Genomic DNA, 144,179 nt, shown 5'->3' with positions numbered 1-144,179 from the left:
CAATACAGAAGCCCTGTCATCCACCTCACCTGACCCAGCCGAAAGCAAACAAGCAAGCAAAGCATCGTGGAGGAAATATTCCAAAATTGTGCACTTGGGCTTCATGGGATGTAGCCAGGATCCAGGGAGAACCCCAAGTTCTATCTTTAAATGCTTAAGCCGCACAGGAGATCAAGATGGAATCTGTTAAATATTTTGCATGAAAATCCCATCTTTAGAGTATATGCCATTGGGCTGTGATGCTGACTCGCCTAGTTACAGAGCGCACGGGTCTTTCTCGCAGCTTTCACTGCAATCCCTCCCGTTGTAGAGTCATGTAGACTTGGTTTCCTGGAAGCCCTTGCTTTATGCAGATTGAAAGCAAGATACCCTGGTTTAAGGAAAGCCTATTAGAGGAAAGTGATTAGAAGATGAAGCTAGTGTAGAAACGCCACAGAGATGCAGATTCTTTCCCTGAGACTTACTTAGAAATCTGTTTCCCCATCGCGTTTTGGCCCTGGGTTTCGAAAAATCACTGCCTAAAGAAAGTAAGCCACCTCGCTCTACTGAACATGCGGGCCACTGGGAAAGAAAGATGAGGTTAGATATTAAAAGTTTGAAGGAAGAGAATTGATGGCGAGATGGATGACTGGACTTCCCCGTGTGAAATTTATGTTCTTCATGGTGCTTTTCCCAAGCCCATTCCTGGGAACCTGCTCTGACAATTCCCTCTGTGGACTCAGAAAAGCCCCACCAAGTTGCATGTCTTTAGTGGTTTAAACAAATAGCGAAAGATTGAGAACAAGGAACTGTTTCCAGGAAGAGGGAGATTGGAGCTTACAGTACTAAAAAGAGAACTGCTAGTATTCCAAAATGCCATGAGTCTATCAGGCTGTCTTCTTGTGCTTGCAGCTTCACTGCTGACTGGATTATCTTATGCTTGCTTCTTAATCCCATTGGCCTCAATTTCCCCATTTTAAAAATGATGATGAGCTAAGTGGCTTCTATGGCTCTTGGATCCTATATTGCTGTCATTTCAAATTATAACCTTTCCCTCTTTTTGATGTAGTCCTAAACCGTGAAGTGAGAATAGCTGTAATCTATTACTAAGATTACAAACTATGGGCTAAAATATCTCTTAATTTTATCCCTTAGAATTTTATTAGTATAAGTACTCCACACTGTATATAAAACAAGTCTTCTAAATAAAAATGCATTTAACCTTTAAAAAATTGAATAATAAAAATAATATATAAAATTAATTAAAATTACAATAAATCGATAAAAAATAAAAAATGAGATATAACTTACATATATATTCAAAATTGCAACATAAAGAATAAACAAATCATACATATTTAATCATTATTTGTGATGTAAGGCATAAAAAATGATTGGAAATTATTCCCTATTTAAAATTTTTAATGTAAAAGCACTAATAACAGAACAGAGCAAAATTTAAAATGCCTCTGTAGTTATTTTCTTTTTTTTCTCAATTGACTTGTTTCCACAGGAAAACTTTAATTTCATAGAAAGTAACTTAGAATTAAAGAGAACGAGGACAGAGAGAGAGGAAGCTTGAATATGAAAAAAATGTGATGTTTAAAATGTGAGTTCTGGTGAATTGAATTTTAAAAAATAAGAATGTTTTCAAACTATTTTCATCTTAACCTATTTCAAAGTCAAGGGCAGATATGAACTCAAAATTGACTGAGTTACATTCTATAAAAAACAAATGCTGTAAAAATAAGAATTTGCTGAATCATAGAGTATAGTAACTAATATGTAAGAGCTCAAGAAAAATATTACTGTCTAGTGGCCAATTACAATTTATATATAAGATAGAAATAAAAATTTTAGCAAGCATTACTTGTAATTCAACTGCTATTCTATGTATCTATGTTCACAAGGTAGTTATGTATAGACCTTTCACGTATTTGGAAACTTATTTCCTATATCAGCATAATTTTATTAATATTATCACTCATGAGACTTTTTCAAATTTCTTATAATGTTTTAATAGCATGTATGTTTCAAGCACAGAATCCTGTCAATATAAGGGTAATAAATTTAAATTGACTACAGTAAATGGTTATTTATACAAATACATGGAAAAATACTGGAATTTATTTTTTGAATGTACACAGCTCCATTTTTTCATGTAGCAACTTCCTATTTCAAGAATATGTATTTCAAATTGATCACTAATCAATTTTGAAAACTTCAAAACTACTAGATCTACAGTTGACTAGAATAGTGTGCTACAAGAAACAGAGTTTGCTATTTTCTGCCCTCTGCTGTTCAATTTTGGCAATTATGTAAAACTTTATTGCTTCCGCTGCAAGAATTGTAAGTTACAGTAAAAAATAAAAGAAATAAAAAATGTGATCCACCATATCATTTGTTAGTCTAGTTAGGTGGTTAGTTAACAGTTTTTAAATCACTGGCAGAGCAAACTTTTAGCTGACTTTATCAAAATTAAGTTATAAATGTCATTGCTCCAGTTCCTACTGAAGTAGTTTGACCAAAGTGGAGTTCACTCCCTGCCTTCTTATTGATTCTCTGGGACTGTAAAAATGTAGGACATCTAAAAGACTAATATGCAATGCAGCGTTCATAAGAAATGAGTGTCCTCCTACTTTCAGCAGAAGATGGCAAAGGATAGCAGTTCTTGCAGAAGAAACCCATGTTTCAAACATAAGATTCTATTGGCTGATACAGAGTAAAAGAAACAAACAAAGAAGGAAACATGAGGACTGTAATTACTCAGGGCTATAAATAAAAAAGGGGTATTAACTCTGGGGAGTTTTAGTTCTTTAATTAAGATAAAGAATAATGATATGAAAATAGTTATTCAGATTAATATAATATTTATTATACCTTTTTGTAAAAAAATTTTAAATCATTGACTCAATAAGATAAAGTTTGTGACCCTACAATACACAGCTAAAGCTAGGCTTTTGTAAGATTTTTAAAAATAAATTTAAAATCAAGTTCAAAAAGGAAAAATAATTATAGTTTTCATTTTTGATTGTTTAAGGGCTTTGATTATATTATTATTAATTAATGTTATCCCTATAGACAGCCATTCTATACCAGAAATATTTATTGGAAAATACTGAGTTTCAGTTTATTCATTCATTCAAAAAATATATTAAGGGAACACTATGTTTCAAATACTGTACTTGATAGGGTGGATAAAATGGTAAATGCAACAGATGCCTTTCTTATGAAGTTCCCAGAATTTAAGTAAGTAAATAATGAAGATCGTGTGATGACAGAAATAAGAAATGGGAAAGGTAGACAAATTATTAAGGCAATATTATGACAGCAATAAAAAATCTATAATGCTCATGATATCTTGGAGCTCAGGACAGAAAATGGTCTTCAAAGACTGAGACCTAAACTGAGTCAAGTAAGGGTTAGCTAGGTGGAGGGTTGGAATTAACAGTGGAGAACACTTCATGGAAATACGATGACTTCAGCAAAAGCATGTGTGAGGTCCACGAATTACAAGGAATTTGATGTTTCTAGAAAGGGAAGTGTCAAAAAAAGGAGCAGCAGAAACACACAAGACAATAACAAAAACTAGGTATTTATCCCATAGGATAAGAGAACCATTTTGAGGCTTAGATCTTAAGATCTGCATTTTTAATGGAACTTTTTTGAAGCTATTTGAAAATGTATTTAAAGGGAAACATATTGAATGTAGGGAGACCAGTTAGAAGGCCGTATTCCTGGTGAGGGTAATGAGAGTAAGGATTTAGGAAGTAATAGTACAGATAGGAAGAAAAGTTTGGTTTTAGGAAATATTTAGGATAAAAACTTAGTAAAACTTGTTAGTGGACTTGTATGTAATGAAGGTAAAGGAGATGGAAAAACAAAGCCAACTTCCAGGGTACTAGGCTGAGTGCCCAAGAGGTTGGTTTTACCAAGGGTTGGAGAAAACACTGGAGAGCAGACGTGCAGGCAAAGTGATGAGTTCAGCTTTAGACATGTTGAGTTTACAGGGTCAGTGGGCTGTATCAACTTACCTGTTGTGCTAGCACTTAACACTGATTCTAAAATTCAGGGAAGAGACCTCACGTGGAAGTTAATTTTGAGACTCATCGGACTACAGTGTTTCTCATGACGGTTACCGTTTCTTGAAAAAGTTAAAGAAAAAAAAATCCAAGCAAAACAATTAAAAAAAGAAGACACATGCCACCTTTAAAATCCGGCTTTGATTTAATATAGATAAATGTATAATCATTTTCCACTTTCTTAAAGTAGGACCAAGGCCATTACCTTGAGCATGGATTTACCGAATCATTTCCCTTTTTGGTTTCTTTAAAGTAAAGTGAGAACTTCAGAATAGTGTGAAGTGATCAGAATGCTAAATCCTGTTCAGTTTTGAGGATTTTTCTTAACTATTTTACAATGGTTTTCCTCACACATAATGGAGTATTTTTGTCTCTTTGTATTACTGATCCTTTCCAGAACATTTGATATACTTTTCAACCATTCTCTGTTCACAGGTTATCAATTTACGTAGTATTTTAATTAAATTATGTAATCTAACGGCCACAGATTTTTTGTTTTGTTTTTTAATAAATACATTTGACTCTCACTTAAGGAGTAAAAACAGAAATTACACAGGCTGCTCATCAAAGAATTCAGCAGGCTTCCATTTGTGTTTTTCGTAACATGCAAAAGCAAAGAATAGGAGGGGAAATAAACAAATAAATAGCATAAAACGTGGCTGTCATATTTTCTATCTCTGCAGATGATTACAAGACTTAAATTGTTAATCACCAGGGAGCTACATCAGCAAGATGGTGGAATTAGACACACTGATTCAACAATAATATGCAGACCAATTTCTTTTTTGAAACATTCAAAAACTAGTAGACAGGCTCCTGCACTTGATGACAGCATGAAATGAACGACACTGAAACCAATAGGAAAATTCCAGACACCCTCTCGCTATAATCCTCACACCTAGCACATCAACATATGACCAAGACGAAATCCTCAGCTTTCAGGTTTTCCCAGGATGGGAAAGAGTTAGATTTCACATACAGTGCTCCAACTTTTCTGAATGCAACCCAAGAGACTGGCTTCTGTCTTAAAGTCCTCACAGGACCTGGCATATGCTAGATTCCTGGAACAAGCATGGCAGTCTGAACTAGCAACACAGGCACTCAACACAACTCATCCTCCCAGCTCAGCATAGAGTAAGTGGGTGGAAAACCCCAGTTCCCAGATTCTACCTGAGGGGAAAAAAGAGTTCCCTCCCTCCTGTACTGAAAATGAGAATTCAACATTCCAGCTTCTCCGGGTGCTATCCAAAGGAATGGTTTCTGTCTCACCTATCTCAGAGCACAGATGGGACCCAGGAGATTCTAGATGCCTTGGTGCTACTAGGAACAGTGACAGCAGTTTGGACTAACAAGAAGGATTTAAATGTCCACAGAATCTCTGGCCAGGCTGATTGGTGGAGATTTTCTCCTATTCAAGGCCAATCAGTGAAGATTATAAGACATGACAATTTTTTCTAACGCATAAATACCAACATAAAGTGTCAAGGAAAATGAAGACACAGGCAAACGTGATACAAACAAAAGAACAAAGTAAAACTCTAGAAAATTAGCCCTAATGAAATGGAGATATATGAATTACCTTACAGAGCATTAAATACAGCTATTTTTAAAATGCCTAACAAGCTCCGGAGAACAATACATGATCAAAATGAGAATTTCAACAAAGAGATAGAAAATTTAAAAGGAACCGAGTGTTATTTATGCCTGAGATGCAAGAAATGTTCAATTACTGAAAATCAATTAATATGATACACCATATTAACAGAATGAAGGATAAAAATTACATTATCATTTCAATAGATGCAGAAAAGAATTTGAAAAAATTTTATAAAAAATGCTTTTGTGATTATAACTCTCAACAGACTAGGAATAGAGAGAAATTACTTTAACATAATAAAATCCATATGTAAAAAGTCCATGTCTAACATCATACCCAACGGTTACACAACTGGAAGCTTTTACACTAAAGTAAGATACAAGGCAAGGATGTCTACTCTCAAAACCTCTACTTAACATAGTACTGGAAGTCCTAATCATTGTAATTAGGCAAAAATAAAAGGCATCCACACAGGAAAGAAAAAAGTAAAATTATCTCTCTTTGCAGATGACACTGTCTTCTTTGTACAGAACCCAAAGGAGTCAACAACAACAACAAAAAACACCTGTAAGAACTAATAAAAGAATTCATTAATGCTGTAAATTATCAAATCAACATACAACAATCAGTTGTGTTTTTATATACTAACAGTGAGCAATCTGCAAAACAAATTAGAAAAACAATCCAATTTACAATAACTTCAAAAAATAAAATACTTAGGAATAAACTAATGAGGTAAAAACTTATAAACTGAAAACCATAAACATTGATGAAAGAAATTAAAGAAGACACAAACAAATGGAAAGATGTCTTTGTTGATGGATTAAAAAACTTAATATTGTTAGTGTCCATACCACTCAAGGGAATATACAAATCCAATGAAAACCCTATCAATATCCCAATGATATTTATAATACAAACAAAAAAAAACCCTAAAGCTTTTATAGAAACACAAGGACACTAAGTAGCCAAAGCAATCATAAGAAAAAAGAACAAAGCTGGAAGGCTCACACTACCTGACTTCAGAACATATTACAAGCTACAATAATTAAAACAGCATAGTCCTAGCATAAAGGCAGACACATAAATCAATGGAACAGAATTGAGATCCCAGAAATAAATACACCAATATACAGTCAACTGATCAACAAGTGTACTAAAAATACACAGTGGGAAAAGAAGAGTCTCTTTGACAGCATTGGGAAAACTGGATATCCACATGCAAAAGAATAAAATTGGACCCTTATCTTACACCATACAGAAAAATCAACTCAAAATGCAATAAAAATTTAAATGTAAGACCCAAAATTGTAAAACTCCTAGAAGAAAATCTAGGGGGAAAACTCCATGACATTGATCTTAGCAATGATTTCATGAATATGACACCAAAAGCACAGGCAACAAGAGCAAAAATAGACTAGTGGGAATACATCAAACTAAATAGCTTCTTTACAGCAAAGGAAACACTCAGTAGAGTAAAAAAAGCAACTTACAGAATGACAGATAATATTGCAAACTATATATTTGATAAAGGGTTAATTTCCAAAATATGAAAACAAAATCTACAACTCAATATTCAAAAAAGGAATAACTCGATTAAAAAAATAGGCTATGGACTTGAATAAACATTTCTCCAAAGAAGACATACAAATGGCCAACAGGTATACAAAAAGATGTTTAATGTCACTAATAATCAAGGAAATGCATATCAATATGGGAATATCACCTCACAACTGTTAAGATGGCTATTATAGGCTATTATATGTTTTTTAAAAGGATGAATATTAATGAGAATGTAGACAAACAGGAACTTTTGTACACTGTTGGTGGGAATGCTAAATGGTGAAGCCACAATGCAAAACAATATATTGCTTTCTCAAAAAATTAAAAATACAACTGCCATATAATCCAGAAATTCTACTTCTGGGTATACAACCAAAAAATAAAAATCAGAAATTCAAAGAGGTAATTAGCACTCCCATGTTCATTGCAGCACTATTCACAATAGCCAAGATGTGGAAACCACCATCAATATATGAATAGATAAAGAAAATGCGGTACATAAACATAATGGAATAGTATTCAGCCTTTAAAAAGAATGAAATCCTGCCATTTACAACAAAGTAGATGAATGTTGAGGATATTAAGTCAAGAACCCAGTCACAGAAAGACAAACACTGAATGATTCACTTATATGAGGTGTCTAAAATAGTCTCGTAGAAGCAGAGAGTAATGCAATGGTTCGCAGAAGCCAGATGGTAGGGAGAATGAAGAGTTGTTGTTGAATAGGTATAAAGTTTCAGTTAGGCATGATGAATTATAGATCATCTGTACAACATTGCATCTATAGTTAACAATAATAAGTTGTGTACTTGAAATGTTAAGAGGGTATCTCTCATGTTAAGTGTTCTTATCACAATGAAATTTAAATATTAAAAAATGGTATCACAGCCACTTTCACTAAATACGCCTTCCATATCTTCATTAATTTTGTCAACACATCTTAGTTAGACAGAATTCTTTAGTTGGTGTGTATAGTCCAAATCCTCATTCCTGCAGGATCCAAGTTCTTGATGTTTCTATTTTTATTGTATTTCTAGAGATGTTTTGTTTTGTTTTGTTTTGTTTTTTTAACTGATTACTGGGCAAGGGAATACTAAGAGGCACTCTACTGAATAGTGAACTTCTCAGGTTCCAAATGTAGTCCTCATCTCTTCTATTATATAGACCATCTTTCTCCTCATAGTCAGTATCATTTACCTAGGCAATAGAGAGACACTTATTTCAGTTGTTCATTGAGCATCAAAAGGAGCCTGATATGGATAACGGACAGATAGCTTTCAATTCATCTAGAACATAGCCATTTTTCTGGTGGAAACATTCCTTCCTTGATCACCAAATCAACCATAACCAAGATTCTAGGGTCATGAGGCAAAAATTATTTAAGTACACTCTTGAATGTAACAGTGAGTGGGGTCACTTTCCCTTCGTTCCAAAACTGTTTACATTCTCATTAGGGAAGGCTGCATCATTTATTGACACAATTATTGAAAGCATATCTTTAATACTTTATGATAGTGTCCAAACCTTTTAGAGTGTTCTCTCTAAGCTAGTATTAACACTGAGCCACCAGCAGGCTCTTCCACCATTCTATCAAGCCCATTACTTTAGAGTGATGGAATACGTAGCTTGATGAGTGATATTTAGGGGCATGAATCCATTAGTGTAGTCTCTTTGCCCTAAAATGTGTTTTTTGGTACGAAGCAACATTGCAAGGGATTCCATGGTATTGAATTCTGAAAGTCCATTAATCCATTAGTAGTAGTACCAGATGAAGTACTGAGTATAGGAAAGGCAAATCCACATCTAGAATATGTGTCTACTCTGTGAGAACAAAGCACTCCCCCTATCTGATGATCCTCTCCAATGTGACCATGTCATTAATTATTTTCCATCAGAAAATTGTTGGTCACTACTGCTGGCAAATTGGCAAACCAGCAATGGCCCTAGGTAGTTTAGTCTTAACAAGAGAAGAATCTGCTGTTGACCTCAGACATCACTTCCATCCCTGCTGCCGCCAAAGCCCGTTTTGCATGTGGACTTACAAAGAGAACAACTGTGGCTGAGCAAAGAGTTTGCCTGACATCCACAGGATAGGCCATCTAGTTCATAATTAAGATTCTCTTCCAGAATGATTGTCCCTCCGATGGACATCTGTGAAGGACATAAGTGTCTTCACTCTCTATGTGCATACATATACTTCTGTCTCACATCTCCTTACCACAAATGTTCAATTCTGTTCTTTCCAGCTCTTGGCAGCTGACCAACCCATTAGCCATTGTCCATATATTTCTGGATTTAGGCAATTTCTCACTTCATATAAAGTTGAAAAACATGATATGCCATCTAATATAGTTTACCAATGTCTTTCATGGCCACTCCAGGGTGAGGTTTTCTGTAGCAGCCATCCACTTCCAGCTGGTGCTCATACAATATACATAACCATTCCTAAACCAAGCCTGCCCTTCACCCAACTTTGCAAACTAACAGATAATAATAGGGAACAACCCAACGGGCCATAATGTACCTTAAAGGAGAGGCAGCAAGGCTGTAGGAAAAGGTACAATGGAAGTCTGAGCTACTCTCTTATATAATTTGTGTCTCCTAGATGTGCTAAAGCCAACATCTGTGTATTCTATTTCTATTTTACAACAGTATGTTGATGATCATGCCAAATGTAAGGGTAAAATGGACCCAATATGCCCATTTCTTCAGGATGGGAAGATCAGGTTGCCGTTATGTGGTGTCCTCTGGACAGAAGCTCAGATATATACCACGGCCCAGTGGCAAGCCAGATGACACTTTTGAAATGAAAAAGAATTGCCAGCGGAGGGGAGGTCTGACTTCAAGCACTGGGCATCTGTATTGTGACTTTCTTCGTGCAATGTGACATAGGCTCTCCATTAGCATCTCTGTCTGCCCCAGCTGCCTCCAATACAATTGTGTCTACTGAACCTCAAGACTCAAGTGTCAGCTTGCACCATAGCCTGAACCTGCTGCTACATTTTAGTTTTCTCAGTTCATCTATCTGCCCTACAGATTATTCCTAATAAATGTGTCAGAGTGAGAGGTAGAGGTGAGGCTGGCTGGGCTTCTGGGTCTGGTGGGGACTTGGAGAACTTTTCTGTCTAGCTAAAGGATTGTAAATGCACCAATCAGCACTCTGTGTCTAGCTAAAGGTTTGTAAATGCACCAATCAGCACTCTCAAAATGGACAAATCAGCACTCTGTAAAACAGACCAATCAGCACTCTGTAAAATGGATCAATCAGCTCTCTGTAAAATGGACCAATCAGCAGGATGTGGGTAGGGCCATTAATAAGGGAATAAAAGCAGGCCACCAGCACCAACAGCGGCAACCCATTCAGGTCCCCTTCTACAGTGTGGAAGTTTTGTTCTTTCGCTCTTCACAATAAATCTTGCTGCTGCTCACTCTTTGGGTCCGTGCCGCCTTTATGAGCTGTAACACTCACTGTGAAGGTCTGCAGCTTCATTCCTGAAGCCAGCGAGACCACGAACCCACCGGGAGGAACGAACAACTCCGGACAGGAGGAACAAACAACCCCAGACCTGCCGCCTTTAAGAATTGTTAACACTCACCGTGAAGGTCAGCAGTTTCACTCCTGAAGCCAGCGAGACCACAAACCCACCAGGAGGAATGAACAACTCCAGACACACCGCCTTTAAGAGCTGTAACACTCACCGCAAGGGTCTGAGGCTTCATTCTTGAGGTCAGCAAGACCAAGAACCCACCAATTCTGGACACAAGAGCAGCATACCCAAATGTGGTACACATTGCCTGCATAATCCAAAGAAGCCTACCAAGCATTGTGATGGGTGGTATAAGGTACTAGCCTCAGATTACTGGCCACTTAAAAAACTTCACCTGTGAAGCAGACCTCTAACTTCTGAGGGATTTATCTTCCACTGCAATCACACATATTTTTAGTAATACATCTGAGAAACTTGTTACTTTTTGCTCACCAGGTACAATTAACATGGTTTCTTCAATATAATGTATTAATTGAATTGCTATAGAGACCATCACATCCAGAACAATCTTTGTACGTCTCTTGACAGAGTGGGATCGAACTCATATTATCAACCTAGACACAATAAGAGATGTTGAGATGAGAAAGAATTCACTTTGTCTTGGGAAGCAACTGTCCCATATGTAATCAGGTTTTTTCTTTTTTCTCCCTCATATAAGAGATTATTCTCTAAGAGAATTAAAAGATTTGTTTCTGCTTACACAGAAATTTGGGGGAATTTGGAGTTTTAAGACTCCCAGCTTCATCTATGTCTAAATAAATGTCTTTAGTTTATGTGTCAGGATTTCAGTCCTTGCCACCAATACTACTATCTTAGAGATGTGTGGTAGAGCATTTAATTGGCACTGGGAACTGTTTACTTAAAAAGAAAATTTAGATTTCCCACAAGTTATAAATTTCCCTCTACTACAGGAGAGGAAGGACTCATTCAAAACGTCAGGGAATCTTTCTTCTTCTCCCATGCATATCCCTAATTGCATGCTCACAGGTTTTAATTTCTCATATTCCCTGTGTTTGTTCTCTAGAACCAGAAAAAGCAGCTGAATAGCTGAAATATCTAAAATCACTACTATATTCATAACAACTAAGTGAAACCTGATTTCCCTGAAGTACCTCTTCATCCTATGCTATCATCAGTAAAAATGAATGCTGGTAATCATAACACCTTCATCTGTCATAAATTTTCCATGTCTCACCCCCTCTTTTTGTAAGGAGCATGTCTCTTGCTTCTCAAATACATGAGCAACCTAATTCTTCTGAATCCTACTGTGAGGCTCTGTTTTTTGTAGGGTCAGTTGCAGTACCAATTGCTCTGTGTCTGGGTCCCCACAGAAAACAAAAACAGATGGCATATACAAACAGGCTGATCCAATAATATTTTACTTACAATGTATGTGTGAGTGAGGGAAATCATAAAAGTTGGTTGAATAATTCAAGGTTACTAGCAATGGAACTGTTGACATCCTTAGGCTGAGGAAGGAGTTCAGTCACTGAATACAGGAGAGAGTCATGTAGAGGTCACCTGGAAAGATGAAGTGATCTTTGGTGAAAGCATTCAGATCACCTGAGCTCACCTATCAGGAAGGAAGCCAGAGGGGGAAATATTCTGACCTCACTCTGCTTTCTCCTTTCTTCAGGCTCGTTGTTGGTGTAAGACAACTGAAAGGCAGAGTGAAGGAAGCCTAATGATATAGTTTATACAGGTCAGCCACCTGGGGCAAAAAGCAGGGTGGAGAAGGGGAGAGAATGAATTTGAAGAGGAGGTACAAATATGCCAGTACATATAGGCCATTCTTTCTTAAGCTTAATCAAGATTCAGATAAATGTTACAATAAGAGAGGTACTGCTAGGCAGAGACACTGAAAGTTGAGATGCATAACAGATATAGGAGGGGGAAGATGTTGCTTTCATTGTCAATGGTTAGTGGGTAGATGGTTTGTTTTTAAGGGAAAAGAAGGACGGTATGCTATCTGGGCTCCACTGGGGTTCCAATCCACTGATTAATACTTTAGAAAGATAGAAAGATAATGGAGATGATTTGCTAGAATTTCTGTGAGAGAGAATGGCACAATTTGTGTCATTTTAGATACTCGCCACCCCCTACTGCTCTGCCCCAAATTTGCTTGGATCATGATATGACTATATTATGGACAGGCTATAAAGTAGATAGAACATAGATGTTCTCACATATGGCGTTTGCATCAGGAGGTGGGGAAGGTTCTGTCATAGAATGGCTTCAGAAGTGTCAGACATCAATGAGGGGATGAGAACTGAAGAATCGTGGAGGAAACCTTTGGGAACATATGTGAGACAATTTCAGAGACACATAGAAGTGTGAAAATGAATTTTGGAAGGGCTAATGTATTTTGCAGAAGGTGTCAAGAGCCAGTAAAATTTTAAATATTATTTTTTAAATGACACATTTTGAAACCACAGACTATGAAGACCTGGGGGAATACAGTTTGTATGGGTGAGATCAATTTTTAGAGAATTGGTTACCTTTCCTACTTGACCCAGACTAGACGTTTCTCTGATTTTCTGAATTCATTTTCTATGATGTAACTTTGTTGATAGAAATGAAGTAGCCAGAAAGCCCAAGAATCTGCCATTGTTTCCAACATAGACCAATAAGAAGCATAAAAAATTTACTCTCTAGTAATGTTTTTTCTGGAATATTGCAAAGAAAATTTATTTAAAAATTTTAGGCCAGGCGCAGTGGCTCACAACTGTAATCCCAGCACTTTGGGAGGCCAAGGTGGGTGGATCATGAGGCCAAGAGGTCAAGACTATCCTGACCAACATAGTGAAACCCCATCTCTACTAACAATACAAAAATTAGCCGCACGTGGTGGCGCACGCCTGTAGTCCCAGGTGCTTGGGAGGCTGAGGCAGGAGAATCACCTGAACCTGGGAGGCAGAGGTTGCAGTGAGCCGAGATCGTGCCACTGCACTCCAGCCTGGCAGCAGAGCAAGACTCCTTCTCAAAATAAATAAATAAATAAATAAAATAAATAATAAAAATAAATTTAAAAATTAATAGTGCAATTATCTTTAAGAGTTTATAAAATACCCAACCCAAACCAACAATATTAAAGACAGAATAGCCTAAATTTAGAAAGAAATATTACATTATAAACAATAATTGTTAACATAATTAAACAAGTAAATGTACAGTTATGCACCAGATAATGTTTCTGTTGACAATAGACCACATATAAAATTGTGATTCCATAAAATTATAATGGAACTGAAAAATTCCTATTAGCTAGTAAGATTGTAGCCATAATATTGTAACATAATGCATTACCCATGTGTCTATGGTAATGCTGATGTAAACAAACCTACTATGCTGACGGTTTTATAAAAGTATAGCACATACAATTATGTATAGTGCATCATACTGAATAATAATACACAACTATGTTACTGATTTATCTACTATGCTGTACTTTTTATTATTTTAGAATGTACTCCTTCTACTTATTTTTTTTTTTAAGTTAACTGTAAAATGCTTCAGGCAAGTCTTTCAAGAAATATTCCAGAAGAAGACGTTGTTACAGGAGATGACAGTTTCATGTGTGTTATTGTCCCTGAAGACCTTCCCTCGGGACAAGATGTAGAGACTGAAGAGAGTGATACTTATGATTCTGTTTCTGTTGTAGGCCTAGGCTAATGTATGTATTTGTGTCTTGGTTCTCTTAAACTTTTAACAACAACAAAAAAGTTTAAAAAGTAAAAACAATTTTAAAAATAGAAAAAAGCTTATAGAAGAATATTCAAAAACAAAATTTTTTTAAAAGATGTACAATGTGTTTGCGTTTTAAGCCAAGTGTCATTACAAGAGTCAGTTTTTCAAGTTAAGTTTAAAAATAAAAAAGAAACAATACACTAATAATTTATTATTGAAGAAAATAATATTTTAGAAATTTAGTAAGCCTAAATCTACAGTGTTTATAAAGTCTATAGTCATATGCAGTCATATCCTAGGCTTTTATATTCACTCACCCAGTGAATGTAAACTGGCTCACCCAGAGCAACCTCCAGTCCTGAAGCTCCATTCATGGGAAGTGCCCCATACACCACTTTAATCTTTCATATCACATTTCTATGATTTACCTTTTCTATGTTTAGGTATGTTTAGATACACAAATACCATTGTGTTACAATTGCCTACAGTGTTCAGTGCAGTAATATGCTGCACAGGCCCCGCACACACCGGCTGGCCAAGCAGTCACTTCCTGGTGCGACCGTCAGTGGCGGGAAGATGGCGGAGGTGGTCGTGGGCAAAGAAAAGCGCCGGCAGCAGCGGCTACTCTGGCGCCCCTATCCCGCATCCGGGTCATCATGAAGAGCTTCCCGAGGTGTCCAGCGTCCACCAGGAGGCGCTGGTGCTCACGGCCAACGCCATGGAACTCTGTTCAATATCTAGCCCCCTTTTCATAAAGACATGGCAGTGGGAAGGAAAAGAAAACACTGACAGCGATTTCGCAAATACTGCAGAGGAATCAGAAACTTTTCAGTTTCTTGAAGATATATTGCCGAAGAAGATTTTAGCTAGTAAATACTCGAAAATACTTAAAGAGGAAAGAGGGAAAAAGATGAGGAGAATGACAATGATAATGAAAGTGACCATGACCAAGTTGAATCCTAAACCAAAAAAGTGCTTTAAAAACCAACCTGGCGAAGGAGGACTGCCCTGGACCCGCTCCACTGCCACCAAGTAAACACAACACTGCGCCCCTTTAGTGTCTTCACTTCTTCGCAGACTTCCAGTGCGTGGTATTCTTTCCAGGACAAGATTGAGGTACTCATGTACCTGCGCCACAAACAGCCAGAGGGAAAGTGACCCAAACAGCAGCCCCTCTTTGACAGGTCCGCTCTACAGCTCAGACACCAAGAAAGCAGCGGATAGCGGCAGCCATTGCGGGCTGATCTGCTGTAGCACCAAACTGCAAGGACAATTTCCTTTTTCTTTGCTTCTTTCTTTTTTTTTTTTTTTTTTGAGACGGAGTCTCGCCCTGTCGCCCAGGTTGGAGTGCAGTGGCACGATCTCGGCTCACTGCAACCTCCGCCTCCTGGGTTCAAACAATTCTCCTGCCTCAGCCTCCCGAGTAGCTGGGATTATGGGCGCGTGCCACCATGCCCATCTCATTTTTGTATTTTTAGTAGAGAAGGGGTGTCACGATATTGGCCAGGCTAGTCTTGAACTCCTGACCTTGTGATCTGCCCACTTCGGCCTCCCAAAGTGCTGGGATTACAGGCGTGAGTCACTGCATCTGGCCGCCAGGACAATTTTAACTTTTAAATTTACAATAGATTTTGAAGCGCTTCTACAGATCAGTTATGTACATTTATATATGTAAATTTTGGAATCAGTTCTTATAAACAGCTTGATTCAATTTTAGCTAAATAGTTTATAAGTAGTATGTTACATTTGAATTTTTGTCTTTCAAGAAAAGTTGACTACTTGTTCAAATATTATTTTTCTACTGTAAAGAAATACACTTTTCTATTAAAAATCTGTACATATTTTTATGGTAAGATGCTTTATAGAACTAGTTTTAGAGCCGTCTATGGCTCTAAGGCCTTGCTTACTGCCTGCAAATTTTGTGAAATTTAAAAATAAGCATTCTAACACTTTTATTCCCATAGAAAAATTGCAAGTCAAATTATCAAATCAAATACAAAAATAAGCCTTACCTCTGGTATAAGCATGTTGTTCTAAAACAAACAAACAAACAAAAAAAACCAAGAAACACACATTTTGAAACATTTATTTGTTGAAGATCTCTCTCATACTGTTCTTTGCTTTAAATCCCTGGTACTTGTTTTTACTGTCTGTAAGAGAAAAACGGCCAGGTGCGGTGGCTCATGTCCATACCCAGCACCCTGGGAGTCCGAGGTGGGTGGATAACCTGAGTCCAGGAGTTCGAGACCAGCCTGACCAACAAGGTGAAACCCCGTCTCTACTAAAAATACAAAAAATTAACCAGTCATGGTGGCAGGTGCCTGCAATCCCCGCTACTCAGGAGGCTGAGGCAGGAGAATTGCTTGAACCCGGGAGGCGGAGGTAGCGGTGAGCCACGATCACACCAATGTACTCCACCCTGGGCAACAACAGCAAAAACTTCGTCTCAAAAAAAAAAAAAAGACAAAACCTGTTATAAGACTTTTTTTTTCCACATAGGGTATATGTTTAGTTCCTCTCTCACTTTTTCTTTTTGAAGAAAAGGTTTATAATTTACATTCAGTAAAATCATCCTTTTTAGTTTGTCTAGTCTGTGAATTTTGACAAATGCATAGTTTTGTAACCAGTCGGTAGGCAGGACAGATCCATCACCCAAAACATTCCTCTCTGCCCCCTTGTATTCAGTCTTTTCTGTCCCCTGGCAATCAATGATGCTTTCTGTTCCTCTTGTTTATTAACATTTATTTTAATATAAAATATTTTAAAATCAAAAATTATATATGCTGTACAGATTTCGTAGACTAACAGCCAGAAACTATACCACATGGCCTAGGTGTGTAGTAGGCTATAACATCTAGGTTTGTGTAAGTACACTCCAAGATGTTTGCACAACGAGGACATCACCATTAATGACACATTTCTCAGAATGTAGCTTCATTGTTAAGCGACACGTGACTATAGTACTTGGATAAAATTATGCAAATGCCTGTGATATTTGGTCAAATGAAATTCCCTCATATACTGAATTTTTATTTGTATTGCTCTGTTACATTTTCATTCATTCCACAAATATTTATTGAATACCTATGTGCTGCGAAGAGAAAAACTAATGTTAGTATGATAGTTTGCCTTCACAGAGTTCATGTTCTATGAGAGAGACAGACAATTTCATTGAAGAGCTAAAGTTGTGTATAAAGTTACTTCTGTTCTCAAGATAAGAGGCATGATTCAAATAACACAGAAAACGAATTGCCCTTTCCACTGAGTCTTATGGAAGAGCAAAATAAGGAAGATGTCAATCACAGAGCCTTCACCAGGTTTGAGCTACTGAAGGACAGCACAGACCTTGGCTAATCTGTTATTTAATAGAGCACTTTAAGGAGTCCTTAGAAGTACAAAGGTGGATCTTAGCTAAAAAGAGGCAGAAAGAGCTAAATTATACTAATTTTTTTTTAATAAAAAGAGGAGACTGGAATTTGGAGAAGACATCCAGTACAAATTGCCCAGAAAACAGAGAAGCAAAGAAACATCGCATAGTAGGAGGCTAGATCTCACAGAGAAGGTGGTCAGAAATTCCCAGGAAGGAGGACGTAAACTACTTATTTTAAAAATGGAGGTCTGATATTCGAAGTTGTATTGCTAGGACATAGCCCCCTTCCTTGTCTAAACCTTCAGTGTAACTTTGCTTTGTAGGTTGAGTTCCACTTCAGCCTACAACCTTGCTTCTGCAAGAGCAGAAAGCAGTTACTACCGTGCTCACTTCGACAGCACATATACTAAAATTGGAATGATATAGAGAAGATTAGCATGGCCCCTGTGCAAGGATGACATGCAGACTCCTGAAGCGTTCTATATTTTTGTGGGAATTGAACAATGAGATCACTTGGTCACAGGGCAGGGAACATCACACACCAGGGCCTGTTGCGGGGTTGGGGGCTGGCGGAGGGATAGCATTAGGAGAAATACCTAATGTAAATGATGAATTGATGGGTGCAGCAAACCAACATGACATTGTATACCCATGTATCAAACCTGCATGTTGTGCACATGTACCCTAGAACTTAAAGTATAATTAAGAAAAAAAAAGGAAAAAGAAAGAAAGAAAGCAGTTACTACCTGGATTTTGGATATCTGGGGGCAATGCCTACAACCTGTCACACATTTTAGTATATCTGTTTTCAAAGAGAAAATAAATAACGGTATAACTGTTGGGGAGTGAAGCCTGAGGAAAAATTTAGTCGTTTTTATTATGACAATACAGAAGTTTTTATACGTGGTTAAGGCAGGAAGAATAAATGTTTCCTTTTCTGAAAAGAATAATTTGGTTGCTAAGTCTGTGAAGTTTTATGCAAATAACAAGAGGAATTGCAGCTCCAATTGCCTTAACAGTAACTTAAATGTATTGACTGATATAACTAGAATTCCAGAGTTAGAGCAGAATTTGGGTGATCCAATTCACCCCAATCACTCTGATTTTTTAAAATAAGTTTTAGTCTAAGGTTAAGATTAATTCCTTTTACGGTTGTAGCAACTGGTGTTTACACCAGTTGGAGAGAAAGCACTCAGGCTACAGTATTCCAACTACATGTCCTAAGGTATATCTAGCTGGCTTGTGTAGTTTACATGGCCAGTACTAACCCAATACTTACAACAGGGGAAAAGAAATGCAGCGATTATATCTGGGACCTACCACTACAGCCAGGAGTTAGTGAAATGTGTCAGTATTGTTTCAAAATGAGGAGGAAGAAGAAAGGGATGCTAAACAGAAAAACAAATATGTCCATTAGAGTAGATAAATATGGGGGGGTGGAGATAAGGCTAAATCTAAGGAAGAAGAAATTCTATGACTTCATACAGAAACACATTTTCTCTAGACTGAGAAGACTTTAAATGGATTTGATCACTTATATATCATTTGCTATGAATATAGCACTCATAAACTATTTATTTTTAAAATGTAGGTCTGATATTCAAGGTTGTATCACTAGGACATAACCCTCTCCCTTGTCCAAACCTACAGTGTAACTTTGCTATGTAGACTGAATATAGCATTCATAGCAAATTATATTGAGTGATCAAAATTCATTGAAAGGCTTCTCAGTCTCATTTCAAAGGTGTTCCTTGCACATTGTATAAACTCTGTGAACTCACAACCTGGGAGAATTTCAAGGTCATAAAAGTAGTTTGAGGCCCAAATAAACCCTGAACTATACAGAATGTCTTCTTTTTTCCAGCAGTTTTATAACATCATAAATATTTTTGTGTCTGATACTGCTAATGAATTCCACAAAAGAATTTTATCCCACAAACATCATTGTTCAGCATTCTCCTTTTGGCAACAGTAATTAGGTTTTTTTTATGTGACTATGCTAAAATATATCATGATTAAATAGCTATTTTTAAAAAAATCAGAATGAGCAAAATTTTATCATATTATCACAAAATGACCACAAAGTTTGTTTTTGTTGTCCTGTTGGTTTTTGTTTGCCTCCTTTTTTCAGAACTTAAATAGCAGTGTACTGACTGGTATGCTACCAATAAAACATTGTTGCACTTTATATCATGTATGAGGAATGTGTTAAAGTTGCAACCAGAAGATATTTTTCAGATGGTAACATTAAAGCTAAAATTCTAGTTAGAGTGCATTGTACTGCATGCAAGGATCAAAGCTACTTACAGAAATAAAGAAAAGATACCTGAAATAAGTCTCACCAACTACCCAAGGTTTTGAAAAATTAATTATAAATGTATACAATCTTACAACTCATTATTAATTTTAGAACAATACCCCTGTCTGACACAAGTCTAATTCAGGTGCACTATAAACACTGCTTTCCACTGGAATGCATTACAGAGCATATTTTTAGTGACAAGAAGTCCTGGTACCATTAGTGGTTAGAAAATTTATAGATACAAATAATATGTTTTGATCCTGCTCTTATAAACAATTTTAAAGAATGAGAACTATTTTCCTTCTCACATTCAACTCTTTTGAAATGTTTTGCTGGGCTTTGAGTCCTAGAAGCAGGAGGATTCCATTTTTCTAGGGTCAGATATAAGAGCGTTTGAATTAAATTGTCATAAATGGAAGGGTGTGGTTCTGAAGTTAATAGAATATTAAGGCTAAAAGAGCTTCAACTTCTGGAAAATTTCTTTGAAGTGAAGAATAGAGATGGGTGTTTTGTTTACTTTGGTTTTGATTTTTTCTTTTTCCTTGAGAGTAGTGGGGGATGTGGTTCTTCGTAACACATGGAGAAATATGGACTTGAGAGCCACTGAAACCTAAGATGGGGTGGCATGTGGATGCCTGGAGAGATGGAGAATGCCAACAACCATGGTATGGTTAGGCTTCTGCTCATGTTTCTCATGGAAGGATTGAGCTGTTCACATCTGAATAATCACATGGCTCAGAAAATGAGCATCTTGTCAACAACTTGATGTATTGCAGAATGTGGTTCTTCTTCCCGTATTCCAGGCATTACAAAGTTCTCTAGTTTGTCATGTGACCCTAAGAAGGAGAATGATCTCTCAAAATATAACCAAATTGAATTTCTGTCCACCCTGGGAAAGTGAGGGCATTGAGTCAGATTTAACTTCCATTAGCTAAATAAGGGTACCATGACCTCCCTTACAACTGAGGGTGGAAATCACATTCTCTATTTATTATTATACCTTTGATCGGTGTAACAATCCAGCTGACACCAATAATTAAAATTCCCCTTCAGCTGGTGTATTTCAAAACTCTAAAATAATTTCCTTCTTTAAATTCCAAATAGTAAAGACAGAGAACAAAACATTACTTAGCCAAAATACTTCTGTAAAAACACTAAAGCCTTCTTTAATGTAGAAATAAATGAGAGGAAAAAATGTTATTATATTAGGATGAAAACAACCCTGCACTCAAGCAAAGGCAACCTTTAGAACACCTGGCTTTTGTCCAGGTGCAGTGGTTCACACCTATAATCCAATCACTTTGAGAGGCCCAGGTGGGTGGATCACCTGAAGCCAGGAGATCGACACCAGCCTGGCCAACATGGTGAAAACCCGTTTCTACTAAAACTGCAAAAATTAGCCAGGTTAGAACCTGGGAGGCAGAGGTTGCAGTGAGCCGAGATCATGTCACCACACTCCAGCTTGAGCGATGGAGCCAGACTCTGTCTCAAAAACAAAAAACAAACAAAAAACAAAACAAACAACCAAAAAGAAAACACCTGGCTTTTAAGCAATCTATAGAGTTAATGAAAAAGCAAATAGATAGGGAGTTAATGAAAGGCCAAATAGATAGGGATAGTACTAAAATGTCCAGACTTCTCAAACAGCATTTTCTGCAAATGCAGACATAGTTTAAAACACAGTTATGTTAACTATTTTCCAGTCATGATCCAGGCAAGGCACGAGGAGAAGGCCAAGATTAGCTGGAATAACATTTAGCAGCTCAGTTTCTCCACAGATTAGCAGAAAAATTTGGGTCTGAAGGAGCTACTGGCATCACAGGGCATCCCACCTCTGGCATTCTTTAAATGGTATTTTCCATTTACTATCTATTTACGTTTGACCATTAAAATTTTAAAGCAGCTTTTCAAATTTAAAATTATTGCACAGGGAAGGAGTCTAAGGAATATGAACAGCAAATCTTGATCATCAGTCTTGAAATTGTCTAGGAGAATGTTGGACAAGAAGATCTCCAATTTTTATGTCTCATATTAGAGCCAAAACTGCATTATTCAGTTATGTGTTCACATAAGTGAGTATAATTGTGTTATATATGGGAGTAATAATAATTCCTCTATTTATCCTCATAATATATAAAGGAAAACATATTGCATGCTGAAAGTTCTGGAATATTGTCTTTGCTGAGTACCTACTCTACGCCAGACACTAGATGTTTTAAAAATTCACCTCATTTTATCTTCATGGCAACCCTCTTAGACATAACATTGTTTTATAGAGTAACAAACTGAGTCCTGATATTTTAAGCAACTCTGAACTAGTAGGTGATAGACGAGGATATAAAAGTAAATTGCATTTAACTCCTAAAACCATATGTGATCCGCTGTTCTAGAATAAAAATACATAATAAAATCATAGTAATGAGAAAGAAGATGTGATCCTCAATTTCTAACTCACATGTGCCATCTGCCTTGCAGATCATCCCTCATACAGGCCTCTTTCTATTCTTTGATTCATTGTTCAAATGTTCATCACACAATTATCAAATTCCTCCTATTAGCAAGGCAAGGGACTGTTGGAGATACAGTATTAAACAAGTCAGACTGTGGCCCTTGTTCTTGTGAAAATATTATTTCATATTTTTTACATTATAACTAGAGACACCAACAATAAGTTAATTTATAACCTAACAAAATAGTTACAGACTGTGATAAGAAACAAGAACAATTAAACAGAGACATGATGACAAAAAGGGAAGGAGAACTGTCCTTTAAAGAATCGTTGTCAGAGAAACCAATTTGAAGCTGTTATCTTTTCTGGGAACAGAAGGAAAAAAAAAAACCAATTCTTTTAATACACTTACTTTCAGACTCGAGCGAGAGACACACTTCAAGTAAACCCATGACTATTCTAAGAGAACTCCAATAAGATCCATACAACAAAATATTATGCCCTTAGTCTCTGACTACACAGCTGGAGCATTCATTTAAAACTCGTTACTGGGGAACAAAATGTCGGTATATACTCACTGATAAGTAAGAATATAGCATAGATTTAATCTGATTTATACATGAAATTCTCTAGATCACTAAGAATGGGAGATTGAGTGATTAAAAGTGCTATTACTGTTTGTTGTTATTGTTTTCTATTGAGGTTTAGAAGTTAAAACATTTAAGGATGATCTGTAACTTTTGGAGAACATTGTAGAGAACTCTGAAGCCATGTGTGAGCTCAGCAGGAACAGTGCCAGCACATATGCAATGCACCTAATGAGAGGCAGCAGTGGGAGTGGGGGAAGCCTGATAGCGAAATGCCACCTATTTGCCATTTCTCTTCTAACACATAAAAGTTACTCAGAAAGATGACAGGAATTGGAGATTACTAACCAGGAATCTTAAGCCAGACTCTCCTAGAAGCAGAACCTGAGCCAAAGATTCAAATGCAAATGATTTATAAAGTACCCCTGGGAGAAACCAGTTAAGGAGTGAAGGAAGCCAGCTAGGGAAGGGGAGTGTGCCCAGGAAGGGTGTTACTTCAGGGGAAGTCCCTGATTCAACCTCATCCCTGTGGAGCACAAAGTGAAGCTTCCTTGCTCAAAACAGTTAGACTTACTGGGGACCAGGATGGTCCTCTGAAAGTCCCAAGGTTGAAAATGGGAGGATACGGAGACTCTTAGTGAAGGAAACCAAGGTATGGATGAAAGTACAAACTGGAAATTGAGGCTGGACAGATTCTTCTGTGGCCTTCTCGTCTTTAACTACATGCATAACTGGAATAGATATTATGTGTGAATGAGAAACAGGTATGTTTTTCGCAAGGGGTATAAACTAAGCCTACCTTTGGCCCAATTTAAATTGGCCGTAGTAAATGGGAACTTTGGAATTGCCTGAGCTCTCCCCAGTAGAAAACATTAAGCAATATAAAAATCCAGAAGGGCAATGAGATATCACTGTTCTGATTAAGGAAATGGGAGAAGTGATTCCCACTAAATCCTCTTTTATTGATCCTGTCTAGATAGTATATTAGGCAGACAGTTCCTGAAGGTTAACAGTAGACAATTTAGAATTACATATAGTGAAATCTTTGATTCATTCAGTATACCTGATATGCCAAGGCTATGCAGGAAGTACAGCAGGAAAAGGAAGGCTCATATGCTCCCACGTACCTGGCCAAAATCTAATTTTCCAATCTCAATTTTGAAGTCCAGCCAGAATAGTTTGCATTCTCCTGGAACAGAGTATACACTTTCAGTTTTGCTGTAGGAATATTTTAATTTACTAGCGCAATACAATAGTGTAATGAAGGATCTGAAAACCTTCACAAATAAGTTAAACTCCTAAACTGTAATTGTTTCCTCAGATGGGAAATCTCAGGAGAAACTAAGGGCTAAACAAATAGAGGCTACCTGATGAATTCAGATTTAGCCTGGTCTGTGGAATTTCTGGCGATTTCTAAAACCACAAGAAATCGGTTATTATTTCTCACAGATCCTGCCAATAAACAAGAAGCTCAGTGATTAAGAGGACTATCTGGGTTTTAGCAAAATCAACCTCATCTAATAATCCTGTTGGCTCCTAATCACAAAATCACTAGAAAGAAATCTAAATTGGAATTGCCTTCTGAACAGAAACGATTAAAAGATTTACAGAGAGTGGTGTGACAAGCGGCCCTACTGAGCCCTGAAGACCTAACTGCTCAAATTACATTAGAAATGTCTGTAACCAGAACATTCACAGACTGGACACTTTAGAAAATTTGAATACATCTATCCAACAAAGCTTTCTCAGGTTCTGGATCTGAGAGCAGCCAAAGACAGCTGTTAATTCTAGTCTACTTGAAAGATAATTGTTGTCTTGTTACTGGATGTTAATCAAAATGTCACCCACCACAAAAGGGGTCAGATAAATCTAAGGCCAGAAATATCAATTAGGACTTAGGTGGTGTCACTGAAGTATTCTAACAGAGAAAGAGCTGTACAGCAAAGATTACTCCTAAAGTGGAAGTGGTATATTTAAGAACAGCAAGAAGACAAGGAGTGGGTGAGAGGGTTCAATGGGGTATATCCCATGTACATGAATAGATTGCTTCACTGCACATAGGCCTTGTGACCTCAGAGGAACTCCTTGCTTCCAGTGCTATGTAGGCTGAACCTTATACTCTCCCAACTGAGGAAAAGTGGGCTTTCTGGTCACTTAGTGGGAGTTCCCAATCTTAGAGCCATATTGCTATTTGGAAAGCAGCCACAATATGCCCAGTGGGTGGTAAAACTTTGACAAAAGAAAGGAAGGGCAAGTTCACGTAGGGAAAATTGCTGAGAGCGGTTAATTAAAAGTGGAAGAGGAATTAGGCTCAGACCCTCTAAAGAGTGTTTGCATATTTATGGACTTGAGCTGTAGCCAAAGAGCTTGCTATGTGATCAGGCAAATGGTCTGTATATGACTGCATGATAAAAAAAAAATACTACATATAGAGCATTCGGATATGGAGTTCTCTATAGGAATTTAGAGGAAGAATTAATCTGGTTCATATAGATGCCCACCAAAAAAATACTGTTGTCAGATAAGAAAGGGATTGGAAAATAAAGGTAGATGCCTAGTTAGCTCATGAGTTCATAAATAAGTGGGCATGCGTGTGTTCAGGACACGTACTCACGGCCTGAGAGATGTCATGTACCTCTCTTCTAGGACCTGATGAAATGGCTAATGAGATAAAAACTGCCTACTGTTGATAGGAATGGAATCAATACCTGCAAAGCTGATTACACTGGACTTCAACCAATAGCTCCAAGAGCATAAACAGGTTTAACTGGGATTGGCACAGATTTCATTCTAGGCTTTTCTTACTCTACATTAAAAACAACCTTAGAGAAAACAATTAAAATTTTGGAACAGCAAATTTTCTACCATTTCAGACCACCTGGATATATTTCTTTTGAAAAAATATATGTACTTTACTGCTAACGATAACCAAAAATGGGAAAGAAATATAATAGTATATGGACCTACAACATTTTAAAATTTTCATTGGAATAGGCAATTTGAATATTTATTATTCAATATAGGCAATGGGGACATCTTGAACAAATGGCTTGGATGTTTAAATGATTTGGTCCTCACATTGTCTGTGAAAAGAAGTAAGGCAAGGACTCTGCTGGAGAGACTTCCTGGATCAAGAGGTGGGAGTGTGTGAGGTGGTGAAGAATTAGGGCTGGCTATGAATGTACTATCATTACCAAATGGCAGCAACAATGCTGTCATCCTTTATCTGTCATATTCTGCAAGATCTGCTTACAGATAGGGTAAATGGGGAAATTAGCAAGGCTGCTACTATGTCCAGCCCTATATGTGAATAGCACATTTGGTTCAGCAAGTCCACCAGGAGGCACAATAAATGAAAACAAGGAAAAATAATAGTAAGTGGAATAGGAACTCATAAGCGATTCACAATCCCAGAAAGGGATGCAATCATAATATTTCCACAAGAGTAACTAAAAGCAAGAGAATAATATCTTACCAAATGCTCTCATATCTGGCACTGACAAATGGCTGATTTTTGTGGGCAGTGGGGGAGACCCTTAACTTACCTTCTCTAGAGAAGTAGAATTGAATGCTTGTTGATACATGAGCTCTGCCTAACAACTCCACCAGTACGATATGGGAAAAAGAGCATCCTGTATACTCAAAATACCACTAGGTTACTCCAACTATTATTCAGTTTATTGTGTTTAGACTATAACAGCATGAATAATTGAATAACTACTCTAATGAAACTCCATACCTCTCAACAACAATGACAAAGAACTGATACCATCACCCAGGAAAGACTTTTAATTATAATGAAATTTGATATATTTAAAGTTTAGTTCTAGAAGAAGTGATTGAGGGCTAGGGTAAGTTATGCTGAGATGTTACAGGATTGTTGGCTCTTATTGTTCTCTAATGGTCCAGTTCTGTGAATAAAAAAGGACATTGTCATTGCTATGATGCAGTTAGTTAGGACTGAAGAGATAAATGAACAATACAGTACACTATGGCCCTTGACATCAGGCTCTATGAAAATCTGTACTATAATATATGGGACATGGTTATGTCCGCAGACCAGATAGAATCCACAATTTACAGAACAAAGGCCTCTAAATACCACCCCAGTTGCTCTGAGTGTATGCACTATATAAAACATGGTTTCTGCTAGGGATGAATGGAGACTGATACTGTCATTTTACTGATGGCTAGTGTGCCATATATTTATTTATCTCCCACAGCGCTACAGGTAATACAGTGTATGTAGGTCTTTAGGTAGAATTAAGTACTTAATGATGACCTCCAGGATGAGAGGCAAATTCAAAAGGCCAAGTGATATAAAAACTTTTATAACAGGTTTGCTAGAAAAATAATCATAAGTTTACCTTAAAACATTTGAAATGCCTTCACCAACATGTGCTTTTTAAAAAGTTTAAATAACTCCGGATGCTGGAGTTAAAAGAGTGAGTAAAAAAAAAAAAAAACTTAAAGAACCTTGAAAGGATATGGTTACAGTTAGCATGCTTTATAGAGAAAATTCCGCCTACACACTAAATCGTTCAACTTCTGGTTGTTAAGGGGCTTAGGAGCTTTATTATTTAATATAACATAGTCCATAGAATTAAAAAAGAAAAATTATAAAAAGTTCCTGATAAGTATGCATCAAAGAGATGTCAAATGAGGTCAGAAGGTGGACTGGTAAGGAAAAGGTTAGTGGCAGGCCTACAGTAGATTACATCCCTTTATTGTGAATGTGCACAAAAAAAAAGGAGATGAAATCTTCTGGTGAACATGCTAGTGGAAAACTTCCTGGCAAACACATTAGCAGCAAGTGTCCTTATCTTTAGAATGTTGTTAGGAGGATATACCTAATCTGTCTAGAATTAATCATCGTAAACAAACATGAAGTATATGAATTTCACGGCTCCCTGGAAAATATAATGTAAGCCATGCAACTGTTATAGTATAAAAGGAAAATGTTTCATGACCAAATAAGCTTCCTTCTGATAAGTTATAAGATCATATACTTCATTTAGAGGTCTGATATGTAAAAGTGAGTCTGCTGTACATCCTAATGCATCAAGAAGGGAATACTGTTGGCAGTCCTGAACCTCTGCTTTTGTGTGTTTTGTAATGACTGGTATCATGGGAATTATTACCAAAGATTGATACTGGGTAATTTTTAAAGCGAAGAGATTAAGACGATTGTAGGAGTTTCAGAAAGAGAGGATAGATAAAATGATGGTGAGATTATAATTTAAAAGGCAATAACTAAAAATTTTCCCCAATCTAAGAAAGACAAAATCCTTCAGATTTAAAAATCTACAGAGTGTTGACATGGACTGACTAAAATAAATATATCTAATCAAAGTTTAGCCTATCATGTAAAAAGATTTTCCTAAAAGCTACTGAGAGAACAGGCAGATTGACTACACAAAAATAAGACCTAGATTGATATCATACATTTCATCTGAAACAAGAAGGAAAATAACTTTAAATTGAAAATACTATGCTCAGTTAAAGTCATTTAAGAGAGAAACAGAGACATTTCCAGATGTGCATGAACTCATAAAGTTTACCACAGTACCTAGTGCCCTGCTGAACAAAACAACTTCTAAGCTGGAGAAATAAGTCAAGAGAAAGAAGTAAAAGGCATCCAAATTGGAAAGGAAGAAGTTAAATTGTCCCTGTTTGTAGATGACATCTCTAATATAGAAAACCCTAAAGACTCCATCAAAAACTGTTAAAACTAACAAACAAATTTACTGAATTTGCAGGATACAAAATTGACACGCAAGTATCAATAGTATTTCTATACACTAACAAGCAGTGATCTAAAAAAGAAATCAAGAAAACATCCCATTAATTCTAGCTATCAAAAAATAAAAATAAAATAAAATATTTAGAAATATATTCAACCAAGGAGGTGAAAGACTTGTATATTGAAAACTATAAAACATTGATAAAAGAAATTGAAGAAGACACAAATAAATGGAAAAAATACCCTGCGTTCACAAATTAGATGAATTAATATTGTTAAAATGTCCATATAAGCCAAAACTATTTACAGGTTCAATACAATCCTTATCAAAATTCCAATGACATTTTTCACAGAAATAGAAAAGATAATTCTAAATGGAACTACAAAAGATCCTGAATAACCAAAGCAATCTTGAGCAAAAAGAACAAAGCTGGAGGCATCACACTACCTGATTTCAAAATACACCACAAAGCTATCAATCAAAACATCACGGTACTACATAAAACAGACACAGAGACCAATGGGAAACAACAGAGATCCCAGAAATAAACCCACACATTATGGTAAATTGACTTTTTACAACAATGCCAAGGTCACACATGATAGAGAAAGGACAGTCTCTTCAATAAGTGGTGTTGGGAAAACTGGGATTCCAAAATTAAACCCTTATTTCACATCATATTTAAAAAACTTAAAATTCATTCAAAACTTAAATGTAAGAACTGAAACTATAAAACTACTAGAAGAAAACATAGGAGAAAAACTCTAGAACAGGGAATTGGGAAATAATTTTTTAGATATTACCTCCAAAACACAAGAAACAAAAGCGAAAATAGACAAATGGGAGTATATCAAATGAAAAACCTCTGCACAGCAAAAGAAACCATCAACAAGGTGAGGAAAAGGTTAGTGGCAAGCCTACAGTAGATTATTTCCCTTTATGGTGAATGTGCAGGAAAAAAAGGAGGTCAAATAAGATCAAAGGAGACATCTGCAGAAATAGAAAGCATACTTATAACATATCTGATAAGTGATAAAGATCCAAAATATAAGAAACTCAATCGCAAGAAAAAAACCCAATTTAAAAATGGGCACAGGGTCTGAATAGACATTTCTCAAAAGAAAATATACAAATGGCCAAAGGTATGCAACAAATGCTCAACATCACTAATCAGAGAAACACAAATTAAAACCTCAATCAGATATCATCTCATGTCTGCTAGAATGGCTATTATCACAAAGATGAAATATAACAAATGCTGGTGAAGATGTGGAAGAAAGAGAACCTTTGTTCACTATTGGTGGGAATATAAATTAGTACAGTCATTGTGTATAGCAGTCTTGTTATAATGTGTCATGGCAAAGTCCTTTTTGTGTTGTATTTTCTTCAGGATCTCCTAGGCTCCTTTATCTGAATATCTATTTCTCTTGCTTGACTTGAAAAGGTTTCAGCCAAGCATGGTGGCTCATGCCTGCAATCCCAGCACTTTGGGAGGCTGAGGAGGGCAGATACCTGAGGTCAGGAGTTTGAGACCAGCTGGCCAACATGGTGAAACCCCATCTCTACTAAAAATACAAAAATTAGCCAGGTGTGGTGGGAAACACCTGTAGTCCCAGCTACTAGGGAGGCTGAGGCAGGAGAATCACTTGAACCAAGGAGATGGAGGTTGCAGTGAGCCAACATTGCACCACTGCACTCCAGACTGGGTGACAGAGCAAGACTCTATCTTAAAAAAAAAATGGGGAGGGGCTTCATCTATTATTTCATTAAATACATTTTCTAAACATTTTGTTCTCACTTCACCTTCTGGGACATCAGTAATTTGAACATTTGGTTGCATTTTGGTGTCCTCTATGTCACAGAGGCTTTGCTTATTCTCTTTTTATTATTTTTTCTTTATTTTTGTCTGTCTGGGTTACTTTAAAAGATCTGTCTTCAAGATCTGATTTTCTTTCTTCTCCTTGATCTAGTCTATTATTGAAACATTCAAATATATTTTATATTTCATTCCATAAATTCTTTAGTTCCAGAATTTCCTGAATTGTTTTCCTCATTGGTTTTTGTTTTTGTTTTCAAAATTCTCTTATATCTCACTGAGCTTCTTTAGTATCAAAATTCTGAATTTTTTTTTGGGATTTCATTTATTTCTTTTTGATTCGGATCTGTTGCCAAGAAATTGTTGTGTTTCTTTGGGGGTGTCATATGCCTTCCTTTTCGTGTTTCTTGTATCCTTACATTGATATTGACACATTTAGTATAAACGTTGCTTCTTCCAATTTTTTGAATTTGCTTTTGTAAGGAGGAACTTTTTCCTGAAGATGTTCCTATGGTGTTGGTTGAGCAGGGCACTTTGGATAGTATCATCTCTGTTTGATTTCTTTGACTATAAACAGCATCAGTTGTGTCTGTGATTTTTTTTGGGGGGGTGGCTTAGGGTGCAGTTGTTAGTGGACACTGGTGAAGTTTTGTTGGGGACTGAGATGCTGGGTGGGCTTGTCTTCAGTCCCCAGTGATGGCAGTAGTGGGCTGAAGGAGCCTGTTCTTGTGTCCCAGGGTGGTGTATGCTGGCACCAGTGTTAGCCTGTCCAAGCAGGCTAATTCTTGGACCTTCTGGTGGCTTGTGCAGGTACTGGGAATGGTAGTAGTGGCCACATCAAAGGAAACCACCAACAGAGTGAAGAGACAAACTACAGAATGGGAAAAAATATTTACAAGCACTGTATCTAATAAGTGGTTAATATCCAAAATATATAAGAAACTTAATAACAAGAAAACAAACAACCCAATTTAAAATATGGGCACAGGACCTGAATAGATATTTCTCAAAAGAAGGCATAGAAATAGCTAAATATATGCAAATACCACCGGCTGTGGTATGCAGGGGCCAAGCTGCTGGTGGAAGGCTTAGGTGGAAGTGGCAGCAGCTGGAATGTGAAAATGTTACTGGGAAAGGTGGCTTTGCTTTCTTTAGGATCAACCTTAGGTAGGCAGTGGGAGAAGGTGAGACATGGGCTTCACTTGCACCTTAACCCACAGCAGTCTGCAGCCCTGGCAGTTGCAGGCAGTGAAATTGGTCCTCAGGATGCATGAAAATACAAGGTCATCTCTCTTCATGGAGGACTGGGTTTGCTGCCTGTGGCTCCCCACTCAGCCTTGGTTGCAGAGATGGATGCAGTCCACTGTGGTCTGGGCTTTTAAAATAGTGCCATGCTACTGCTGTTTAGGATTTGGGGTTTGTGAGATCCAATGTGAGCTCTGGCTCTGGAGCAATGCCTTCAGGCAGTTTCTGGGAAGCTCTCTGTGTTAGACTCAAGGCCCCGTGATTGTCCAAGGTCAAGGAGCTCTCCTGTGGCTAGGATTGTAGAAGTCCAAGGCAAGGCGAGAATGTAGACCTCTTGGAGTCTCTCACTCACCCTTTCCCTGCATTGGGGAGCCTCTCCTGGCTGCCAGTCAGTCCTGGCCTATGAGGCTGCCTGGCTTCTCTCTTCTTCCTTGCTTTGGGATTTCCTGACATCTCTCTGTTGAATTCCAGTGTTCTTTCTTGGATGATCTATTTGAAGTGTGATTATCTACTCACTATTTTGGTTCTTCTTAGTGGAGGAAGCAAGTAGAAAATACCTCTACACAGCTATCTCGAAGTCCCTTCCAGGTCCTTTTTTCTTAATTTTTTTAAAAATTGCTGATGTGTGTGTCCTTTAATAGAGGCTACTTGTAGTTACTACACAAAATCACAGACATAAATACTGGGAGATAGACACAAAGCTGTTTATTGAAGCTTTGTTTAAAATAATGAAAAATGTTTGAACAAGGTAAAGATTCTTAAAAAAAATGATACATGCATATGAGCGAATAGAGTACATATTTATATGACTAGTTGTAAGAACACTTTGTGAGTAATACACTTATGTAAATTTAAAAATGCTAGTATTTGTATATATTTTTTCTTTCAAATATTTTAATTTTTTAGAAATACAAGCAAACTAATAATCATGGATGACTCTAGGTGCGATTGCAGAGGACCAAGATAAATGATTGCAGGTGATCACAACTTCAGATATACCTAAGACAATGTATATATTTGCAATTACTTATTGAAAAAAATAAACAATGTTTAAATTAAATATAACAAAAAGTTAAAGTGATTTGATTCTCAGTGTTGAAATATGGGTAATTCTTATCTTCACAATTTTTCTTATTCCACTCTCACCTCTTCCTAGCTCTCTTTTTTTCTCTTTCATACACAGAGGCACTTACACAGAATGTTTAAAAGCATAATAAAAAGGTAGATCAATCATCAAAAGAAAGGAGCTTGCATAAGTAGAGAAATAACCTGGGAACATTATTAGGTAGCAGGAAAAATGTGAATTTAAGACCCATATCCCACATATGGTGAGAGAAAATAAACAGGGACTGCTTGAATTAGATACAGTTTAATATCTATTTCACAGTTTGATATCTAACTTGAACAGTCCTCTGGAGAGTTCTGATTAAGCACAGGCCAGGCAAAGGAAGGAATGGAATACATAAAGCTTAGGGATGTGAAGCTTTATACTGACATAGGCATTCCAGAGGAAAACATACAGACAGATGGGAACTAGAGGAGAACTGGGCCACAAACGTAGAAAAAGAGTTGGGATTTGGGCTGTAATCAAAGATGGCAACTCATGAATATTTGCCAAGATAGGACAACCTAACAAGACAGGATATTCTGCGTGTCCCCAAGCCGCCTGGAGAACAGGAGTAATGTGGCCTGTGTGGAAGGAGTTAGACTTTAGCCTGAATTTTGTATAAATCTAAAAGAACCAGACTAGGTGAGTAGGTGAGACAACAGGGTATGCTTCCTTCCAGAACCATTTGGCACGTAGCAAACAGGAATTTTTCTTGATGTATGAAATGAAGGGGGATGTGGGGGAGGGTGTGGGTCATTTTATGAGGTGGGGAAGAATGAGCCTGGGATACATACAAGAATGAGAGTGTATTTAAATGCATAAACACACAAATAAATAAACGGAACAATCTGTTGAGACTAAGTTTTTTTTCTCCGTGGGCCATCTGGTTCATATCAATTAGCACACTCTTATTTTATTTGATCTTTAACTAGGCATTCTCTCAAAGAGCTTCTAATGTAACCTTAATGTGAAACTGTTCCATATATACATTAAATAGATACCCTGCAAGACTTCAAAAAGGGCAAAAATATAGTATGTCTTAGTTGCAAATAGAATACCAATCAATGATGTTATACTATGTGTATATACACATATATATAATATACAAATATATACACACATGAACATATATGTTCACCTACACCACTCTAATCTAACTTGTTATTTTGTAGGTAGAATACACACCAAAGCAGGCAAATAAATGTTTCTAAATATATGTTAAAAACATACTCACTGATTTATCCCTAAAATTTAAGAGGTTAACATACTTTAGGTCAAATTTCAATGACTTTTCTATAGAACAGGTAAAATGATCTGTCTTGGTTAATTTTTGATACTGTTTACCTAAAGTAATTAAATTATACCTAACACGTGTGTGTGTGTGTGTGTGTGTGTGTGTGTGTGTGTTTCTGTGACAGGGTCTTGCTCCACCTCCCAGCCTCAAATGATCCTCTTGCCTCAGCCTCCTGAGTAACTGGGACCACAGGTGTGCACCACCACACACAGCTAATTTTTGAAATTTTTCGTAGAGATGGGGGTCTCCCTGTGTTGCCCAGGATGGTCTCAAACTCCTAGGCTCAAGCCATCCTCCAGCCTCCCAAAGTGTAGCAAATATGTTTTTAATGAAATCCTTCATTAACAATTCTTCCATATCTTTTGGGGCTTGTCTCAGTTTTGATTAATCGTCTTATACAGGACATCTCAAACCTTCCCTTTCCCTTTGGTTAAAAAATGAAGTTTCCCTTTGATTAAAAAAAAATCGGTGGCTTCAGGAGGCCTTGTAAAGACCCTAAATATTCTAGTAATGGGACAAAGTTTTGCAGTATTTTCAAACTACTTATTCTTTTTCTATTCTAGAAGTTATGATACCCTCTTCCCATGTCTCCTTTATCAAAATGTATCTGTAGTTGAAACTTCCTAATTTAGTAGTTTAATTTTACTTTAGTGTCTATTCAGCATTATGCTTGTAAAGTGTTTAACAACTGTTTCTTCAATAAATAGATAAATATTGTGGCTATAATATAAAATATATTGCCTTAAGGAGAATTAAACATGATTCTATCAGTTAGAATTTAACCTCATTCATTTTAAGTATGAGTTCAGAATGTAACACATTATCATTTATACTAAATGGTGTTAATTGGATAGTTTGATTAATTGGGAATATCATTAAGTTTAGTAGTTAGATTGTCAAACTTCAAAGAATTAGAATACAATAAAGTATATTAACACCTCAATTCTGTTTAATATAACAAAATAGTCCCACTGTGTTTTAGAAAAAAGTCAGAATCATGAAGTTTTTAGGCTACTTATTATGAGCATTATTTTTTATTAGTATCATACATGCATGAATTAATAAGAGATTAAGCTCCATTTTTACTGCATGTTTAACATATCTAGGAAATTTTTCTTCTTTTTCTTCTTTCTTTCAAAAGTTCAGAAGTATTCTCACTTATTTTTATTTTTCTAACATGTAAAATATGACCCTTGAATATGTGGATTCTGAATTTCTAGAATTATTATATTGCATTACCCACATTGCATTACTAACATTTAATTGTAGACTCTAAGTAAATATTTCAATGGCTCCTTTACTCAACCAAGAATATCTTAGTATGTATTTTCTAGTTCCTTCTACTCTACCCATCATTAAGTTATTTTGTATCCTAAATTGATATCAATGATTATGCATGCTAAAATACCTTATGAGTAGAGGTAATATGCATCTATTGTCAAAATGTCAGTGTGTTTTATAGCCTAACACTCATTATTTTAATAAAGAAATTTAGAAAAAAAAAGAAATGTCATTAGTAGCAGATTTGGTGCTAGAAATTATAGTAGCAGTAAGAGGTAAAACTAGATAATAACTATAATTTTTGTATACTTACGTACTAGGAAATCTGTTGTACACTTTACATATGATAATATATTAAATTCTCACAATCATGTGATGAGGTAGTCATCATTACATATATTTCATAAGTGAGGAAACTGAGGCTCACAGATCTTAAATAATTTGCCAAGGTTTATAAAATTAGTGAGACTCTAGCCTAGGCTGTTTCCAAGTCCTTGCTTGAATCACTATAAAAGACTCACACATTGTAATCAATTATTTTTACATTATGTTAATAATGTATTATTATCAATAATTGTTTATATTATTCCCTTTTTAAAAATAGGGTAACTGAAGATAAGAAATATTCTTTGACAAAGTTTGCAAGGAGGTTTAAATGGCAAACCTCAAACTGTAGCTCGGGTACTATCACTTCCAATCCAAAGGTCTTTCTACTGCCTTCTCCTGCCTCCTTACATGTTTATGTGTCATATTGGCTTTGGGCTTAGCTTAGATCAGTAGTTTATTTTGCAGTGGTGCATGTTTCACAAGTATTTCTTAGAAAATTTCACATAAATATTTGGATATTTAAATTAATTCATCTAAAAATTTGGAAGCTTCTAAGATGCCAGTGGACAGAGTGGAGCCTAGTTACTTTTGAAAGAAAGAGCTTTTGAGCCTGCAAATGAATGAACCAGAAAACTGCAGCTGTGTTTAGAAAGAGGTTTTATAATAGTCCAAGGCAGAATTTATTAGGTATTCCCTCTTAATGAGCTCTATATAATATTCTCTCAGTTAATAAATTAAAGAGCATCTTTGTAGCTGACGAGCCTGCAGATTCTAACTTAGACTTATGAAAAATGCTGGAGATTCTTACTAAAGCAAGCAGATATGATGCTGCCGTTGTATGCCAAATTCATGTTCCTTAGAACATGAATTTCCAGGAGCTGTACGATGTGAGGTTGTAGTCTTCAAATAGAAGCAGATAAGTATTTACTATTGTTAAATGCCATTTTCCTTCTGCCACATTTTCAACTCTAACACTTAAAACAACATCCCATGGGAACATCCAATAAACTGAGCTTAGTTTTTCAAGGGCTAAAATCTTTTGCTTCTTTATCTTGTTTACCATTTCACAAAAAGGGGTTTCTGTTATGTGTCATCAATGGGATAGGGTGAGGCAATGCTAATTGACTAATAAAATCTCTATTCAGTGAGGTAATTGCTAAAGGACCTGTAGTTTGATTGCAATTCTTGCTAAACCATGGGGGTTCTACACTCCTTTTGGCCACATCACTGTCAATGATATTAATTGAACTGCAATTGCTTCAGGCTGCAAATTGGGATTTACTGAAAATTGTTTCAAGTTATAGGATTAAGATCAGATGTGGGTTTTAGTTAAGAAACAAACATTAGCTAAAATGCATTACCTCATCAGCTAAGGAAAACTTGCTTTGCTGCTCATTATTTTCTCAACAATGTTAACTAGGAAATAAAATTCAAATAACACTTTAAGATTTTTTCATTTGCAATGTTTCTGCATTTTACAATTCATATTTTTATTTACTTTTAGTAAATTTCTAGCTTCAAAATCCTATGATGGATTGTAAAATTGCCTTCAGCCATATTACAGTATTTTTAATCTATTTTAAAACAGGTTTTGTTCTTTTAGACAAATGACTTTGTTTCTTCTTATGTTTTTAAAATAATATGTATTATATTCTGATTTGCATTATAGTGATTTGTATATTTAATGTATCTTCCTTCTCACATGATTCACTCTATATCATTTAAAAGCAGAAGCCAGGTTTTATTCATCTTTTCAGTTTTTAGCTAACACACACCTTTAATATATGAAGTAGCCAATAAATATTAACTAGTTTACAGTTTTCTTGTTTAGTATTCACTTAGACGATTTAGAAAGAACTGCTTTGGGTATGATATGTTAGAGTTGAGACATTTGGAGTGATATGTTTGGAATACAGAAAATCCAATGGAAACAGAATTCATAAACTTTCTCATTGTTCCTGTTAATTAAGGACATATTAAAATGATGTAAATGCATACATAATATATATCTGTATACATACATAGAAAGAATGCAAAGGTTATCAACGTATAAAATATCAAGTTTATGCATATATGGTACATACAGATAGTATAACCCATTTTGATTATGGCATCCATATTTTCCATTAATATTAATCACATGAAAGTCTCCAAGCATTACTCCAGTGATGTGGCTGATGCTTTGAAAGGACTTGACCCTAATCTCTTAAATGGCTAAGATTAGCTTTACCAAAAAATGGGAGTGAATGCTAAATTATTAATACATTGCACAAACATATGCAATTATTTAAAAAATAATTTGAATAAATCTGCTATTGTAAAGCAAGATAATAATATTCTATCGAGTAAGCATTGAGTAAAGGCTATAAAGTATTTCAAACTATTTCTCATTTTAGGCTTGATATTTTAAAATTTTATACCTATTTATATAAATGGAAATTTTCAGTAGTATAAATAAGAACTGAGTTGCTTTTAAAGAAGCTTAATTTGAGCACGGCAGATGTAATGGAAAATATTTTCACTTCATTTTTCACTAGAAATGAAACCAAAAGATTTTTAAAAATCTCGTATTTTCACTCGCATGTTGGAGCTAAAATAGTGGATGTCATGAAGATAGAGAGTAGATTGCTGGTTACCAGAAGTCAGGAAGGGTAGCAGGGAGGAGTGGATGCAGAGAGCTTAATTAATGGGAACAAACATACAGTAAGAAGAAAAAAGACCTGGTATTTAATAGATCAATAGGGTATCTAGAGTTAACATTAATCTATTTTACATTTCAAAATAGCTGAAAGAGAACAATTCTAATGTTCTTAGCATAAAGAAAAGATAAATATTTAAGGTGATGAATATCCTAATTACCCCGAACTGATTTTATGCAAAGGTATCAAATTATCACATGTGCCCTCAAAATATGTACATCTATTATGTGTCAATAAAAACAGTAAAAATACCTAATGTTGAATACATATTAGTCAAAATAATTATTTGAAGACACTTAACATCCAAGCCTGCTCCACTTGAAAGAAATCGTGAAACGTAAAATTAACCACTTACTTCAAAGAAAAGGAACAGGCTGAACTTAGTACTCCAGTCACTGCTAAATGTGATATAAAACAGTCAAAATCAGTTTGAGTAGAGTTTAGGATATGAGAAAAATAGTAGTGTGAGAAATATCTGCAAAGATAAGCTAAACATTTAATAGGGATAATTTCATATGAGAGAGGATTTTTTACTTAGTTCATGTGACAAAAGAAGACACTAAAGATATTTGAGCAGAATGCCACGATCACAGCTCTATTTTACAGAAATTCACATCAGAAAATTAAACATGATCCTGGAATGAACCCTGAACAACAGCCAAAAATAGTGGAACAACTGGGACATTTGAATTAATTCTGTAGATTCTAGCATTTTATCAGTGTTAACTTCCTGATATTGACATCTTGTTCTACTATGGTTATGAAACAAAATGCTCTTGTATTTTAGGAAACACTAATGTGTGTGGAGGTAAAGAAACATCATATCTGCAATTTTAACATTTCAAAATAAAATATCTCACGCACACACAGTAGAGGGAGAAAAATAAAGCAAGTATGAGAAAGTATTTACATTTGGGGAATTTAGGTGAAGAGTAAACAGAAATTCTTCATAAGATTTTTTTCAATATTTTTGAAAGTCTGAGACAATGTCAAAAAAGATTATTTAAAAAAGAAAAGTAATGTATCCACAACTTTAAGAGATTACTACTGTGGGAATTTGGACATATCATGGTGAAAATCTACTTTAGCAGCTTTTTAGAGAGAAAATGACAGAGTCTACCAGAATTTTATAGATACTTATCTTTCAATTTAGCAACTCCACTTTCGGCATCAGCCTCATGGAAATATATGTATTTGTGCACAAATATATTTATTGCAAATTTATTTTGTATTTGGAGGAAAAACAAACTAAGTTTTTACTTAAAAAGAAGTTAAATTAAGACACATTCATCCTATATAATAATAGCAGAACTCAATTTATGAACACCTAATATGTCCCACGTGAGGACCTGGAAAAAACTCTAGGACATGTTAAATTTTAAAAATTGCAAAACCCTACCTAAGGTAAAATCCCATTTAGGTAATATCTTATTATGTTACATTATCTTTTATATTTAAAAATTAGATAGATGTTGAAAACGCCAAGAATGAGTTCTGAATAGATACAAAACAATGATGACCTCTGGGGACGAGACAGAATAGTTTAAAGGAAAAAGGCTATGGACAGCAACTTTAAATACTGACTCTAAATACATGTTTGTTTCATAATATTCAACATATTCAGGTATTACCTATGCAACTAAAAAATAAAAATTATGAAGTTAGTTCAAAAATAGAGTTATACTAGAGTGAGACTGTAGACTGCTGAAAGATTCTGATTACATAGAATGAGAAAATGAATTAGGAGGGTGTCAGCCGGAATGGAGAGGAGGTGATAGGTATAAGAGGGAGAATTTATAGGACGTGATACTTAAAGGGACAGACTGTGTGAGAAAGGAAGAATTTAACATGGGCAACTGGATTAGCAATGGCTTTAACAGAAATAAAAAATGAGATAACCTGATTTTTGAGATGATAATTTTTACTTTAAAGACACTGAATTTGAGGTATCCACAGATGCTCCAGGTAGATATACTGCAAATCTCCTGGAAATATATAATACTGAAAGTACACAGATCAGAACTACTCTGGAGTTCTGTGACTAAATCTTTGAGAAGAATTATAAAACTGTCAGCAGACACTCATTGTACTTCTTTGTTACGATCTTTTTCTAGTGTTCCATTTGTAGTTACACATACACACTTAATCCTGGGATAGCGATTCATATATACTTGGGTATTAAAATTGGTCTTAAGAGGCTACAATATTATATTACAGAAAAGTAATTCATTTATACTATTTTCCATAAATTTCTATATAATGAGATATGTCTTCAATATGGTACATCTTCCACTTAAAACTCTATATCTAGATCAAATTCCCTAACATGAATGAAAGTTGCCAAAATGAAGGAACCAGATTATAAGCAAATATAATTATTACAAGTAAACATTTTAAGTGATTTAAATCCTATTCGTTTCTTTTTTCTTACCACAGTTCCATTAAAATGCTCTTGCCCTGGGTCTTAGAAGATATTAAGTCCATCAACAGGGTTACCTGTAGCACTGTAAAGTTATCCGGATGTCACCTTTACAACTAGAGGGTGCTGAAGGACTACAAAGGATTCGATTATATCTCATTAAAAATAATATAATCAGTGAGAATCTTTTAAAAATGCAAGGCTTCAATAAATTGAATAGCACTGAATTACATATGGCAATTTGCATAAACAATACTTTATTATTGAATTTGCCATACAAACTCGTAGCTGCAACAAAACTCTCCAGATAATGTAAATATACTTCTTTAGTCTTATGTTTATCTGTGTGAATTACTGATAGTTTTATTTCAGATATGGCAGAAAGACAAAGGTGCACTGGATGTGATATTAAGAAATGGTGGTCTCATAAAATGAGACTTAGTGCTTACTTTTGGGTTGGAACAAGTTCAAAGTAAGTAAATCTCAGTTGTGTAGACTTTTAACAAGAAAGAAAATACAAGTAGAAGTGAAGTCTAATACAAACAAAGCTATTATTTACTTAATCTCTAAATGTTTTGTAACTAATCCCAAAATATTCAAATAAAAAAATAAATTCAGAAAACATTTTTAATTTTACTGAAAATATGCAAGCATTTTAATAAAATAAAAAAGTTAAAATCTTTTAATAATTATGGATTTCTTTTTCAACTTATTACTTCCCCTTGGTTTCTTAAAAATGATGTAAAATCACGTATCTATTACTGCATTCCAATTTAAAATATGTATGACCCATTTTAAGGCACAATGTTTTGTGTAATATGTACCAACAAATGAAATCCATGAAAATACATTTAGGTTTTAAGGTGGATTAAATAAAATTTTGTTTACCCTAAATATTTCATCAGTAAGGTATCTTTAATTTTTTTATTTTGTCAGAATTCAGTATACAGTTACATAAATATAGGCTTCCCTTTGTTTAAAAATGCTTACTGTGTATTACTATCTGATATTTTTGACAACACAAGCACACTTTAAAATGAACTGATTTTACAAATTAATATTTTTTGAACTTTATTTCTCCACAGAGCCTGCATAATTATAACTGATATATTTCTACTTACAAAGTTTAAACAATATGTAATACAACCTTTTTAAATCTGTGATAATACCATCTAAAATTTTACAAGAATAAGATGGCTTTCTTCGAAAGTTACAAGGAAGGAAATTTGAAATACTACATACATTAGAATGGTGACCATAGCAGGATTCAGCGTGCAAATCATTTTATTATCAGAATTATCTGTAGTATTTGCAGTTTACACTAACTGAAGAGAATTGTATGGATTATATTATGTAGTATGCTTGTCCTTCATTTGTTACTAAGCAATATGTTCACTATACATATATACATCGTTATTAGAGCACAGACATTACATGATCATGCTGCCATTCAAAATTAAGGTGCCACAGTTTTATCACAATCAAATGGCATCCAAAATGCAATGTTGCTATGAAAATTCAAAAGTTCTTGCAGATTGGCATTTATGAATGGAGTAGGTCACAATGAAATGGAATTTTATTTTGTACAAATGGAAAAGATTTATCATAAATATATAGACCAATATATAACATTGAAGAACAAGAAGCAGAAAGGAAACAATGCTCTTGCATAAAGATCAATTCGCTTTGCTGCTGTTGGAATAACAGGTTTTGCAGGGGGAGGCTTCTTGTTGCTCTTAGCCTGAGATTTCCCAAGTCCGTTGTTAACTTCAATGGGTTTTCCATAGCAGTCATAATTGGATAATTCAAAATCTCTTGGCAAACTTCCAACAATGCTGAAGTCATTAGATCTCAAATCAGACTTAGAAGTACAAACTTTTTTGCATCTGGTCTCACCAACCTAAGAATAAATATTGAAGACAATGTATTTAGAATTTTTCTACTTACAAAACTCATCTCTTCAAAGGATATTTTTAAAATTGCTAGTTTCTACAAGAAGCATTTGCTTATGTCACAAAGAACTAACAGAGAGAATGGTTATCTGATTAAACCATCAGATTGCCTGAGCATTTAGGGCTCTAAAATGTTGCCTACATAATAAGGCTTATGTCATGGAATGAACTTTTGATTGGTTATTTCATGCTAAGGAATCAAAGCTCAGATTGATTTTAGGTGCTCCAGGCTTGTGAAAGTTCTCAGTTGTAAGACTAATAAATGAACATCCATTTTTGCTCTAATATTTAACCATGACAGAGACAATATTCTACAATGTATGGATTATAAAAATATTCTGGTATTACTAGCCTTTGACTTCCCTATAGATCCTATTTCCAAGTAGAGCAGTTTATAAATGCTAAGTAATTTATCCCTCCAATGAGACAGACTTTCTCTAAGCCACATTCACAAACAAGGACTAAAAAATGGTCACAATTATCACGTACCAAATGTTTACTAGTGATAGGCATTCCCAACTTGTTGGCTAAACTTAACCAAACATGCTCAGACAATACAAAGGAATTATGTATTCTTCAGATAGACCATATGCTACAGAGAATATTATTCAGTCACTAATTTCTGAATTATTAAATTTAAATAAATTCCCTATAATATACAAAATAATTACAGTTACAACATGGGTTTGAACTGCAAGGGTCCACTTATACATGGGCTTTTTTTCAATAAATACAGTTGCCCTTGTATCTGTAGGTTCTGAATTTACATCCAAATGTGGATCAAAAATACAGTGTTCCATGGATATAGAGGGTCAACTTTTTGTATCCACAGGTTCCACAGGGCAGACTGCAGGGACTTGAGTATGCATAGATTTTGATATCTGCAGGGGATACTGGAACCAATTCCCTGCAGATACAAAAGGACAAGTATATTTTATGCTGAACTCTCTCTGGTAATCCAAATGCTCTTAGATTAGAGGAGTAGGCTAACACCAATGTTTGAGAATAGCACTTACATATTACAAAAGTCCACAAAAAGGTTAGCTCTTGGCTAGATTGCTTCATTTTCTCATTGTTCTTACCACTGAGTTTTGCTATTCACCTTCAGAATCTTCACTATTGACATTTACTCAATTTTTATTGAACATGGAAACCATTTAATTGTATATTATATCACAGTTACTCTAGTAACTGCTTTATTAATATAATTAATACATTGACTAATTCTATAGATTCTATTTACATTTACTAAATTATAGCTGGGTTAAAAACACTATACCTCACACAATAAATAAAACAAATCTTTCCTCAACAGTACTTTAGGTACCAGGAGACTATCCTTTACCTGAATACACATATATTTATATATATATTTCCTAGACAAGAGCCAGATGGCAGTGTTCAAAGGTGGATAGCAAAAATGCCTAAGATAAACTGACTGACAAAGCAAGTTAAACATATTTATACATCCTTCTGTGATTATGCATTTAAATTATTTCCATTTCTTCTCCAATTATGAGCATATATTGATGTTATATTTATTAAGCTAGCATACAAATGTTGGCTTTGTTATTATATACTTTATGCCATATATACATTTGTAAAATGCCAGTGGGTAAGAAACTTTTAAAAAGATATTTATGTAAATATGTTTGCAGAAAAATACACAAAAAAATGTTGATGACGAATGGGGATGGAGGAACTAGAAGTTCACCTTTCTATACATTTGATATTTGAAAAAAAAGATGTAAATCACTAACATATTGACTTATTTAGAAATTGTTCATTATAAAATAGCCCAAATGGAAACATAGTCCCATCCTGGTTCAATAGGACTTTAATTGAGGTAGTTTTTAATAGCATGATTTTTTATTCTAGACAGCTTCATTATCATACTACCTCATTTTTGTTACCAGTAATTTTCAGAAGTGACAGAAGTTTATATGATGAAAGCAAATGAGACACATATTCACAAGGAACAATTGAGAAATTATTAATTGTAGGTTAATATAGCCAAATTCGCTTTTAAGAAAGTGTGTCAAGAAGTAGGCCAATGTGAAAAAAGAGGATTCTTGTCCCCACCCCCTCACTCCACTTCTTTAATGTGCAGTTACATTTTACCAATTGTGAGAGCTCAATTGAGCGTGAAAGAGCAGTGCCTACATCTGCACAGCATCAAGAAGTACAGACAGGCTTTAGTCCCTATCAATTTATACTCTGTATCTAGCAAAATGTCTGGCAAAAAAAAAATAGGAACTGGTTGATATGGTTTGGATATTTGTCTCCTCCAAATTTCATGTTGAAATGTGACTCCCAGTGTTGGAGGTGGGGCCTAGTGGGGGTGTTTGGGTCACGGGGCAAGATCCCTCATGACTGGCTTGGTGTCCTCCCTGTGGTAATGAATGAGTTGTCCGTCTGTTAGTTCAAGTGAAATCTGACTGTTAAAAAGAGCCTAGCATCTGCCCTCCCTCTCACTCCCGCTCTTGCCATCTGACATGCTGGCTTTCCTGCACCTTCCACCATAATTGTAACCTTCCTGAGGCCCTCACTGGAAGCAGATTCTGATGCCATGCTTCTAGTACAGCTTGCAGAACCATAAGCCAAATAAGCCCATTTTCTTATAAATTATACAGGCTCAGGTATTTCCTTTATAGCAGCATAAAAATGGACTATACACAAGTCGAAAGAGTGAGAGAGAGAAAAAGCAGCAACTAAAATCTAAACTCTTTAAATATGACTTCAGGAAATGCACACACACACATAAACATATACAAATATACATCTATTTTTTGCCCCATTTATCTAAATTGAATTTTTAAAAGACTACATTCATCAATTTGTCCGCCACCTCACCTCCAACAGTACTTGTACAGGCATGCATGCATGTGCACACACATACAGACTTGCACACTCACATCTGCCCTATTATTGTTCCAGACAGAACATCAGACAGAAGACCACATTTAATGTTCAGTTTTCCAGTGCAGTTTGAGGAATGTGTGAGTGTCCGCATGTATCAGTGAACTTTTGTAAAGAGTAACTATCTTGATTGGAATAGAAGTGGAGAACAGACTCTACATATCAAATCTTTGCATTACCCTAAGACTTTCAGAGTAATCTTTAAAATCAAGGACTCTATGGGTATCATAGTTGCTCTTTCTCCCTTTAGAATTCCCCATTCCAAAGGCTTTAGGTGTACTCATTATGCTTTTGAAGCTACTTATCATAACAAAGGAGTACTCTAGATTCTGCCTATAGACTTAATGGCTTAAAACCAAGTATATTTAGAATATACTGTAGAAATGCATTTGCTATAAATCATATTTTTATATCGTTTTAGATGTGGTTTTAGTATCTGTAAATAACTAAACAAATGGCCAAATTTATATACTATTATAACCTAGGCCACAAATAAATATTTCCAATTTTCTAATCTATTTTATTTATATAACCATATAAATTCTGCCAGCAATTTAAATAATATTAGGATTTGATCCAGTTTATTCAAACTATAGATATAGAATATTATGTTTATTCACAGAGATTACTTATAGTAAACATGTCAGTAAGAGAATAATTTTTTCAGTGTTGAAGCCATAATGTTACAAAGCATTCCAAAAAAGCTGCAAATTGGTTATATTAAGTTTCTAGCCATTTAAGTCTTTAAAACATCTCTCAGAGATATATTTGAAGATTCTTGTATTCAAGAATAAGTAGAGGTGCACATGTGGGGTAGACGGAACCTCTACTACAGAAGTAATTTTTAATGATAATGACATAACTGAATAAAGAACAAGATTAGGTTCCCTAATGAGAAGTACTCAGGGCTTCTTAAATAGGTCATGGTTCATTAAGTAGTTCGCTAGTCTCCTTGCCCCATTCATCACAGATTTTACACAAAGAAAATTTTCTTTCACACCTTATTATCATATCAAATATATACATGAAAGTACAAAATAGTTTACACTATAAATACTATTTTAAACAGTTATAACATCACATGAAAAGAGATGAAATAAACTGCTTATAAACAAGACATTAACCCTACTTAACACACATTCTTAAAAGCGAATTTGGCTATATTAACCTACAATTAATAATTTCTCAGTTGTTCCTTATTACAAATATGTGTCTCATTTACTTTCATCATATAAACTTCTGTCACTTCTGAAAATTATTGGTAACAAAAATGAGGTAGTGTGATAATGAAACTGTCAAGAATAAAAAACGATACTATTAAAAACTTTCTAATGCCTCCAACTTTAGCCTCTAAGATTTTCTTTGTGGTTCTTTTAAGTTTCATTCCACACAAATTTAAAAGCAAATAACTTTATGCAGTATTTCTCGACCAGAATAATTAGGCATGATTTCATGTCAATAATGGTATCCTCTACAGACAATAAAATATGTTCAGAGGGAATAATTTGTATATATTTTGCTAAATTTAAGTCCATTAAATCATTACCATTAAAAGATCTCCTTTACATATAAACAGCAGCTTTTATTTTCTAATTTATATAAAATTGTAGGCATAGGTACTATTTTCTTTCTTTTATTCATAAAACCTTTGTGTATGGCACATACTAGTGTTAGAAATAGGGTGACATTAACAACAGTAGGTTCTTAACTGCTTTGTTGAACAAAAATAGGAATACATGAATGAACAAACAAAAGTAACCAAGATATTGGAATGAGAAAAAGCACCACTTTTACTGGGAAAAAAATCCTCCAGACAATTATAGAGGCATGGTAACATGTTTTTGTATATAGGCCACAAATTATAAAAACCTCATAGTAAAAACTATACATTATCATTTAATTTTTTTCTACTTTTTAAATCATTCATTTCCTTAGGAAGCACAACATTATTTTATACATCAGCTTCAAACATTTCCTACAATCCAAATTATATTATGCGTCCATTAATTATTATTGTTATTCTGTTGAATAACAATATTGAAATTATTTGGCAAAAGTTTGCATTTAGAAAAGCAAAGTACATTAGAACAAATGCATTTGGAAAACAAAAGTTTAATTACATTTTTCACTGCAAAACCACTGATTGAAAAGATAATAATTTATAAATTTCTACTTTTATATCTTCTTTCATATGTCAATATGTAAAATCTTATGACTCCTCAAGTTACACATTTGATGTAAGTTATTTTTAGACTCATGTTATCATTTTGAAGCCTGTCTCAGGAAACAAATATTCTATGGGTACAAAGTTTATTCTGGAAAGTGCATTTTTGTCCTGTAAAGAATAAAAGTAATTTACATTTGTTTCTAAAGATTAAAATTTCTGGTCAATTCTTAACTCTCTATGCATCTCTCGTTGTCTTTTGAAGCAAAATGTCACAGCAGTTTCAGAATTCAAACAAGTGTGTTTCTATGAGCAGCTAAAAACAGAGAATTAAAATATAAAAGTTCTTATATGTGTTTAACTTTTATTTATTGGGTAATTATTTTAATTATTAGTTTTAATTTTAATGCTTTAAAGATAAAATAACATAATTGGGTTTACTACTTCATGGATCCTCTCATCCTTGCTATCCATGTTCATAAATAATCTGAATATATTCTACAATGCTCTAGAACGCTGGTTCTAGATAGCCTCCTTCCATCAGTACCCGTACTTGATGGAATATATTAAGGTATCAGGATCATTGCACATTAGTATTCTGTAACTACATTTAATTTAATGTAGTAACAGAATTTAATTTAATTGCTTATTAGTATTCTGTTACCACATTTAATTCCTGTGCTTATTGAGGACCTATAATATACCAGCTAATGGAGCTGATCATAGGGATTACTAGGAATCAAGCACCTGTTCTACAGAGCATCCTTGCTTTCTGTATCCAAATCTCTTAACCAGAGGTCAAGTTAGAGGGGATTGGTGGGCTGGAAATGTGAGGAAGTGGTAAAAGATAGGAAGATGTAAATCGAGGAGTAGATAACAAGTGTCAAAAAATCAGGTAGAGAAAACTTCCACATAACATAAGGCTCTCAGGTATTCTTTCTTCCATTTCTGGCCTGGAGAAATAACTGTATGCTTTAGAAGGGGAAGCACAGTTTCTCACAAACAGTATGCTTTCAATACCAGTTCTTTGTCGTGCCAAAGCATGCCCTTAAGCAATCCCTTAGTTCTTCCGGATATTATGTGCCTTCTTATACTTGGGTGGTAACAGAGACAAAAAAAAATATTGGTAAAGGGATAAAGGGAATAATAATTACTCCAAATGTTTGTTTTCCTGGTGTAGGATTGTAGTAAGTCTGAAATGACCCAGTAGACAGAACAGCAACAACAATGAAAGTGTTAAGAGTAGCCCATTGATAAATCTATTTAATTATTAGAGTGTGGTAGGCAGGGTGCAGTTATGATGAGGATGCTGAGGGCCTTGAAAAGCATAGAGAACTTCTACATCCAGGAAGATAGAGTAGACATACCTTTCCTATTCCTCCTGCTAAGTTCAATAAAAAATCCTGGACATTATATTAAAACACACACACACACACACACACACACACACACACACACACAGACTATGAAAGGGAGAGAAGAGGAAGCAGATCAGCTTGGGGACTCAGGATCCAAGGAACCACAAAATGGTGAGTTCCTGCATTCCTTTTTTGTCTCATATAATCCCAGATTTGGAGCTAAAGAAGCCAGCAAGTGGAAACGCCAATGGGTGCAGACAAAAAAACCCCAACAGCCTGCTATGTTTAGCCAGAAGATAAAGAAAGGAGCAGCCCAGCAATACAGAACACTTTTAGATATTAACCTCTCTATTCTTGCCAAATACTACAGAAAAAAATGTGCTCCCACCCCACCCCAACAGACATGCCAGCAATGTCCAAGAGGTGAGGGGGCCAAGGCTTGGACTTTAAAAAGGCTGTGATGATCATAGGTTCCAAGATGGCCGAATAGGAACAGCTCCAGTCTACAGCTCCCAGCATGAGTGACGCAGAAGATGGGTGATTTCTGCATTTCCAACCAAGGTACCGGGTTCATCTCACTGGGGCTTGTCTGACAGTCGGTGCAGCCCACGGAGCAGGGTGGGGCACTGCCTCACAGGGAAGTGCAAGGGGTCGGGGAATTCCCTTTCCTAGCAAAGGGAAGCTGTGACAGATGGTACCTGGAAAATCAGGACATTCCCACCCTAATACTGTGCTTTTCCAATGGTCTTAGCAAACGGCACACCAGGAAATTATATCCCACGCCTGGCTTGGAGGGTCCCATGCCCACGGAGCCTCGCTCACTGCTAGCACAGCAATCTGAGATTGAACTGCGAGGTGGAAGCGAGGCTGGGGGAGGGGTGTCCGCCATTGCTGAACTTGAGTAGGTAAACAAAGTGGCTGGGAAGCTCGAACTGGGTGGAGTCCACTGCAGCTCAAGGAGGCCTGCCTGCCTCTCTAGACTCCACCTCTGAGGGCAGGCCTAGCTGAACAAAAGGCAGCACAAACTTCTGCAGACTTAAAATGTCCCTGTCTGACAGCTTTGAAGAGAGTAGTGGTTCTCCCAGCGTGGAGTTTGAGATCTGAGAACAGACAGCCTGCCTCCTCAAGTGGGTCCCTGACTCCTGAGTAGCCTAACTGGGAGACATCTCACAGTAGGGGCCAACTGACATCTCATACAGCCGGGTGCCCCACTGAGACGAACGTTCCAGAGGAAGGATCGGGCAGCAACATTTGCTGTTCTGCAATATTTGCTATTCTGCAGCCTCTGCTGGTGATACCCAGGCAAACGGGCTGCAGTGGAACTCCAGCAAACTCCAACAGACCTGCAGCTGAGGGTCCTGACTGTTAGAAGGAAAACTAACAAACAGAAAGGACATCCACAACAAAACCGCACCTGTACATCACCATCCTCAAAGACCAAAGGTAGATAAAACCACAAAGATAGGGAGAAACCAGAGCAGAAAAGCTGAAAATTCTAAAAATCAGAGCTCCTCTTCTCCTCCAAAGGAATGCAGCTCCTCGCCAGCAACGGAACAAAGCTGAATGGAGAATGACTTTGACGAGTTGAGAGAAGAAGGCTTCAGACGATCAGTAATAACAAACTTCTCCAAGCCAAAGGAGGATGTTCAGACCCATTGCAAACAATCTAAAAACCTTGAAAAAAGACTAGACGAATGGTTAACTAGAATAAACAGTGTAGAGAAGTCCTTAAATGACCTGATGGAGCTGAAGACCATGGCAAGAGAACTATGTGATGCATTCACAAGCTTCAGTAGCTGCTTTGATCAACTGGAAGAAAGGGTATCAGTGATTGAAGATCAAATGAATGAAATGAAGCGAGAAGAGAAGTTTAGAGAAAAAAGAGTAAAAAGAAATGAACAAAGCCTCCAAGAAATATGGGACTATGTGAAAAGACCAAATCTACATCTGATTGGTGTACCTGAAAGTGAAGGGGAGAATGGAACCAAGTTGGAAAACACTCTGCAGGATACTACCCAGGAGAACTTCCCCAACCTAGCAGGGCAGGCCAACATTCAAATTCAGGAAATACAGAGAATGCCACAAAGATACTCTACGAGAAGAGCAACTCCAAGACACATAATTGTCAGATTCACTAAAGTTGAAATGAAGGAAAATATGTTAAGGGCAGCCAGAGAGAAAGGTCAGATTACCCACAAAGGGAAGCCCATCAGACTAACAGCAGATCTCTTGGCAGAAACTCTACAAGCCAGAAGAGAGTGGGGGCCAATATTCAACATTCTTAAAGAAAAGAATTTTCAACCCAGAATTTCATATCCAGCCAAACTAAACTTCATAAGTGAAGGAGAAATAAAATCCTTTACAGACAAGCAAATGCTGAGAGATTTTGTCACCACCAGGCCTGCCCTAAAAGAGCTCCTGAAGGAAGCGCTAAACATGGAAAGGCACAACCGGTACCAGCCGCTGCAAAATCATGCCAAAATGTAAAGACCATCGAGACTAGGAAGAGACTGCATCAACTAACGAGCAAAATAACCAGCTAACAATGACAGGATCAAATTCACACATAACATATTAACCTTAAATGTAAATGTGCTAAATGCTCCAATTAAAAGACATAGACTGGTAAATTGGATAAAGAGTCAAGACCCATCAGTGTGCTGTATTCAGGAGACCCATCTCATGTGCAGAGACACACATAGGCTCAAAATAAAGGGAAGGAGGAAGACCTACCATGCAAATGGAAAACCAAAAAATCAGGAGTTGCAATCATAGTCTCTGATAAAGCGGACTTTAAACCAACAAAGATCAAAAGAGACAAAGAAGGCCATTACATAATGGTAAAAGGATCAATTCAACAAGAAGAGCTAACTATCCTGAATTTATATGCACCCAATACAGGAGCACATAGATTCATAAAGCAAGTCTTTAGAGACCTAAAAAGAGACTTAGACTCCCGCATAATAAGAATGGGAGACTTTAACACCCCACTGTCAACATTAGACAGATCAATGACACAGAAAGCTAACAAGGATACCCAGGAATTGAACTCAGCTCTGCACCAAGTGGGCCTAATAGACAGCTACAGAACTCTCCACCCCAAATCAACAGAATATACATTCTTCTCAGCACCACATCACACTTATTCCAAAATTGACCACATAGTTGGAAGTAAAGCACTCCTCAGCAAATGTAAAAGAACAGAAATTATAACAAACTGTCTCTCAGACCACATTGCAATCAAACTAGAACTCAGGATTAAGAATCTCACTCAAAACCGCTCAACTACATGGAAACTGAACAACCTGCTCCTGAATGACTACTGGGTACATAATGAAATGAAGGCAGAGATAAAGATGTTCTTTGAAACCAATGAGAACAAAGACACAACATACCAGAATCTCTGGGACACATTTAAAGCAGTGTGTAGAGGGAAATTTATAGCATTAAATGCCCACAAGAGAAAGCAGGAAGATCTAAAATTGACACCCTAACATCACAATTAAAAGAACTAGAAAAGCAAGAGCAAACACATTCAAAAGCTAGCAGAAGGCAAGAAATAACTAAGATCAGAGCAGAACTGAAGGAGACAGAGGCACAAAAAACCCTTCAAAAATCAATGAATCTAGGAGCTGGTTTTTTGAAAAGATCAACAAAATTGATAGACCACTAGCAAGACTAATAACAAAGAAAAGAGAGAAGTATCAAATAAATGCAATAAAAAGTGATAAAGGTTATATCACCACTGATCCCACAGAAATACAAACTACCATCAGAGAACACTATGAACACCTCTACACAAATAAACTAGAAAATCTAGAAGAAATGGATAAATTCCTCGACACATACACCCTCCCAAGACTAAACCAGGAAGAAGTTGAATCCCTGAATAGATCAATAGCAGATTCTGAAATTAAGGCAATAATTAATAGCCTACCAACCAAAAAAAGTCCAGGACCAGATGGATTTACAGTCAAATTCTACCAGAGGTACAAAGAGCAGTTGGTACCATTCCTTCTGAAACTATTCCAATCAACAGAAAAAAAGGGAATCCTCCCTAATTCATTTAATGAGGCCAACATAATCCTGATACCAAAGCCTGGCAGAGACACAACAAAAAAAGAGAATTTTAGATGAATATCCCTGATGAATATCAATGCAAAAATCCTCAATAAAATACTGGCAAATCGAATCCAGCAGCACACCAAAAAGCTTATCCACTATGATCACGTTGGCCTCATCCCTGGGATGCAAGGCTGGTTCAACATATGGAAATCAATAAATATAATCCATCATATAAACAGAACCAAAGACAAAAACCACATGATTATCTCAACAGATGCAGAAAAGGCCTTCGACAAAATTCAACAGCCCTTCATGCGAAAAACTCTCAATAAATTAGGTATTGATGGGACCTATCTCAAAATAATAAGAGCTATTTATGACAAACCCACAGCCCAATATCATACTGAATGGGCAAAAACTGGAAGCATTCCCTTTGAAAACCGGCACAAGACAGGGATGCCCTCTCTCACCACTCCTATTCAACATAGTGTTGGAAGTTCTGGCCAGGGCAATTAAGCAGGAGAAAGAAATAAAGGGTATTCAATTAGGAAAAGAGGAAGTCAAGTTGTCCCTGTTTGCAGATTACATGATTGTATATTTAGAAAACCCCATTGTCTCAGCCCAAAATCTCCCTAAGCTGATAAGCAACTTCAGCAAAGTCTCAGGATACAAAATCAATGTGCAAAAATCACAAGCATTCCTATACACCAGTAACAGAAAAACAGAGAGCCAAATCATGAGTGAACTCCCATTCACAATTGCTTCAAAGAAAATAAAATACCTAGGAATCCAACTTACAAGGGATGTGAAGGACCTCTCCAAGGAGAACTACGAACTACTACTTAACGAAATAAAAGAGAACACAAACAAATGGAAGAACATTCCATGCTCATGAATAGGAAGAATCAATATCGTGAAAATGGCTATACTGCCCAAAGTAATTTATAGATTCAATGTCATCCCCATGAAGCTACCAATGACTTTCTTCACAGAATTGGAAAAAACTACTTTAAAGTTCATATGGAACCAAAAAATAGCCCACATTGCCAAGACGATCCTAAGCCAAAAGAACAAAGCTGGAGGCATCACGCTACCTGACTTCAAACTCTACTACAAGGCTACAGTAACCAAAACAGCATGGTACTGGTACCAAAACAGAGATATAGACCAACGGAACAGAATAGAGCCCTCGGAAATAATACCACACATCTACAACCATCTGATCTTTGACAAACCTGACAAAAACAAGAAATAAGGAAAGGAATCTCTGTTTAATAAATAGTGCTGGGAAAACTGTCTAGCCACATGTAGAAAGCTGAAACTGGATCCCTTCCTTACACCTTATACAAAAATGAATTCAAGATGGATTAAAGACTTAAATATTAGACCTAAAATCATAAAAACTCTAGAAGAAAACCTAGGCAATACCATTCAGGACACAGGCACGGGCAAGGACTTCATGACTAAAACACCAAAACCGATGGCAACAAAAGCCAAAATCGAAAAATGGGATCTAATTAAACTAAAGAACTTCTGCACAGCAAAAGAAACCACCATCAGAGTGAACAGGCAACCTACAGAATGGGAGAAAATTTTTACAATCTACCCATCTGACAAAGGGCTAATATCCAGGATCTACAAAGAACTTAAAAAAATTTACAAGAAAAAAAAAAAACCATCAAAAAGAGGGCAAAGGATATAAACAGACACTTCTCAAAAGAAGACATTTATGCAGCCAACAGACACATGACAAAATGCTCATCATAACTGGTCATCAGAGAAATGCAAATGAAAACCACAATGAAATACCATTTCACACCAGTTAGAATGGTGATCATTAAAGTCAGGAAACAACAGGTGCTGGAGAGGATGTGGAGAAATAGGAATGCTTTTACACTGTTGGTGGGAGTGTAAATTAGTTCAACCATTGTGGAAGACAGCGTGGTGATTCCTCAAGGATCGAGAACTAGAAATACCATTTGACCCAGCCATCTCATTACTGGGCATATATCTAAAGGATTATAAATCATGCTGCTATAAAGACACATGCACACATATGTTTATTGTGGCACTATTCACATTAGCAAAGACTTGGAACCAACCCATATGCCCATCAATGATAGACTGGATTAAGAAAATGTGGCACATATATACCATGGAATACTATGCAGCCATAAAAAAGGATGAGTTCATGTCCTATGTAGGGACACGGATGAAACTGGAAACAATCATTCTGAGCAAACTATCGCAAGGACAGGACACCAAACACCGCATGTTCTCACTCATAGGTGGGAATTGAACAATGAGATCACTTGGATACAAGGTAGGGAACATCACACACTGGGGCCTGTCGTGGGGTGGGGGGAGCAGGAAGGGATAGCATTAGGAGATATACCTAATGTAAATGACGAGTTAACGGGTGCAGCACACCAACATGGCACATGTATACATATGTAAGAAACCTGCACAGTGTGCACATGTACCCTAGAATTTAAAGTGTAATAACTATATAAAAAAAAAAGGCTGTGATGAGGCAGCCTGATCCACACTAAAGTATAGTGTCAAGTGGTGATCGAGGACTTCCATCACTGTAGACCAGTAACAAGGCCCTGATCCCTGCCATAGTGTCTGTGGAAACAATGTAGGGAGTAGGACTTAAACCTACACCCAGCAGTAACAAGGGGCTCCTCCTCTTCCACACTGAGGTGATGTCACAGGAGGCCCTGGAGGGTCAGGACTTTCGCCAACACCAATTGGTCTCGAAGGCAACCCCTGCTGCTGTGTTGGTAGAGACAATATGGGGAACTGGTGACCCCCAATCCCACCCAGCAGTAACAAGGAGCTCTACCCTGACGAAGTGGGAAACCTGGACTTGTACCTCCACTTGGAAGTAATGAGGCAGCACTCATACTTCCCCTGACAGAACAGAGCCAGAGAAAGCAAGTTAAAACAGAAGGCTTAAACACAATTTGGAGTCTCATAATATAATATCAAAATGTCCAAGTTTCAATACAAAATCACTCATCATACAAAAAACTGGGAAAGATCCCAAACTGTATAACAAAAGATCTCAAACTGTACAACAATCTGAGAATTCTGAGAAATCTGAGAAAGATATTACAACATTCATGATAAAAATTATTCTGCGACCAATTATGAACATGATTGGAACAAATGAAAAAAATACACATATACCAAATGGAAACTGTAAAACTCATAGATTAGATCAACAGGAAAATGTAAAGGGCAGAGGAAAAAAATCAGTGTACTTGGAGATTACAGAAGACATTGTTCAATAAGTCCCAGCCAGGGCAACCAGGTAAGAGAAAGAAATAAAGGGCGTCCGAATTAGAAAAGAGGAAGTTAGATTATTGCTGTTCAACAATGATGTGACTGTGTACCTAGAAAGCCCTAGAGACTCCTCCAAAAGACTCCTAGATTTGATAAACGAATTCAGTAAAGTCTACAAAATCAATGTACAAAAGTTACAAAATCAATGTACACAAATCAGTAGTACTGCTGTACACCAACAATGACCAAGCTAAGAATCAAATTAAGAACTCAATTTCTCTTACAAAGCAGCAAAAAAAATTTATATAACCTTACACAAACAAATGGAAACACATCCCATACTCGTGGATTGGAATAATCAATATCGTGAAAATGACCATACTGCCCAAAGCAATCTATAGATTCAATGTAATTCCTATCAAAATATCAATATCATTTTTCACAGAATTAGAGAAAACAATCCTAAAACTCATATGGAACTAAAAAAGAGCCTGAATAGCCAAAACAATCATAAGCAAAAATAATAAATGTCCAAGTTTCACATTTTATACAAGGGACTTGAGCATTAGCAGACCTTGGTATCTGATAAAAGTCCTAAAACCAGTCTCCTACAGTACCCAGGGACAATTGTATCACAAATCTAGCATTTGTGTTATTGGAGTCTTGAAAAGAGAACAGAGAGGGCAAGGCAAGAAAAGTACACAAAGAAATAATAGCTGAAAACTCCAAATTTGGCAAGAAACATACAACTACATTTTCAACAAGCTGAGAAAAATCCCAAACAAGATCAACTCAAAGAAATCCACACAGAGACATGTCATAATTAAACTTCTGATCACTACTCGACCAAAAGACCAAACAATTTTTTTGAAAGCATCCAGAGATAAGTGACACTTTACCTACAGGGGAAAAACAATTAGAACAACTAGTTTTCATTAGAAGCCACGGAGGCCGGAAGGAAGTGAACACAATACTTTTTAGGTGCTAAAAGAAATGCATATAGAATTGTAACCTCACAATCCTACATCTAGAGAAAATGTCCTTTAACAATGAAGGAGAAATCAAGACATTCTTAGATAAAGGGAAAGTAAAAAAATGTGTCACCTGCAGACCTATCCAAAAATGGGTAAAGGAAGTTCCCGAAAAGGCGTGGTGGCTCATGCCTGTATTCCCAGCACTTTTGGGAGGCTGAAGCAGATGGATCACTTGAGGCCAAGAATTTGAGACCAGTCTGGCCAACATGGGGAAACCCTGTCTCTACCAAAAATATAAAACTTAGCCAGGTGTGGTGCGGCACACACCTGTGGTCCCAACTACTTGAGAGGCTTAGGTGGGAGGATTGCTTGAATCCAGGGGGTGGAGGTTGCATGAGCTGAGATCACGCCACCGCACCCCAGCCTGGGTGACAGAGTGAGACTCTGCCTCAAAAACAAAAAACAAGGAAATTCTCTAAACAGAAAATAATAAAAGAGATATAACCTTGGAATATATGAAGATGAAAGAAAAACATAGGAAAAATATACAGTAACATTTTCTTCTCCTTGAGTTTTCTAAATTATATTTGATGGTGATGCAAAAACTATAATGTTGTTCTAAATGTATGCAGAAGTATTTAAGACAATTGTAAACATCAGCTTAAGGGATGAAAGAGAGGTAACGTTTTTAAACATCACAAAAACTAGCAAAATAATGACACTAGTAGATTGTGATGTTATGCACGCATAACTTATCCAGACCAACCACTAAAGAAGTTAAACAAAGAGATACACTTAAAAACAACACAGAAAGCTCAAAATGAAATTCTAAAAAAATGTTCAAGTAACCCACATTAAAAAAGGAAAAACAGGGCCAGGTGCAGTGGCTCTCACCTGTAATCCCAGCACTTTGGGAGGCCAAGGTGGGTGGATCACCTGAGGTCAGGAGTTCAAGACCAACCTGACCAACATGGAGAAACCCCATCTCTACTGAAAATACAAAATTGGCCAGACATGGTGGCAGGCGCCTGTAATCCCAGCTACTAGGGAGGCTGAGGCAGGAGAAGCGTTTCAACCTGGGAGGCAGATGTTGTGGTGAGCCGAGATCACGCCATTGCACTCCAGCCTGGGCAACAAGAGTGCACTCCAGCCTGGGCAACAAGAGTGAAACTCTATCTCAAAAAAAAAAAAAAAAAAAAAGGGAAAAAGAAGATAGAGAAACAAAAACCAAAATAAACAAAACAAAGAAAAATAAAACATAAAGTCTTACTATATCAATAATTACGTTAAATGGAAGTGATCTAAATATACTAATTCAAACATAAGAGAATGGCAGAGCAGTTTAAATACCAAACACCAACTATATGTTGTCTACAAGAAACTCACTTCAAATATAATGATACAGAAATATTGGATGTAGAAGTATGAAAAAGATATATTATGGACATCTTTAAGGCCAAGATAGTGCTAGATTAATGCAAATTTTATCCTTATTCTTCATGAAAGGCATAAAAGAGTTCCAAGGCCTCAAGAAGCCTCCCTGAAGGTTTCAGCTAAGTATTTGCAGAGGGTCTTGGCTTTAGGCCCAGAAAATGAGTATAAATGACTTAAACAGTTTTTTAAAGGCCACAGGCAGCACCAGATAAGCATGGTTCCTTTGCTTCTGCATCTAAGAACCACATGCGGTATACTAATCTAGCATTCTAGGTAAGGGGACTAGTGGTGATTAACAAACCGATAGAGTAACTGTGGGACCACAGGAAAAGCATGGAAGGTAAGATTTTCAAGCTTGTAGGATGGAATGGACCTATTGGTCTTTTGTGGAATTTACTGCTGTTAGCTCAATGAAAATGGTCTTCTGGTTGACTGGTCCACCCATCCAGAGGGCATCAATGAGGGGCACATTGGGGTAAATGGACAGTTAACCTCAATCCTTTACACAGCCTGGCACATTGAGATTTACCATTTCCCACTATTCTTAGACCCATAATCAATTGACAAGGCAGGGTTATGGGGTAAAATCTTAAATATTCCTTCTCCCGCCGCTCACTGCTGGGCAGGACAGATTCCCAACTGCGGGCATCGTTTCCCTGAGCCAGACATCCAATAAACAAGTAGCCTGCCTGACATGCTCCATGTGAAGCTCTCTAGCATAATGGGGAATGGTGAGTGATTTAATCATGAGCATGGGCTTCTCCAAGCCTTTTTATGTAAGGCGGATGATCAGTGATGCCCCACAGTCCTCGGGCCTTTCATTAAGATACACTGAATGAGAAACAATAGGAAGGTCTGTGCTCCATCCAGCAAGGTCTCCATATTCAATGGTGACCATCAAAGCAGAGTTGAATCCTTAAACTCAGTGCAAAGTCCTCAAAAAATTTAACAAGGCATTACTTTTTTCCTTAAGTGGTATTTGACCTAAACGTTCTGAATGTTTTCTAAAAAGCATGTTTCCGAAAAATTGTGTTGTGCTCAGTTTGTTTTCATCTGTGAGAGAAAAACAAGCAAATGCCAATGCCATCAAAACTTGTCACATACACAAAGGTGTCTCTCTCTTGACACTATGAAGAGGTTGGGGGAAATGATTTCATGGGATAATTTTATCCTTACCTGCAAAGTGCTAATATGAACAGGAGTCCCTGTTCCATTCACAGTATTCTTTTTAGCCGCATTTCCACCTTTTCCATCTGCTTGCTCAGCCTTAGCAATTCTGGCTTTTTCGGCTTCAACCCTTTTGGGGTTGTTCAGCATCACCTGGACAACTGCATACTCCACCAGGGAAGCAAACCCAAAGAGAAGGCAAGCAATAAGCCAAACATCAAGAGCCTTCACATAGGAAACTTTGGGAAGCTCAGCGGCAAGGGTTGTGCACTCAGAGGCCAAGCTGAGGACTGAGAAGATACCTACAGAAACAGAAAGAGGAATGAAAGTTGCTTTTTATCCCTATGAGATGTTCTGCGGTCATACTCTTTGACTAAATCCGTCTCCAGTAACTTCCAGTGATCCATGAACAATTTGTCAGGTCCCCTTAAAGCTCAAAGACTAGAAGAAATAATAGGTACATGCCTTTTATCTAAGGATTATTGACTATGGTTGAGGATTTTGTAAATGCTTAGGATTTTAAAAAATAAATAGAAATTTAAACCAGGGTATAAAAATATAATTTGGACCTGTTTTCAATATTAAAGATGGCTAAAACTATTGTATAGTATCTCTGAGGAAGCCACAGAGCTCTCTTATTAGACAGATTATGTATGTTATTTTTCAGCTTTGTTTGAGAAAGATTTCAGTTATAGAGCTGAGTTTTGTCCCCATGAGCAACTAAATCAGAGCAAGAACAGAACATATAAAGCAATGTTTTGATAAGGTTCATAATAAAAAAAACCTAATAGAAAAGACACAGTAGGAAATATTCCTGTTTGGGGAGAATATATGATTCCAGATTTCCAAAGAAAGGAATAAAAGTCTGCTCCATGTAATGGTAACCCTTCAATGAAAGATAACACATTGTATACTAATTTAAGTCAAGCAATTGTCAGACTCCAAAGAAGAATTGCAATAATTTATTGCTCTCTTTCTCTTCCCAATTGCCACTGTCCCTCCCATTCCTCTCTCTTTTTCCTTTCCTTCGTATTTTCAAGAGAGAAAATGATGAAATATATTTTATAGTTATAACCTATGGGCACGGGCTACCAGGAACATGCTGAGTCAGAAAAGGAACCTCATTCAATGTCAAGGGAGACTCACTTTACTTGAAGTAGAAAACAGATCTGACTTAGATCTGTGAGTCCATCTCACATACTGGGTTGAGCATAATTTTTTCTTCTTAGATTTGGCCACTTATGAGAATTAATTATATATCACCATAATAATTAATTGTCTACTTGGCTCTTTTCCCTTCCCTTGAAATTATAAGCACTATATTAGTATTAATAATCAGTTAAACATTGAAAAATATATCAATTGCATCATTTCAGAAGCTTCTGAAAAGTGTCTTTTGCATTCAAGAACCTAAGATACTCTCTATTAGAAAGAAACACATTAAGCAAATATAACTTCTGCGGATGAAAACAATATTCAACATATAACAACTTGATAAGCTCCTAGTTTACTTTTACTATAATTATCCTTGGCCCTGAAGGAAACTAAGAACTAATTAATAGAACTATATTTTAAAAGTTAATGTAGGTCTTAATGTTTTCTAGCCTGGAAGTGGAAAGTAACATAAAAATCCAAGACCTTATCAATTACTGCCCTAAACTACAGTTGATTATAGCCATGGGAATTAACTTGGCAAACTGTCATTCTAAGTTAATTTTTCTATTCTTTGTCAAATTTTGTGAGTCAAATTACCAATCAAAAACAAGCCTAACTTATTTCCTTGAGATAAACTATTTTGACACTATCCTCTGTTTCCATAGCATTTCATGCTGATCAATAACCTAGAAGATACTAAATTTTAGTAAGCTTAGCTGTATACCTGAATATTTATCCTGATAGATTAGAAACTTTATGATGAAATAGAGAATAATTTCAGATTATAGAAGGCCTTCAGAGTTCTGTAGTGGCTTTTTATACCATGTTTGGTAGAGAATATTCAGAAATTTGGAATTAAGGAAAGAGAAATTACATAGTCAAAAGAATATTTAAGTAGCATTACTTTGGTGTGGATATACAAGATAGACTGAGAAAGAAAATTAGTAGTTGGGGAAACAAAGTATAAGGAAATGAAGGCCTAGGTTATGATAGGATAGATGTGAAAAAAAGTTAAAAATTAGAGACAACATTTGAAAAGAGTTACTGATTCAAGGAAGAAGGAAAAAATTGAGACAAAGTTATAAACAGGATGACTGGAAGAGTTTCCATAAAAAGATGGGGAGGGGGCCTATAGAAAAGAAGATGACTTTGTCAGGAAAACATTGAAAGATCAGATAAAGGCCAAGGAACAAAGAACCGATGATCTTGACACAGCACAGTGCACCTGGGAATCTGAAAGAACTTTTTGAAAAGATTAGCCAATATCATTCAGATAGATGTCTGAAAAGAGTGAGGACTTTGTGAGGTAAAGATGCTTTGGTGTCAGAAAAGAGGGGCTGATTGAAGAAACAGATGAAAGGATTGTCTTTAAAAGGTGTGACAGAATATTTATAGATTTTGGAGGGAAAAGGGGAGTATTCACAATTCCACACATTCGGTTAGAAACAATGGTAGTGAATTCAAGACTTTTATCATATCAGATATAAGAAGGAAAGTTGAAGAAGTTAAGAAGAAGAATGTGAACACACACTATGTGCCTTATCTTTGGAAAATCGTATTATAATAGAAAACACGTATTAGCATTTTCTATCCAAAAATAAGAAATCTGAGCAAATAATGCTACTTTGTAAAAATATTTTAGCATTATCATAATACAGCCTTCAAATGGGATTACTTCATTGTTAAATGGTACATAGTGAAATTATCTAAATTTCAATAAATTACAAACAGAAAGAAATATAAAGCCATCACCCATAAAAGTGTGGATTTTGGTCAGGCGCGGTGGCTCACGCCTGTAATCCTAGCACTCTGGGAGGCCAAGGTGGGTGGATCACCTTAGGTCAGGAGTTCGAGGCCAGCCTAAACAATATGGTGAAACTCGTCTCTACTAAAAATACAAAAAACAAATTAGCTGGCTGTGGTGGCACACGCCTGTAATCTCAGCTACACTGGAGGCTGAGGCAGGAGAATCGCTTGAACCCAGGAGGTGAAGTTTGCAGTGAGCTGAGATTGCGCCACGCACTCCAGCCTGGGCAATAGCACAAGACTCCGTCTCAAAAAAAAAAAAAAAACCCAAATATCTTTATAGTGTTAATATTATGTTCTTAATAAATTACTGTGATGCTCCTCTTTAATAAATTCTAGGACTCTTTGGTAAAATATTTCTAAAACACGTTTAAATTATATAGACCTTATTTGTCAGACTATTTCCTCCAAAATCAAACCTAGATTTCGAATCAGGGAAAATGTCATGAAATTGATACTAACTGTTACAAATAGATGTAGAGTCTTTGTCTATGAAAAGTTAAAGCCAACAAATGATATAAACTAAATTATTAATAAATAAGCTATATAAGGAGGTTGAATTGAGCAAAATCTTCCATAAACAAGTCAGGGTTGAAGTTATTTAGCTCATCAACGGGAGACAGACAGGGTTGAAGTTATTTAGCTCATCAACGTGGAGACAGAATAGTATAATGATAAAATCATCTCAATTTTTCAAGATATATACAGTAACCTCTATGATTGTCTATGGAATGTCCACAGATTTCTTGTCCAGCCAATCACAGAGGAAGAATCTACAAAATAATTCCCTAACAGCATATATGCTAGGAATGTATTGGTGAAAAGAGAAAAATTGAAAACTAGAAAAAGAGAAGAGAAGAAAAAATAAGGAAAGAAAAGAGAGGAAGAAAGAAAGGAAAAGAGAGTTTAGAAAAGGAAAAGAAAACAAATGGAAGGCAGAGACAGTATGGCATTTGCTATTAATAACCAACGCCATGAATCAACAGAGCAGGTCAAGGAGCAATTGCAAGTGCACACATGCCAACTCCTGTCTCAACTCCAAATAATTTATCTCATACTGTGATAATCACCAAATTTGTACATTTGAAATTGTTGTTAATAAAATGAAAATTCATTTAAAAGTACTACTATTAATAAATTATATTAGCATATTATCATTTCATAATTTTTAGTTAAAGAATACTAAAAGGAAGGGGAACTTTGACCCAAATTATTAATCTTTTTGTATTTATAACTGAAAGTTATTTGTTAAAAGAAAATGTATTCCCTTTAGCTGCAACTAAAGTATTTTATGTAATAGAAAAAGATATAGTATAGTTTACTTAGTTAAGAGTATTACAAAACATTACTTCAATAGTTCCGTGCATAGTTACTTCCATACTTGGAGAAATAGCTTAAGACAAAAGTCATCACCTAAAATTCTCCAGGGAATCTTTGATGTTTGTTAACAATGGGGAAAGTTAATCACAAAAAGGCTGAGTGAAAAATAAAAGTAGAATACAAAACTAATTTTTTATAAAAGCAAAATGAATCTAGGGCAATTTAAAGTAATTACTTTATGCTCTATGTTGTCTGCTAACTTTTAGAAAATAAAAACTACAGGCCATAACAAAAGAGACTGGTAAACTTATTTATTTAATCCTTTGGGAGAATGTAGGGGAAAAAGAGTAGAGTAAGGAAAGATATGCAGAATCAAAACAGCTATATTAACTGGATATCCTGAAATTTAGTCTGAGTCAGTATTATTTCCTTTTCTTTTTAGATAAAATTATAATTTAGGGTCTAATAACAGACCTTCCGAATACCAGCAGTGTAATTCCATAATTATAATTGGAGATCTTAACATCTCTCACCAATAACAGTAACTACACAAAAGAGATAAAAGATTTCAACAAAGTTACTAACCAACTTGACTGTAATGATACTTACAGAACACAACAAACAATGACTAATACACACTGCACGTGCACATGGTTTTTACCAGGAGGCATATGCTAGAATGGGCTGTTTAAAAAAAATCTCAACACACATAAAAGAATTGAAATCCGCAAGTATATTCTCTGACAAAAATGGAATTAAGTTAGAAAGCAATTATATTCAGGTACCCAGAAAAACTCTAAATACATTTCTAAAGAATCCATGCGCCAAAGAAATCACAAGATAAGTTACGAAATATTTCAACTGAAAGATGAAAATACAATACACCAAAATTTGTGCACTGAAGTTAAAGCAATGCTTACAGAGAAATTTACAACTGTAAATGTTCATGTTAGAAAAGAAGAAAGCTCTAAAACCAATTGTCAGAGTCCTACTTTCAGCAATTACAAAGAGATCAAAGTAAGTAGAAAGGAAATAATAAACATAGCTAAAAATCAATAAAAAGGAAAATAAACAAAGAGAGAAAATGAATGAGATAAAAGCTGGTGATTTGAAAATATCGATAAAATAAAAAATCCTTTAGCTTGAGTGATCAAGAAAATAAACAGAAAATTCACGATTTAATAATATCAGGAATGAAAGATGGAACATTACTACTACAGCCTGACATTAAAAGGAAAAGGGAGTACTACGAACACTTTTTGTTCCAGTAATTCACAACCCATCTAACATCTAGAAATCAATTGGTATAATTCACCAAATAAGAGGAGGTAGCCCACACAACTGTTTAAATATCTACCCATCTACCTCCCTTTGTGTCCATATACTCTGCCTTCTCTTCTGATACTATGGACCAGGGATCAGCAAACTATGACCTGTAGGCCAATCTGACCCATCTATTTTATAAACAAAGTTTTGTTAGAACACATCCATACTTGTTCAGTTACATATTGCCTATGGCTGCTTTACCATAGAACATATAAGAGCAGAGTTTAATGGAGTGAGAGAAACTATATGGCCCACAAACCTCAAATGAAGGTTCATTGACTTTGTTGAAGTCAACCCTGATTCTACTCTCTGGCTTTTTATAGGAGTTTGCTTACCTTTGGGGCAAATGCATTTTGCTCCTAGCAAAGGGCAATATCTCCATTTCCTGGATCTCATCCCCTCTTCCTTTCTCAAGGTCACTGCTCCTGCACTTTTTCCATCTCTCAGTTTTTCCTTCACTACTGGTTGTCCTTCGTCAAAAACAAACTAAACATATTATGAATTCGTCTACCTTTAAAAAACGAAAAACACTTTCTTGACTTTTATTCTTACCCTAGCTATTTTCTTATTCTTTTTCTTTTTATAGTTAACAACCTCCAATGAATTATTTATACTAAATATCTCCAATCCTCCCCTCATCTTCTTTCCTGAAGCCAGTCCAATCAGGCTTTCTTCTTCTCACTTCAAAGAAACTGTCCATGGGCACCAATGACCTCCCCAGCTCCTTTAATCTAATGGTAACCTTTAGCTCAAAAGTCATTGATCCATGAACAGTTGGTTGATCACTTTCTTGACCTAGAAATACTTTGTCCACTTGACTTTTAGGAAACCGCATAATACTGGTTGTTCCTCATTTTCTCAGTCCCTCTTAGATTTCTTTACTTACACTCATTCCCCAGTGATTCCAACCAGAGATTGAAAACCAACTATATTTTAACAAAGTTTAAATTCCTACTCCAGTTCTGAAATTTCCAATTAAACCCAGACTTGCATATCCAACTGCCTATCTGATATCTCCACCTAACTGACATTGGAACCTTAACATGTCTAAAGCAAAGCTCCTGGCCTGCCCATCTTCTCAAACCCACTGTATTTACTTGCACCTTTGCCCAGCTCGGCTAATGTCAATTTCATGTTTCTAGTTTTTCATCCAAAATAATCTTGAAGTCAACCCTGATTCTACTTTCTTTAATCTCACATTCAACATACCTACAAATACCTTTTATCTCAACCTTCACTACCACCCATCATCTGATTTTTTTTTGGGGGGGGAGGTGGGGGATGGAGTCTCACTGTTGCCCAGGCTGAAGTGCAGTGGTGCAATCTCAGCTCACTGCAACCTCTGAGTCCTGGGTTCAAGCAATTCTAGGTCCTCAGCCTCCCGAGTAGCTGGGGTTATAGGCGTTCGCCACCATGCCTGGCTAATTTTTTGTATTTTTGGTAGAGACGGGGTTTTACCATGTTGGCAAGGCTGGTCTCCAACTCCTGACCTCAGGTGATTCGCCCACCTTTGCCTCCCAAAGTGCTGGGATTACAGGAGTGAGCCACTGCTCTTGGCCCCATCATCAAATATTTATCAGCACCTGCACTACTACTCACTAGCCCAAACCATGGTTATTTACCTGAATTATTGCAATTGCCTCCTAACTGCTTTCCTTGCTTCTGCTCTTGCCCCAGGTCATTCTGTTCTCAACAAAGTAGGCAAAGAGATCTGGTTAAAATTTAAGTCAGATCATGTGTAAAAGCCTTTAGCGACTTTGTATTTCATGCTAAATAAAAACCAAAATTGGCCCTGTGCAGTGGCTCACACCTGTAATCCCAGCACTTTGGGAGGTCGAGGCGGGCGGATCATAAGGTCAGGAGTTTGAGATCAGCCTGGCTGACATGGCAAAACCTTGTCTCTACTAAAAATACAAAAAGTAGCTGGGCATGGTGGTGTGTGCCTGTAATCCCAGCTACTCGGGAGGCTGAGGCAGGAGAATCACTTGAACCCGAGAGGTGGAGGCTACAGTGAGCCAAGATCACGCCATTGCACTCCAGCCTGGGCAACAGAGCGAGACTCCGTCAAAAAAAAAAAAAAAAAAAAGCTCAAAATCATCAGGATTTTTTAGCAGATGCTACATAGTCCACCCCTCATCCCTGTTATCTTTCTGACCTCCTTTCCCACTACTCTCCGTTTGACTTGTTCTGCTCCAGCCACAATGGCCTCCTTGTTCCCCCAATGTCCAAGCATGCTCCTGCCTCAGGAATGCAGCCCAGATGATCACTGTCTGGCCCACTCTGTCCTAGAAATGACTCATTTCTTCACTTCCTTCATGTCTCTATCCGGTATCCCCCTCTCACTGAGGCCTTTCTAACAAGCAGTTTGCTACCTCCAAACTTGCTATCTTACATCACTATCTTACATATGATATAATACATTTATTTGGTGTCTGTTTCTTCCCAATAACATATGTACTCATTGAAGCTAAGAAGTGTTTTAATGCATTTTATTAACTATTTATTAGCTATTTCTTTTGTTAACAACATCCCAATCTTTCTGAATAGTACCTAACACATAACACAAAACAAATATTTGCTGAAGGAATCAAAATATGTAGAACTGCTTTGCAAACTGTAAAGCAATATAAAAATGTAGCTCATTATTAACTCCTGAATGTGTAATATAGGCTTTCACTCATTTTCTTAATACTCCCTGGAGCTTCTTGGGTATTTTTATCATTCCTATTGATATTTCAGCAGAGTTATTTTTAAAGAAGTTAAATCTGTTGTCCAACTTGTCACAGCTAGTTAATCCAGAACTGGCTTTCAAACCTAGGTTAACTCTAGAGACTGACTTTCAGCCATTGAACACTTCTCCACCTGACAGGTCTCCTGGATATTAAGTCACAGCTCAGGGACCTGGTATCAGAAGTCCTGCAATGAATGGAGATGAAAAATTCTTAAAGGATATGTCAAAAATTGAGATGTTCCCAAAGTAGTCTTGGAAGCCTGACATTTATATCACTGCATGAGCATAAGAAACTTCTAATAAATAACAACAAAAAAAAATATTTGAGAGAAATATATATTTTTGACAAGTCTAAGAATTTAAATTCAGGATTTTTTGGTTATTTTCCCAGTAACTATAATACATATAATAATACATAGTTTTTATCCATGATGAAATTTCTCACATTTTTTATTATAGATTTGGTCTGTGTGATTTCTATTAGATGTAAAAAAACCAAATTTCTTCTTCAGATGACATTGCCATTTTCATGGCTTCTTTCCTAGTTTCCTACTCTTTAAAATCTGTATTTCATTTAATTCCTCCAATAAGTCAGGAGAGAGATTTGCACAAGGCCTTTTCGATGGAAGAAAATTTAAATGTAGCAACTACATACTCACTGAGGAGGTCAGACATATCACAGTCTTACCTGTGTGAGTTCCAGGTGATATTCAGAAAACACACAGACACACAGTAATAAAAATTTTTGAAACACTCCAACCAATCAAAATTTGTTGACACAATATACATATTTTGAAGTTTATTCACTTTATCCATAGGAAGGGCTCTTGCTTATTTCCTTAAGCAAAGGCTTTTTAGCCATTATACAGACATCATTTTCAAAAGACTGGCTGGTGGTATTTCTATGTCACAAAGCATTAAAAATAAACTGGAGAGCAATGGCCCTAAAGGGACAGCCAACCAGCCCTGATATAGCACACAATAACCAATGGTTGGGAAAATGATGGCTACATAATTTTTCATAATTTTTAAAAAGTAAATTATATTACTATTTCCTAAGAGTATGTGATAATACATACTATTTTTCAGAAAGACTTCCTTCGAAATAGTTATTCATTTTTAAGTTTGGCACTACTGAAAGTTTTAGACATAGTTATCTGTGAAAATCACTTATAAATAATTATTTCATGACAGAAAAATAGATTAACTGCTTATAATACTCCAAGGACATGAAAAGAGAAACTTAGCTTAATTATAGGGTGCATAAACATTGAGAAAATCTAGTTCAATATCAAGTTTTGAAGAAAGTCTTTAAACACCAAAATTGGTTGCTAACAATTCTAAAACTCATTGTTTCAAAGTAGTTGATTATATGGTAAGTTAGATAAAGATATAATCTGTTTCTGATGTGACAAAAAAGCATGGAACACCTTACCCAGAGGCACTCTGGCAGCACTCGCGTCCGGGTTGATCCAGAAGGAAAGCCAGGAGAGAACAACAATGAGCAGGGTTGGGGCATAGACCCCCATCATGTAAAAGCCGACCTGCCTCCTTAGGGTGAAGATGACTTCCACACATGTGTAGTAGCCTTTCAGAAGCAAACACATTCAAGGCATGAGGTTTTCACCCACACAGAATTGCAAACATCAATGAAAGACCTGGAAACGGTAAGTCACTTCTATTTGAGGCAATTTCACAGAGTAAACGCCTCAAAAAAAAGTTTCTCTTTGCAGATATATAATTTATGTGATCTAAAAGGGTGACATTATGGAACCAGTTTCAGCTGACCTTTCGCAACTTCATTATGACATTGAGAAATAGATCCCACATGCTGCTCCACTGTGTCAGTGTCTAGGCTTTTAGGTCAGTGTTCAGAGAACTGGCAATAGAGTTGAACTTTTCCTTACCCATGGGTCCTCTCAGGGCAATGATTTAAAGGAGTCATACAGGCAGTAGTAAATCAAAGTAGAACAAATCTTAAAAAGAAACACTCCGGGACTACACATTATCAGTATAATTTTTCAGCCATATGTACCACTTCTTATCTAGGATGGATGGCAGTCTACACTGACTCTCATATATAGATAAACCTTAAAAATTAAGAAAGTATTGGAAGTAAACATTAGCAAGTATAGGAAATCAGTCTTTTCAATCCATTTACAGAAAAGATGTATATGGTGCAAACATCGGATATTCCTCTCAATTCTTTGCCCACCTCTACTTCAGGCTCTCAAAGGTACTCCAACTGAAGGAAAGAACTTTCATTTTCACATGCCAAGACAAATGCAGAAATTGTTTTACAACCTAATTCTAGAGTGGTCATGACATCAACTAGTCCCCCAAATTAATCACCAATTACAGGCAGCCTCACAATAGCCTTTGCCGCCTTGAGAAAGAAAACAGTAACACGAATATGCTCACAGTACTGCATTCAAATAGAAAAGGTATTTCCAGATGTTCGAGATTATTTCTTAAATGTTTGGTCTTTTCAGTTAGCTATTTAAATATAATATCTAATGCTGAAAGTGCTTAATTTAGATAAGAATGTCATTTGCCATTTCACAAATGTAAGATTATGCATAAATAGCAAAATAAAATATCTATAATAGTTTTCTGTTTAAACTCTATATAATTTTTTAAAATGGTGAAACAAATTAATGAACAATAAATAAATGAAACAATTATGGGGGAAAGAATAATGTTACTTTTTCCTATTTTATAGTTTAAAAATAATATTTACCTGGTCTTCCTAATTGGGAAAAATATACATATATCTAACACAAGAATAATCTACATATTTATTCATTAATAGCACCTACAGCAGTACTTGCACAGAATAGGACCTTAATAAACATGAAATAAAAGAATGGTTATTTATATCCTCAACAAATAGATTAGAAATCTTTTCTTTTCCCAATGTGATTTAGAATCATTGCCACCTCTGAGAGGTTACACAGACAGTAGAGCTAATATGTAACAAAAATAGTTGCTTTCGACTGAAGCAAATTCTATTTATGCCAAATGCTTCCACATTATATTAAAGACAAGAAATGCAAGTGTTTCTTTTTTACAGTTGAATTTAATTAAAATTAGGCAATATATCAAGTCATTCACAGGTTTTAGAAGGATGTAAAAAACATAACAATGAAAAATCTCCCTTTCTTTTCTTTTCCCACCATTCCCCTTAACTCCCTGCCTGGACAAATAAGAAAATATGTTTCTAACTAACAATCACGTGCAATATTTCAAAAATAGAATCTTTCATAAGTACAATTGCTACAATTAAGAAGGCTCAAAATATTTCCTAAAACTGATTCTGAAGTACATGACTTTGTAATAATATCACTAAGTCAAATTAGTTTTGTATTCACCTAGCGCACATGAAATGTTTCTCAACAAATTATATATTTTTAGGTAGTCTCAGTTGTGACAAATATTATAACGATTTACTACAAACTAGCATAGTTTAAAATAAAATTTTCCATTCCATCCCATTATGTTTAAATGGTAGTCCATTAACAAGAGTCCTGCAATTTGAAGCAAGTTTCCATCGTGTCCCTTTTATGAAGGTACCCACTAGGGGAGCTTCACAAGACTTGGATGCATTTAGCAGTAAAATACATGCTTGGATATTATAGTGATTTGCTCCATAAAATTTTATGAGAAACATTTCTTGATCTTTTTTTGATCTTTTCCTAGTATTGTTACATTTATGAGAGGCAGGTGGGCAGCTAATTGATATAAATGTTCATTGGGCAAATTCAATTTACTTTCTATTTCCTGTGAAGTTTTATTCCATTATTCACTCAGGCTTCCAATTTGAGTATTTTTGTATACTTGCTTTCCCACATATTTCTCCACTTTTGTTATTTCTATAATCATAAAAAAGCATAATTTTAATAAAGTTGAAGCTGCATTATTATTTCTATACAAATTAAATATTGGCTATCATTTTCATGTATTGCTCATATATATATTTATACTTTCCCATTTTTCTATGCTGTTAACTATTGCATGTATTTTCAATGTCTTATTTTTCTAACTAGATTTCTAATTATCCAAACATTAAAACATATATTACTTATATTCATATGATAATTCATAAAAGTACTGATCAAGTCCCTGAAACATACTAAGTGCCAAAAAATATTGTTAGGCATAAGTTGTTTTGTTGTTATTTTCTGTAGCTAATGAGATTTCAGTGAATTATTTATGACTCAAAAAATTCCACAAAAAAAGCTTATAACTCTTGAGTAATCCCCCAAATTCTGTCTACCATAGCACACCTTCTAATTTTATTCTAAGAACTAAAATGAATTATATTTTATGTTGTTTACTTGTTAACCACATTGAAATATGGCTCTCTAAAGGGCAGGGACCTTTCTTTTATTCACTACTGAGTCCCCAGATGGAGATTTTTTTTTAAAGTAGAGCTTAAAAGTGAAAAAATGAACACTCCTAGGACTTTCAAAGCTATTATATAATCATATGCTATTACATAAAATTACAAATAAAATTGCTAGTGTCATTTTCATCTCTAAGAAATTTAAAATTCCAATAGAGTCTCCTTCAAATTTCTCAAAACAATTTAGACACTACTCTTTTTGAAATGTTAAGCATATAATCTGGATGTGGGTAACAATTTTCAAACTATAATAGGACTCCACAGGTATTAATCGTATAACAGTATCAGACTCCCTCTCCCACAGCATCACTGTAACTGTATGACCTTGGGCAAGTGTCTATTTCATTAGCCTAATGTGTACAATGAGGATAATAAAAGTACTTAACTCATAGAACTGTTGGGATGATTAAGTTAAATAATTCCTGCAAAGAACTAAAAACAATGCCTAATAGAGCAAGAGATCAAAAACCTATCTACTAAGTACAAGTTCTTATACGACAGTCTCAAAAATCTCTAAAAACTATAATCTTCTTAATTTGAAGTATAAATGGGAGATGGAATACTACTCTTGGTCCCATGGCTGACAGTAATTTGCCTGGTGACATTTAGTAAGTAATAAGTCACCAGTAATAAGTAATTTAATAAGTAATGTATTCACTCTGCTCTTCAGTTATTTTATGTGTTAAATAAAGGAGCTGGCTCAGAATTATCAGTTACATCACTTCCATATCCAACTATCTATGACTTCTTCATTGAATACTTTGATGGTCAAATTTTTAATGGCTCTCCATTTTTTACTTTTAAAAACCTCGATAATTATTTAGCAATATATTTGACTATTATCTCTGTTTTCCTAATGTACTATAAGCTTTAAGAAGAAGGAATGCTTACATATTAAAGTTATATCATTTGCTAATAATGTATTTTGAAGTCAACAATAGATGTTTAACTATATCCCCAAGCTGCCTAGTATTGTCTTTATCACAACATTGTAAATATGTAAATATTCTCTCCACTTCTTAATATTAACAGGAATGTTTTAAATTATATGTTGCCTTGATGATGTCATGAGGACAGCATTCTAGCTCATTCTGTCAGCATTCTACAAACATCTGATCTCTCTCAGTTTTACACAATTATACTATATACATTTTATTCTTTCAAGTCAACATGCATTTTGCAATAAAGCTTTAATTATATCTATTTATGAATATTTTTGTTATGATTTACTTCCAAAGACAGAATTAGAATTGTGCAATAATTTACATGTTGAACTGATTATTATTACTAATATAATAATCAAAATTGAATAATCTTCTTTATATTGCTAAGTGAAATAACACCATATTCAATATCTAAAACCTTCACTAACCTAGAACCACTAGCAGAAAATAAAAGGTTGAACACTAAGCATATTATGACAGTATTGAGTGGTGAGTACTGTACTTTCTGCAAAAGCTCCATGCAACTTAATGAATGAGGTTAATTTGTTTTCCTTTTCATAACTGGCTGCTCTGTGACCTAGGTCAAGAAGACTGTATAGCGAATATTTACTGATGTCCAATTATTTCACATTCTTATTGCTTCCTGCATAGCATAAGGATCAATGCTTTTTAAAATTAAAAATATGGGCCAACCACCATCTAAAAATGACCCAAAAGACAATGGGTGAACATATATAGATTATATTGTTTATATCTAAAATGTTCAGCCCCAAATGGAATCCTGCCAGAAGTAGAATTTCCTGACATCTGAAAACCACTACCTGAGAGAGTTTTCATTACTAACATAAACAATTAAAAACCTCTCACCACGAGAATTACATAAAGAAAAATCAAGCATGTCTATCTAATAATTAAAAGTTCAAAAAACTTTAGTGAATACAATTCTGTGAAAGACTTAAACATATGAATGTAAAGATAAACTATTTGCTAATTTAATTTTAAGTTTTGGCCAATTCTTTTTTACTCTCCCCTTGTCTATGTATTAATTAAAATGTATCTTTGAAATAGAACTTCGTTTTATTTAAAGAATATTACTTACCAGTGCCTTTATAGTATTTTGTACAGTTACCATATTCAATATCTTCCTTTTTGATATCAAATTGAGGCAAGGCAATTTTTTCTAATTGCACAGGATCTCCTGACTGCCAGATAAATCGTAAATCATCAGTTGTGTAACCAACTATAAACAAAAACAAATAAATGTTAGTTTAAAATATAATTAATAATGCTTTTTAAATATTTTCATAATTAAAATCTTAAACATAGCAAAGGAAAGAAAATAAGACCTTCTTATATGAAATTGTAGTTTAAAATGTAAAGAAGTAAAACCCATGGTCACTAATGGAAGTACTAGTACAAGAGTTAAAGATATTCATCTTAAAGAAAGAACAAGTTTAAATAATAAGCATACTGCACAGATTTAAAATCCTAGGGCATCATATACAATAACTTATTTCTCTATGTCAGAATTATTTTTTAATGGTCATCAATAAAAAGCTAATAAATAAGTGATGCAAGCTTTCTGAACGTATACATTTACTATCATGTAATATGCTCCCTGGGATTTTTAAAAGAAATGTAATCATTGAAACATCTACATTTTTTTTAAGAAATCGACCTGGTGCGGTAGCTCACACCTGTAATCCCAGCACTTTGGGAGGCCAAGGCGGGTGGATCACGAGGTCAGGAGTTCGAGACCAGCCTGGCCAATATGGTGAAACCTCATGTCTACTAAAAATACAAAAATAAATTAGCCAGGCACGGTGGTGGACACCTTGTAATCCCAGCTACTCAGGAGGCTGAGGCAGGAGAATTGCTTGAACCCACGAGGTGGAGGTTGCAGTGAGCCGAGATTGCACCACTGTAGTCTAGCCTGGGTGACAGAGCAAGACTCTGTTTTAAAAAATAATACTCATTATCATTATGATCACTGCAAAATTCCCTAAAGGAGTTGCATCACCATAGAAGGCCAATAAAATAATCCCTCAAAGGGACATAATTACAGCATCATTTCAGCATCCTGAAGCACACACATTTTGGGCTTAGGTATGTGGCTACAATTTCAGGAATTTTACAGCATACACTAGTCTACTATCGAACTCAAAAGTGTATGTATTTTTGAAAGTAATACTTCAGTGCATCCAGTAATGGGATCAAAGTGTAAATGCACTGTTGGAAGTTTTCTACATCTTGACATGCAGGCTCTCATATAGAATACATACAAAAACATAAACAGACGTGCAAACATATAAACACATACATGTGCAAAATCTCATTTTATAGTTAGAAAGAAATAAATACTGCTCAAATTTAGGATCCATTTCAGTACATTATTTAAAAAACAACCACGAAGTAACTTTAGACATAAAACCTAGAATACATATGCAAGATATTTTGCCAGGTAATTATTCTTTACTCTTTGAAGAAATAGACGACCTTATGATAAGATGATCCATGTATTCAGGCTAAACACCTTGCATTTGTGTTTTTTTTTTTGAGGTTTATGTCCTACTTTTATTTTCAAAAGATAAGTATCATGGGAAGTTAATTAGTACATTGTATAGATAAATAATAATTTCAATTAATACACCTAGGGTACCTTTTAATAACTAAAAAATATATGATCAAATAAACATAAAAAATACAATTTTGTAAAAAAATTGTTTACATTTCTTTACTTTCATAGAGAATGAATGCTTAGTTGGATTTACAGAATATTTTTCAATGTTTTCTAAATTTTCTGCTAAGAAAATCTGGTTTTAACATCAGAAATGCTATTGAAATTAGGACGTCATTTTCTCTTTTACCTTGCCTGTATTACTAACTCAAATAACAATGGCAATTGGAATGTTAGAAGTATACACCTACATCAATGAACTGAAATAAGGCTAGTACAAAAATGATTTATCTTAATACAAGTTAATATAGTATTAATAAAAGAGTAACTATAATTTCCCTAAATAAATTATTTTAATGACTATTTATAATCAAAGCACTAGTTTTACCACTGTTGTCTAAGATGTCAGTAGAATGTATTACCCAGACATTTTAAACACTTTATTTTCATAATCAATCATGTTCTCATTTACATACAGCTCTCCAGTTGCATCTTGCAACGTTGTGTATCCATGGGAAACAATGTCAAGTCCAAAGGGCATGAAAGAGTAATAGATAACCTGGAAGTAGAAATGGGTCTTAGAAATAATTTAATATACTTCTCTGTCATCCATTGATTTTAGAAGGAAAATATAAATGCACAAATATGAAATATAAAAGAGTACCTCATACTGACAAGGACATCTCCATCACGAAAAATAAAGAGGAGGATGTTTTCCTGGGTTACATCATGAAAATTGGCACTTTTTTCATTTGCAAAAAATAAATCAGGTTTCCATAAACACTTGTACATCGTTGGATCCACTGTCAGTGCATCTGAACCCCTAAAATCACTGGGGAGCTTCAGCCTGGGGTCATTCCATTTTTGTCTCAGGAAGATGTTAACTCTATAGTCCTGAAGAAAAAGTACATGCGTGCACATGTGTATGTTTATTGCTATTTTTAAGAACTTATTCGGCCCCAAAACAAAAAGGGTTACAATGATTAGTGGCACAAATATTTTTGTTCTTCCAACATCAACCAAGATCACAACAACTGTGTCACTAAAGGAGAGCTCCATTAGCAGTATAAAGACACTTGTCTCTATGTAATTGCTCTCTGCAGACATTCTGTAGCACTTGCTAGCTCAAACATCAGAATATAACCTTGTTGATAGTTCCTTTACCTTTATACAAACACCAATTATTACAGTTGATTAGATAGTAGTACCATAAAAGCCTGAGAATCACTAAGTATTACTATCATTCTTCCCCAAAACTTTTTGTCCAAGTATACACATATCTTAAAATTAAAATTCATGATGAAATTTAGATTATTACTTAATATCTGATGATTATTGTGACACCTACAAAAATTAATTCAAGAATGTCTAAGACTAAAACCTATCTATCTCATGGAGTGAAGGCTTTCAACAGATACAATGTGGCAAACATTTTTATCCATTGCAGGAAGACATGCATGGCCCTGTACTTTAGAGGGAACACACATTAGTTTCAAGCATTTTCTAATAAAATATGAATTATACTACCTTAGCCAAAGCATGTGGCTGATAGCCACTAACATCATTTTGAACACTCAATATAACTCATTTCAAATTATTTGCTAAAAATCTTCCTTGAAATATACACACTGAAAATTATTCTATTACATTCTGTATTAGTCTGTTCTCATGCTACCAATAAAGACATACCTAAGAATGGGTAATTTATAAAGGAAAGGGGTTTAATTGACTCACAGTTCAAATGGCATGGGAGGCCTCACAGTCATGACAGAAGGTGAAGGAGGAGCAAAGGCATGATTTACATGGTGGCAGGCAAGACAGCACGTACAGGGGAACTCTCCTTTATAAAACCATGAGATCTCATGAGGCTTATTCACTATCATAAGAACAACAGGGAAATGACCTCCCCTCATGATTGAATTATCTCCCACCAGGTCCCTCCCACAACATGTGAGAATTATGGGAGCTACAATTCAAGACGCCATTTGGGTGGGGACATGGCCAAACCATATCACCACCTTTAGGTGCTGTGTTTTATCAAGATAAATCACCAAAAGCCTATAACTTTGAATTGCTATATTTAAAATATGCATTCATAATATTATGATAAAATATTATGTCCTTAATTTGATATTAAGATTCAGTACAAGAAATAACCAGATGAAGCTGTGCATGTATATTTTACATACTTGTTGTTAAAGCTGTGACCCTTTATTATGATCAATGACCCTTATATCAAAATACACAGGATGAATTCCTTATTTAATTTTTAAGTTGTTAGAAATATATTACTATCTTTATTTCTGCCTTCATTTCATTATGTACCCAGTAGTCATTCAGGAGCAGGCTGTTCAGTTTCCATGTAGTTGAGCGGTTTTGAGTAAGTTTCTTAATCCTGAGTTCTAGTTTGATTGCACTGTAGTCTGAGAGACAGTTTGTTATAATTTCTGTTCTTTTATATTTGCTGAGGAGAGCTTTACTTCCAACTATGTGATCAATTTTGGAATAGGTGTGGTGTGGTGCTGAAAAAAATGTATATTCTCTTGATTTGGGGTGGAGAGTTCTGTAGATGTCTATTAGGTCCGCTTGGTGCAGAGCTGAGTTCAATTCCTGGGTATCCTTGTTAACTTTCTGTCTCGTTGATCTGTCTAATGTTGACAGTGGGGTGTTAAAGTCTCCCATTATTATTGTGTGGGAGTCTAAGTCTCTTTGTAGGTCACTCAGGACTTGCTTTATGAATCTGGGTGCTCCTGTATTGGCTGCATATATATTTGGGATGGTTAGCTCTTCTTGTTGAATTGATCCCTTTACCATTATGTAATGGCCTTCTTTGTCTCTTTTGATCTTTGTTGGTTTAAAGTCTATTTTATCAGGGACTAGGATTGCAACCCAGCCATCCCATTACTGGGTACATACCCAAAGGACTATAAATCATGCCGCTATAAAGACACAGGCACACATATGTTTATTGCGGCACTATTCACAATAGCAAAGACTCGGAACCAACCCAAATGTCCAACAATGATAGACTGGATTAAGAAAATGTGGCACATATACACCATGGAATACTATGCAGCCATAAAAAATGATGAGTTCATGTCCTTTGTAGGGACATAGATGAAATTGGAAATCATCATTCTCAGTAAACTATCGCAAAGAAAAAAAAACCAAACACCACATGTTCTCACTCATAGATGGAAATTGAACAATGAGAACACATGGACACAGGAAGGGGAACATCACACTCTGGGGACTGTTGTGGGGTTGTGGGAGGTGGGAGGGATAGCATTAGGAGATATACCTAATGCCAAATGACGAATTAATGGGTGCAGCACACCAGCATGGCACATGTATACATATGTAACTAACCTGCACATTGTGCACATGTACTCTAAAACTTAAAGTATAATAATAATAATAATAATAATAAAAAGAAATATATTACTATCATACCATTATATAGGTATTTACCATGTGCTAAGTATACTTAATGTTAAGTGCTTTACAAAATCACATTTAATCCTCAGAGTTTACACTATCAAAATGCTCTCCTGATGCTTTTATATGCTTCATATGACTGGAAAATAAGACTTGTGTTTTTCTTTTAGTCTTGTAGCTGGGAAGCTAAACATTAACTCTACTATCAATTGCATTAACAATTTATCTCTCATATCCTGGTGCAATTATCATTGTATGTCTCTTACACATTCAGTTCTTTCTCAATTACTTCTTTGTATTTTTCTTATCATATACCTCAACTCTTTCTGAAATAGGGATGGATAGAAAATAAAATAACAGTTGAGATACTGTCTTATTCTTGACAAAGTATTTCAGTACTATTTGGGTGTAGCTGCCAAGAAACATTGCCAAAGTGGCTTCCAGAGTTAGAATGCTTTATTTCAGCCTAATATTAGTTTATCTCCTTTTGATAGAATATTACATATATGTATAGGAATATAAGTATTAAAACCTTATAGGTATTCTTTATTTATTTACTTTAGATTTTTATTTTTATTTTTTGAGACAGGGTCTTGCTCTGTTGCCCAGGTTGGAGGGCAGTGAAACTATCACAGGTCACTGCAGCCTCAATCTCTTGGGTAGTTTCAGCTCAAAGGAGCTGAAAACATGTCAGCACAAAACCCTTCACTTGGATGTTTATTGTAGTTTTATTCATAATTGATGAAAATGTCATTCGGTAGATAAATGGGTAAGTAAACTGTGGTACATTCAGACAATGGAATATTATTCAGTGTTAAAAAGAACTGAACAATCAAGCCATGAGAAGATATGGTGGAACATTAAATGCATATCATTAAGTGAAAGAAGCCAATCTGAAAAGGCTGCATAATGTACGATTCCAATTATCTGACATTCTGGAAAAGGCAAAACTATGGAGACAGTAAAAAGATCAGTGGTTCCAGAATTTAGAGAGGAGAAAGGGATCAAGAGGCAAAGCACAGATGATTTTTAGGGCAGTGAAACTCTTCTGTATGATACTATAATGGTGAATATACATCATTATACATTTGACAAAACCCATAGAATGTTCTAAAGTAGGAATGAAACCTAATATAAAAGATAAACTTTGGAGGATAATGTCTAATTATGTTTGATAACAGATGTACCAGTTTGGTGTGTTTATCCATTCATTTACTAAATGACATTTTTGTCAATTATGAATAAAGCTACAATAAAGTCTACATTGAGTCTACTCTTAAAAAGTGAATGCAAAAAATACCATAAACAAAATCAAAGAAATACAAGGTTAAGAAAAAACATCCAAAATTTTAAGATAAGGCAAAAATATTGTTTGTTCTTTCAATATCACACTAAAACAATGTCTAACAAGCCCACCTTAATGCCTGTGATTCTCCAGGACAATGTAACTTTGAATTGCTACTTTCTATTGATTAGGGTTATGACTGTAAAATTAGATAACTTTTAAAAATTGATGTTACTAATGATTTCTGTCTTGTAGAAAAAAAATTCTCCAAGACTATGCCTATACGTCTCTGTGTAACATTAACAAGTTTTGTATTAAATTTAACAATCTAATTTCAGCATTATTTCTTTCACTGCAGTCTCTTGAATTCTTCCTTGAATCAGCTTCACTATGCTGTTGGTTCCCTTATTAGTGCATCAAATAAATCATTGATATGTCTTCACTATAAGTCTGTCTTAAACTTTTAAAAATTATATATTTTCCTCAAAGAGCTAAACACAGAATTTATATATGATTCAGCAATTCCAATCCTAGGTATATACCCCCAAAAATTGAAAGCAGACACTCCAACAGACACACTTGTACACCCATGTTCATAGCAACATTATTTACAGTAGCCAAAAGGTGAAAATAACCCATGTCCATTAACAGATAAACAAATAACCAAAATTTGGTATGTACATGCACACACAATGGAATATTATTTGGCCATAAAAAAGAATGAAATTCTGATACATGTTACAACATGCATGAACCTTCAAAACATTACCAAAAAAAATTGAGACTAAGAATAGGTTTGTTCAAAATTATTACTTAGAGCAGGAATACAGAACAAAAACAAAAACAAGAAACACAAAAATACCTGGGAGGGTAAGCACTTAAAGGACTGGCTAGAAGACTGAAAAAGAAAAAAATCCTAAGAATGTGATTTCACCAAACCAAAAGAACAAAAGCTTTGTGATGGTCAACAGCAGTAAGTGCCACAGGCGAAGTACAAAAACAAACAAACAAACAAACAAAAACACTGACTACTTTCAGCAAATGAGGAAGCCACTGAAGATTGTAGCAAAAACATTTTTGATACAGTGGTGTATCAAAAACAAAATTGCAGGGGATTAAGGAGTGAATGGAAGACAAAGTTCCCTTCTATATAAGATAGGGATAATAATCATACACTCACAACATAGAGTTTTAGGAAGAATTCAGTGAGATGTTATACGCAAAGTATATGAACTGCACCCGGAGATATTAGGTGCTAAAAAGCTTTTTCATTTTATTAGGAAATATCCTTCATGTTGTTGTTATTCCTTTTTAATGCTTGTAGAGTGCTTAATATGCTTTTTTGCTTCAAAAAATTCTGCATATACTGTAACATATTTGGGTTTCTCTGTACTGAGATGATCTACCTACAATTACTTTGAACAGTCATTCACCTCTAGATCTCAAATCTCAACACAGTGCTAACATACATTTTTTAGCATCTCCTAAACTCTTCTTGCTTTAAGCTGCACCATTGTAACCTCAATACACCACAGAAAAAAAGCTCAAATGGGTCTCTACCCCAATTATTTTTTTTAAATAGAATTCCATCAGAGTTGTATTCCAATGAGCATCACCAAAACTGGAAATTGCCTACTTCATTGGTTCATTCAATGTATCATCCTGTTTATTATGTCTTATTTCATTATGAAAGTGCTTCAAAGATTCTTTTCTATTAGTTATGAGGCCATATAATATTATGATTCCACACAAGTTCCAGCAAACTTATGTATCTTTTAAGAATATTTCAAATTTTTACAATTTAAGTTAATAGTTTGTGTTGAACATTCATTAAAAGATAAAAGCTCATTAGTTACATGTTTTGGTTAGTGTTTTATGAGTACTTTCAAATAATTACTAGTTATTGGCATTTCAAATGCTTTATATTAAGATAACCACCTTTGAAATCTATTTATTTTCATTTTCAATTATTCAAACACAGTAATTATTTATTTTGCAAGAAACAAATTCCCATCAGAAACAGACTTCTTTTATGAGTGGGAAATTACTTAATTGCTTTTAAAGTACTGGTGACAAATACTATTCATTGTTCATTCCAAATAGCACGCTATTAATCATTATCTGAAAAAATGGATGGTCTCCAAAAACTTTTAGAACCAATTAACACCCAAATTAAACTATTTCTTGAAGGCAATAAAACATTTCACAACAAGACACTATAATCGGTTAAGTTTCATAAATGATATTTTAATATTAAGAACTGTTTATATTTTGTAATGTTGTTAGAATAGCTCACATATGTAATCTTTAATTCATTTGTTTTCTTTGCATTATGGCAAAAATTAGCATTCAAATAAATAAAAGAGATCAGCTCTTATAGCATCTGGCAGCATTATAATTAAAGTTCTGTCAATAGGGTTATTAAAAGCCTGGTTTGAAAAGGATTTAAAATTTAGCCTCTAGTCAGGTTAAAATTTCATATAAGAATTGCAAGTTACCCAAATGCCTGTAAAAGCTCTTAGGTTATACAGTAGTGATTTTTCTCAATATATCATTTTTCAAGGTTTTTAATTAAAGATTCTTCAATAAAACCTTATGGATAATTAATTTTTCTAGATCTATGCTCATAGTCCATTTCTATTAGGAGAGCCTGCTAGGTGGTGCTATGGTGCCACACTAGGCTGGAAACCCCATAAAGAATAGAAACCTGCTGAGGCTGAGTATAAAAAGCGTCCAATACACTTCTATTAAATATAGGAATGAGGAAATGCCTTCTGTATCATGTAGACAGTCCAGTTCAGGAAGTTGTCTAGCATTATTCACACCATGAATTTTTTTCATATCCATTAATAACAATAATCAAATTACTGGAAAGAGAAAACAAAACTTGGACATTTTTCATCCTTCCTCAATGCCTGATACAGTACTCTTACTTGTGAAATTTAATCACCAATGCTTCCAAATAATGTAACTTGAAGAAAAAAGGTAATGAGGAAAGTATCCATAATAAATTGTTCAGTTTCATGTACATACACTAAAAAAAGGTAACTTTGACATAGAGAAAGGAATAAAGTATATTTTAACTACTAAAAACATATATATAGATATTTAAAAATTACATCCTTAATAGAATTAACCTTAATGAGTGGGAGGTTTAAATAATTACTCAATAAAATACAACTGATTATTTTCTATAATGAAATAATCAGATATTTCATTACAAATAATCAAAAAATGATATATTGAGTCTGGCATTTTCATATGGAAAAAGTTATGTTATAATCAGATAATCCTTCAGCTGGACTTGGGAGGAAGTTATATGCAATCAGATAAACCTCCAGCAGAATTCAGAAGGAAAAAAAATACTAGCAAATGCTCATCAGCATATGTACTAGTTTCCAATTGCCACTGTAACAAAATTACCAAAAATAGTGGCTTAAAGCACCACAAATTTAGTATCTTACAGTTCTGTAGCTTAGAAGACCAAAATCATGTTCACTGAGCTGAAGTCAATTGTTCTGTCTGAAGGGCTGGTTCCTTTGAAGCCTCTGAGGAATGAACGTGTTTCCTTTCACTTCTTCAGCTTCTAGAGGTCACCTGCATTCCTTGAGTCATGGTCCCTTCCTTGCATGACTACTGCTTCATGCTTCCTGCATCACAGCTACTACCACTGACCCTGATCTTGCTGTCTGTCTTACAAGAACGCTAGCAATTACACTGGCTCACTTGAAGAAACTGGGATACTCTCCCCCGATCTCCAAATATTTAATTTAATCACATCTGAAATGTCCTTTTTAATATATGAAACAGCATATCCACAGGTTTGAAAAGAATATAAAATTTAGCCTCTAGTGAGATTAGAAATTTCATATAAGATTGTGATTACCAGTGATTACGACATGAACATCTTTAGAGGGCCATTATTCAGCCAACAACAGAGTGCAAACCCTGAAGATGAATAACATCAGAAAAATAAATATGAAATCAGTTTAATATTTATGATTTTACATCTAAGATGTAAAATCTATTAAGATATGTGAAATAAAAAACGGGACAAATATGTCTAATATTATTCTACAGTAAATTCTATTATTCTATAGTACATGCTTTAAAATTAACAACAAAAACAAAATATAAATAGTAAACTCAGGCAAGTTTTAAGGAAAGCATTTTAAATCTAAATATAAAAATATATAAAATCAAATTGTTTTAAAACAACAAAGATGAGCAACTACCAAGAACTAGAATCAAGCATTTTTAGTGGATCCCAAATATGATTTTTTTTCTTGACAGTCACAGCTGTGTTTCCCAAAAGGAGTTGCGATCTATTATTAAAATAAACAAAAAGTCATGGAACAAAAAGGCATAGAAAGTCTGACAGGATCATGAATTATAGTGCAATAATAATTCAATATAATTACAAAGCATGCCTAAACTAAAGAAAGAAAATGGATTGTATAAACAGGCTTTTATTTCCATGAAAGAGCTCTTATGTATTTCTGATAAGGCAAAGTGTCAGTGTATAGATTATGACAATACACCATAATACCCAGTTTTCCCCACATAAGTTCAATAGGTCACATTTTCAATTATGAAAATCCTGCTGATTAAAGCCAAAGTTAGGAACTGAATGGAAACTCAAAAAATGTAAGCATAACTGTAGAACAGATGTCACCTAGCCCCTAACAAATCATTCTTCTCACTGTTTTGAATACTCTTATTTCAGTTGTCACAAGCAGTAGCACATAAACTGGTAGAACTAGAACTGACTGTTTCAGCAACTTCAAATTGGGATGATAACATTTATTTGACAATTTTAGTGATGCTACTGTTGGTAAATACCACTTATAGTATTGATAATGATACCTTACAAAAATGTAAGGTAGCAAAATACAAATGAGCACACCAACATGAGAAATAGGAACTATAAAGCTTCACAATGAGGCCATAAAACAGGCTGAAGCAGCATATAACCACAGAGATATGGAAGAGCTTAAAGAATATTAATTAGGCTGTAATTTTTCCTCCACTACACAATTATGGTTTATGAATAATGTGAGGTGACTTCTAGTTTAGCCAGCAACATTTAGCATTTAAATTTAGAGAAAAAAAAGCAAAAACAATTTTTTTCCAAGTAGAATTGGTTAAAATTTCCTGACAATAACATTAATGCCAATAACATTGCTTGCTTCTTTGTTTGATAATCAACATTATCCACTGATGAAATGGGCTGCCCCTCTTCCTTTAAAAGTTGCCCTCCATCTTTCTGACACCTGACTCCTGGCTATTCATGTTATATCTACTCCCAGGCTCCGTGTTCTGCATTGTGCTTTCTTTAATAAGCACTATCTGCTGAAGTAGAACGGTTTGAACTTCAGAGGAAAGCAGAGGGCAGTACTGAAGCTTTTTAAATGTTAAGACTTCCTTTGGCATGATCTCAGTTCACTGCAACCTCCACCTCCTGGATTCAAGTGATTCTCCAGCCTCAGCCTCCCAAGTAGCTGAGATTACTGGTGTGCACCACCATGCCCGGCTAATTTATTTATTTATTTATTTATTTGTATTTTTAGTACAGATGGGGTTCACAATGTTGGCCAGGCTGGTCTTATACTTCTGACCTTAAGTGATCCACCTGCCTCAGCTTCCCAAGTTGCTGGGATTACAGACATGAGCCACCGTGCCTGGCCAGGACTTCCTTTATTTTTGTAGATCCTTGTAGGGGAGATTTCTAGGAGGCTAGTAATAGGCAAAGCAACACATACACAGTAGGACTGCTAATACAGTTAGAAATAATTCGGTTTTTAGGATAATATACTATTGTGAAATTTTAAATTAATTTGTTAATGTATGGCAACCAAAAAGTCATCATCACTGGCATAGTGGTTGCTATGCCAGTCAAAATACAGTTGTTTTAATTTTGTAACTTATTCACTCCCTTTAGTAACACAGCAAGGACACAACAGACTCAAACACAAGCCTGTTGGATGACACAACTCACACACAGCCCACCATTATATTGCCATGAATGTACATCCTATATGTAGACAAATCTAATACTCTCTGCTTTCTCAAACTCTTGTTTTGGGGAACTTTTTTTGTTTATTTTTATTATTTTTGTTTGTTTTGAAGAAGTATCCTCCCATAAATAACTCCTGTCCAGACATGTATACCCTTTTGGGTTACACTTCTGTGCTATCACTATTATTTTCTGACCATTGTTTATAACAGATTATGAAGAAATGAAGTGTTGTCTAGATGAATTTTTTCTTTTGAAAGATATTTTAATGTCATTTATATATCTATAATGACTTATGCTTTCCTAACTATTAAGCAACAAGGTATTACAGCATTTGCCTTGAGAAGACTGAGCAAATATATGAAATATGACTGTAAAATGATATATGTGTACAATTCTACTTTATAAGGGTATATAAAATAAATCTTGCTGGAAGCAAAAAAAATAATTATGATAAAATGGAATATTTACATCTCTTTAATGAGTGTAGTTCTGATCTTAAATTTAGGCATGTCAGTCAATATAAAGTGAAGGGCAGATTGGTTTTCATTCAGGCCATATGATCAAAGAAATAATGAATATAAATAATTTGACTCCTTTAGATAAAGGTTTTCAAAGTTTTCAAAATTACACTCTGTAGTAACGACATTATTCAGTCTGTTATTAAGCCATCTAAATGCTCAACATTAGTCTACTGTTTAAATTTGTTCCACCAACCATTTTACTTAACTAAACAAATAGCAATTTTATTTGTTCATTTATTCATTCACTGTTGGCTAATATAAAAATATTTATTTATGTGTTCACTATTGAGTGCCTAATGTCTTCTGTATTTTATGGAAAAATGAATAAGTAGAATACATTATTGCTAATTTTATGAGTTTATAGTCCATTACAGAATAAAAGGAATACACACAAAAATAATTTAATTACAGCATAGAAGCTATTAAAGTAACAGGCAAATAATAGAGATGAAAAACCTAGATTGAAAAGAGTGCACAAAGTGAGTGAGAATAGCCATAAAAATTTCCGTTTAGAAGAGAAGAAGATCAAGAATAAAAAGCAAGGGTAAAGACTCTATGGTGAGAATTTATTGAATCTGGTGCCAAGGATAAGTTATTCTTGGCTAACTACTGGGATGGGTCTGTGCAGATGAGTGAGAGGATATAATATTAGAAATGATGAAATATTTTATCATAATCATCAAAACTCTGTAAGACATTATTTAAATATTACATGCTCCCTGGTATTTTCAACTCAATACAATCAAGTAACTACTGATGAGACCTACTAGAATTCCTTCCTGATAGTTGGAAGGAATTCAGTATTTATTACAAAATAGATACATTAATGATACCTACTGAGCTATGACATATGCAAAGAAGAAAAAAAGATCCTTGCATTAGCTGACCTAAAACTGTCTTGGATCTGATCACAGGGGCATGCAAGATAAAGAGTGGGGATGTTTCCTATAGGACGCAATATCTTGATAGCTGTGTTTCCGTATTAGTGTAGTGGTGTCATGCTAGATAACCACGGTACAGAACGGGGTGGGGAGATCAAATAGATTCCTGCCAAGTTTTACCTTGAGAAAATGATATCTCTTACTTTTGGAAAGTGAAGTATATAGATAGATTAACCACATTTTCAGTTAATGAGTGCTATACTGTCTCTTGAGTCATACACAGTAGTTTATATTTTATTTCAGAAAGGTCTCCTAGTGATTTATAATGCATGTCTATGTTACTTAAATGATGTAAAAAGTCACTGGAAGTGAATTTTGGACATAATCCCCAAATCTTTTAAGTAACTCTCTAAAATATCTACACGTTGTCCATTACCCAGCTTAAATATATACTTCTACAAATAAATAACACTCTCATCACAATTAAAATATAAAAATAGGTGTCATTAATTAAATGCAATGTACAATTGCTTTTATAATGCACTACGCTGCTGCTACTAGGAATAATGGAGTAAATATTCTAAGTAATTATTTCACTAGTCTGAGATATTCTCAGGAAAATTAGACTGTACTCTTGCCATTCTTACTAGGCTTGCAATCAAAATCTTATATTTAATAAAATAAAAGTATCTCCCAAAAATACAGGAAAATAAACCTTAGGTCTTCTTTCTTCCACCTGAAGTATTATTTCACCATGTGGTTTGTCAAAAATAGCACAAATTTAATATTCTAAAACCTTAATAAGCAAATAGACTTTATTGAATGGCTTTCAAGAGGCTTAGGAAATCTACTAATATTACTTTATCGAAAACTTTGTCCCTAAAGTCCAATTTATCATGGACAACAGCCAAACCTCTCTCGAACCTCTTTCCTATTCCTTTCAAGACACGAGTCTGCTTGTCACTCCTTCCCAGTCTTCACCTGCCTTTCCTGGCCCTTTCATCTTGCTGCACCATCTTTTCAAGGCGTTCACATTGCCCTATCTTATGAAAATCAATTTTCTTATTTGCTTCTTACAATTCCCTGCTCTACATATCACAAAATGAACATAAGAGATAAAACAAGGATTCTCCTCAGGAAATTGGAAGAAAAAACTTGAATGCTTAAAACATTCTGAATGTTCCAACATGTAAGCGTATTAGAAAACAAAAACTGTTGCCCAAGAGTCTTCATGGCATAAGTCCTTTCTCCAGGTTGTATCCAATCACAGTTTTTCAGGGGGAATACATTAATTCTTTTAAGTCTGTAAGTTTTAATGCAATATTAAAGCTAAATTTGAATTGCAAAATTATGTGGGTAACTGAAATCACTGATTAACAAAATCTAGAAATTTGGACATTTTATACTACGAAAGGGCATGGATTTTTTGAGTTGCTCCTTATTGTTCAGTTTTAATGTTACTTTCACTATCTCCTCTATTGAAATATTTGACAAAATATTAAATTAATTACAATCTTACCATTGTTGTTTCTTGAATGGATCCAAAACTGTTAATAAAAATGTTGACTACTACATCAACAGGAATGCCTATGAATAAAAATTAAGAATATATTTATTAGCTGTAAAAAACTTGGTCAGAATCATCATAGTTTTTTGGTTTACACATTTAATTATTATATTTTTTCCAGTCTATATGGAATGCAAACTCTATGGTCTCAGTATAACATGTTCATAATTGCTATTAATGTATTTTTCTAAATAGGAATCATAATACAAATAAAAAATGAGTTCGATTATATTTTATAATGTTCTTTTTTTCAGGAAGAATAATGTCGTAAATTGTAGAGACTCTGTAAAATACATTTACTTTTAAATCTTTTTTTAAATTGCCCTAATACATTTACTTTAAGGAACTACAAATTATTCTTAAAGAATCATTTTGAAAACAGGGTTTAATTTTTTTGCATTTTTCTAATCAGTTCAAATTCTTACTTTAATAGGTAAAACAGTATTCAATAAATTTTACTTATAATTATTACATTTTAATTTTTAATTCATGAAAATGCAAAGCTAATTGGACACATAGCAGAGTCATTATAAAGATTTTTGCCTGACCTTTTGAAAAATAATTTGAAAGTTCATGGAGTGAGAACTAAGGTATAAAGTTGCAAATTTCTTTCTTTTTTTTTTTCCATCTCATTGTGGCTGCTGGTTGTGCTAACAAAGGGAAAATGTGAATTTAGCCTTTTAGCCACATAACCACTAACTGATGAAAAACAGGTGGTGAATCAATATATGGTAGACATGTGACAACCCAGACCATGGCTGTTGTTGAAAGTAACTGAATAGGTCCTGGTAATGAACAAAAACCCATTTTTACAACATAGTTGTATAACTTCAGTTGACTAGAAGCAGCTGCAGACCTTTTTTTTTTTCTAAAGGCAAAAAAAAAAATCAAGCCTTATAATGTTAATCTGATCTACATTAATACCTGTCCTTAATCAGCAACAAGGATTATAGTTTTCCAGAGGAGATGTTTTTCATACAGCTTTTTTCTAATTCATCAAAAGTACAAAAAAGGTCTATACAACTGTACAATCTGCTCATGGCTTATTTTATTGTAAGCATAGTTTTGGTTTTTAAAAGGTGTGATAAATGGTATATCTAATTGGAATAAAAATAATCTATGTTGTAGAATACATAGTCACTTTTATTCACAAAGCTAACATGTTTTAAAAAATCATACGGCCAATTGTTTTTTCAGCAAAAGAATAGACAGAATTTTCTATTAATGTGAAATAATAACAAAAAGTAAGAAAGACTCTAAATATACATCAGAACTGTTCTCTTTCCCTAAATGAGAAAATCATCATTCTGCAAATTATAACTCTGGTGTCTGTGAATGAAAGCCAGGTCTATTTCCAGAGCCTAAATTTTAAACCACTAAGGTTAAGAATAGTACTTAGAAAACTCATTGCGGACGTTGGCCTATTAATTCACAGTATATCCTGTTTTGAATTTTTAAAAACAGGTAACCCATAAAACAATTAGAATTCATATTTTACTTATCTGAATATTTTAGGCATTGAATTGCTCTGAACTTAAGGACATTTTTGTTATATATCACTTTGAAATCTTACTGTTTTGAATATCACAAAGCATATACATATAAAATATCACAAATCTCTATACATATAAAATTAATTTTTAAACAATAAAAATGAACATTTATATGGGGGAGACAAACCTTTGAAGTTTGGTCTTATCCTGGGATCATAACTGACCAATAACCTGTTCAAGATATTGCTAGTGGAGTTGGCAGGTACTCGGGCAAGGTCCTCTGCTGACTGCTGACTATAAGAGAGAGAAAAATCCTGATAAGTAGTTATAAATAGCAAACAACAGAAATGGGTAATTCTCATTGGGAGGAAAGACTGCCTTTTTGAGACAAATCCACAACTATAGTATGGCTTTTTCAAATAGAAATAGAGAATAGTAAACATTGTTAAAAACCCAAAAGACATTGTTATTAAAAATATATATATTTTAACAATTAACTTTACTAAACGTATGAAACATTGCTCTAAATACTCCATGTTACTTTCTATAAAGTAAAATTAAGCAGACAGTTTACTTGTTCTGAAGCAACCTGCCATCGAAATCTAGGCAAGTACAAAGGGAGTGCACAAAATGAGAAAAAAACGGCAAAGAACATTTTTTTAACAATGTGTAATATTAGCCTGCCAACACAAAAACAATCTGACCAGAGAGATGGTCTAAGAATTCATAAGACAATCATGCTGATGTTCATAAAATGATATTCCCCAAGAAAAACAGTGAACATTTTCCTCACTCAGTTAAATATGGCAGCCTGGGAGGCAGAAGGGAATTGGTAAAACACTTTTCACTATCATCAGATAAATGAAGCAAGTAAAATACTCTATACTATACAGAGCTGTAAGAGATAACTACCTGTTGCTTTTCTGTATGTATTTGTCATGAACTCTTTATTAAGAAGAGGAAAATCTGTATTGTTTTGCTATTTTAATCAACTTTGAATAACGATAAGTGACAAAATTGGTGGTTGCTTAAGAGCCCTTTTTTAGAAAGGCACTTTCTTGGAAGCCAAGGAAAATGTTTTGTTGTTTTTGTTTGGGTTTGGTTTATTTTACCCCTCATAAAGTCTTATGCATAATAATTTTTCCCATTACCTACACACACACACAAAATCCATGACAATCACAAGGAAGAGCAAAACTCTACTTGCAGCACCTAGCACAGCCTTTTCTGTATTGATATGGTAAAAAGTCTCAGTTTCATAAATTATATTAATTTATATGAAGGAAACTTAGATGCAACAGGCTTGGCTTTGTATTGAAATCAAAACTCTTTATCTATTTGGCACTTCTGAGTTTATTTTCATACAATCTGCCGATAAGAGGCAATCATTGTAGGTGAGATATAACAGAAAAAAAGTATGACATAATCTAATAATACTATGAATTGATACAGACAACCCTTTCAAATAGAAATTCAGTCAGAGTGCAAAGCGTTTTAAAAAATGAAAATCAATCAATTAGACCTCCCAAAAGTGCAGAGATCATATGGATTTTTAAAAATTGCTTCTCGTGGCTTTATTGGCTCCAATATCACAGCTTCATAAACTTGAGGGCTGGTAATTAGATTTTCCATTTCATTGCAGGTAAAACTATAACTTCCTTACAGCCAGTTGTCATCCTTTAACAAAAGATGGAAAACTCTAAAGAGAATGAGGGTATGTGGGAAAATTGGATATTAGGATGAAAATTAGTGTTCATACCTATCTACAAGTTTTCTCATTCAAAGGAAGAAAAAGAATTGATTGATTACAAAATACACTTGTATTGGATCAATTCAGGACTGCTATTATTGTGTCTCTTCACATAAAATCTTTTACAAGTACATTCCTTCTAAACAGTGAAAAGACAACATGAAGACAATTAACACTAAATTTTGTAGTTTAGAACTTTCCAGCTGATTTTTCTGCTTCTAGCTGTAGGCCGTGTCAGTCAAACTCATTTTTAGCCCTTTATCTCACTACCAAATTTTGTCACAGAATCAGTCTCTCTTCCTGGAATATTGTAACTTCCATTCTTTATTGTACTAATCTAAATCAAACCTGTCCTTCTAAACCTCATCTTCTTTGTAAAATCTTGCATCCACCATGCAACCTTACTCTAATAAACATGAACTAATAAATATATTGTTTGGCAATGATTTTGTAGCTTTTCTTTTCTTATCTATGGGTATGTTACCAACTAGACAAAATGAAAACAGTATGATTATTGAGGGATTCATGGCTTCTATATATTTGTAGTTCCCTACTGTTTTTATGGTATTAAATACACATTGGTTCAAGTACTTCCAATCTGCCATCTCTTCTAGGTATATTTCAGCCTCATGTTGCCTGTGCTGTAAGGGGTAAGCAGTTCCACTCGTTATTTCCAGAGGAAGAAGAGCATTTTGTCCTGCAGCGCTCTCTTAGGAGTAATGACTTCCCCCACCCTCAGAATCTTTCCAGCATTGACCATTGCTGAACTACTAGCAAGGAGGAAGAAACATTCATGATTGGCTCAGATCAATATTCTGGTGTGGAATGAATATTGGAGAATCACCATTATGTCCATTACATTCTTCCATTTGATAGTCATGTTCATGTGATTAAACAGAAGAGATATTAGTCACACAGAAAGCTGTTATTTTGAAGGAGAGAATGGTAGAAAAAAATTGGTAGAAGAGTAAGAGGTAAGTAAATGGACCTGTAGAGCACATGGTATATGAAGAAACTAAGACAGCATGGTTAAGAGATTTTTCTAAGGTGGTGGAGCCAAGAATGAAACCTGCTCCATGGTAAGCCTGCCATAGTGTAAGTGAAATATTATCTATCTTCTTATTACCATCCATACACATATTGCTTTAGGGCATATATGTTTTACCTTGAGTTCTATTCATCTTACTAAGCATTGTTAAAAATCATTAGTACTGAAAATATAAATTGGCCCTTTCTATCAGTTCACTCTTCCACCATCTCCAAATGTTTTTCAACTCTCCACAGTTAAAAACAAATTTTTGTTTGTTAGCAACAAAAACTCAACATTGTTTGACAAAAATCTTTTGAAAATAAAACAAGCAAACCAAAAAAAAAAAAAAAAAACCCAGGGAATATACCAAACATCATATGGCCCCTTTTCTTCTATTCTTATTTGTGTCAATATATATTTTCACGTCTCAGCTGCAGGTAACTTGGCATGAATGTTTAATCAACAATTCACATTTATTTGTATTAGAAATACAGAGATGTTTTAAAATTTAAATAAAATTCCATGTAGTTTATATTCACATGCATGAACTCAGGGTTTTTCCCACCTAAAAAAAGTAAAAATCATATTTTTTAGCTTATCAATACTAAAATAACATTAAAATTATCTCTACAGACTAAAATATATTTAAGAGATTAAATGGATATAGTCACTTTCTTTTAGAGTTAAAACAATTTGCATGTAACATATTTTCCTTTGTCTATGTTACTACATATCTCCTTATAATTTAGAAAGTAAGTTAGTATTACTTAACACAAAATAAACAGGAAAAAGGAGAGTTAAATGATTTAAATTAGGTCACACCTTACTGCCTGCTTTGTTATTAAAGTCTTCATACTCTGAATCTCAATCCAAAGTGTTATGCATTTGACTATGCTATTTCGTTTTATTTTAAGAAATCTATCAACAATTCCAATATATTAAAAAGCAGGATTTATTTCTTGGAAATATGACATTAATTTAAGAAAATAACTTATTCTACTTGGGCAAAGTGATCAAATGACTAGAGAAAATAGAGTTTTATATCAAAAGCCTTTTACAACCAGTCGTCTTTTGTTCACTTGCCTAAACTTGAACCAATGTCATTACTAATATGTAAAGTTATGCAAGGAATGTGTCAGACTGTATAGCTGTATGATGTAATATTTTCCAGCACTAAAGGAAAAATCCAGAAATTTATTTCCAAAGGAGGAAGCTCAGTTTTCTATTAACTGTAGAACATTCTTTTTTTTTTTTTTACATGACCCTTCAGTGACCACAGTGCACAGTTTCATTTCAAAACAGGTGTGGATGAGTATATTGTCTTAATCTTCTTGCTAAAACCAGAAATCTGAGTCTAAAGGAATTGTTTTATTTCTCCATAGAGCAATAAATGCAATGACAATTGTCAGAGGCTTTCTCAGACCTGAATGTAGTAAGTGTGGGGCTGCGCAGCTTTCAGCTGGGTGTGAACCTAAACAAATACCACGCTGCAGACACAAGGGTAGAATGAGGATGTAATATGTGTTGGTTGTATCATTTCTCATGCTCTAAGGCAGTGATTCTTTGCCTCTTTGTTAGATAACAGATGTCTCTGAAAATCTGATAAAAACTCTACACTTCCCCAAAAAGGGTATACAAAATTTGTGTTTCTTTCTTTTTTTTTTTTTTTTATTAGTGGCTTAACACAACAGAAATTTATTTCTTAGTCATGCTTCACGTCCATCGTGAGTAAACTGGAAGCTCTGTCATTCCTTCTTATCGCTCTGGATCCAAGCTTGTGGAGCAGGCATTATCTGAAACATTGCCATTTGCCTTGGAGAAAGAGACAGTATGTCAAATCATACAGGGAATTTTACAATTTCCACTCAGAGGTGTATGATCTCTTTGAAACATGAGTTTTAGTTGCTTAATATTTGGGCTTTGCTCTTTTTCTGTAAGTCCTGCGTAGATGCTTTTCTCATTGAACACCAAACAGTTAAGTCCAAAACAAAACACCTGCTGATTTCTGTTTATATTAATTTACCAAAAGTACATAGTAATACCAAATTACAAGAAATCAGGAAAGTACAATCTTGCCTTGAATGAAAGTGGAACTAAGGGGCTATGATCCCCCTACTTTTATTGTTTTTTTCAGAAATAGTTGGCTGTTATTAGCCCTTAGTAGTCCAATTACACTTTAGATTCAGCTTGACACATTAAATAAATAATAATAATGTAAAGAGTCTAGAAAAAAAATTTATGATAAGATATGAGATTGTTTTATGGATAAAAGTTATCAAACTTTATTAAAATATATTAAAGTAGAGCTAAATAGTTAGAGAAATATGCCATTCATGTTTTGGAAGACTCAATAGCAAAGATGTTCATTTTCCCCAGATTTATCTACGGAGTCAATACAATCTCTATCAAAATTTTACAATGGAGTGTTTTGGCTTTGAGTTCTTGATTTTGGTTTGTTGGTTTGTTCATTTATTTAATGTGTCAAAATTTGTGTTTCTGAGGGTTCCTGGATGAGTAGATCACAAGTTAAGAAATTCTTCATGGAAACAGATCAATCATCTTCCCTTCTACAGCAAGCAATTCTGACTCTGTGGGATGTTTTGATTACTGTTAATTCTGCTTTTCAGACACAGCAAGATACAAGAAAACACAAGGTATTATTGTTGGTGGAGGTTTTAGATGGAAGATTCCCTTTCTGAATACTACACTAAAAGGACTCAGAAAGGAATTATATCAAAGAAAACAATATAACTATAAATAGTGGCAACCGTGATGTTATTAGTCATTATTTTAAAGCTGGTAACCTCATATAAAGTGAAATGAGAAGACAATTTTTTTTAAAGAGCAGGTATCTTACAGTAACAGAAATTAAAGAAATCTTCAGAAAAAAAAAAAAAAGCACCATAATGGAAATATGTCAACGGAAGGACACTGGAACAAACTGAGAGGGTTCCCAATGGCCAAAGCTGCAATTATTTGAGCAACAAAATAAAGTAGCATTGTATTATAGTACAAAATAAAAATTCCACAGTCCATACAGATAAAAATAAGAATTGAATAAATGGGGAAATATAGACAAATCACTCATGAAGAATTCCAAATAATTGGTGTAGATCTTCTGCTTTCTAATTGGTGGAAAATAACTCCCCACTCCTTAGTGTGAGCTGTGCATAATGACTCCCTTCCAAAGAGTTCAGTCTGCAAAGGGGGGTGCGGAAAGAGTAACTTTATGGCAGAGAAACTCCACAGGCACTCTCCTCAGCAGGTGATCAAGTTAACCTCAACCGTGATAAGTCATGTTGATAATATGGACCCTTGATATGATGTGATGAGAATCACATTTTAACCCGTGGTCTTCCTCTCAAAACCACATAACCTAGTCTAGTCATGGGAAACACATCAGATAAATCCCATCTGGAGGACATCCACAAAATATTTGACAGATACTTTACTAAACTCTTACAGTCATCAAAAGTAAGTAACGTCTGAGTGACTGTCACGGCCAAGAGAAGCACAAGAAGGCATGACGACTATGTAACATGGTATCCTGAAAGGGATCCTGTGATAGAAGAGGACTTAAGGTAAAGGCCAAAGAGGTCTGAATAAAGAATGGACTTTACTTATTAATATTCTATTAATATTAGCTCTTTAATTGTAAAAAATAAATAAATAAATAAAAGCACCATACTAAAGAAAAATAAAAATAGAGAAAATTAGGTGCAGGGTATTTGGGAACTCTCTGTACTACCTTGGAAATTTTTCTATAACTCTAAAGCTATTCTAAAATAAAATGTTTATTTGGAAAAAAAAAAGAGAGAGAGAGAGAGACAAGGAAAGACACTGAAAGAGTCAGGAGAGTCAATTGTGCTCTTTCCTTCCAAAATCCACAGCCTTAACTGGAAGCAAACTATGTATATAATAATCATATAGAAGTGAAACCTTGATCATGTGTTAAGGCTGGGGCTTATGAAAAAAACACTGCTACTGGTCTGTAAATATAAATGTATTAAAAGTTCAGCATTACATTTCCATCTGTATGCAATAATTTTTAGATAATCAGATAGATAAATAGACATACAAAGACAGACAAATACTTTATGTATTCAGCTAATAAGTTAAATTGGTAGTTATTCATGAATACACATAACTGTGTAATTATTGTGGAGTATTTTTTATTTTTGTATTTTCCTACTTATCCTATAATTTACTATCACCTCTCTTGACAGCTTCCGGATTTATTTTCCATTCTGTTTTCACAGATTAAACTGTGAACAGTTTTATGAATGCAGACAGTGAGTGATACCTTTTACATGATTAGTTTAGTCTCAACTTATTTGAAAAGAATGTGTTTATGAGTAGATGTGTATGTGTGTGGCAAAGTCTGTCATGTTATTATGGGCCAAGAGTCATAATTAAGAAGAGTGTTCCGCAACATTCATGTTATTTATCCCCTCACCTGGGTTTCAGGAACTGTTGTAGCCTGTGGAAACATTTTCAAATCTTCTCTAGCTCCAATTATACAATTACATCATCCATGGCTCAAAGAAAAAATATTTTGCGTAAAGTAGAAGCATCTATTTGGAGAGATGCTGGATTTTTAATACCAGCAATTTGCAAATCTCATTGAAGGCTATCTGTTGGTCACTTTTGGTGACTATTGAAGGCTATCTGTTGGTAACTTCATATCTCATGTGAGATTACTCATTCTATGAAAACCATGATAGAAGTATCTTCTATTTATATCGTATGTTGCTCAACTGTAAAACATTATACATTCGCACTAATTCTAATGGGTTTGCTAATGATCTCCAAACCTCTTTGACATAAAGAGTTAAACCTCAATCCAAACACAATGTTTACTGTGCCATTACTTTCCATACTATACGGAATAGAATTACATCCTGGCCTAGCAAGTACAAATCCATAGTTACGACTTCTAACTCTCCAACCAACTGCAATGATACTTAGCTTTTCTCAACTTTCCACATACAGCAAAAACTTAAAATATTTCCCTCCTGGCCCAACGAAAATATCTATATGAAAAATTACACACACACACATATACACACACAGTAAATTTGAGTAAAATGTGAGTATAATTGAAAAACACTTCTGTAAGAGTCACGAGACTAGTGTTCTAACCCCCAAATGTACTGTAAGCTTCCCACATGATATTGGGCCAAGCACTTACCCTCTGTGAGCTTCAGTATACTCACCTTTAAACCAAAGGTTAAATTAGGTGAGGTCTCAGAGCTCATTCAGTTGACAATCTGATTCTACCTATGGTGGATGCTGCAGTGCCCCACCATCAAGGTCACCCCTCCAGGAATGAGCTTGCTCCTGGGAATATTGGCTGCCTACACTTCAGAGCTGAGTGTCTTCTGGAATAGCCTTTGGCTGAAGTAAGGTGTCTTGTCCTAGAGGCAGCCCATACCCAGAGACTTTGATAGGGGTATATGAAGGTGGCTGGGTCCCTTTCTACTAATTAAGACAACCCTGAAGGGCCATCCCATCTTCAGAGTTCCCAATGTCACGGACTGATCACTCAGTTGCAACCCCACTGTTCCTGTGTTTAAGCCTGCTTTACTCCCTCTTAAGACATGTTCCCAAAAGTAATCCCTTTTTTCACGCAAATTTTCATCTCAATGTCTCTGTCTCTAAGAGAATTCAACCTACAACATCAACTAAATACTAACCTTCCTTAAGGAGATTTACCAGTTATGCAACCACCAATATGCTAAATTTCTCTCTCACTTTAGTCATTCCTTAATTCATTTAACAGTTTCAGAGAATTTCCTATGTGCCATGCACTTGCTATGTACAGGTTATGCACTTGAGAATCAAACATACATGATCCTTATTCTGATATAAAAAATGGTATTTAAAGCTGTAAGTTTAGATAAATTTGTTTATGGATTCTCAAGGTTGGAAATAGATTGGATTCAGCTGAGGAATTCTAGAAACTACTGATACCTCATCCCATCACCCATATCTAGATTTAATTAGTTTTGGATGTGGCCCAGGCATCGGGTTTTTAAAAAGCTCTTCAGATGATTTTAATGATCAGAAGAATCACTTGTTTGAAAAGAGAGTTTATGGTTAAAAAAAAAGACATGGAATTGAAATGTGAGGAACTGCAACATTTAATAAGCAGATAGGAAAAGACAAGCCAATAATTCAAAGAATAAATAGCCCAGGAAGAAGGGGTAAATCCAGCAGTGTGTGGTACCAACAGAACTCAAGGAAAAAAAAGAATATTTCATGGAAGAGTTGGCTAACAGGGCCAAAAGTTGCTGAGAGGTTGAGATGAGGACTGAAAGCTTTCCATGGGATTCAGCAAAAGAAAGAACTGTTTTTCAGTTGAGAAAGAGGCTAGATTGGGGTGGATAGTATAGTAAGTAGTAGGTGAAGAAATGAATGAGGGACTGCATATGACTCTATTGAAAAGTCTGTTTCACTAAGAGTGATGTCAGCAAGATAGTGAAAAAGGAAGCTCTGGACTCTTCCTCCCCTCAAGGACATAACAATTCAACAACAAATGGATCAATCTTCTTTGTGAGAAATTCTAAAACTAGTTGAGAGTCAACTGAGTATGAAATCAGCCACACTGAACTCGTAGGAAAATAAGACACCCTCCAGCCCTAATCCCCACCCCTAAAACCCCAGCACAGCATAACATAATCATGACGGAGTCCTCAGCTTACAGCTTCTTCCTCTGGAGTGAAGCAGTTGGACCATACACCTAGTATCTCAGCTTTTGCACATACTACCAGAGAGACTGTCTTCTATCTCTCCTGTCTTGGAAAGCTGATAAAGCACAGCATACACTAGTACACTAGGCCCCTAAGGACTACAGAGAAAAAAGTAACAGTTTGCACTAGCATGAAGACATGCCACAGCTCCTCCCCAAAGCTCAGTGCACAGCAAGGAAGGGAAGTAAACCCTAGCTCCCAGCTTCTCCCTGAGAACACTTGAACCACATGTCTACCATCCCAACTTTTTCTGGTGCTACCGAAGGGACTGGCTTTTCTCTCATCTGTCTCAGAGCACTGATAGGGCCCAGTATACACTAGACCACTGAAGGCTATAAAGAACAAAGCGGTGCTTTGAACAAGTGTGCAGAACTCATCACAGATGCTACCCAAGCTCAACAGAGTGAGCACGTAAAAAACATCAGTGCCCAGATTCTTCTTGGGGAAGAAAAAGAGACGGATCATAGATCTGGCATTCCAACTTCTCCAAGAGCTGCCAGAGGAATTTACTTCTACCCACCTTTCTTGGAGGATAGACAGGCAGGGCCTAACAAACTCTAGACACCTGGGAGCCACTTAAAAAAAGACAGTGATTTAGACTACCAAGAAGGTTTGAGAGACCCACAGAAACTGGCCAGGTTGAATGGTGAAGGTCTTCTCTAGCACACAATCAATCTGTGGAGACTGGGAGATGTAGAGGTTTTTCTACTGCATAGATAACAATACAAAGACTCAAGAAAAATAAAGAAACAGGCAAACATGATCCAAACAAAGGAATAAAATAAAACTCCAAAAACCAACCCGAATGGAAATATATGAATTACTTGACAGAAAATTTAAAATAAACAGTCATATCTTTATAAATAATAAAATGTTCAACATGCTCAGGAGAACAATACACAAAGTATGAATTTCAACAAAGAGAGAAAATTTTAAAGTGAAGCAGGCAGAAACCTTGAAGCTGAAGAATATAATAAACTAAAAAATTCAATAGAGAAATTCAGTGGCACATTAGAATAAGCAGAAGAAAGAATGAGCAAACATAAAGACAGGTCATTTAAAATTATTCAAAGCAAAAAAAGAAAAAAAAGAGTGAAGAAAACTTAAGGGTCTTATAAGACACTGTGATAATGTAATTTATAATAAGATATATATATATTTGATCTTCATTCTTATTTCCTAGAACAGAGCTCCTAAAACCTGTAAACACTCTGGAGTGATGAATGTCTTCTGTATGCTAATAAGATGACTGGCAGTTCATGGCCCCTAGAATAGCCTCAGGATGGGGGCTGGTCACCAGAAAGACCAAAACATGATTAGAGAGTTGGGACTTTCAGCCTTACTCCCACCCCCCAACCTTCAGGGAGGGGAGAAAGGTTGAAGGTTGAGTTGATCACCAATGGCCGAAGATTTCATCAATCATGGCTGTGTTATGATGCCTCCATAAAAAACCCCAAACACAGGGTTTAGAGAGCTTCCAGAAAGCTGGAGACATAGAGGATTGTAAAGGATGGTGTACCCAGAGAGGGCATGGAAGCTTTATGCCCCTTCTTACATGCCTCGTTCTATGCATATTCTCCACTTTCCCGATCACCTATATCCTTTGTATAATTCCTTCACAATAAATGGGTAAAAATAAGTGAAGTGTTTTCCTGAGCTCTGTGAGCTGCTCTAGCATATTAATCAAACCCAAGGACATGATCAGGGGAATCCAGATTTACAGTCAGTCAGAAGTACAGGACACAACCTGGGACTTGTTATTGGCATGTGAAGTGTGGGGCAGTCTTCTTGGACTGAGCCTTCGAGCTGTGTGATCCAACACTATCTCCAGGAAAATAGAATTTAAAAATAAATTATAGGACAAACAATTGGTATCCCCTGGAGAACTGACTGGTTGGCATCTGAAGCAAAATGCCACACACACATCTGTTGTCAGAAGTATTCTACTGGAGAGTACAGTGTAAAAAACACACTTAGGCTTTTCCTACAGATTCCATCAAGCAGACCAAGATAGGCATTATGGGAATTACAGAAGAAGTAAAAAGGGAGAAATAATTAGGAAATTAATTCTAAGAAATAATGGCTAAAATCATCCCAAATCTGAGGAAGGAAATGAACATTCAGATTCAGAAATCCCAGAAAGCCCCCAAAAAGATAAAACTAAAGTAATACACACAAATTGTATTAGTCCAGTTTCTCCAGAAAGACAGAACCAATAGGAAATACAGCCATACCTCAGACATATTTAGAGATCAGTTGCAAACCACCACAATAAAGTGAATATTGCCATAAAGTTAGTCATACAAATGTTTTGGTTTCCCAGTGCATATAAGAAACTAAACTGCAGTCTGTTAAAGGTATAATAGCATTATGTATTAAATAATAAACATACCTTAATTTTAAAATATCACTAAAAAATGCTAACAATCATCTGAGCTTTAAACAAGGTTTCATCTTTTTTGCTGATAAAAGGGTCTTGCCTTGATGTTGATGACTGCTGACTGATCAAAGTGGTGCTTGCTGAAGGCTGGGATGGCTGTGGCAATTTCTTAAAATAGACAAAAGTGAAGTTTGCTTGATCAATGGACTCTTCCTTGTATGGTAGATGTGTCTTTAACATGCAGTGCTGTTTGATAGCCTTTTATCTACAGAACATCTTTCAAAATTGGAGTCAATCCTCTCAAACTCCTGCTGCTTTATAAACTAAGCCACGTAATAATCAAAATCCTGTGTTGTCATTTTGACATTGTTCTCAGTATCTTCACCAGAAGATCTGAGTAGAGTCCATTTCAGGAAACCACATTCTTTGCTCATCCATAGGAATCAATGCCTCTTCTGTTCAAGTTTTATCATGAAATTGCAACAATTCAGTCACATCTTCAGGTTCCAGTTTTAATTTAAGTTTTCTTGCTATTTCCACCATCTCTGCAGTTAATTCCTCCACTGAAGTTTTGAACTTCTCAAAGTCATCCAAAAAAGTTATAACCAACTTCTTCCAAACTCCTGTTAATGTTGATATTTTGACTTCCTTTCATAAATCACAAATGTTCTTAATGCTATCTAGAAGAGTGAATCCTTTCCAGAAGGTTTTCAATGTATTTGGCCCAGATCCATCAGGGGAATTACTATCTATGATAGCTATAGCCTTAGTAAATGTATTTCTTAGATAATAAAACGTGAAAGTCAAAATGGCTCCTTGATTCATGGTCTGAAGAATGGATGTTGTGTTAGCAGGCATGAAAACAACTCCTTGTATGATACATCTCCATCAGAGCTCTTGGGTGACCAGGTGCATTGTCAATGAGCAGGAACGTTTGAAAATGAGTCTTTTTTCCTGAGTGGTAGATCTCAATGCTAGGTTTAAAGTCTTCAGTAAATCATGTTGTAAACAGACGTGCTGTTACCCAGTCTTTGTTGTTCCATTTCCAGAGCACAGACAGAGTAGATTTTGCATAATTCTTAAGGGCTCTAGGATTTTTGAAATGGTAAATGGGCTTTGACTTCAACTTCAAGTCACCAGTTGTATTAGCCCTTAACAAGAGTGTTAGCCTGTTCTTTGACTAGACATTGACTTCTCTCTAGCTATGAATAATGCTGTCTTCTTCCAATATAAGGCTGTTTAATCTACATTGAACATCTGTTGTTTGGTATACTCACCTTCATCAATGATCTTAGCTAGATCTTCTGGATAACTTGCTGTGGCTTCAACATCAATACTTGCTGTGCCACCTCACACGTTTGTGTTATGCAAATGGCTTCTTTCCTTCAACCTCATGAACCAACCTCTGCTAGCTTCCAAATTTTCTTCTGCAGCTTCCTTACTTCTCTTAGCCTTCATAGAATTAAAAAGAGTTAGGGCCTTGCTTAGGATTAGACTTTGGCTTAAGGGAATGTCATAGGTCATTTGGTCTTCTATCTAGACCAATTAACCTTTCTCCAGCTCAGCAATAAGACTGTTTCACTTCCTTATCATTCACGTGCTATGAGAATGGCACTTTTAATTTCCTTCTAGAACTTTTTCTTAGCATTCACAACCTGGCCGTTTGACAAAGAGGCCTAGCTTTCAGCCTGTTTTGGCTTTTGACATACCTTCCTCTCTAAGCTTAATCATTTCTAACTTTTGGTTTAAAGTGAGAGACATGTAGCCCTTCTTTTCACCTGAAAACCTAGAGACAATTGTAGAGATATTAATTGGCCTAATTTCAATGTTGTTGTATCTCAGAGCATAAGAAGGCTTGAGGAGAGGGAGGGAGATGAAAAGACAGACTCCCAGTTGTTCACACACCACATTTAGTAAGTTTGCACTCTTATGTGGGCATGATTTGTGGCACCCCAAAACAATTACAACAGTAACACCAAAGTTCATTGATCACAAATCACTCTAACAGATACAATAATAATCAAAAGATTGAAATATTGTGAGAATTACCAAAACGTGACACAGAGAAACAATGGGAACACAAGCTGTTGGAAAAATGATGCCAATAGACTAGCTCAAAGCAGGGTTGCCACAAACCTTTAATTTGTGTTTTCTAAAAAGGCAGTATATAGAAGATGAGATTTAATAGTGGTATTGGCTCTCAATTAAAGAGGCTGAGAAGTCTTAGGATAGGCTATCTGCAAGTTGGACACCCTGCAATGCCAGTAGCATGGTTCAGTCCAAGTCCAAACGTCTCAGAACTAGGGAAGGCAATGGTGTGATTCTTAGTTTGATATTGAAAGCCTGAGAACCTAGAGGGCTGAGTCCCAGGTTCCAAAGACCAGAGAGCCTCAAGTTCTGATGTCCAAGGGAAAGAGAAAAGGTTGTCCTAGCTCCAGGAAAAAAAAAGAGAGAGAGAGAGAAAGAATTCACCTATCTTCTGCTGTTTTATTATATTCAGGCCCCCATCCAACTGGGTAGTGTTCACCCACATAGAAGGCAGATCTTCCCTACTCAGTACACCAACTCGCATGCCCATCTACTCTGAAAACACCCTTACAGACACACACAAAGGTAATGCTTTACGAGCTCTCAAGATATTCCTTGTTGTAGTCAAGTTGACATCTAATCAACATGCACATTCTAATGACATTGTCAAGAGCAAAAACAGAGAGAATTGAGAAAGAATCAGGCTAAAAGCCATTTGTCAAGTACATGTGAACCTCCATAAGACTATCAGTGGATTTTTCTGCAAATAAAAATCATACATCCCAAAAGGCAGTGGGATAATACATTCAAAGAGCTGAAAGAAAGAAAAAAGAAAAGAAACTCAACCAAGAGTACCCTACATGGCAAACTTGTCCATCAAAAATGAAGGAACAACTTTACCAAAACAAACAATAGCTGAGGGAATTCATCACCACTAGATATGCCTTATAAGAAATGCTAAAGGGAGTTCTTCAACTTAAAATGAAAGGATGCTAAAACGTAACACTTGTTGGTAAAGTTATATATAGTCTAATAAAGAATATTATATTACTATAATGGTGATGGTTAAATTATTTTAATTTTGATATAATTTTTTTAAAAAAGAGATCTTCTACTTTCGATTTAAGGATACACATAGGCTGAAAGCAAAGAGATGAAAAAAGATACAAATGTTAACCAAATTAGAGCATGGGGTGACTATACCTAGATAAAATAGACTTTAAGTCAATTATTATCATAGAAGACAAAGAAAAACATTACATAATGTTAAAAGGGTAAATCCATCAGGAAGATGTAACAATAATAAGTGTGCATGCATCCAACATAGGGCCACAGAAATTTATAAGGAAACATTGATAGAATTGATGAGAGTAATAGACTGCAATATAATAATAGCAGGAGACTTCAATACCCTACTTTCAGTAATGGACAGAACAATCAGACAGAAAGTCAACAAAGAAACAGTGAACTTTAACAATATTATAAACCAAACATAAAAAACAAATACAGAACATTTCATCCAACAGCAGAAGAATTACATTTTTCTCAAGAAGACTTGGAACATTCTGCCAGATAGACCACGTTAGGTCCCAAAACAAGTCTTAAATAGTTTAAGAAGATTGAAATTACATAAAGTATCTTTTTCAAACACAATGGAATGAAACTGGAAATCAGCATCAAAAGGAAAGCTGAAAAATTCACACATGTTGAAATTAACACATTTTGAACAACCAGTGGGCTAATGAAAAATATTAAAATTAGAAAATACATTGAGACAAAAAAACACAACATACTAAAACATGGGATGCAAAAAAAGAAGTACTAAGAGGGAAGCTTATAATATAAATGTCTATATTAGACAAGAAGATATAACTCAAATATACAGCCTAACTTTATATTAATACCTCAAATAACTAGAAAAAGAAAAAAAACCCAAAGTTAGCAGAAGGTAGAATATAATAAAGACTAGAACAGGAAAAGAAATAATAGATAATTTAAAAATTTTTTAAATAAAATTCATAAATCTTAACAAAATTTACAGCTAGAATAACAAAGAAGAAAGAAGATGCAAATAAATAAAATCAAAAGAAGAAATCAAAATCAAAATGAAAGAAGAGGCATTACAACTGATGCCACAGAAACACAAACGATTGTAAGAGACTACGCTGAACAATTATATACCATCAAACTGGATAACCCAGAAGAAATGAATAAAATCCTTGGCACATACAATCCACTAAGACTGAATCATAAAGAAATAGAAAAGCTGAACAGACTTATAACTAGTAAAGGGATTGAATCACTAATCAAAACCTCCCAACAAAGAAAAGCCCAGGACCAGATGGTTTCACTGGCAAATTCAACGAAACATTTAAAGAATAAAAGCCAGTCCTTCTCAAAATCTTCCAAAAAATTAAAGAGAAAGGAACACTTCCAACATCTTTGTGAGCCCAATATTGCTCTGATACCAAAACCAAAGGAAAAAAAAACACATCAAAAGAAAACTACAGGCCAATATTCCTGATGAACAAAGATGCAAAGCTCCTAAACAAAATACTAACAAACTCAATTCAATAACACATTAAAAGGATCATACACCATGACCAAGTGGGATATATAACCAGGATACAAGGATAGTTCAACATACAGAAATCAATTAATACCATAAACCACCCAAATCAACAGAATGAAGGATAAAAATCACATAATCATATTAATTGATGTATAAAAGGCATTTGATAACATTTAACATCCTTTCATGATTAAAAAATGCCCAATCAACTAGAAATAGAAGGAAATTACTTCACATTATAAAAGTCCTATACGAAAAGCTCACAGCGAACATCATTCCCAACAGTGAAAACTGAAAGCTTTTATACTAAGATCAAGAATAAGACAAGGATGCCCATTCTTGCCACTTCTGTTCAACATGGTACCTAGTACACAGAGTAATTAGATAATAAAAAGAAAAGGAAGATATCCAAGTCAGAAATAAAGAAGCAGATTGTCTCTGTATGCCAATGGCATAATCTCTGTAAAGGAAACTGTAAAGACTACACACACACACACACACACACACACACACACAGAGTTAAAACTGATAAACAAATTCAGTTAAGTTGCAGGACACAACATAAAAACATCAATTGCTTTTCTATATACCAATAATGAATATCTGAAAAGGAAGTTAGGAAAATAATTCCATTTGTAATACCATCAAAAATAATAAAATATTTAGGAATAACCTTATCTAAGGTAATCAAAGACTTGTCCACCGAAAACTATAAAACACCAATGAAAGAAATTAAAGCCACAAACAAATGGAGAGACAGCCCGTGTTCATGGGTTGGAAGGCTTAATATTGTTAAAATGCCCATACTACCCAAAAGGATCAGCAGATCAATTCAATCTTTATGAAAATCCCATTGGAAATTCATATAGAAAATTTTTGCAAAACAATTCTAGAATTCATGTGAAACCACAGAGTATCCCAAACAGCCAAACAATCTTGAGAAAGAACAATGCAAGAGTTACGTAATGCAGAACTATGCTTGAAGTATAAACTATGTTCTAACTGCCATAAGATTTTAATTTTTCTTTAGCAGCTAAACAAGCACTGGCCTCAAGGTAAGCACAATTAAAGAACTGCAGCTCACCACCAGACACTGACTAACTGACCCCCTGTTCCACAAGCCATAACTACAGCTGTGATTGGATGAGAGACTGATTTCAGCAACTTTTTCCTGATAAGAAGACCACTGGCCATGGACTGGTTTTGGGCAGTTTCACAGAGCTGAGCATTTGAGTGCCTTTGTGTCCCTATTGTCCCTACTTCACTTTCTTTTCTTTTCTTTTTTTTTTTTTGAGACGGAGTCTCTCTCTTTTGCCCAGGCTGGAGTGCAGTGGCGCGATCTCAGCTCACCACAATCTCGCCTCCCAGGTTCAAGGGATTCTCCTGTCTCAGCCTCCTGAGTAGCTGGGACTGCAGGTGCACATCCCCATGCCCAGGTAATTTTTGTATTTTTAGTAGACACAGGGTTTCACTATGTTGGCCAGGCTGGTCTCAAACTCCTGATCTTGTGATCCGCCCACCCGCCTTGGCTTCCCAAAGTGCTGGGATTACAGGCGTGAGTCACCGCCCCCAGCCCCTACTTCACCTTTTGACATAGAGAACCTAATTGTAACACATTTAAATGCCAAGTCTCCACCCCAAGGTGAACATGGGATACATGTAACATGTTTGCTTGCATACAACCTCCTTTCATGAATATTCAGAGCTCCTCCCACAGCCTGCTGAATATATATATTTGGCCAACCTGTTCAGCATAAATTCCTGTCTCGATTTTCCCTCCATCAAAAGTACTTGCTTTTCTTTTTTTTTTAGCTGGAGTCTGTGCTTCCTGCCTGCAGGTTGTAATCTCCTTCTTAAAATAAAGGTCTCCTTTCTAAATTTATAAATTGTGTGATTTTTAAGTTCATAATAGAAGAAAATATTATTTAGCCTTTAAAAAGAAGGAAATCTTACTGTATGCAACAAGACAGATAAACCTTGAGGACATAATGTTAAGTGAAATAAGCCAATCACAGAACGACAAATACCATATGATTCTAATTACATGAGATACCTAAAAGTCAAACCCATAGAAGCAGAGAGCAGAATGGTGGTTTCCAGAGGCTGGGGGTAGGGAAAACGGGGAGTTGCCATTGAAGAGGTATAATGTTTTAATTATACAAGATGAATAAATTCTAGATATGTGCCTATAGTTAACAATACTGTATTGTACACTTTAAAAATCTGTTAAGAAAGCAGATCTCATATTAAGTGTTCTTGCCACAATGAAATTTAAAATAAAACAACCTCTAGTGATAATCCTCCCAAAACAATCCACACCGTATGTATACATACAACATGATGACTTTTTGAGCTATTGCTCAATTTAGCACAGAAAAAAGTCCATCAAAAATTAGTTCGCACCTTTTTACTGAAACACTTGGGTTATTATTATTTGAACTGTTTGCATAGCTATTACTTGAAAACACAATTTAAATTCTTGGCTTTCTGCTAAGCAGAATCTGGCACATGACAAGACAAAAAGTGAATAGTACCAGGATGAAATGTCAATGAATGTAGTTCTAAATATTTCAACTTTAAAAATTAATAAAATAAATCTAGTTTTTTAACAACCGCTCCCGCCCAACCCTGAACTCCACCCCCCCCACCAAAAAAAAAACAAGTTTGACTCTAAAGACTCTAGAAAAGGAGAAAGACAGAGTGAAAACTAGAGATGGGTGTAGGGTTAAGAAATGTGTTGGCATTTCTCTTTTTATTAGACTGTAATGGAAAACCTAAGTATACTACAGAAGATGTAGTTGAAGGAAAAACTTGAAAAAGTTAACCCCAATTTCAGATCCCCCCTCACCACAAAACAGTAGGCAATGAGATCTAAATCTCATCCGAATTAGCCTTAGATGAAACAAAGGAGAACTTTCTCATTGTAAGGAGGGGAGAGGTGGAGTGAAATGGCAATATAGGGGAGACTGTGTGTCTGTTAGTGGAAGATTGGGTCATAGATTAAGTTTCCTCCTTAAAAGTTTCAAGTAAAAAATTGAGAACAATGTTCTTATGTATCTGCCAGAAAATAAGAGGTCTTGCATGAACACCTAGAAGATAAAATATGGAATATACTACATTGTATTTTAGAACAATTCAGAACATTATAGGTCACCAAAAATATATTATTTACATTTTATGTTATATATTAATGTGGCTGCTTTTAAAATTTATTTTAAATATATTATGGTATAGTATTCAGTACCTTTAGTAAATGATTAATACCATAAATGATTAATATCATCTATCACCTGTAATTTTCTGCATTTTTCTAACATTGCTTTTGGGGGAAAATGTTCTTTGAATGCAAATTTTCAAGTGTTGAAATTATTTGTCCCTTGTAGAATTCATACTTAGAACTACACAGTCTGAAGACTGCCACATGTAGATACCTTCATTCATTCAATAAATGTTTAGTAAGTGTCTACTACGACCAGGCATTTCTCTCAGCCCTGGAAAAATACCAGCAAACAAAACCCACAAAAACAGTTGACCTCATGGAATTCAACCCCAAATTCATAACAGTAATTGGCCACAGGGTAGGCACCAAAAATTTCCTAGTTCTCATTTTTCAAAGTGTACTATTCAGTGTCATAGTTTGTATTTGCTAAGGTTCACATAACCAATATCCCAAATCTAGCCACATTTATGAAAAGGTGATTATTCCAAGCTGAAAGTAAATGTCTTCACTCCCAACTGGTTTCTGTTTGCTTTGCCTTCATGTTTTTTTTTTAATTTAATGTTTGAATACAAATTAGAAATAATTGAGTCCATACTATGTCAGTGAAAACCCCAGCATTTTATCTCTGTGTGTATTAAAATGGAAAAGCTAACTCTAAAATATACATCAAAATGCAAAGGACTCAAAATAGCCAAGAAAATACTGGAGAAGAACAAGACTAGAACAGGATATACCCTACTAGGCATTCAGCCTTAGTAATAGGGGAGTGTGTTACTGGCACAAGACTAAACTAATATACCAGTGAGACAGAAAAGAGAAGCAAATAATTGATTTACAATAAAGGCACAACTGCAACTTACTAGTATTGTACAAGGATTTTTCAATAAATGTGCTGTATTAATTGGATATGCCTATTTTAAAAATGAGTCTTAACACTATCCCATATCATACAGAAAAGTTAGTAGAAATAGATTACAGATCTAAATGTGAAATATAAAGTAATAAAGCTTATTTTCGAAAATAATGAAAATAAACTGATGTTCATTACCTTGAAGTAGAGAAAGATTTCTTAAGAGACGAAAGAATTAGAGGGAGGAGCCAAAATGGCCGAATAGGAACAGCTCCGGTCTACAGCTCCCAGCGTGAGCGATGCAGAAGATGGGTGATTTCTGCATTTCCATCTGAGGTACCGGGTTCATCTTACTAGGGGGTGCCAGACAGTGGGCGCAGGTCAGTGGGTGCACAGACCGTGCGCGAGCCGAAGAAGGGAGAGGCATTGCCTCACTCAGGAAGCACAAGGGGTCAGGGAGTTCCCTTTCCTAGTCAAAGAAAGGGGTGATAGACGGCACCTGGAAAATCGGGTCACTCCCACCCGAATACTGCGCTTTTCCGACGGGCTTAAAAAACGGCACACCAGGAGATTGTATCCCGCACCTGGCTCAGAGGGTCCTACGCCCACGGAGTCTTGCTGATGGCTAGCACAGCAGTCTGAGATCAAACTGCAAGGCAGCAGCGAGGCTGGGGGAGGGGCGCCCGCCATTACCCAGGCTTGCTTAGGTAAACAAAGCAGCTGGGAAGCTTGAACTGGGTGGAGCCCACCATGGCTCAAGGAGGCCTGCCTGCCTCTGTAGGCTCCACCTCTGGGGGCAGGGCACAGACAAACAAAAAGACAGCAGTAACTTCTGCAGACTTAAATGTCCCTGTCTGACAGCTTTGAAGAGAGCAGTGGTTCTCCCAGAACGCAGCTGGAGATCTGAGAACGGGCAGACTGCCTCCTCAAGTGGGTCCCTGACCCCTGACCCCCGAGCAGCCTAACTGGGAGGCACCCCTAAGCAGGGGCAGACTGACACCTCACACGGCCAGCCAGGTACTCCAACAGACCTGCAGCTGAGGGTCCTGTCTGTTAGAAGGAAAACTAACAAACAGAAAGGACATCCACACCAAAAACCCATCTGTACATCACCATCATCAAAGACCAAAAGTAGATAAAACCACAAAGATGGGGAAAAAACAGAGCAGAAAAACTGGAAACTCTAAAAAGCAGAGTACCTCTCCTCCTCCAAAGGAACGCAGTTCCTCACCACCAACGGATCAAAGCTGGACGGAGGATGACTTTGATGAGCTGAGAGAAGAAGGCTTCAGATGATCAAATTACCCCGAGCTATGGGAGGATATTCAAACCAAAGGCAAAGAAGTTGAAAACTTTGAAAAAAATTTATAAGAATGTATAACTAGAATAACCAATACAGAGAAGTGCTTAAAGAAGCTGATGGAGCTGAAAACCAAGGCTCGAAAACTACGTGAAGAATGCAGAAGCCTCAGGAGCCGATGTGATCAAATGGAAGAAAGGGTATGAGTGATGGAAGATGAAATGAATGAAATGAAGCGAGAAGGGAAGTTTAGAGAAAAAAGAATAAAAAGAAACGAGCAAAGCCTCCAAGAAATATGGGACTATGTGAAAAGACCAAATCTACGTCTGATTGGTGTACCTAAAAGTGACGGAGAGAATGGAACCAAGTTGGAAAACACTCTGCAGGATATTATCCAGGAGAACTTCCCCAATCTAGCAAGGCAGGCCAACATTCAGATTCAGGAAATACAGAGAATGCCACAAAGATACTCCTCAAGAAGAGCAACTCCAAGACACATAATTGTGAGATTCACCGAAGTTGAAATGAAGGAAAAAATGTTAAGGGCAGCCAGAGAGAATGGTCGGGTTACCATCAAAGGGAAGCCCATCAGACTAACAGCGGATCTCTTGGCAGAAACTCTACAAGCCAGAAGAGAGTGGGGGCCAATATTCAACATTCTTCAAGAAAAGAATTTTCAACCCAGAATTTCATATCCAGCCAAACTAAGCTTCATAAGTGAAGGAGAAATAAAATCCTTTACAGACAAGCAAATGCTGAGAGATTCTGTCACCACCAGGCCTGTCCTAAAAGAGCTCCTGAAGGAAGCGCTAAACATGGAAAGGCACAACCGGTACCAGCCACTGCAAAATCATGCCAAAATGTAAAGACCATCGAGACTAGGAAGAGACTGCATCAACTAATGAGCAAAATAACCAGCTAACATCATAATGACAGGATCAAATTCACACATAACAATGTTAACTTTAAATGTAAATGGACTAAATGCTCCAATTAAAAGACACAGACTGGCAAATTGGATAAAGACTCAAGACCCATCAGTGTGCTGTATTCAGGAAACCCATCTCACATGCAGAGACACACATAGGCTCAAAATAAAAGGATGGAGGAAGATCTACCAAGCAAATGGAAAACAAAAAAAGGCAGGGGTTGCAATCCTAGTCTCTGATAAAACAGACTTTAAACCAACAAAGATCAAAAGAGACAAAGAAGGCCATTACATAATGGTAAAGGGATTAATTCAACAAGAAGAGCTAACTATCCTAAATATATATGCACCCAATACAGGAGCACCCAGATTCATAAAGCAAGTCCTGAGTGACCTACAAAGAGACTTAGACTCCCACACATTAATAATAGGAGACTTTAACACCCCACTGTCAACATTAGACAGATCAACGAGACAGAAAGTTAACAAGGATACCCAGGAACTGAACTCAGCTCCGCACCAAGCAGACCTAATAGACATCTACAGAACTCTCCACCCCAAATCAACAGAATATACATTTTTTTCAGCACCACACCACACCTATTCCAAAATTGACCACATACTTGGAAGTAAAGCTCTCCTCAGTAAATGTAAAAGAACAGAAATTATAAAAAACTATCTCTCAGATAACAGTGCAATCATGCTAGAACTCAGGATTAAGAATCTCACTCAAAACCGCTCAACTACATGGAAACTGAACAACCTGCTCCTGAATGACTACTGGGTACATAATGAAATGAAGGCAGAAATAAAGATGTTCTTTGAAACCAACGAGAACCAAGACACAACATACCAGAATCTCTGGGATGCATTCAAAGCAGTGTGTAGAGGGAAATTTATAGCACTAAATGCCCACAAGAGAAAGCAGGAAAGATCCAAAATTGACACCCTAACATCACAATTAAAAGAACTAGAAAAGCAAGAGCAAACACATTCAAAAGCTAGCAGAAGGCAAGAAATAACTAAAATCAGAGCAGAACTGAAGAAAATAGAGACACAAAAAAACCTTCAAAAAATTAATGAATCCAGGAGCTGGTTTTTTGAAAGGATCAGCAAAATTGATAGACCGCTAGCAAGATTAATAAAGAAAAAAAGAGAGAAGAATCAAATAGATGCAATAAAAAATGATAAAGAGGATATCACCACCGATCCCACAGAAATACAAACTACCATCAGAGAATACTACAAACACCTCTATGCAAATAAACTAGAAAATCTAGAAGAAATGGATAAATTCCTCGACACATACACCCTCCTAAGACTAAACCAGGAAGAAGTTGAATCTCTGAATACACCAATAACAGGAGCTGAAATTGTGGCAATAATCAAGAGCTTACCAAACAAAAAAAGTCCAGGACCAGATGGATTCACAGCCGAATTCTACCAGAGGTACAAGGAGGAACTGGTACCATTCCTTCTGAAACTATTCCAATCAATAGAAAAAGAGGGAATCCTCCCTAACTCATTTTATGAGGCCAGCATCATCCTGATACCAAAGCCGGGCAGAGACACAACAAAAAAAGAGAATTTTAGACCAATATCCTTGATGAACATTGATGCAAAAATCCTCAATAAAATACTGGCAAACCGAATCCAGCAGCACATCAAAAAGCTTATCCACCATGATCAAGTGGGCTTCATCCCTGGGATGCAAGGCTGGTTCAATATATGCAAATCAATAAATGTAATCCAGCATATAAACAGAACCAAAGACAAAAACCACATGATTATCTCAATAGATGCAGAAAAGGTCTTTGACAAAATTCAACAACCCTTCATGCTGAAAACTCTCAATAAATTAGGTATTGATGGGACGTATCTCAAAATAATAAGAGCTATCTATGACAAACCCACAGCCAATATCATACTGAATGGGCAAAAACTGGAAGCATTCCCTCTGAAAACTGGCAGAAGACAGGGATGCCCTCTCTCACCACTCCTATTCAACATAGTGTTGGAAGTTCTGGCCAGGGCAATTAGGCAGGAGAAGGAAATAAAGGGTATTCAATTAGGAAAAGAGGAAGTCAAATTGTCCCTGTTTGCAGATGACATGATTGTATATCTAGAAAACCCCACTGTCTCAGCCCAAAATCTCCTTAAGCTGATAAGCAACTTCAGCAAAGTCTCAGGATACAAAATCAATATACAAAAATCACAAGCATTCTTATACACCAACAACAGACAAACAGAGAGCCAAATCATGAGTGAACTCCCATTCACAATTGCTTCAAAGAGAATAAAATACCTAGGAATCCAACTTACAAGGGATGTGAAGGACCTCTTCAAGGAGAACTACAAACCACTGCTCAAGGAAATAAAAGAGGACACAAACAAATGGAAGAACATTTCATGCTCATGGGTAGGAAGAATCAATATTGTGAAAATGGCCATACTGCCCAAGGTAATTTACAGATTCAATGCCATCCCCATCAAGCTACCAATGACTTTCTTCACAGAATTGGAAAAAAATACTTCAAAGTTCATATGGAACCAAAAAAGAGCCCGCATCGCCAAGTCAATCCTAAGCCAAAAGAACAAAGCTGGAGGCATCACACTACCTGACTTCAAACCATACTACATGGCTACAGTAACCAAAACAGCATGGTACTGGTACCAAAACAGAGATATAGATCAATGGAACAGAACAGAGCCCTCAGAAATAATGCTGCATATCTACAACTATCTGATCTTTGAAAAACCTGAGAAAAACAAGCAATGGGGAAAGGATTCTCTATTTAATAAATGGTGCTGGGAAAACTGGCTAGCCATATGTAGAAAGCTGAAACTGGATCCCTTCCTTACACCTTATACAAAAATGAATTCAAGATGGATTAAAGACTTAAACGTTAGACCTAAAACCATAAAAACCCTAGAAGAAAACCTAGGCATTACCATTCAGGACATAGGCATGGGCAAGGACTTCATGTCTAAAACACCAAAAGCAATGGCAACAAAAGCCAAAATTGACAAATGGGATCTAATTAAACTAAAGAGCTTCTGCACAGCAAAAGAAAACTACCATCAGAGTGAACAGGCAACCTACAAAGTGGGAGAAAATTTTTGCAACCTACTCATCTGACAAAGGGCTAATATCCAGAATCTACAATGAACTCAAACAAATTTACAAGAAAAAAACAAACAACCCCATCAAAAAGTGGGCAAAGGACATGAACAGACACTTCTCAAAAGAAGACATTTATGCAGCCAAAAAACACATGAAAAAATGCTCACTATCACTGGCCATCAGAGAAATGCAAATCAAAACCACAATGAGATACCATCTCACAGCAGTTAGAATGGCAATCATTCAAAAGTCAGGAAACAACAGGTGCTGGAGAGGATGTGGAGAAATAGGAATACTTTTACACTGTTGGTGGGACTATAAACTAGTTCAACCCTTGTGGAAGTCAGTGTGGCGATTACTCAGGGATCTAGATCTAGAAATTCCATTTGACCCAGCCATCCCATTACTGGGTATATACCCAACGGACTATAAATCATGCTGCTATAAAGACACATGCACATGTATGTTTATTGTGGCATTATTCACAATAGCAAAGACTTGGAACCAACCCAAATGTCCAACAATGATAGACTGGATTAAGAAAATGTGGCACATATACACCATGGAATACTATGCAGCCATAAAAAATGATGAGTTCACGTCCTTTGTAGGGACATGGATGAAATTGGAAATCATCATTCTCAGTAAACCATCGCAAGAACAAAAAACCAAACACCGCATATTCTCACTCATAGATGGGAATTGAACAATGAGAACACATGGACACAGGAAGGGGAACATCACACTCTGGGGACTGTTGTGGGGTGAGGGGAGGGGGGAGGGATAGCATTGGGAGATATACCTAATGCTAGATGACGAGTTAGTGGGTGCACTGCACCAGCATGGCACATGTATACATATGTAACTAACCTGCACATTGCGTACATGTACCCTAAAACCTAAAGTATAATAATAATAAATAAATAAAATTTAAAAAGAATTAAAAATGAGTAACAGATCAGATTTTATTAAAAATAAGTTCTTTAATTCACCAAAACACACTGTTAAGAAAGTTAAAAGGCATAAAAAGAATGGAGATTTGTAGTACCTATATCTGACAAATGATTTGTTCTAGAATATATGAAGAATGCCTATATATTAATAAGAAAATCAACATTTTTTAAAGTAGGAAAACACTTGAAAAGTCATTTTGAAAAATAAGTTTACAGGTGAAAAGTTGCTCAATAACATCAATCATCAAGGAAAAGCAAATTAAAACTACACCGAGATATCATTATACTCACAGAAGATGGCTAAATTTAAAATGATTACCAATAATATCAAGTTTTTATGTGGAAGTGGAGCAACTGAGACTCGATGATGGGAGTATAATTTGAAAACTGTCCATATCTTCTAAAGTTCAATAAACATATATCCTATGATACAAAAAATTTTACTCTTGGATATGTGCCCAACAGATATGAATGTTTATGTCCAACAAAATACATGTATAAAAATGTTCATAACAGGCTGGGCAAAGTGGCTTACATCTGTAATCCCAGCACTTCGGGAGGCTAAGGCGAGCAGATCACTTGAGGTCAGGAGTTTGAGACTAGCTGGCCAACATGGTGAAACCGCGTCTCTACTGAAAATACAAAAATTAGCCAGGTGTGGTGGCACATGCCTGTGACCCCAGCTACTCGTGAGGCTGAGGCAGGAGAATCGCTTGAACCCAGGAAGCAGAAGTTGCAGTGAGCTGAGATTGTTTCACTGTACTCCAGCCTGGGTGACACAGTGAGACTCTGTCTCGAAAAAAAAAAAAAGAAAATGTTAATAACACCTTTAATCATAAGGACCCCAGACTGAAAACATTATGAATATTCAATAGTAACAGCTGAACTTCACCTGAACTCCTAGAATACTGAATGGTTAAAAACTAACCCCAGTCTTCATGTTACAGGAAGCACCTTACTGCAAATAACTACCCTGCCCCATATGATCTAGACAAAACCCGCGGATGACCCCCTTGCTTGCCTATAAGACCAGACACAGACCTTCCAAACGTCCCTTCTTTGTCTCATAAACGAGTAGCTGAGCTGTTTGTCCTCACTGACCAATCTGAACTAAATGTTCACTAACTCAACTTGACCAAACTTTAGTTAGGTTTCTCCCTCACCTACATGTCCCTCAATTTTCTCCTGCCCCTGAGGTTAAGCAGTCACTGGAAGGCATTCTCCTTTTATGAAAAAAGTGATTTTCGGCCGGGCATGATGGCTCATGCCTGTAATCCTAGCACTTTGGGAGGCCAAGGCGGGCGGATTGCCTAAGGTCAGGAGTTCGAGGCCAGTCTGGCCAACATGGTGAAACCCCGTCTCTATTAAAAATACAAAAAAAAATTAGCCGGCATGGTGGTGTGTGCCTGTAATCCCAGCTGCTTGGGAGGCTGAGGCAGGGGAATTGCTTGAACCAGGGAGGTGGAGGTTGCAGTGAGCTGAGATCATGCCACTGCACTCCAGCCTGGGTGACAGAGCGAGAATCCGTCTCAAAAAAAAAGAAAAGAAAAGAAGAGAAAAAAGTGATTTTCTAGGATTATCATCCTTGTTTGCAAAGGGCTAACTCTCCTTAATGGCCCCTCGTAAGAATCAGCTTATAGCAAAGAAAAACTGTCTCATCATGGCACCTGCTCATCCCACTCCCCAGCAGCTGGTTCCTTCCAGCCTCATTTATTGCTATAAAAGAGAAGCCCTTTCTGACCTTGGAGAGGCTAATAGATCTTACAATCAGAGCATTCTCCCTATTGCAAAAGTGTTTTCAAATAATGTCTCCTTACCTAAGTTTGGATTTGTCTTTTCATTTGACAGTAAAATAGATAAATATACTATAATATATTCATAACAATTAAATAGTACACAGCAATGAAAAGGGAGGAACTACTCCTATACCAACAAGCATGGATGAAATCTCACAGATATGATATTGAAGAAAGGAATCTAGATACAAAAGAGTATAAATTGTTATTACTCCTTTCATATTATGGTCAAGAAGAGGCAAGACCAATCTAAGGCAATAAAAATGAGAACAGTAATTAACACCTGGAAGGAGGTATTAACTAGGATAGGGCATACGGGAAATTTCATTTTTTTTTCTTTTTTTTTGAGACAAAGCCTCACTCTTGTCCCTCAGGCTGGAAAGCAGTGGCGCGATCTCGGCTCACTGTAACCTCCACCTCCCAGGTTCAAGTGATTCTCCTGCCTTAGCCTCCCAAGGAGCTGGGATTACAGGCACCTGCCACCATGCCTGGCTAATTTTTGTACTTTTAGTAGAGACAGGGTTTCACCATGTTGGCCAGGCTGGTCTCGAACTCCTGACCTCAGGCAATTCACCTGCCTCGGCCTCCCAAAGTGCTGGGATTATGGGCGTGAGCCAGTGCGCCCAGCTGGGAAATTTCTTGACTACTAGAAATGCTCTATTTGTTTGTCTGGGTGGTGGATTCATGAGCTGTATGTAAAAAGTCATTAACCATACCATTAAGATTTATATATTTTGCTGAATGTTAGAACTCAACTTTTTTAAAACATGGAAAAAATTAGGTGTACAAATTTAGGTGCCCTAATACATAGCCCATCAAAGTCTTCTATTAACTAAAGCAATTGAAACAAATTTTGTAATTTATAAGCAAACATTTGTTCTATATTTGTATCTCTCATAGTTAAAATTGCAAGAATAATAGTTCAATTCTTAGGCTGGGGAGTGAATACATAGGTGTTTATTATCATTCTAGAAAATCACTTCTTCATAAAATATCTGTTTTCAGATTTAAATTAGGCAATAAAAGTAATGAACATAGAGTAGCATCTAACACTTTGTGTGATAACCAATTCACAGTAACCTATTTTATGTCACATGTAGAGAAAGAGAAATCAATGTTCTAAAAGTATTAATAAGAAAACTAGTCAGAAAAAATCTAATCAAGTCCAAACCAGTTGAAAATTATCAATATATGGTTTGGCTAAGCAAATACACAGAATATCTCGATTTCTTATATATATCCACACACTGTAAATTCATCTATCTTATTTTCCAAATCAGTACTCTAATTTTAATGTTCTAGAAATTTATGGCACCAAGTTAATGAAAGGAGGGCAGTTTCTTGCTACTACAAACTAAAACTTAAAACCAAGGAATTAAGCAAAGAAAAGTCAGAGCAGAAATTGAGAACTGAAACAAATAATTTAAGCATCATAGCTCTTTGAGTAAATTACCTCAAAGGACACTACAATGCCTTGGGATAACACAGCTTTTGCTATTGTCAGGAAACCTAATAAACTGAGTGAAAAGCCTTCAAAGGCCACTCCTACTATGTAACCTGTTTCTGCTTTAACTATTTTTTGCAGCTTCTCTTTATATAATATCTTATGTGTAAAATGAGTTGTAATACAGAGACAAGAAGACTATCTCTGTTGAATTTGAATGATATCTTCATTGAAATATTCACAGGCCAACATATCTGAACAATGGTATGTGTCCTGGACACAAATCCCACTCAGGCTATAGGAGGCAACAAACATGAATGCTATTCTGAGGGACAAACTGCCTCCTCCCAATATAAATATGGTGGCATCTGGATATTGAAAGATAAGCCCTTCTTGTCCCTCTTGACCATTGTTTGGAAACCAATGTAACTTTTTATTGAATAAGCTAGAATCTGCAGGCCTCAATTATAAAGAAATTCTATGTTTTCCCACAACATTTATCCAAACTGTCTCTGTGAGGTAAGACTACCCAATATACCTGGATGAAATCTCCAGCAAATCTCATAACATTTTCTGTCACTCTCAGATAACAAAAAGTACCCCCTGGTACTTCCAGTCTCACTAAAATTGGCACTCCCTTAAGTAAGATGTCCAATAATCAAAATCTGAGCTTGATTTAAAAATGATATGGTCTCCTTTCCTAGCCAGGCCTTCCCCAGATAGGGAAGCCTGCTGAGGGATGGGGGCGTGATTGGCTTTTGCACTGTTCCCCTGCCTGGCTAGCTTATAATATCCTTGTGGTTTTCTCAAAATCCCCACTTTGATCTCCTCTAATTTCAATTCCCAGGAAAGGACTGTGGCTTTTCTCCAACTGGCCACTCCCAATTCCACCTATCAGCCCCAGGCATTCTGCAGTCCACACTGTGGGCTTCCACTACCCACTTAGGCCCTTTTAGGCAAAGTTCCTATGTTGTGAGCTCCAAGCCAGTGCTTCCACTTGTCCTTGCCCTCGTGCTCTCTGGTTGTCTCTTGTGTGACCACATCTGAGGCACAGTAAATATTCGAGCATGACTTTTCCTTCTCAGACAGAAACCACTCCCATTCCAAGGCAGCCCTCTCTGATCTGATCTGTTTGCTCCACCCTACAGTCAAAGCTGGCTTTGACTTCTCCAGTGTGAGTTCATATCAGTCCACAGAGAGCCCTCAATATGCAAGAGACAGACACGATCCTAGCTTTATGTCTTTTTAAAAAAAGTTTTTGTAGAGATAGGGTTTCACCATGTCCTCATTCTCCTTCACCTGTTCTTCCATTTCTTCAACCTCATTCCCAGTCAATTCTCAGATATCTTTACTTTTCTAGCTAAGTCACTTTTTAAGTGACCTCATCTAGTTTCATAATTTACAACTCTTTAAAAGTATACCTCCAGCCTAGACTACTCCCTGGAATTTCTGACTCTATATTCAACAGCTTATTGGACATTTTCTCTTGATGTCTAATGAATACCTCAAACTTAACACATCCAGAACTAAACTCTTGTTTTCCCCTCATTTCCTATCTACTCTTCCTGGAGTTTTTAACAGATATCTCAGTAAATAAAAACCATTTTTTTTTTTTGCTCAGGCACAAAACGTGGGAATCACTCTTATGATGACCTATCAAGCCACATATGATTCAGCCATTACAACCTTTCTGACCTCATATCTGTCACTCTTTCCATAGTTCATCCTCTTCCTAGTCTACATGCTGTGGTTTGAACACATAAAGCCTGCCATAGAAATTTTGTATTTGATGCCTGTTTCCCTGAAATACTACTCCTCTATAAATCTCCATGGCCTTCCTGTAGCCAACTCAATGTAGATCAGCACCACCAAAGTTCTAGTTTTCCAATCTATGTGGTGCTGAATATTATTTTAGTGTGAAAATTTTTGACTCTTTTGAATCAATAAAGCACTTCTAAGTGCTAACAAAATAAATATTTTTTATAATTACAGATAGTGCTTCTGTAAACATTCTTGTACGTATTTTTTGGTAAACACGTTCACATTTCTGTTGAGTACTGTATACACTAGAAATAGAATGGCTGGTTCATAGAGTATATGGATTTTCAATTTTAGCGGATGCTTACAAATGGTTTACCAAATGCTTATGCCATTTTGAACTTTCACCAACAGGATTTGAGCATTGTGGTTCTTCACATCCTCTTCTTCTTTCATTTAGCCATTCTGGTGGATGTGTATTGGTATACCATTATGATTTTAATCTGCACTCCCTTGATGACAAATGAAGTTGACCACCTTTATGTATTTTTGTTGGCCTTTAGGCTACCCTCTTTTGGCCTTTAGGCTACCCTCTTTTCAATTAGGTTGTCTGCTTTTTTCTTAATAATGTCTAAAAGTTATTTGTATATTCTCAACGAGTTTTTATTGGTATGTGTGTATAGACGTATTTAGAAACAACCCAAATGTTTAAGAAGAGCAGAACAGAAAAATAAACTGTGGTAATTCATATAATGGAATACTAGGCAGCAAGACGATGAATGAACTGATGTTACATCTAACATTGTGAATGAATCTCACAGAGTTAGTGGGCAAAAGAAGCAGTTATAAAAGATATATACTAGATTATTCTATTTACATACAGTTTGAAACTAGGCAGCACCAGCATGGCACATGTATACATATGTAACTTACCTGCACATTGGGCACATGTACCATAAAACCTAAAGTATAATAATAATAATAATAATAATAATAATAATAAAATAAAATTAAAAATTAAAAAAAAAAAGGATAAAGCCAAAAAAAAAAAAAAAAAAGAAACTAGGCAAAATTAATTTACTGAATGGTAATCACTGGAGTTGGCAATGAGTAATTTGGAAAGAAAGTGATGTCTAAGGTTTTGGACATGTTCTGTTTCTAGATCTGTGTGCTGGTTACCAATGTGAACATTTATTAAAGCTTATGATTGCTGCACTTTTCTATATGCATGTTACACATACTTCAAAAAGGTTTAAAAATAAATGCCCAAAAACAGCTTGTGTTTAATTATTTGTGTGTCACATATACAGAGAACAAACACATGCATAGACAGATTGAGGCAGAAAGACAGAGAGAGATTGCATAAAGCAATTAAAATATGGTATTATAATCTTTGATCAGTTAAAACTAAGTCTCTATGTAATATTCTATATGAGAAAGTAAATGCCTGTATCTAAATTTTTCATGGTGGTTTAAAAGATAACTCATGTTTCCCTCTCTGAAGAATTAGTCTATTGCTTTTTATCCCTTGAAAGCAGAGCCAAAGTGAACCATGTTTTTTTTTTTTTTTTTTTTTTTTTTTTTTTTTTGAGATGGAGTCTCGCTCTGTCACCCAGCCTGGAGTGCAGTGGCACGATCTCGGCTCACTGCAACCTCCGCCTCTCGGATTCAAGTGATTCTCCTGCCTCAGCCTCCCAAGCAGCTGGGACTAAAGGCATGTACCACCACGACTAGCTAATTTTTGTATTTTTAGTAGAGACAGGGTTTCATCATGTTGACTAGGATGGTCTTGATCTCTTGACTTTGTGATCAGCCCACCTCAGCCTTCCAAAGTGCTAGGATTACAGGCGTGAGTCACTGCGCCTGGCCAGAACTATGTATTTTATACTTCGCTTCTTTTTAGCTATGTTTTTGTGATCTTATTATATGAATGCATATGCATACATACAGCATGGAAAGGAAGTAAATCATTTATTGTTTCCTGACCACAGTAGCTTAGGAATGGTTTCTTATTTACAAAATGTCCATTGATAGCTAACATCCAAATTATATACTATTAATCAAACTAATGACTAGTTTTTAGGTGTGGAACACACATCTATGAAAGAGAAGATTGTCAGATTTTGTGCTCAGAAAGTAGCATTCTATTATTTAGAAAGAACTTCAATAAACTTTAAATGTATGTAAAAGACCATAAGTAAACCCAGTATGTTGCTTGAAAATGGCAAAGATATTCAAAGGCTAAGTGACAATCAAGATGAAAAATGTGTTCCCATTGGTGAGGGTAATGACTAAACATAAATATAGTGGCAAGAACATTAATGAAAAAACTTGGAATGGGAAGCAGAAGACCGAAGTTTAACTGCCAAATCTGCCACTAGCTAGCGGTAGGCCATTAGGAAAGCCATTTTACTACCTTTTGTGACTACAGTTTTCGAGTCTTCTAAATAAACAAGGACGACTCTGATAGGTACAGTACGACTAAAGAGTTAGCTTCAAGCAACCACCTGACTACTACTGACTGACTTTATGACCTTAAGAAAGCTATACAAACACTCTACACATCCTACGTTCTTTATATATGAATGCTGAATGATGCTGCTTGCAGTACAGATTCATTGTGAAAAGTCGATGGCCTCCCATGTGACAAGCATCTGGAACTAACTCTCACATAAAGAAGTCATGCCACAGATGTTTTATCTATCCCAGACCTAACACTCTGAGTTTATGAGGAAAGCTATGTGTAATAAGGTAACCCAGATATTTTCCCCATGATTAGGTTTTCTGTATTTAACTATTAGCTTAAGTAATGGTAAAAAATAAAAATAAAAATGAGACCAAGAGTAGTAGTAAACATGCAAAACCACTTTGAACTCTTTAAAAGAGGCTCTACTATCACAAACATAGGTAATCCACCTTGTAGAATATTACAGTTAGAAAATACTTTTACATATAATTCCAAATTATACTATCAGAGAAGCTCTGTGAATAGGTACAGATTCTTATTTCTGTTTTACAGATAAGAAAGTCTTAGAGAAGCAAAGTGATCACTTATTCTAGGTCACAAATGTATTAAGTGATCTATTCTAAAGTAGAACCTATGTCTTTTTACTCAAAAATACCATTTCCATCTATCAAACCCCCAGAATAAACTTTTATCTCCATTACCCTAAGAAATCACATTGTTAATGTTTTTATCTTAAAGATCAGGACACTTATCCCAGAGAGAATCATCTGAGGATGCACAATTGGTCAGTAATAGAGTCAACTAGAACCCAAGTCTCCTGAATTTTCAATCCAATATTTTCTCCTCCATATTAATTCAACGAATTTCACCTTAAATTTATCATTATTGATTTTTGTAGCATTTGATTTTGTATAATGTTAATGGCAGGGAGTTCATAGAGTAGTTGACTTAGCTGGGACTAGAAGGATAAAGAGGGATGTAACAGATTAAGGGGGAAAGGACAGGACAAACCCTAGGAAGAAGTTAAAGAATAAACAACAGAATAGTGTCACGAAGAGATCAGGCTGCCCAGGAACACCAAGAAATGCAGCATGGCAGGAGAAGATACTGGAAGTGCAGAGCAGAATTGAAAAGAGAAAAGTTGGGTCACAAGCAATGAAGTAAGTGATTGGATATACACTGAGCATCACTCACGTTGACACTATAGAGTAACAGTCCTCAAAGTGTGGTCCACAGCCACAGGCTCCTGAAGGTACCCAAAACACTTGCAGGGGGTCTGTGGACAATACTTTGAGGAGTGTTACCCAGTGTTACACATTCTGTTACTGTCCACAGAGTCAAAACTATTTTTATCATAGTAATAATAAAATGTTATTTACTTTTTTCCACTATGTTGACATTTGCACTGATGGTACCAAAGCAATGGTGGGAAAAACTGTTGGTGTTTTAGCACAAATCAAGAAAATAATACTTAAATGTACTCACAGCCATTGCATTATTCAACATCATATACTAGCAGAAAAAAATAAACAAGAATTTTAAAAGACAGTTTCCTAAGCAATTTTCCTTAAGAATTAATAAAAAATATTAATTTTATTAAATGTTGAAACTTAACATCTTTTTAATGTTGTATGACAAAATGGAGAGTACCCATAAATCATTGTGCTGCACGCCAAACTATTATAATCGTTTCAAAAACATTACTTGAAAATTACAAGTGTAGTTATATGTAGAGATAGAGTGACTGTTTGACTTACTAGATAGACTGAACTTAATAGATTTAATAGATAGATTGAACTAGATAGACACTTTCCACGAAAAGCCATTTTCATGCAACACCATAGAAAACCTGTGGTAATTCAGATTTGAATATTTAGGAAAATATTTTTCAAAAGTGAATGAAGAGAACCTGTAACTTTGAGAAACACTACTCTATTTGTTGCCAGTGATAAAATATGAACTTCCAAACAAAAATTGGAATCTTAAAATTAATATTAGCCACCATGAGTTTGACAGCTTTCCAACACTCACAGACATTCCAATTATATCATAAGTGATATTAGATAGATATGATTTTTTTGATGTTGTATAATAAAATATGTCAACATTTAGAAAATCTGCAAAACCCAGAGAATCAGTATTTTCCAAATGATGTTATACAATCACAATTGGACAAAAGAACCACTCAAAGTGCAAGACAGACTAGTTGATTTTACTGCAACAGAGGACAAAATGTTCACTGATCTGATTTCAGATTTCACATTGCAACTCTCTTGTAAGAAACTAGCACTGGTTAAATTTTGTCATGACATTAAAGAAGAATATTCACAGTTACAAGGCCATTAAAATACTCTTCCCTTTTTCAATTTTATGTCTGCATGAAGTCATAATGTCTTCACGTACTTCAACCAAAACAATATATCACAACAAACTGAATACACAAGCAGATAAGAGAATCCTGCTGTCTTCCATTAAACCAGCCATTAAACTGATTTGCTACAGTAAAACAATGCCCCACTTTGCATTAATTTTTTTCTTTTTGAAAATGCAGCTTTCATAAAAATAAGTTATTCATGTTAATATCCGTACAGTTATTTTAAGTGATTTAATCTTTTAAATTTCTGTTTCAATTTGTAATAAGGTAATTTCAATAGTATAAGCCACATAAACTAAAGCTCTTTGTGTCCCTAAACATGCTCTAGATTGTAGAGGGGACCTTAGACCAACAATTTGAGATCAACAATCTGAGATCAACAATTTGAGACCAACAATTTGTATCATTGAGATCAATGGTACAAATACCATTGTAGAGGATGAGCAAAGTAGAGAGGACAGGATCAGATTCAGGAATCTAGGAAAGCACTGCAATAACAGATTCAAGGTGACATGACTATGGCCTGACAGAGACCATAAAAGTAGAGATGAGGAGAAGTAGCTAGATGCAATACTCATTTCTAAACCATCAACAGAATGAGTAATTGATGAGATGATGAAAGTGAAAGGGCATGAAGGATTTGAAGATGCTTTTGTCATTTCTCATGAAAGGCTGGGTGTAGAGTTGGGGAATACAGATAGGAAAGCAAGTTTAATATGTTGGGTATGTTAATTTTGAGGTCCAGTAGGAAGCTGAAAATAATTACTTGGAAATCAAGAGTGAAGTTACATATAGAGATAAAGATATAGAAGCAATCATAGATACCAATAGATATTACTCAGGAGAAAATTGATAAGCAAGAAGCTAAAAGAACTAAGGATGAATACCTGGAAAACCCAATATGTCAGGAAGGACAATAAGAAATAGCCAGTGAAGGTGGTTAATCAGCTGTAGTCAGAAAGGTGGCTAAAAGGAGCCAGGAGTGAGTAAAGTTCAGGAAGCCAAATGTGGGATGGGTGAAATCGGAGATTGTTTCCATTTACAGAAGATAGCTAGCCCTTACTGAGTAATAACAAGGACCTAAAATAAAGTCACTATATTTGTTTTAAAATAATAAAATTCATATCTTCATTTACTTATTTCTTTGAAACAGGGTCTCGCTCTGTCGCCCAGGCTGGAGTGCAGTAGCATGATCGCAATAATGGCTCACTGCAACCTTGTTCTCCTGGACTCAGGTGATTCTCCCACCTCAGCCTCCCAAGCAGCTGGGATTACAGGTGTGTCCCCCCTCTCCCATGCTTGGCTAATTTTTTTTTTATGTTTTGTGGAGATGAGGTCTCACTATGTTGCCCATGCTTGTCCTAAACTCCTGGGCTCAAGTGATCCTCCCACTTTGGCCTCCTGAAGTATTGAGATTACAAGTGTGAGCCATGGCGCCCAGCCCAAATCTTTATTAAAAGTAAAATTGTGTCAGGAGTCAGTCTTAATAGAATGATTAAGTGGCACATATTGTTTCATTTGTTGTAATAATGTTGCATGTCTTTTGTAATTTAAGGAAATTCAAGGTAAGTGAAGAAAAGAACTAGTGAATTAGAGCTCAAAAAGTATAGGCCATTTTATCCTACTAGTTGAAGAAATATAGTAATTAACAAAGGGGAAAATCAAAGTTAATAAAAGGAATACAAAAACTATATATATTTTTCCAGGTGGTGACTCTTTAATATGTTTGTAAGCACTTAGGAAAAAAAGAGCCAAAGAAACGAAGAAAATTTAAAACATAGGGGAGTAAAGTAAGCTAAGAGGTACATCTCAGAAGACAGTGAAGGAGATGGGATCCTAAAAAAATTCATTTTTTTGCTAAATCAAGAGAAAAGCAGAAAAGGAAGGATGATGCCTCAGGTAGCTTTAGAATGAAAATCAAGAAAGACTGAGGGATTCCCATCCAAGGACTTCTATTCTTTTCCTTTAAAATAAAAGTTAAAATTTTACGCTAACACTGAAAGGAACAAGATAAAAGGCAGGAACAATGTGGAGAGAGAAATTTAGAGCCTCTGAGGGGTAAGGAAAAGAATTTGGAACCAAAATGAAGACTTAGCCAAGACTAGATCAAAATAAATCAACCAAGATTCTAGATCACTGAAAACATCTACATTTGTATCATGAAGTCGAAAATATTATAGAGATTCCAGACACATAAAAGTAGAATGTATAGAGAATATTAAAGAATGTTGCAATAAGACCTTTAGATTATTTTGTCAGCCATGCCCATGGTATCACTGAGAGTTAAACATGATACAAAGAACACCACACATCCACTCATTAATAGGTAAGCCTTTTCTATTAGGTTATTCTCAGCAATCAGCCCAGGAGCAGTAAACTCCTACTATTGTTTTCTTGTATGAGGACTAATAAATGTCAGATGTGTCAAGGTATCCAACATATTTTATTAGCAATTTAATAAGTGCTTCACTGTTATTCCAATCAGAGCTCTAGAAATATTGTTTCATATTTACATCATTTCTCAGAGGAGCCATTTGTACGTACATAAATTTGAATAATTGGCTTCATGAATTCTAAGTGTAAATTTCCATAAAATACCCATGGTAAAGGAATTCATTTATAAAGAGACCTCAGCTCTCTTTAGCAGAGCAATGATATGTCTATTTCAGGTAGTAGCATAAGGAAAATATAGGAGACTTTTGCAAGTATACTTTTTTTTACTGTATTACAGAAATTATTTGCCTCCACAAGAAAAAAAAAGGATACATTTCAGTAAGTCAAATTCCTTAATCTGTGAACATTTGGTAGGCTAAGAATGCAGACAATTCACCTTCCTCATACCTTACTCTTCTACTTTGGAGTTCAGTTAAATACCTATGTTTTGATAAATCAACTCTGAAATTAGATTTCCTTTGGAGTTAACTTCCCTAAGAAATAGAATTTTGTGTATTCTTTTTCCACTGGTCAGGCTTGACTGGTTAAAAATTGGGAAACAAAAAGCACCAACAAAACACTAAAATAGTTAACCCTGAATATAAAGTTACCAAAGCAATCATAAACAAAACCGCATTGTATCATAAAAGATATGGCTGTCATAAATTAATGAATGAATAAAATTAGGAGACTATGGAGATCAAACTTTTCACTATACAAATGAGAAAACTGAGACTCAGATAGATTAAGTGACTTATTGAAAGTTATACAGCCAATTAGCAAAAGTGCTAAAGGAGATACAGCGGTGTTCTTTCTGCTATCTTATTATACAAGGTCTTTGCCATCATGATTTAGTAGACATACAAAGTAAATTTTAAACAATACGTGTTTTATCTCTAAACATCTAAACACAGTCCCAGTGAACCACTAACCCATCAAAAGATTAATTTAGGATTTGTCTATATCATCAGCTATCCATTTAATTTTCTTTGAACTAGCAAGCATAAATGGAGCTCTTATGCAAACAATTTTGAAGTAGGGCAGGATATAAAAGTATATATAACCATTTCATCTCAAGTACTTAAAATTTAGTTAGAGAGTTAAAACTACACAATAGAGTTCAATTAGAAAAAAAGACATCATTGTATAAAGAACTAATTCTAATCAAGTGTCAAAACATCCAGTATGCACAAAAAGGATTCTGAGATATCAAGAACAGGGAGTTTAATTTCAGTTTTAATCATAGGCCCATGAGATCTTGGGCATAAAAAGAACTTCTAAATACTTTTAACTTCCCATTGATGTTATTTGGGTCGTGTTCCTACCCAAGCTATGTTCAGTCACTCCAGCAACAAAGAAGCTCCTAAGGAAACCCATTTTCTCTTTGGACAGTTCTATATTTTCCTTTAATTGAACTTATCTTCCTCTGTTTCTCTCTTTGGTCTTAATTCTATAACTTGGAGTCATACAAAGAAAGTCTAGTCATTTTATATGACAACATCTCAAATAGAAGGTAATTACTCTTCTATTCTTCAGAGAAAATAATGCACAATAGAATTAATCGAACAACACAACAGACTCACATTCGTGCAAATACCGATCATGATTCTCCAAACAAACTCACATGTAATTCTAACTCTCATAAATTATGGCAACCAGAATTCAACATAATGCTTCAGGTAATATACTCACCATGAGATTAATACTTTTTTATTTCTAAACATTGTATTTCTATCAATATCCAAGACATCAAAGCATTAATAAGCCACAACACTATTAATTCAGATTAATCATATTCTCAATTAAAACTTATTTTAAATGTTTTATAAAGCAAAGCAATATCTAAGATGAGCTCTGAGGGACTAGTCAAGCCTAGATATTTTAAGCAAGAAGTTGTCATTCCAAACATAAACATGTCCAAGCATACATAATAGCAAGGGAAGATTAGGAACAACAGCAGATAAGGCTTCCCAAAATAGGAAAGTAGGCTTGGGTATGGCTGACACCTGTAACCCCAAGTCTTTGGGAGACCAAGGCGGGAGGACCACTTGACGCCAGGAGTTTGAGGCTGCAATGAGCTATGATCACACCACTGAACTCCAGCCTGGGCAACAGAGTAAGATCCTGTCTCTAAAAACATACATTCATATATACATACCTACACACATAATATAAGAGAGTTGTTTCACATAAATTTAGAAATATAAGTCAGGGAGGCCCTTGAAAATCAAGGTAAGAAGTATGTACTGGAGTTCAAGAACCATCCGGTAGTAAGATATTGTAAGTTTTCAAACATAAGAATAACAAGATGAAAATACAGTCCAGGCACGGTGGCTCACGCCTGTAATCCCAACACTTTGGGAGGCTGAGGTGGGTGGATCACGAGGTCAGGAGATCGAGACCATCCTGGCTAACATATCGAAACCCCATCTCTACTAAAAACACAAAAAATTAGCAGGGTGTGGTGGCACGTGCCTGTAGTCCCAGCTACTCGGGAGGCTGAGGCAGGAGAATCACTTGAACCCGGGAGGCAGAGGTTGCAGTGAGGTGAGATCACCCCATTGCACTCCAGCCTGGCTAACAGAGTGAGACTCCATCTCCAAAAAAAAGATGAAAATACAGATGGCATGTTAAGATGGATAATAATGATAGAAAAGCTAGGGTGAATAACTAGGAAGATATAGTAACACATATGTTAAAAATAATGGTGGCTGGGCATGGTGGCTCCTGCCTGGAATCTCTGTACTTAGGAGGCCAAGGCAGGAGGATTGCTGGAGGCCAAGAGTTGGAGGTGGCAGTTAGCTATGATCACAACACCGCACTCCAGCCTGGATGACAGAATTAGATCCTGTCTCCAAAAAGGAAAATAAAATAATGGTAAGAGCAGATGTAGCGAAAAAAAAATTCAACGTGGCAGATATAGGAGATCATTTTAAGATAATGTTAGGTTCCATTTAAGCTTCATGCCTGGGTAACTGGAATAATAAGGATGCTGATTTCCTTTTGGAAAAAGAAGATCAATTCAATTGATTGCAAAATAACAGCATGCCATTAAAATTGTTCAATAAGTAATAAGAAAATACATAACTAAACATCAGTGAAAAATTCAATCTAGATACGTAACAGCGATAACAGGCAATTTTCAATAGTATCCATTTTATAGATTGTCCATATCCTTTTCCAATCAGCCTTTCATCTTTTGGCCAATGTCTTTGTCTTGAGTATTTCCACTAGGAAGTAAGAAACTGGAATTATACTAAAATCTATTTCATCTATTAATGAATAGAAGATAAAGGAGACAAAAGAGTCAGAATAGGAAGATGGCTAATATAATACCCAAGCAGCATATAGTGGCATTGAATAATCAATGAATAATCAGTAGTAACCTACCCTTCTTAGTACATACAGACTGAAGTATGAAAATGCTATCATTCAATGGTACAATCTCTCTCTGAAGGAGACAAAAAAAATCATAACAGCATCAAACCATTTACATATGCACACACAATTTTTAGTTTATGAAAAAACTAACAGAAAGAAATCACATTTTCTCAACATACACACAGAACAAGAATAAAAATTAAAAGTTATTTGTGTAATTATTTTAAAGCTAGAGTTCCAACAGCTTGAAGGAAAGATAATTTAGAAGGTAGGATAATACATGCTAACACTACTATAAATAATAGCAGCCCTCAACACTTAAGGGCTTGTTATTAAGCTTCCCAGACCTAAGATACAAGTATGGGCCAAAATGGGAGAAAAGAGGTGAGATTTCCAATGCAACTTTCAAACATATTAGTTTCACTTATTGTAAGCTATTAAATGTTTGAAATTCAAACAGTATTCAACAAAAGATAGAAGTTTCCTAATGGTGGTGGCAAAAAAATGTAGTATGTGACAAGGCGTTGTATAGCTTGGCCAAATTCACTATTAAAAAGTGCTTATTATGTCTGCTATGAGCAAAAATAGAAACGGCAAACAATATTCAGTTTTATTTTTAATTGAGGGAGTTCTGGTTTTTTAATTATTGTTATTCAATAAAAAATCTGAAAGTTTATTTTAGTATGTTCTAGTTTCATATATGATGTACCTACAAATATAAATCCATAAAACTATGCCTTATAAATTATGGCAGCATTTATTAGATCATTATATTTGTTATCCTATGATCATTATTTCTTGAAAATTATAGTAGCTTGACATATTTCTTCTTACTATTACAGCTAAGGTCAGAAAAGAGAAAAGTTTTTCTGGGTTTGAAAGAAATGTTTTAAAAAATATTATTCATGAAATTTCAAACCTTAATAATAAGATTTTAAAATCCTTATTATTAACACACCACCAACATACATTTATCTTATGTACTAGAGCTTTCTAAGTCAATTCCCCCAAAATAAAGACATACTTAAATAAATAGATCAAGATAAAATTTTTAAAACGTAATTCTCTGTGGGTTACTTTGCTATTAGATAATGATAAAGCTGTAATCAAATACAATGTATTAGAACCACTGAATCTTAAAAATTGCACAAGTTGAAATCACGTTATATCAGTCTCTGGTCTAACCGCCTGTCTAATGCTCAAGCTTTCTCTAAAATATGCCCACCAAGTAATTATCCCACGTGCCTGCATACCTCCACTTATTGTGAACTTCACCACCTCCCTTTCTAATCAATTACATCTAGGCAGAACTCATCAAAAGTTCTTAACTTGGAGCCAAAAATATGCCTCCCCGTAGCTTCTATTCATTAGTACTGCTTTTAATTATTGGTGCCAAGCAACAAAGTCTACCTTCTCATCACCATCGCAGTTTTTTGAAACTTTGGAGACAATTTTCAAGTATCTCAGTTCCTTCATCTCTTCCTAATGTGACATGATTTTAATTACTTCTACTATTCTTATTTCTGTCTCCTGAAAATATTTCTGCCCTAGCACAGAGCAGAACTCTCCGTAAACCTTGCTTTAAATACTTCTAAAAAGTAATATACTTAACATAAAATTAGCAAAATAGTTTCACTATTCAAATAAATAGTTCTTATTTTACTAATTTTATGTTAAGAATATGTTAATTTTAAGAATGTCTTTCTTAAAATACTAAATTGTATGTATGTGTGTATATATATATAAAAAACACTATTCATTTGTCTGATAATTATTATGTAATATTTTTCCCAAATGTGCTCTGCCAAGCTATGTTTTCCCTCATCCTATACTTACCCAAGTGGCTTCTAGACCAAAGTGCAATTTATTCTTCAACAGTGTTAGACCTATCTCATTTAGCCCTTCAAGATCATATTGGATCCTAATTCTGCCTCACATATTCACTACATGTCTGAATATCACAGAGCCTCAGTTTGGATTTTTTCTCTGTATAGTTTTATTTCAGTCATTGACAAATAATTGACTATGATGAGGCCAAAACTGAACCAGGTAACATAATCCAGGATGAAGATGTTCCACTAATTACCTAGCTGCTAACTCACCTAGTTATCCTTATATTGAGACCATATTTCTAAATTTTCCACAGGGATCATATCAGTCAATTTCAGGTAACTTAACAAAATCCAAATATAATGACTTAATATAAGATAGTCGAAGATCTTTAGGTTTTTATTCACTTCATTAAATAAATTTTTATTATATGTATATTTTGTGCCAGGAGCTATGTTGCTCGCTGGTGATTAAGGTAATCAAGACACTGCTCTCATGGAGCTTACAATCTAGTGGGGAAAGCAGACAATTACAATAGATAATTATCATACTGTATTATAGATGAGTGGCAATTGGGGAACTGTGGGGGCACAGAATGTGATTATCTAAATCCTCGGGATTAGGAAAGGTTTCCCAAAGAAGACAATAGGGTTTGAGTCTGAGTTAAGTTTGAGGTCATTATGAAACAATCAGATTAAAATGTTGGATGTATGGGTGTGGTGCTCTTCAGAGAGGTACGGGCTATATATACAGACAGAGAAATCAACAGTAAGTGGTAGTTATAGCCATGAATTTGGATGAGACCCACTGACACAGGTTAACTAAAAAGAAGAAAAACATTGGCATTTCAGGGAAAGGGAAGAACACTTGCAGAGATGTGAAAGAGCACAGGTATATGAGAGTTGATGTGTGTGAGGCTAAGGCAGGGGCAGGGGTTGGGATGGGGAAGATACTGCTGGAGGTATCAGAGGCCAGTTCATCAGGAACCTTGTGTGTGGAGCCAAAAAATTTCCACCTTATCCAGAACACTGTGGTGTCCTTTAAAGTGTTCTCAATATTGACACGACCTGACTGGACTCAAGACACTATTGGGAAAATACACAGTAAGGTCAATGTAGCATATGAATTAATGGAGGAAGATAAGAAGCAGGAAGGCTGAAAAGGAGTCAATGAAGAGGGTGGGAAGGAGTAGCTAAGGCAATGTCCCACATGGGAATGAAAATGTAAGACATATTCCAGTGATAGTAATTGACGAGTTCTGGTGACTACTGAATTTGAGAAGCTAAGGTAGAAAGAGATGGTCTAAGGTGATCCCCAGGATTGTAGTATGAATGAAAAGGTGGAAATGGTGTCATCTGGTGAGAAGAGGAGTTCACCACTCTTAATACAGTGATTATCCATTGTATTATTCACATGATTCTGAGTTCAGGTTTTATCATTTCAAGTTAAATTTGAGTTTCATGATGGGACGGTCAAGTTGAAATGGTGGATGTATGGGTGTGGCACTCTTTAGAGCGATCTGAGCTGTACATAAAGACTTGGGAGTTAACAGTGAGTAGATGGTAACTACAACCATAGATTTCTACAAAACCTCTCAGGTAGAATGAAAAATCAGAGGAAAGACCAAAAGATTAAAGGCAATGTCAAATGTAAGCTGTAAAATAAAAAGGTAACTGTCCAAGGACTTATCTAAAATATTTTTATTAATTTAAAGTTTATTTCTTATTTGTTAATACATATTAAATTTCTAAAGTTTTTGGAAGCAAATTTATCAGATACTTTGTCAGTCTGGTACTAGTACTTCACTTACATATCAAAAAAACAACAGGTTAGAAAAAAGAAACAGCAAAGAGGCCAAGAAAAGTTTATGATCTGACTCAAGCTCAGCATCAATATTAAATCGTAGAATATCAAGGAACTCCAGTCCTTTATTTCTCCTACATTTTAAAACATGTTTCCTCTATTTACAGTCTTGGGGGGAAATGTTGTTATAACAGTAAAACTGGAAGATTTCACTCTGGATTGCTACACATGAACTGCTTATGTCCATGCACCCACATTGCTTCATCCACTCTACTCAAAAAAAAAAAAGTGTAAACAAATGAAAACATCACTGGGCAAGAATTTTACCATCCTGAGGAGTATTAGGGTAGTCTGTACTTGATTTCTGGGTTTTGTAATTTTAAATATTCCTCTTAGTCAAGATGTTTAATAAACAAGCAACTTACACAGGCTAAGCAAACTGGATCATTCTCTAAGATACATACAATTTGCATATTCTTTCACAGACCATTATTATAGCTCAAATTCTTAATCAAGACGTCTGAAAGAAATTTGATATCATAGATCCAATCATAGTCAGGGACAACCCTAGTCTTCTGAAGTTCTTAATTCAGTGATAATCAGAATTCTTAATAAAATGCTCAAATGAAAAATATACAACTCTAACTCTCCAAGGTACATCCACTTTTTAACAAGCCAGACTTCTGGCAGCATCACATCACAATGGTTAATAAAGCTTGATCTAGTCTCATAATTATTTTTTAAAAACCTATAATGCAAAAATTCAAAGATAAAATTTCAATTAATTACTCAACATATCTAAAATATTGAGATGTGGGCTTAACAGGCATATGTTGGGTCTTCCACTTGAAGATGTCATATTCATCAGAAGAGAACTCTTATTGTTATACTCTTTATCTACTAAATTTAACTTTGAAAATCTGTCTTAAATAACTATACACACCATAAGTATATACAGTCTACACATAAGGCTATTTAATAATGTAGTTGTGAAAAGAGAATGTCCTCTAAAATACTCTCGTAATATATATGGTAGTTATAAGATTTGCTGTCGCCATCGTCAGAATAATTTGATTATGACATTTGATGTAGGACAGCGGGTGGGTGTACCGGGAGAACAAGAGCCTTATCAGCTTCCTCAGATAGAGAAACCCAAGATGGCTTGATTCCATACATAGAATTATGGTGACTATATGACATAGACAACAGTTTGTGTTAATGTCCCAACATTCATCAAAGAAAAGGTAATAGAAAGAATATCTAAAACACAAAGAAGTGTCCTTTCGCTTAGGAAGACTAAGGCCTGACAATGTCCAGTTCCCTAAAATGCTAATCTCCAGCTTGTAGCACAAAAACAGTAACAGTGAAGAGTTGAGATGGTTGTAGATTGTGGTTATTCCTGAACCTACCTCCATTTTTCCCAGCTGATACCCAGCTGGGCAGATGGCCAAGAAGGGACACACAAACATAATTCAGGGCCATTGTGTCATATACCCAGAAATTTGGCCCTGACATCAGAATACGGTGCAGCACTAGAATAAGCAGCACTATTAAGGGTGAAAATCAGGAAATATCCCTTCAAATGGAGCTGAATTTAATGCTAGACATTACGTGGATCATGATACTCTCTCCAGAATTTTACTCTCACAAATTCATACAAACACCTATTACAAAATACCAATTCTAGTGTCCTTTCTTTACAAAATATACTTCCCAAAATGTACCTCATCTCTTACAGAACATCTGTAAAACTATAATAATCTCTATTTAAATAATAATGATGCTGGAATAAAATGTTATCTATGATCAATATTACATTTGAGAAATATTAATTGAAGATGACCTGTAATAGAAAATTAACTTTTATTCCAAATCACTGCATATATTGCATTATTACCTAAAAGCACATTATATTTTGAGAAAGTTGTTTACTCATATACTGTACAATTGCTCTATTTTACTTTCATTGACCAGTAATGTTAATCTTTCCTATTAAAAAAAAGACTTGGCCAGGTGCGGTGAACCACGCCTGTAATCCCAGCACTTTGGGAGGCCAAGGCAAGCAGATCACCCAGGGTCAGGAGTTGGAGACCAGCCAGATCAACATGGTGAAACCTCGTCTCTACTAAAAAATACAAAAATTAGCTGGGGGTGGTGGTGGGCACCTGTAATCCCAGCTACTTGGGAGGCTGAGGCAGGAGAATTGCTTGAACCCGGGACGTGGAGGTTGCAGTGAGCAGATATTGTGCCACTGCACTCCAGCCTGGGTGACAGAATGAGACTTCATCTAAAAAAAATAAACAAGACTCCACACCACAAAACTTTGTCTTATGTGGGGGATGTGCTGGATTTAGAATTTGTGTTTTCAAGTAATTTCAAATTTAATGACCTGCTTTCTACAAAATATCCTAATCTCCTAATATAACTTATTTATAATTACTAAAATAGAAAATTGATCTATCATATGAATTTCCTTTTGCCATGCATACATATGAACTGACCTTAAGATCACAGTTACCTATCTGACTTTTAAATAAAATATTATTAAATATTTTAGGGTTTTTTTTAAAAAAAAACTTTTTGAACTGGTATTTGCTCAAAACACAGTATATCAGTATCCAATTAAAGTTGCACAGCACATTTAGCATAAGAAAAAAATAGTGACTTTTTCTACTTTTGTAAACAATGTATAAAAATTATATAAACCCATGGCATGATTTAAAAAAAGAAAACTATAAAACCACCTTGAACATTGGGAATTAATTCTCACATTCTAAACCTCTCTTCACCCTATCATTTTCTGTCTCTGTAACAGATGGATATATATTCTGATACGAAAAGTTTTGTTGATGTGTGTCTTCATAAACCACCTTACTTTTATAAAACACGCAATAACATTTCTCCATATAAGAATATAAGACATGAAGAACATACGATGGGCATAGATACTGCTTCTTTTTCCCCTTCCCTTTCTTTGAAGACTTTTCCTTAGAATAGGCTTCTTCCACCCACAAGGAAATTAAAATTAAAAAGGCAGTTGTCAATAAAAACTTCATCTTGAAAACTTAAATTTCAGAAGATCGATCTACAAGAGAGAACAAGAAAATGTTTACATTTATGAAGCAAATGATAACTACATGACTGTCCCTTCAAAGAGTATAATCATTACTATCCAAAGGGCAAGTACATTTGTACATCAAATCCTCGTTGCTCAGTCCTACGTGGTAATACTTCACAACATATTTAGTATTTTTTATATAGTAGCTGTAAAGTCTTTTTTATATAGCAGTAAAAGTCAGTTTAAATAATGGCACATAGAAAACAAGACCGCCAATGAGATATAATAGGTTACTGTATAAAATTTCTGATTCTATAGCTACACAAAATTATAAAATGATATTGAATTGCACAGTATATCAAAAATATGTTTAGAAAGATATCTGGAAGCATGTTTTAACACAGCGTTAAAATGATTATCTTCGGCTAGTACATTGGAAGTATCTTTTTCTTTTTAAATTTTTATATTGTTTGAAGTTCTTATGTATATTTTTTCAAAAACAATGTATTTTAAAGAAAAAGAAATTCTAAGTATTAAAAACCTGACAGATAAAAGAAAAAATTAATATCAAAGAGTTCCACATTCAAAATTCATTGCTTTTTTATTTAAACACATTAAATTGGCAAGCTACCTTTTTGCCCAAAAAAGGTGCCTCTTAAGTTAGCTTTAAAGCTTTCTTACTTATTTGCTACTAACATTTATCATCAAAAAGATTACTTCAGAAATTCTACAACAAGAAATAAAACAAGTGTTGTTACATTTTTTTCAAATTATCGTCCTAGCCATATTTTTATAACATTTTTCATGCTCAAATCAGAATTATACTCTTGCCAGAGATTCTGATAAATAAAAAATAATTAAGCCTCTACTGACACTAGAGAAGTTCAAACTCTTCGGCATCCTTCATTTCCAAACCATAAATTGTTTCTCTTTCACTGTTTTCCGCAGGGTAAAAGACCTGTCATATTCTTCAACGCTAACTTAATTCCCATCTCCCATTTCACCCTCATAAATTTGCTTCTCCTTATGTCGTGTTTTTCATCTTCTCCCCCCCTCCAGGATTCTTCCCCCCATATTTATCTTTCACACACACTCGAGGCAAGCCAGAGGGGCTTCTCCCTGGGTACTTTAAATTGAAGACAACAGAGGGGGCTCATCAGACCAACAGCAACAACACAAGGTTCTCCTCTGGCAACTTCACAGCATTGGACGCTCCCTTCCCCCATCCGACAGCGGCACCTGCTTCCAGACACCTTTGCCCACAGCAGCAGGTACTTCTCCCACTTTCACATCCTTGCCCCCCAAAAAAGGAGGGCTGAGCCCTCCTAACGCTTCGAAAAACAGAGAAATTCAACACTCTGCTCTGTCCTCACCCCTAATCTTTCAAGGGGGACAGCTGCATTGACTGGAGAATCCTCATAAACAAAACAACGCAAGGAGCCCTCCTGGCCAACCTTGCCTTCCCTAATTACCCCGGCCCTCTGCATCCCTCCACCCGGAGCGTCTCCGCGGGCGCCACCGCAGCGGGGACCCGGCTGCCGCTGCCAGGCGCCCCGCGCCCCTCTCCCGCGCAGGGCAGCGCGCGTCCTCCCCTGCACGCCGCAGTGCTCCTCGCGCTCCGCCGCCCCGGGCTTGACCCGCTCTTTCCGCAGAGGCGTCTATTCCCGTCCTCAGACCACCGTCGCCGCCCCAACCCGCGTCCCCTCCTCCTAAGTGGAGCTCCTGGCACTTACCCGGAGGCGCCCCTGCCCACAACCGCCGGGCGAGATCGTGGAGGCTCCGGGCCGAGGTGGCAGTGGCTGCTAGGGGTGCAGCGGGCGCCGAGCGGGGGCAGCTGCGTCCCAGCCGCCCGCGCCACCGCCGAGCTCGGCTGACGCGCCTGCTCGGGCCGCGGAGCCTGCGCCGTGGCGCGCCGCGGTCGGGGCCGCAGAGGGGACAGCGCGGGCCGCGGGGGAACCTGGCGACCGCGGGCGGGGGAGGGAAGAGGTGTCCCGACAGAGCAACGTCATGGCATCGTCCCCTTCAGGCACTGGAGGGGTTACCGAGCAGAAATGTGTACCCCCTTCACTCCTTAGGGGACTAAAGGAGTTGGGGACGAAGGGCGGGAATGGGTGTCGGTACAAAAAGAAAAAACCTTTCAAGGAGCTGGGATTGCTTGGGGTCAGCTTTTGACCACTAGCAACAAACAACAACAGAGCAACAAATGACCTTCTTGGGTCAAAGCGAACAAAACACATTTTCTGTCATTTCATCATTTGCCTGGAACCCAGACATCCAGCTTAATCTCGGGGTCTTCCAATTTCTAAAAGCCTGAACTTTCTGAGCAAGCTTAAATTGCTCAAAATTACTGACAATATAGTCATACAGGTAATACTATTTTTAACAACTGTTACATAATTAACATGTGTACAGAACTTGACAGTTGCAAAACACCTTTCACTCACCTTATCTCACGTGGCCCTCACCACATTCCTGGGCAGGTTTTGTCATTCTTCCACTTCTGTAGATGAAGAATCTGAAACTCAGTTATATTAAGAGATTTACTTAGAGTTACAGAGATCTTGAAAGAAATTTACCAGAGATTCAAAGTTAGTGATTTTTGCATATCTGAACCAGATAGGGTCTCTGCCTTATAAGAGCAAAATGCTGTTGTCCTCATCCTTGTGAAGAAGTAGCCCTTACTTGGATATGCAGCCCTTAAATAACAGATAAGTCTATCCTATTACCTCTTGAATGTATGCCTGATTGATTTTTTTTAATTTTTATTTTTAAGCAACAGGAGCTCACTTTGTTGCCCAGGCTGCAGTGCAGTGGCACAATCATAGCTCACCGCAATCTTGAACTTCTGGGCAATCAAGAGATCCTCTTTTCTCGGTCTCCCTAGTAGAGTAGCTGGAACAACAGGCACAGGCCATTGTGCTCCACTAATTATTATTATCTTTTTTTAAGAGACAGCGTC

General features: G+C 35.7%; 1 protein-coding gene, 1 non-coding gene and 1 pseudogene across 2 annotated transcripts; 2 read left to right on the top strand and 1 right to left on the bottom strand.

The window, feature by feature from the left end:
- Positions 1-15,032: 15,032 nt before the first annotated feature.
- Positions 15,033-15,419, top strand: LOC129035350 (chromatin accessibility complex protein 1-like; annotated as a pseudogene).
- Positions 15,420-18,208: 2,789 nt separating this feature from the next.
- On the top strand, positions 18,209-18,315 carry LOC129035865 (U6 spliceosomal RNA). Its single transcript, XR_008502360.1, has one exon. It is a non-coding gene; the product is annotated as a U6 spliceosomal RNA (small nuclear RNA).
- Positions 18,316-41,993: 23,678 nt separating this feature from the next.
- GLRB (glycine receptor beta) lies at positions 41,994-143,179 on the bottom strand. The gene is made up of 10 exons (XM_054486240.2): positions 142,954-143,179; positions 141,097-141,247; positions 92,177-92,283; positions 90,449-90,516; positions 77,450-77,679; positions 77,262-77,344; positions 75,208-75,348; positions 70,195-70,347; positions 60,431-60,723; positions 41,994-42,997 (listed from the first exon to the last, which is right to left on the bottom strand). Exons 2-10 carry the CDS (start codon positions 141,216-141,218, stop codon positions 42,701-42,703), a joined length of 1,494 nt encoding a protein of 497 aa, XP_054342215.1. The 5' UTR covers positions 141,219-141,247; positions 142,954-143,179; the 3' UTR covers positions 41,994-42,700.
- Between the last annotated feature and the right edge of the window lie 1,000 nt (positions 143,180-144,179).

Source organism: Pongo pygmaeus, chromosome 3, assembly GCF_028885625.2.
Source record: "Pongo pygmaeus isolate AG05252 chromosome 3, NHGRI_mPonPyg2-v2.0_pri, whole genome shotgun sequence".
In the NCBI taxonomy this organism is placed as follows: Eukaryota; Metazoa; Chordata; class Mammalia; order Primates; family Hominidae; genus Pongo; species Pongo pygmaeus.
The sequence above is the reverse complement of the archived record's forward strand: the minus strand, read 5'-3'. Positions and strand labels throughout refer to the sequence as shown.

Bases quoted from the DNA above. Each gene is read 5' to 3' on its own strand.
- GLRB (XM_054486240.2), bottom strand. From the start codon at position 141,218: ATGAAGTTTTTATTGACAACTGCCTTTTTAATTTTAATTTCCTTGTGG. The intron at 92,284-141,096 runs GTATGTTCTTCA...TCTCTCTTATAG, and splicing joins AAGCAGTATCTATGCCCATC to TCAGCAGTCAGCAGAGGACC. The intron at 90,517-92,176 runs GTTTGTCTCCCC...TTTTATTCATAG, and splicing joins GATAAGACCAAACTTCAAAG to GCATTCCTGTTGATGTAGTA.